At 41.3% G+C, this 113,380-nt stretch overlaps 6 protein-coding genes and 1 pseudogene across 10 annotated transcripts; 4 read left to right on the top strand and 3 right to left on the bottom strand.

Annotated features, from left to right (window-relative positions):
* Positions 1–12,919: 12,919 nt before the first annotated feature.
* On the top strand, positions 12,920–52,553 carry PPTC7 (protein phosphatase targeting COQ7). Its single transcript, XM_037052083.1, has 6 exons — positions 12,920–13,455; positions 35,039–35,218; positions 42,923–43,121; positions 45,857–45,980; positions 47,647–47,776; positions 48,755–52,553. The coding sequence occupies exons 1-6, from the start codon at positions 13,224–13,226 to the stop codon at positions 48,811–48,813; spliced, it is 924 nt and encodes a 307-aa protein (XP_036907978.1). The 5' UTR covers positions 12,920–13,223; the 3' UTR covers positions 48,814–52,553.
* Positions 52,554–54,417: 1,864 nt separating this feature from the next.
* On the bottom strand, positions 54,418–73,736 carry RAD9B (RAD9 checkpoint clamp component B). Its single transcript, XM_037052082.1, has 11 exons — positions 73,631–73,736; positions 71,497–71,567; positions 70,277–70,426; positions 69,957–70,071; positions 67,748–67,847; positions 62,989–63,095; positions 59,446–59,552; positions 59,296–59,360; positions 58,634–58,753; positions 57,402–57,639; positions 54,418–54,543 (listed from the first exon to the last, which is right to left on the bottom strand). Exons 1-11 carry the CDS (start codon positions 73,665–73,667, stop codon positions 54,418–54,420), a joined length of 1,236 nt encoding a protein of 411 aa, XP_036907977.1. The 5' UTR covers positions 73,668–73,736.
* A 135-nt stretch (positions 73,737–73,871) lies between these two features.
* VPS29 (VPS29 retromer complex component) lies at positions 73,872–82,073 on the top strand. 2 transcript variants are annotated; one of them, XM_037052080.1, is made up of 5 exons: positions 73,881–73,962; positions 76,040–76,051; positions 78,809–79,000; positions 81,112–81,347; positions 81,580–82,073. In XM_037052080.1, exons 1-5 carry the CDS (start codon positions 73,960–73,962, stop codon positions 81,695–81,697), a joined length of 561 nt encoding a protein of 186 aa, XP_036907975.1. In that variant the 5' UTR covers positions 73,881–73,959; the 3' UTR covers positions 81,698–82,073. The 2 variants fall into 2 exon arrangements, with proteins under 2 accessions (XP_036907976.1, XP_036907975.1); XM_037052081.1 differs by lacking the exon at positions 76,040–76,051 and having other exon boundaries at positions 73,872–73,962.
* Positions 77,021–77,185, bottom strand: LOC118991380 (uncharacterized; annotated as a pseudogene).
* Positions 82,074–82,887: 814 nt separating the features above from the next.
* Positions 82,888–91,164, bottom strand: FAM216A (family with sequence similarity 216 member A). 2 transcript variants are annotated; one of them, XM_037052078.1, is made up of 7 exons: positions 91,050–91,164; positions 89,668–89,708; positions 87,068–87,189; positions 85,250–85,379; positions 84,997–85,168; positions 84,393–84,475; positions 82,888–83,244 (listed from the first exon to the last, which is right to left on the bottom strand). In XM_037052078.1, the coding sequence occupies exons 1-7, from the start codon at positions 91,139–91,141 to the stop codon at positions 83,129–83,131; spliced, it is 756 nt and encodes a 251-aa protein (XP_036907973.1). In that variant the 5' UTR covers positions 91,142–91,164; the 3' UTR covers positions 82,888–83,128. The 2 variants fall into 2 exon arrangements, with proteins under 2 accessions (XP_036907973.1, XP_036907974.1); XM_037052079.1 differs by having other exon boundaries at positions 89,674–89,708.
* Positions 91,094–100,324, top strand: GPN3 (GPN-loop GTPase 3). Of its 3 annotated transcripts, XM_037052077.1 has the most exons (10): positions 91,510–91,598; positions 91,698–91,946; positions 93,864–93,972; positions 95,856–96,023; positions 97,186–97,310; positions 98,051–98,166; positions 98,314–98,410; positions 98,903–98,980; positions 99,283–99,333; positions 100,251–100,324. In XM_037052077.1, the coding sequence occupies exons 2-10, from the start codon at positions 91,728–91,730 to the stop codon at positions 100,311–100,313; spliced, it is 1,026 nt and encodes a 341-aa protein (XP_036907972.1). In that variant the 5' UTR covers positions 91,510–91,598; positions 91,698–91,727; the 3' UTR covers positions 100,314–100,324. The 3 variants fall into 3 exon arrangements, with proteins under 3 accessions (XP_036907970.1, XP_036907972.1, XP_036907969.1); XM_037052075.1 differs by lacking the exons at positions 91,510–91,598; positions 98,903–98,980 and adding an exon at positions 91,094–91,177 and having other exon boundaries at positions 99,205–99,333; XM_037052074.1 differs by lacking the exon at positions 98,903–98,980 and having other exon boundaries at positions 99,205–99,333.
* A 1,639-nt stretch (positions 100,325–101,963) lies between these two features.
* Positions 101,964–112,292, top strand: ARPC3 (actin related protein 2/3 complex subunit 3). The gene is made up of 7 exons (XM_037052073.1): positions 101,964–102,072; positions 104,753–104,852; positions 108,253–108,329; positions 110,240–110,308; positions 111,084–111,210; positions 111,538–111,632; positions 112,124–112,292. Exons 1-7 carry the CDS (start codon positions 102,067–102,069, stop codon positions 112,184–112,186), a joined length of 537 nt encoding a protein of 178 aa, XP_036907968.1. The 5' UTR covers positions 101,964–102,066; the 3' UTR covers positions 112,187–112,292.
* Positions 112,293–113,380: the final 1,088 nt, after the last annotated feature.

The raw sequence follows: 113,380 nt of genomic DNA, 5'->3' as shown, positions 1-113,380 counted from the left end.
CATTATTCTCAGTTTATTAGGGAGGGGTGGGGAGAGATGGCCTGATGAGATAAGATGGAGCTTATCCAGTGGACAAAGTTGATACCTCTTTTTTTTTAAAGATTTTATTTATTTTTAGAGAGAGAGGAAGGGAGGGAGAAAGAGAGGGAGAAAAACATCAGTGTGTGGTTGCCTCTCACATGGCCCCCACTGGGGACCTGGCCTGCAACCCAGGCATGTGCCCTGACTGGGAATGGAACCAGCGACCCTTTGGTTCTCAGCCTGCACTCAATCCACTGAGCCACACCAGCCAGGCCTGATACCTCTTTTTTTTATGGAGATCATTTGTGAATTCCTTAAAAGAAATACAGTCCTTCTAATCTGAATCCAGCTCTGCTTTCTCTCAGAGGGCAGCTGCTTACTATAGTGGGATAATAAAATATGTGTCATATTTTAACTTCCTTCCCCTCCCAACATGAATCAGCCAAAAATGTCCTCTTCAAATGTTCTCTTCTCTTCAAGACATAAGAGGCTGGTGATTGCTAATAGTTTGCGGGGCGAGAAAGGAAGGAGAGTGACTTCAATCTATTGTTCAGCTACTTTTCCATTAAAAACCAATCTTTAAATTAAATAGCCACAATAATAAAACAAATTTACAAAGTGCATGTTACCTCTCTTAACCGTCTCATTCCTATGGTCCATGAGGGGGGCACTGGGAAGCAGGGCAAAGTTCCTTCTCCCTCCTGCCAACCTCGCCCTACATTTACTGCTCACACTAAACTTGAAAGCAGATTTTAAGCCTTAAGAACACTTTTTGAGTCTAAAAAAAATAGACTCAGATGAACACTGTAGCCTTCTATGATTACTATAAGAAGTGTTTATTTTGAGGAATTACTGAAAACACATCTCACTGTTTTTAAAATTATTTAAAGGGATGGCATAAGGAGACCAGTGGGCTGCCTGGGTAAATTTCTGTTGGTCACTTGTCACAATGATTTGGAGGCTGGCCCTCAGTTTGGATATTTCAGAAACAAAATCTTTCCAGATCAACCCAAGGTTACTGGGCCATGGCAAGCAGATCCTTCAGAGATCAAGATTGATGCCCAGCCCTGGCTGGTGTAGCTCAGTGGATTGAGCGCGGGCCTGTGAACCAAAGGATTGCGGTTCTATTCCCAGTCAGGGCACGTGCCTGGGTTGCAGGCCAGTTCCCAGCAGGGGACGCACGAGAGGCAACTACATATTGGTATTTCTCTCTCTCTCTCTCCTTCCCTTCCCCTCTAAAAATAAATAAATAAAATCTTTTAAAAAAGATTGATGCCCAGTTATTGCTCCTACTTATCCTTCAAATTTTGTCTCCTCAAGGAAGCCCTCCTGCCCTGAACCACCTGCATAAATTTTGGAGCAAGACTAGTCTAGATTAATCCTATTTTATCCCTCATGAGCTGAGTGACCTTGAGGAAGTTACCTAACTTCTCTGATAAAATCCAGCATACTGATATTCCCAATGAAAATCAAAACTATAGAGGTTTTACTTAACCATCTTGGTTTTCCATGTATATTTCTTTTCTCCCACACCATGAAGCTTGCTTCTTTTTAAAATATTTTTTAAATTAGCCCTGGCTGGCGTAGCTCAGTGGATTGAGCACAGGCCTGCGAACCAGAGGATCTCGGTTCGATTCCCAGTCAGGGCACATGCCTGGGTTGCAGGCCAGTTCCCTGCAGGCCAGCTCCCAGCAGGGGACGCACAAAAGGCAACCATACATTGATGTTTCTCTCCCTCTCTCCTTCCCCTCCAAAGATAAATACATAAAATCTTAAAAAGAAAAAAGAAAACTGATGAGCAAAAAATTTTTTTAAATATTTTTTAAATTTATTTTTTAGAGAGAGGTGAAGGGAAGGAGAAATAGAGGGAGAGAAACATCAATGTGTGGCTGCCTCTCACATGCCCCCTACCAGGGACCTGACTGGGAATCAAACCGGCAACCCCTTGGTTCGCAGGCTGGTGCTCAATCCACTGAGCCACACAAGCCAGGGCAAAGCTTGCTTCTCAACCACTCCAACATAGTTTTTTTTTTGCTTTGTTCCAAAATGCCCACCTAGCATAGTGCTGAGTCTCAGAATAACAGTACGAATACTATCACCAAGCATGTGATTATTAAATAACAGGTTAGAAAATTTTTTACCTTCATACTATCATTGAATCCTTTCCTCACCTCCACCCTTTTCTCTGACCACTCTCTCCAAACCTGGAGCTGCTCTGTTTCAAGTTCACCTGATCTGCTGCAAGTACTGAGGCAAGGAGTCACCAGAGGGGTGTCTGGTGTGAACAGTTCCTAGTATACTCATACACATAACAATTAATGATCATAACAATCCCACTTCTCACCTCAGATACCTGGGACCTTCGATTCCTATGTCTGGGCTTCAGCAGCTCCATCTGGCCTGCTCCTTCTGCAAACCTAATTAAGGTCTGTCTACTCAGTTAGACCATCCAACCACTTTCTGTCATCCAAAAAGGATTTGACATCTCTGGTGAGCAGTCACTTCCTCTCCCACTCTCTGTGGACTCTCAGGTCCCTTTTCTGTCACTGCAGCGTTTCTGGGGAGAGCAGTGATAGCTGCCTGTTTCTGTTTCACATGAACATTTCCCATACAGACGTAGAGAGGTGTTACAGTGAAATGACGAAGCACACATTCTGGAGCCACGGTGTTTAGTGGGAAATCCCTAGTTCTGCTTCTCGATAGTTGTGTGACCTCAGGCGTTCTGTAAATAGACTCCTAATTTAGGATACAGGGATAACAGTGGTTGGTATCTGTCACAAAATTATGGGCACCTAAAATTAATAGGTACCAGGCACTTATTAAGCATGCCAAAGGCTTGGAAATGTTACTCAAGAAAGGGTGCAGGCTTCCTCCACTGGAAAGGACAAAATGATGTTGATTGATTCTGCCTAAAGCTAAAGGAGAACAATTGGTTCTCAGGTCATCTTGCCTTGAAGTTGACTGGATTTTCATCAAGTTCAAGTCCTGAATCTTGCAGTTCCACTTTTTCCCTGCAGGTGGCAGCCTTCATCGCCAAAAATTCACACAGCTGACCCGGAGGAGGAAAACCCTCTCTGGTCTTTCATTGGTTCTAATATTCATTCAGCAAATATATGTTGAGCAACTCCTACTGCCAGCAACCAGGGAAACAGCAATAGTCAAGCACACACTGGCATTGCCTTCTTAGAACTTAGCAGTTTGCAACACATCTGAAACAATTCAAAGAATCTGAGAGGACCTCCCCTGACGCCCTCAAAGAACACCTTTCATATGGAGGGGGCCAGTTACCTCCATAACTGGCCCCCTCCATAACTGGCGGGGGCCAGTTATGGAGGTAATCACTAATTTACACCCTTTCATATGAATGTTCTAATAGGAGGCACAGCCCTAACTCGAGTCTTTACTCAGAAACAGAATGCCCTCTTGAGCAAAAATTAGTCTGGAAAGACCATTACTTAATACTAATAACTTTTCAGGCTTACTTGCACTTTAAAGGAGATTTTTTTCACAAGCTCCACCTTCTGAGAGAAGGCTTGGTGGAAGCCAAGAGGCCCCAAAATAGTCACCAAGGCAGAAAGGGGGTGTTGGAGTGGATGGACAGGAGAATTTAGGAATTATAGACCAGAGATAACTCACAAAATGTCCCCCCAAGTTTTAAGCCAAACATCTTGTTCCAGGGGGAAAAAACCTGCTCAAAATTTGGAAATAAGATGAAGAAAGGACAGAATTTTTTAAAATGTTATCTAGGACATAAACAAGCCCACTCAAAAATTAATTTTCTATCCCTGGCTGGTGTAGCTCAGTGGATTGAGCGCAGGCCTGTGAACCGTAGGATTGTGCTTCAATTCCCAGTCAGGGCACATGCCTGGGTTGCAGGCCAGTTCCCAGCAGGGGATGCAAGAGAGACAACCATACATCGATATTTCTCTCCCTTTCTCCTTCCCTTCCCCTCTAAAGATAAATAAATAAAATCTTTTTTAAAAGAATTAATTTTCTAGTGGGAATCAGCAATTTTTTGTATAGGTCCAGATGGTAAATATTTTAGGCTTTAAGACTATATGCTCTCTGTCACTCTTCAACTCTATTGTCTTAGTACTCTGTCATTGTAGAGCAATGTAGACAATATGTAAACAAATGGGTGTGGCTGTGTTCCAATAAAACTTTATTATAAATGCCAACATCAGTGCCAGATACGGCCCACTGGCTGTATGCATAGGCTGAGAAATGTGCCTTTGTTTGCCTAGCTATTTACTATTGATGAAAGATTCAGGTTTTTGTCTGGTAGAGTTTCAAATTATTTCTCGCCAGTACAAAAAGAACCCAGAATCTTGATAGTTTTTATTACCCTGCAGAGATTAACCAGTTTTATATCTAAGTTTCCTGCTTCCTCAAAACACGCTCTGAATCAGCTTTACTGTTTCCTTTTCAACAAGCTGAACAAATTTTTGACGTGCTCATTCTCTATCTGAATGAGTCATGTTTTAACTTTTGACACTGTTAATACTTTTGTTTTTCCCTAGTAACTAGTAATAAAGCCCATTAACTAAGAGCCCTACACTGTCAAGGAAGATAGCAAAGAAAGAAGGGACTTTTCAATTGCATCCCATTCTGCTGTCGTACTCAGAGGACTGAAACCCCCTGTGGTGGGGACAGAGTATTTGTGTCATTTCCCCCATAATGGCCCTCCCCTCAGCCCAAACAGGTGTAGTTCTTTATATTTCAAAAAATGGAGTATGGGAGGAATCATTCTATTCTAACTTTTCCATGTCCTTAGTAACATTTGTTATTTTCTATTTGTTAAAAAATTATTTTATAGTGATCATACTAATGGGTTTGAGGCAGAATTATTTTAGATTTTGATTTGTAGTTCCCTAATTATTAGTGATGTTGACCTCTTTTCCTGTGTTATTGGCCATACGTGCATCTTCTTTGGAGAACTGTCTATTCAAGTCCTTTGCTCATTTTTAATTGTTTTTTTAATTGTAGGAGTCCTAATATATGCTACATATTAATCCCTTATGAGATGTATCATTTTGAATCAAATTTCCTGGAGTGACATTGGTTAATGAACAACTGAGATCAATGTTTCAAGTGCATGGCTCCCCAACACACCATCTGCATCTTGCACTCACCACCCAAAGTCAAGTCTCTTCCAGCCACCAGGGATCCTCCCTTGTCCTCTTCCACCTCCCCCAACCCCCTTTCCCTCTGGCAATCACCACACTGTTGTCCGGGGGTTTTTTTGTTTGTTTTTTTTTGCTCAACCCCTTCACCTTTTCACCCGGGAACTTTTTCCCAGAAGGAAAACCGCTATCCTCATACCATCCAAAAAGAATTTTTCTCAACTAATCTGTACTATTACCTCCATTTCTTCTTAAGTTTCCATATATGCATGACTCTCTTTCCCCTGTTAATATCTGTCTGCCTGAGCCTTCCAACATTCATCTCTCTTTCCATCTGTCTGGTCTGTCTACTAACATCACGGTTCTAGCTTCTAAAAATCCCTGTCCTCCCCCAGTTCAGTCAACCAGTCTTCCTTTATTCGTCTTTCACTCTTCCTCGGGTTCTCATCTGGTACAATGACAGAAGCATGTTTTAAGAAACACCCTCCTTCCTCCCTGATGTCCTGAGCAAACCTGCTTCCCAGAGACAATCTCTTCCAGATAGAGCTTCATCAATAGCAGTCTTAGACTGGAGAGTATCATTAGCTTTCTCCACCTCAACCCACACACCCAAAAATACATCTCCTATATAATAAGGACCCTGTTCTTTTTGTATTTTTTTAAAAGATTTATTTATTTATTTATTTACCTTTAGAGGGGAAGGAGAGAGGGAGAGAAACATCAATGTATGGTTGCCTTTTGTGCGTCCCCTGCTGGGAGCTGGCCTGCAGGGAACTGGCCAGCAACCCAGGCATGTGCCCCGACTGGGAATCAAACTGTGATCCCCTGGTTCGCAGGCCCGTGCTCAATCCACTGAGCTACGCCAGCCAGGGACTCTTTTTGTATTTTTATTAGTAAAATACACCCCATTCACCGGTCAAGTCAGAGGCTGATCTTCCCAAATCCAAAGTCATGATCAAGGCTTATGCAATTAACGTATCAGAGCCCTGCCCCTCCAATCCCCCCGGGGTTCTCAGCAGTGAAGTGAGCCTTACCAGCCCATGACAAAAGGAGTCAGGATCAGTCCCCTCCATGGGTCCTGTCTGAGGCCCCGAAGGAAGCTCAGAACAGCCCACAGAAGTACAGATGACGGGCTGCTCACTTCGCAGCATCCGCCCTGCACCCTGTGTTCACACTGTGAGAAGGCTGCAATCTCAGAGATGCGAGCTCAGTCAAATACGAATGATTTAGATGCCTTTGCTGTATAAAGTCCAGCCTAAAGCTTTACCAACAGGTGTACTACAAGCAAAAACCTTCTGCCTAAATGCCTGAGGGCTAAACTCTGCCCTCTTTAAGGTAAGCCTTCCCTGGGACAGAAAGGTCCGCCCCCCCCCGCCCCCGCCCCGGCAATAACCTAATCCCTGTTCTAGCTGCCTGCTGAGGTCAAAGCTGTGCTCACACAGGTAGGTCAAGGCCAGGCCCAGAGGCCTTTGTACTCAGGCCTCTGCAGGTTAAAAATCCTGCTGACTAAACTACCTGTCACAAACTGCCCAGGTGAAGAACCTACTTGACCAGTGCTTACCTTTAAGCCTAAACCTTGACTTTGTCAGAAACTTGATTATTTCATTTCCCAAATGTCTGTCCTCATACCTGCCCCTCAAAGTTTTCTAAAGGGCAAATTAACATGTTGGGGCGGGGGCCAGTTATGGAGGTAATCACTAATTTACACCCTTCTCAGCCTTTCCGCATTCTAAATCCACCGAGAAGTAGCATACAATATGAATCAGGCAGCTAGAGCTTAAACGTATCAGCTTTGTTGACAAGGCTGACTGGAGAACATGGCTTCATCATGCACTCAGTTCGCCTACAGATCTCACGATCACCCAGTCGCAGGCTAGGTGACTGCAAGGTTCCTCCACAGGGACACACTCCCCACAGTGGAAGAGGAAACAGGAGTGTATCCCAAGGTCAGGCTGCAGCAAGAAAGAACAAAGAGAAAAGGACTGGGCAACAGGCTTAGCATCTTTCCCCAAACCCACCAGACAGATGACTCCTCATCTCTTGAAAGCATGACAGGAAGAGGTCGGAAGTTTTCCCCCAGTAGTTTTTCCCCTAAAGCATGGAAGTTCCCTGTTCTTCATGCAAATAAGTGGAGGGTAAGTTCCCTTCTAACAGCTGCCTTTGGTTTGGGGACTTAGTCTTCTTTCAGTAATTGTAGCCATGGTACCTAGGTCACATGATGTGTTTGTCAGGATTCACTGCATTGCAAGCCAAACTGAGAGCAACTCAGGCAAAACAGGGAATTAATAGGCATTCAGGGGCCGATCTTCAGGTAGAGCTGGAAGCAGGGGTGTTTGATGGATGTCACCAGGCCTCTGTCTCTCACCACCTCTAGGCTCTGCTTCTCTGTATTGCCTTCCCTCTCAGGCTGGCTCTCTCCAAGTAGAGACAAAGATGGCCATAAGTGGGTCCAAGCTTACATTCTACCATTTTACTAACCCTAATGAGAATTTCTCCTCCCAATTTCAGCACAACCCCATAATGGAGTTTCATTGGCCCAGCTTGGGTTGTGGGCCTTCTCTCTGGTCCAATCACCGTGACTAAGAGAATGCCGTACTCTGATTGTTCAGACCCGGGTCATCTCGTCTATCCACCTCTGGTCCAGATCCACCCAATCTCCATGAACTAAGGAGGTGTGTTGGATTATTCATTTCTCCAAGGAACATTAAAATACTACTATCAGAGAACAGGGGAAATGGGTTCTAGGTGGGAGAAACATGGCCATCACACATGATGCAAAACGAGAAAGTTCGATGGATGGACAGACTCTGGCTGGTTCCTTCCGACGGGCCTTTCCAGGGCAGTCACCAAGAGCAGCTAAATACCCTTTCAGTTCAGCCCTCTCCACCTTTCCTGGACACGTTACTCAGCACCTCTCCTCCACTGGAGAAATAAGATGCTTGTTCTATGCGATCTCTAACGTTCTTTTATTCAACAGCATTCACTTAGTAGGTATTTGTTTAGCACTAACTATATACCAGGCACTGTTCTGGACACTTGAGATAAAGTGGTGAATAAAACAGACAAAATCCTCTGCTCTCGTGGAACTTACATTTTACTCGGGGAGACGCCAAACAATAAACAAAGTAAATAAGTCCAGTATCCCATGAAGAAAAACACAGTGAGACTATTGGGTGGTCGTGTGTTTAAACAGGTGGTCGGAGCAGATGGCCAGGTAAGGCATGTGCTAAGGCCTCCGTCCATGGTAGCTATCATTCTCTCATTCCTGTTCTCATTATCACTATTATTATTTTATTAATTATTTTATACTATTTTATAATACTGTTATTATTTTATCATTATTACTGACATATTAAAAGCTTTTGGTGACTGCCACTCAGTGACTTCAGCATTAAATATCCTCTGCTTAGCATATAAGGCTCCCTGCAATAGGTCCTAAACTGTTTTTTTGAGATATAATTCACATACCAGAGCATTCACCCTTTTGAAGTGTACAGTTCAATGTTTTTTAGTGTATTTTTAAGGTTGTGCACCCATCACCACTGCTGAACTCCAGAACATTGTCACTACCCCCAAAAGAAACCCCACAGCCGTTACTAGTCGTGTCCCATTCCTCTTTCCCCCAGCCCTGGGCTGACCACTAATCTGCTTTCTGTCTCTGTGGGTTTGCCTGTTCTGGACATTTCATATAAATCGCACTGTACAGTATATGGTCTCTTGGGACTATTTCCTTTAATGCAGCATAATGTTTTCAGGGTTCATCGACGCCCAGGCATGTATCAGTACTTCACTCCTTTTTATGGACCAGTAGTTTCTAAACTATTTTGCTAGCCCCATTTCTCATTACTCCTAATTCATACCCTCAGGTTGAGCTGTGCTAAACTACTTGCTCTCTTCCAAACATTCTGCATCCATCGAGTTTCCATTTCTTCTTCGTGGAATGGTTATACTCCCTCCTCCGACCTCTGTCCTCTCAGGTCGCTCACAAATGTCACCTCTTCAGGAGGGGCCTTGTGTTCTCAGGCCCCAGTGGGCCCCATTCTCCTCCCCACACTCTTTTACTTCAATCCATGGTGCTTACATTCTCTATATTTACTTAATTTTAACCCTCCGACTGCACTGTGATGTCCGTGAAGGTACCAACTGCTGTTGTGTCCTCAGCCAAGAGCCTCAGATGTAACAAGTGCCCTGCCAAATATCTGTTCATTTGTACGGCATTCGTATAACCCAGTGATTCTGACTGGGGGGTGGTTTTGTCCCCTAGGGGACTTCTGACAATGTCCGAGACATTTTTGGTTGTCCCAACAAGGAGGTGAGGCATATTACTGGCATGCAGTGGGTAGAGGTCTGGGATGCTGCTAAGCCCCTTACAATGCACAGGACAACTCCCCCTGGCCCCCTGCAACCAAGGATTATCTGGCCTAAAATGTCAGTAGTACCAAGGTTGAGAAATCTTGCCATAAACTAATTAGTTCTCCTTTTGAATAGGCTAGCTAATAGAAATCAGAAGACTTCAGTGTGCCAGTCTGGCAGAAAATCTCACTAGGGAATTCATACTTTTTTTTTCTTGCTTTTTTTAGGACCTGCGGGCAACTCCAGTGCAAAGCTCTTTTCTAATGTCATAGAGGTGCCCTGGGAGCACAGATGGTATTTTCAACACTTCTTTGCCGCTGAGAGTGACAACTGACCTCCCAGGAATCTTTGAAGTGTTAAGAATGTAACTTTGTTAAGGAAGAAAACTTGTAGGGCTTTTTAGGTCTAGCAAAATGTCAAGAGTGAATTTTGCTCCCGGGAGAGGACGGGGAAAGAGGATTTTTCCCAAGTCCCCTCTCCTGGCTTCCCCACGCTGGTGAGACTTTTCAAAGCTGGCTCTAGAATAAATGATTCAAGGGAACCTGAGGCCCCGTCTCCTCTCCTTTCCAAAAAGTGCAACAGAGCTTTTGAGAAAGGATTCTGTTCACATTGTGCTTCAGTGAGCAACTCATTTGCAGGAAACTCATTTGCAAGAAATTCAAGGCACCCGTATCACTTAACGGTTAAAACAGCAGCCCCAGCAGAGCAGAGATGACCAGCTTCAGAGTCACATCTTATGTTCCTGCTCATCTCATCCAACCGGTTCTCGTGAGTAATGCAGAAATTAATAATATATGTTCTGAAAATGAAAGGCAGGGACAGTGTGAAGGAGTCTGACGAGGTAAGGGATAGAGGTTGACACACTATTTTAAAGAGTTTGTCCTTGGGGTAGAATTACCTGACAGCCTGACTGGGATTTGATAGTGGTGTGTGTACTTGAAAGAATGAACTTTGGCACAGCTGGCATAGACATAAATGCCAAGTAGAGGATCTGCAAGGCTCCACCCCCTCTTCTGGGATGCTCTCCAATTCTTTGCAGGCCATAAGAAATAGCAAGGTGTGATTACATACTTTCTATCCAGCAAATGAACTTTTTTTTGGTCTACACGTTGGACAAAATGCCACTCACTACGTGAAATGATTTATTCGCCCAATTTTGATGAAAACCCTTAAGGACAGAAACATACAGACTACTAGGCACATTGTACATTGCAAAAGTGTTTAAATAATGATAATGATTAGGGTAACAGAATAATGTGCTTTGAGTGAATGGTTGGCAGGACTTTAGATGTATTAAGAAAGGTATAATAAAAGACTAATTTAAAGAATAAGTTGGGCCCTGGCTGGTGTGGCTCGGTGGATTGAGCACAGGCCTGCGAACCAGAGTATTGAGGTTCGATTCCCAGTCAGGGCTCATGCCTGGGTTGCGGGCCAGTTCCCGGCGGGGGACACATGAGAGGCAACCATACATTGATATTTCTCTCCCTCTCTCCTTCCCTTCCCCTCTAAAAATAAATAAATAAAATCTTTAAAAAAAAGAATAAGTTGGGCCCAGCTGGTGTAGCTCAGTGGATTGAGCACAGGCCTGCAAACCAAAGGGTCACAGGTTCAATTCCCAGTCAGGGCACATGCCTGGGTTGCGGGCCAGGTCAGGTCCCCAGTAGGGGGTGCGCCAGAGGAACCACACATTAATGTTTCTCTCCCTCTCTTCCTCTCTCCCTTCTCCTCTGTCTAAAATTGATAAATAAAATCTTTTAAAAAAGAATAAGTTGGGAATCACAGAAGTAACTTCAGCTCTGTCAAAAGAGATCTGGAAAAGAACCCATGCTTGAATGGGTTCTTAAATATGTTTCTATATTTATGTTTCTTATTGAAACATAAATATGAATGATACATATTTGTTTCAATAAATCTAAAAATTATTCCAAATTTGATCAGTTGCCTCAAATCTCAATTTTTTAAAATTTGTGAACACCATTCAATCATTCCTTTATTCAGCAAACATTATTTTTATATTATTGATGGCTTCTATTCAATTACTCCTTCTTTTATGCCACAGACATTTATGAATTCCCCTGCTGCATGCCAGGGACTGCATTAGATTCTAATCATACAATGGCAAGGATCCTCGCCCTTGGGGAGCTTAGGATCTTGTGAAATATTCATTCATTCTTTTATTCATTCAACTGTGTGTTTACTGTGTGCCCAAATGTCCAGATGATGGAATTACATTCTAGGGGTTCGAAGGAAGAGCAAGAACAAAAAGAACAAAGGCCCCAAGGAAGTTGTGAGCATGGCTAGAGCCATTAGTGAAGGGGTCAAGGCACCAAATGGGGTGGAGAGGTGTGCAAATGCTAGAGTATGAACAGCACCCCCAGTCATGGTATGTATATGAATGTACATTTGTAGACATATGCAAACATGTTACACACACTTGGTGAGCTAATCTTCCCACTACATTACAAACTCCCCCTTAAATTTAGTTATTATTCAACTTAACTTCAGAAAAATGTTGATTAAAATAATAGCCAAATCTGGAAAAGGCCACTGTGATGTCTTTGTTAGGGGTGGGCTGAGAGCTTAAAAGAGCGTAGGGGAGCTATCCTTCTTGCCAAGGGCTGTCTTTTGACAAGAAGAGCTGGTAGCTGTGGAAGCAGAGAGGAAAGGGTATCATCTTTGCAAGCCTTTGGTGCTACATGAGCTCTCTGGGCACCTAAGCCAGAGGTTGCGAGACCTGCAGGTGGATCCTCAGAAAATTAAGATTTGCAAAAGAATTGGGGGCCTGGAATTTTTTATTCTCAATTTGGTAGAATCATTTACAAAGTCTGAAATACTTTGTATGACATATCTGCCAGGGGCCGTGCCTGAATCCCCATGACTACCCACTCCATTCCCCTCCCCCTATTCTGATAGGAGCGTCTAACACTTTCTCCAATTTTCCTAAATACTATGCAAAACGGATCTTCTTTCCCGATTGCCGGCCCTAAACCCTTCCAATATATACATTCTGGAGGTGTCTTCAGATTTGTGTACTTCAGTTTCTTAATATACATACTACCGAAAAATACTACCTGACCTGATCTTAGCTTCTTTCAGGTTTTTCTTTAAAGAAATGGTGGCGTTATTTGAAATAAGAGCCTTTAAAAGATATGGTTGAAACGGTGGAAAATTTTCAAACAGCCACCTTAATTCTCACTAACTCCAGTCCCAAATCTGGAGAATCCTCTAAAGTCCTAGGTACCAGGCAGTGAAGTAAGAAAACGACTACAACTCCCAAGAGACATTGCGCCTACACCCTCCGTGCACACTCAACCTCCGTGACTGCTGGGCTTTGAGCTTGGGCCGAGCCCCACAGGGGCGGGGCTTAGGCCTAACCGTGAATAGTGGGCGGGGACAGGGGCGTGACCGAGGAGGGGCGGTGCTCCCCGCGCGCCCGGAACACGCTAGTGGAGTGGAAGATGGCGGCGGCAGCGGTGGCTGCAGCCTGGACCCCACTCGGGCTGAGGCGGAGGTGCCACCGGCTTTGACCTCGCTCTGGCTCCGGTGCGAGCGGTAGAGCGTGTGCGAGGCCCCGCGCGTCGGGTAGGGGCAGTGGCAGCGACTGCGCGCCGCGGGGAGGAGCGCCCCGGCGGCGGCGCTGCTGCGGCTGAGGAGAGAGCCGGCTCCGGGCCTCCGCGTCCTTCTGCTCCCCGCGCCCCCCGCCTCCTCGGGGGGGCGGCGGCGGCGATGTTCTCTGTCCTTTCGTACGGGCGGCTTGTGGCCCGCGCCGTGCTCGGCGGCCTCTCGCAGACCGACCCCAGGGCCGGAGGCGGCGGCGCCAGCGGCGGCGGCGACTACGGGCTGGTGACAGCCGGCTGCGGCTTTGGCAAGGACTTCCGTAAGGGCCTCCTGAAGAAGGGTGCTTGCTACGGGGACGACGCGTGCTTCGTGGCGCGACACCGTTCAGCGGACGTACTCGGTGAGTGCTCCGGCCGGGGTCTCTTACCCCAGCCCGGACCCGCCTCTCGGGGACTCCCCCGCTCCGGGCTTCCCCCTTCCCTTTGGGCAGCGAGAGGAGCCCGGGAGCCAATAGTAGCGCACACGCAGGGAGCTCTTACTATGTGCCAGGCGCCGTGCCAAGCGCTCCGAGGTTCATTTTCCGCCGGAGCAACCCCCATTTCAGAGGCGAGGAAACTGAGGCGCAGAGCGGCCGAGCCACGTGCTCAAGGTCACACAGCCTGAGAATGTGACCAGTTGGAGTTCAGAGCCGCACTCTTCTTAGTCACTTGGCTGTGTCAGCCCCGGACGACCTCGTTCCCTCTCCCGCCCCCCCTCCCCGCCCCACGGCACCTGCAGGCTCCTAACCTCGCTCTTATTCTCTTCCTCTTCCCTCCCTCTGCGAGTCCCGGAGATCCCCGCTTCTTCGCGTGTTCCTGACGCCACAGCCCGGCCGCGGGCTGCAGGATCCCCAGCAGACAGCCCAGCGGCGTTCTTGTGACCAGATCTCCATCCTTTTCCTTCCTGAGTCTCGCAGTAGGGGCCCTGGGCCGGGTGCAAAAACACTCGCAGTGCATTATCCGAATCTGCTCTTGGCCCACTTGAGGTCACCTGGGGTAGAAGAGAGTCTCCTTGACCCAAAATACAGCGGTCAAATCTTCTAGACTGCAGCCAAGGAAGCCTTGAGAATGGGTGAAAGATTTCCAGGCCACAGGTGCTTCCCAAGGCCTATGCCAGCTTCGCCTGTGGGAGTGGGAGAGTAGGATGGGAGCTTGCAGAAAGGGCGAAATATAACTCACAGACTTTACCGTAATGTACGTCTTTAGAGACGATGTATACAACATAGAATCGTGTGCCATTAAACCTCTTCTAATAAAGCACTTTGAAGTTGAAGGACGTGCTGTCATTGAACTTGGATTCAAATGTCATTTTGGTTTCACTTCTCAGGTGAGACTGAGACTGAGTTTTTGATTACTTTAAATTTCATATACTGAAACAAAGTTTGGCAGTGAAACAAATGGTACTGTAACTTTTTATGACAATAATTGCTTTTTAATTTGATGTCAGAGTAAATGCCTATTATCTTCGCTTCTACTACATGTAATGTGGACATGGAACTGGAAAGGTTGTTCCCAGTTTAATTTATGAGTGATCCCATTACCTGGGGTGAAAAATTCGTTTAATATTTAGGCAACACTTTAAAAAAAATTTATTGTTGTTCTAGGCAACTCTCTTGATGTTAACTTCAAAAGAGACGCACACTCCTTGGAAGGTTGAGGAGCTTGCAGATTGAAATCCTACAAATCTGAAGTCAGTTTGACCCTGACTCAGTATCTTTTTAAAAGGGCTGTCAGTGGTTGCCTTTTCCATTACATTTAGGAGGACTTCACTCAATGAGTTTGTAACCTGTGCTGTTTTCAAACTGTAGTCATAGTGCAATAGGATAGGGGATTGTGGGCCACTAAGTTCTCCCTTATAAATCTGCTATGTGCTGGCTTTTAAGAAAGATTTGTGAAATTTTGGTCAAAGTCATTCAGGAAAAAAAGCATAAACATTCCACCCTGACAGAGACCTGGCCTAGTTTGGTGGTCAGCTTTGCAACTTAGGAGCCCTGTGATCTGTGGTTTTGGGCAAGAGTCCCTCAGCTCATTCTCCTCATCTTGACTAGAGGATGAAGGGAGTGGATTCTCTGACTCTTAAGGACTTCTGACCATCAGATCATATTTTTTTTGTTTTCTTTGGATTTGAAATGACAGTACCCTTTGTTATTTTGCACCTCAAATAACAGGCATTACTTCCTGTCTTATTCATATGGGCACCTCCAGTAGATTTCTTCCGTTTTATATCTGGCTATAACCTAGTGGTTCATAGCTTTCCCTGGTTCATAGCCTCTGAGAATTTTCGAGTGCCCAAGGGCTCATTCAGGGACTTCACTGACCCCATGAAGTCCATCCATTTACTGTCGAGATGCCCTTGCATGGGGAGCAGGTTAAGAACCACAGCGCTGTACCCCTCCTTAAAGGCACGCTGCCAGACATCTTCGACCACATTTGGCAGAACCATTTTTAGTGTGTGTGTGTGTGTGTGTGTGTGTGTGTGTGTGTGTAAAACAGGGGGGATGGGTTCTGTAGGACTGTCCTGTTGTTTTGGAGGAGCTCTTCTGGAAGGCCATCTTGGAAGCCACCTGAAACAACTTCTGAGTTGGCCTCATTTGATCTTTGGCTTCCACAAGCCAGAACATATGATGGTGACTTCTGTCATCACAGGTCTGATTATCTCTTGCTATGAAAGAGGTTATGAGTCTCAGTGAGCTTTGTTTTGTTTTTTAAAGATTTTATTTGTTTTTAGACAGAGAGGAAGGAAGGAAAAAAAGGGAGAGAAACATCAATGTGTGGTTGCCTCCCGCATACCCCCTACTTGGGACCTGGCCCACAACCCAGGCACATGCCCTGACTGGGAATTGAACCTGCAGCCCTTTGGTTTGCAGGTCAGCACTCAGTCCCCTGAGCCACACCAGCCAGGACAAGTCTCAGCAAGTTTTTAATACTGCTTTTTTTACTCTAGAAGTTGGAGTTGTAACCTTTATTGAAAAAGTTATGTTGAATAATAATGTTATGTTGAAACAGTGTTTTGAACCTTCTAGTTCTATAGATAATTCATTTTCTTTGGATTGACATCGTTTATTGCTAAATATCTGTGGAATTCACTGGTTATCTAGGGCTACTTGACTGTGGAATGAAAGCTGTTTATTTCTTTATTAAAGAAAGCTGTCTTATTTCTTTAATTTAGAATTACCTATCCCATTAGTCATGTAGCGACTAAAAGTACTTGGTCCTTGAGAGCATTTTTGTAGAGTTCCCACTGGATTTCTTTTAGGAAAAACCAACGGTGATGGGTGTGGTGAGACATGGGAACCACTCCTATCCCCTGGAAAATTGGCCAAGGTGCTTTCTCTTTATTTGGTCGAAACAGGAGTGAACCAGAACCAGCAGGAACTATGTGCACTTCTCTTTTTCCTTCTTCCGTGTGGCTAGTAGTTCTCTTACTCTGTAGGTACAGATGCCCAAGTCCACAGAAATACCAGAGCTGCCTGGTGTGTCATCGCTAGGCCTCCTATAGCCCTAAGCTACTTAACAATAGAATCAAAGCCTGTTGAGAGTTGTAAGACTTAGTAACCTTGGAGTCCAGTTCTTTCATTTTACTGGTGAGAAAACAGAGGCCCACAGAGAGTAAGGTGACATTGCTAAGGTTACTGCACTAGCTAATGGCAGAACTAGGACTAGCACGGAGACTTCTATTCCAGTCCTTTCCGTTATAACACTGGGTAAGTTTTCTTGACAAGATAGGTGAATTCAGAACCTGTCTGTCTTCTGGTACTGTTTGTCCTTCTAATGCTTTTCCTGCTTAAGAGTGTGTGTGTTTTTACAACTTCTTTATTCACTCTGTGACTCATAATTAAAATGCAACACAGCTCCTGCATACTTGACTGCAGTTTGCTGAAACCACTTCTTTAAAGAATGGCAGCATGGTCTATACCCTGTTAATATTGAGTTGTAAAGTAATTCTTATAAAACTGTGGGGTATTTATTTAAGCTTGGTAACCTGAAACCTTGAAAAAAATGAAAACAGTTTCGTGTTCTAGCCTTTGAATCTGATTTTGATGGTTGCCAGGATTGTGGCCAAGTGTTTTTGTGAGTAACTTCAGTTTTAAAAGTAGTTGTTGTAAGGTATAAGGATTACATGAACAATGTCAAGGTCAGAATTTTATTTAGGAAGTGAATAGATGAGGTAGAATTTGGTGTTTTCCAACAGCCATGATGATTTCAATGTATTAGGTAGAACCTCTAAATCTGAAAGTGAATTGTCCTTTTAACAAAGTGGTCACCATGGGAGAGTGTTTATGGGCACTAACTTCAGCCTTTTAAGAAGTCCTCTTTGGAATTTCCCTCAGCTAGATTTCAGTCTTATTGTTATTAAATTAAGATATGTAATTCACCTACCATGCACTCACCTTTCAAAGTAAAAAAATTCAGTGGTATTTAGTATATTCACAAGGTTGCACAACTACAACCATTAACCAGTTTCAAAACATGGTCATCACCCCAAAAGAAACTCCCTACCCATTGGAAGTCGTTTTCCAACCTCCCCTTTCTCAATCCCTGGCAATGGAAAGTAGATTCTGATTCTGTAGATATTTGCCTGTTTGGACATTTCACATAAATGGAATCATATCATATCTGATGTATTGTGTCTGGCATTTTTCACTTAGTATATTTTAAAGGTTCCACCCACATTGTAGTATGCATCACTACTTCATATTTTTATATAACTGCATTGTATGGACATACCATCTTCTGTTCATTTATTAAGGAATGTTGTATGGTTTTCACTTTTTGGCTGTTATGAATAGTGCTACTATGACACATTAATGTACAGGCTTTTATGTGAACATATATTTTCAGTTCTCTTGGGTGTATACTTACAAATGGAATTCTCCAGTTATATTGTAACTAACTTTATGAGGAATACAGTTTTAGGTACATTTTTTATAGTTCTAATGTAATTGTTTTATACAAGGGAAATATTTTTAAACTGGCAACAGTTATGTAAATTCTAAGATTGGCAGTACTTAATTTTTTTTATTTTTTATTTTTCCTTTTTATTGAATGTATTGTGGTGACACACCAGTTAACAACATTCTACAGGTTTTAGGTGCACAATTCTACAACACCTCATCAGTACACTGGATAGTATGTTCATCACCCCCAGGCAACTCACCTCCATCACCATATATCCTCACCCCCCATACCCTTCTCCACCCTCTCCTACAGTCGCCTCCCACCCTCCTACAATCACCACACTATTATCTGTGTCCATGAGTTTTTTCTCTTTTTGGCTCAATCCCTTTACCCCCACCACCACCTCAGTTTCCATGTGAGCATTGTGGGTTTAAAAGAGCCTTCTCGGATTCATAGAGACAGCAGGGTTTAAGAACCTACTGGCTAAAAAAAAAAACGTTGCTAGTTGCTGTCTGACTTTTCTGATTGTTCTGTCATTCTGTAATAAGTAAGATTACAGAGTTGATTGATAGTGGAATTTTGCTGTTTATTTTTTAAACTTCTGCTCCCTGATATTTTTCTCATTTAACTATATAGATATATTGTACTTTTTGTAGGTTCTTATAAGGCACATTGTTTTTAAAGTCATTTCCTCATTTGTTATACTATCAGAGCCATTTTTCCTTTGCTCACAATTTTTTAAAAGAAATCATACTATGAATGAGAGTTATTCCCTTTGCAAGTTTTCTTTTTTTAATTTTTTTTCAGTTACAGTTTACATTCAATATTATTTTGTTTTGGTTCACAATCTTTAGAGATTCTCAGACTTAGTTTTAAATTTTCCTAAATTCCAGCTCTCATTGTGTTAATATATTCTTAAAAGATTCTAGGTAAATATTTTTGTAGAGCAAGTTGTTAAATTTTAAAAGCATGACTTTTTTTCTTTTCAGAAAATACGTTTTTGTAAAAAGGCTATAAATTATAGCAGAAGGTAGGAAGCAGATGTTACCTGGTTGTGGTGGGACCACATTTTTGGTGGAGGGGACATTTGGTGGAAGGGAGGAGGCTGTTCGCTGAACTTTAGCACTGCTTTTTGAAACTGGGCAATAACATAACCTGAATGGTTGCACCATGTCCAGCTGGAGTTTGTACTCCTGTGTGACTCAAGAGGCAGTATACCAGGTCAGAGTATGTGACCTACAACCATGTCCTTTGAATAAATGCTTATGTCAAATTCAAGCTAAATGTCAAATTCATTTTACATAGGTCAAATGCTTTTTAGAGAGGCCTCATGTGGAGCTTTAGGTTCAGCATTTTCAGGAAAATGCTTTGGAAAAGTAAGTTAAGAGTATTTTCTTTCCAAATGAATTTGACATTTCAAGCCAGAAGTTCTAGCCAGTTGAAAAATAGTGTGCCTTGTGATTTTCCCATTCAAAGTTAGTGAACTGTCTTGTTAACTTTTGGTGTCATTTTAAGAATTGGTGCCCTGGATTTTTATATATATCACAAATATGTATATTTAAATATATGTGTCATTAGTAATAAAATTTAGTGATCTGTCTTGTTTGGGAGTTGTTGAATATTTGAAAAAATCTGATAGTTTTCTATCTCCCTGAAATCTAAAATCATTCATTTCCTGTTATTAAGCAATTCACACAATTCAAAGAATTGCATCATAAATCAAAAGTTTTTGCAAAAGCTGACCCACTGCAGAGGGTATGGGGCTATTAAAAAAACACTCATTTAAGCTTGAGTTGGCAAGAGACACAGATCTTCCCATTTAATTTAAAAATTTAAGAAAGATCCCTGGCCAGGTGGTTCAGTTGGTTGGAATGTCATCCCATGTACTGCAAGGTTGCAGGTTCCATCCTGGTTAGGACACGTATAGGAGGCAAACGATTGATATTTCTCTCCCAATGATATTCATCTGTATCATGGATGTTTCCCTGTTTCTTTCCCTCCCTCCCCCTCCTTTCTAAAATCAATGAATATGTCCTGGGGTGAGGATTTAAAACTTTTTAAAAAATATTTTATTTATTTTTATTTTTTTGAAGATTTTATTTATCTTTAGAGGGTAAGTGAAAGAGAGAGGGAGAGAAACATCAATGTGTGGTTGCCTCTTGTGAGTCGCCTGCTGGGAACTGGCCTGCAACCCAGGCGTGTGCCCTGACTGGGAATCGAACCGCAGTTGTTTGGTTCGCAGGCCCGCGCTCAATCCACTGAGCTACACCAGCCAGGGCTAAAAACATTTTTGTTAATTAAAAAAAGAAAAGATGCCTAATGCTTTGGAATAAAATTCCAAACAGGATTTTGGGTAGATTGGGACACAAAAAGCACTTTTCTTTAATTTTTAAAAAATTATTTATTGATTTAGGCCTGGCTGGTGTAGCTCAGTGGATTGAACACGTGGGCCTGCGAACCAGAGGATTGCTGTTCAGTTCCCAGTCAGGGCACATGCCTGGGTTGCAGGCCAGTTCCCAGCAGGGGACCCACGAGAGGCAACCATACATCGATATTTCTCTCCCTCTCTCCTCTTCTCTTCTAAAGATAAATAAATAAAATCTTTAAAAAATTATTTATTGATTTATTTTGAGAGAAGCATCTATTTGTTGTTCCACTTATTCATGCATTCATTGGTTCAGAAGCTTTTCTTAAAGAGGGAAAGACTTCACTCTGTTTCTCCTAAGCACTTATTCAATATCTAACACAAAATATGTTTCATCAGTGCTTTAATATAGTGCTTTAGATTTTATGACACATTTTTATGTTTTACCTTATTTAATCTTTTATTTTTAAAAACTATTTTATTTATTTTTTGAGAGAGGAGAAGGGAGGAAGAGAGAGAGAAGCATCAAAGTACGAGAGAAACATTGATCAGTCACCTCTCACACCGCTCCAATCAGGGATGGAGCCTGCAACGCAGCCGTGTGCCCCAACCTGGAATCCAACTAGCCATCTTTCAAGGATTTACAGGGCGATGCCCAACCAACTGAGCCATACTGGGTCAGGGTCCTTATCTAATCTTTTAACTATGAAGTAACTGCTCTTATCTTCAGTTAATCGGTGTCTGTTTCTTCATCTACAAAATTGACTCATCAGTAAAGTCAGTACAACTAGTATCATAGCAGATACTTGAACCTAAGTTTCCTGCTTCCATGTCTACTGCCTTTAAATAAATGTTTTTGTTTTGTGTGTTAAAAAGTAACACATGTTCAGAAAAGCACAGTATAAAGCACCTGGCCCTGGCTGGTGTGGCTCAGTGAATTGAACACTGGCTTGTGAACCAAAGTATCGCTGGTTCAATTCCCAGGGCACATGCCAGGGTTGTGGGCCAGGTCCCCAGTTGGGGGCACACCAGAGGCAACCACACATTGATGTTTCTCTCCCTCTCTTTCTCCCTTCCTTCCCCTCTCTCTAAAGATAAATAAAATCTTTGGGGAAAAAAACAACCACCTCTAACTGGTAACAGCTGTAATTGGTGTGGTTTCCTCACCAATTATTGTATGTATATACAATTGTATGTATATACAATTGTATGATACACTTTGTTAAATGAAATTGAGCTAATACCTATTCTGCTTTGTGATGTCATTTTATGTAATGTAAATTGAGTATATTCCATACTGATAAGCATAACTGCATCATACTTCACTGCAAGTATAGTCTATAATTTATCTAACCAGTACTCTATTTTGATTGAGATTATTTCCAATTTTCTGTTACAAGTAACATTAGAGTAAATATATCTGCATCTGAATATTTCCTTAGGGTAAATTCCTTGAAGAGGAGTTCCTGAGAGTCAAAGGCTATGAACATTTGCAAGGCACCTGATATAAATAAATATTTGTATAGGTTCCTCCAGAAAGGTTATGCTAATTTATGCTTTTCCTTTTGCTGTGAAATTGCCCTCATCAATGAGCTTGTTGATTTTCCGTCTGTCACATTTGACAGTAAATTTATAGATTTACTTAGGTTTTTATACAGTTTTTTAAAAGATTTTATTTATCTTTTAGAGGAGAAGAGAGGGAGATAAACATCAATTTGAGAGAGAAGCATCAATTGGTTGCCTGTCATTCATGACCCCAACGGGAGACTTGGCCACACAACCCAGGCAGGTACCCTGCCTAGGAATCGAACTATTGACCTATTGGTTTGTGGGATGATGCCCAGCCCACTGAGCCACACCAGTCTGTTTAAAAACTTAAACAGTTTTTTAAAATCCTTACCCAGCGATATGTTTATTGATCTGAAAGAGAGAGAGAAACATTGATATTAGGGAGAAACATTGATCAGTTGCCTCCTGTACACACCCCAAGCAGGGATCGAACCATAAACAGTTATTTTTTTAAATTTTTATTTTTGAAAGATTTATTTATTTATCTTTAGAGGGGAAGGGAAGGAGAGAAGGAGAGAAACATCAATGTATGGTTGCCCCATGTGAGCCCCATGTGAGTCCCCCGCTGGGAACCGCCCGCAACCCAGGCATGCGCCCTGACTGGGAACCGAACCGCGATCCTCCAGTTCGCAGGCCTGCGCTCAATCCACTGAGCCACACCAGCCAGGGCCTTAAACAGTTATTTTTGAAGTGAATAAGTTTGAGGTGAACAGTTCTAGAATTGATTGAATTGTTGGTATGAATTCCTGGGACTACAGAATAACTGCAAAAACTTTGCCGGAGATTACAGAAGTGACTTACTACAAAGAGTGCTTTCTGTTGAAGGACCCAGGACTATTTTGACTCAGGCCAATTCCAACACATTTTTGCACTGATTCTTCTTTTGCTCATTAACAGACTATTTTGAAAACCAAGGGAATTTCTTTCTTTTTGTACTACTATGATTGTACATTTTAATCTTTCAAGGATGCCATTATCCAACAATTTTTATGTCTTACTAGGATTAGTTTGTGCTGTCATTTGATGTAGATGCAAAAGGTTAGCTGTGCTAAATAAAGCAAACAAAAAGTGCTTCTGTTTCCACATCAGTGTTTGAATAATAAAATAGATTTGAGCTATTTGCATAAGAGCAAGAAAATTGTTTGTGGTCTCTAGGTTGACCACTAATTGGTAATATGGTCATCAGTGTTTCTATGAAATGAGACCATCTAAACAGCGATGTCTTCTGTGTGCATTACTGGAAAAAATCGGTTTCTCTTGGTTCTTTTGCGGCAACTTTGATCTTGTCATTGCTTTTCTTGTTCATGTACTCTGAATTCGCTGAAGAATCAATCAGTGGCCTTTGGATAACAAGGTTATTGTGTTTTTGTGAATACATTCTACACATAAAAATTACTTTATTTACAGATCATTTGAATTCACTGAAGTCAGTTAATACTGATCTATAACTTTATCAGAACTTCAAATTGAAAAATGGTTGGCTTGACTTTCTGTTATAGGCTTAAATGAGAAAAACTTTTACAACTTCTTCATGGTTAAAACAGGCTTCCTTTTCTTGCAGTGGGACTTAGAGTCCCAGAATCTTAGATTTTAGGAAAAGGTACTGTTGAGAGAGTTTGTCCTTCTGCCCCTTATTTTTCAAAGCAGGAAGTTAAAGCTTAAAGAAGTGTTTTGGCCAGTGTTCTACAGCCAGTTAGTGGCAAAGGAAGTAGATAGTTGTGTCATCTCCAGACTGCTTTTCAAGGCTCTTGTCATCCAGCCTTTTGACTGAGAGGAGCATCTTGTAGCCAGCTTCCACCCAGGGAACAATACCTTGTGCTACTCTGAAATGAGATTACGAGTTCATTCTCTTTTTGCAGTTCTCAATGCTGGTTGGTTGGTGTATCAGTGCTGGTATTCTAGCTTTTCAATACAGTCAACTGAATTCATTGTTTACTGGTTGTTTCCTGTTAGTCCCTGACAGGTGCTGTGGAGACCAAGAACAAAACAGATTTCAGCCCTGAAGTTTCATAGTCCCATGGGGAAGGCACATATACATAGGAATAGTATTAAAGAATGCACACACATTAGGTGTTGTAGAAGCATGAGTTAGGTCTTGAGAAATAGGTAAATTGAGGCAAGTGAGGAGAATTGTAAGGCTCTCCAGATTGAGGGATCGGCAGTAGCACAGAAGAAGATCGATTCCCTGAACTATAGCTGTTTATGGGTAGAGAGTAGTTTGAGCTGGTGGGTTGGGGGTGGGAGGGCAGTTGAGAATTGATGTTAGAAAATAGATTGACCTGGCTGGTGTAGCTCAGTGGATTGAGTGTGGGCCTGCAAACCACATGATCGCGGTTCAATTCCCAGTCAGGGCACATGCCTGGGTTGCAGGCCAGTTCCCAGCAGAGAGGCAACCATACATTGATATTTCTCTCCTTCTCTCCTTCTCTTCCCCTCTAAAGATAAATAAATAAAATCTTGGGGGGGAAAAAAGAAAATAGATTGAGACCAAATTGTGAAAGGTCACAATTGTCATGTTAAGGAATTAGGTGTTGTTTTGTTTTTTGGTAGGAAGATACAGATGTTTTTGCCTTTGCTGTTTGTGGTTTGGTTTAGTTGTTTTGAAGAGGCAGCATGTTCAGATGGCACAGAATTCAAAAGGTATTCAAAAGTCTAAAGGGTACAGTGAAGTTTTTCTGTCACTCGGGTCTTCTAGATGCAAAGTTCTTTTCCCCAAAGAACCAATGTTACCGATTTCTTATGTATCCTTCTAGAGAATGTTTTTATATGTACAAATGTAGTCATATATATATATATATATGGAAGATATTTGACTAGAAGAGTAACATGGACACAGCAATCTTGTTTAAAAAAAAAAAAGGTGACAGAGGGTGTAATGGGGGGGATGGGAGGCAAAAGACCTGTTAGGGAACTACTGAAATAGTCTTTGCTAGAAAGGGCTTTAACTAGGGCAGCGGGAAGTCGTTGGCCTACAGGCAAAGAATCAACAGGCCAAGAAAAAAGGAATTGAAGTTGATTTTGAGATTTTGCATCTGAAAGCTTCCTTAAAGTTTCTAGCCTTGAGGTGTGAGTGGGTTGGACAGCCATTAATGAGATTAGGAAATGCAAAAGAAAGATAAAGTTTGGGAATGAAAAATGGGAATTGCTTGGTGCTAGAGGCTTTTAGAGACAGAATCACCTGGCTCCTAGGATGCCTGTCTCCAGCTGGCCTTCACTAAATCCTGAAATGTTCCAGCCGTGAATCTCGTTAGAATCACCTGTGCAGTTTGGTTTTTAGCATTCTTTGCTAAAAAGCCCTGGGCCCTCTCTGGGCATTCTGACTCAGGAGGTGGGGCTTGGGTTCCTCAAATAATCTCAATGTGCCGCAGAAATTGAGAACTGTTGTGCCAGGTACCAGGCCAGCACTTGGGGAAGAAACTCAGCCCCGAAGGGGGCCACCATGTAGAGAGGGAGAAAGACAGGAAAGTCATGCTGCCTTTATTGTAGTGACCTAAGGAAATGGTTAGGCCCATTTATGTATTACTAGTTGTTTTAAGATTTCCCATTTAAAATGAGAAATTTCTAAATCTAAACCATAGTAGGTAGCAGGCATTTAAAACATACTTGTTAAATAAGGTTACTGCAGAGTCAATTTTGGGAAAAGAAAACTAACTCATTTCTTCAGAGTGCAGGTGAATTGTTTTGTCCTTGTGTATTTTTTGAAGGCAAATATATGTCTCTTAGCACTTGAAAAATGGTTCTGTTGATGGAGTATTGAATGATGGTGGATGTATGACTGGGAAAGATGAGTGGACAACTCGTATCTTTTATACACTATCTGTGAGTGGAAATTGTCTTTTGGTTGTTCTACAGACCAGTGATTGCAGAGCTTGCAGCCTACAAACACTGGTCAAAGACTTTTTTTCTGATTGCTACAGGCTGTTAGTCTACATGCTGTTATTTGGTCTTTCTCAAGGACAGGGGTAACCTTCATTTATTACATACTGGTTGTGAGTCAAGCACTGTGGCAGGCACTGTCAACACAATTCCTCTTCCTCATACCACCCCTGTGATGTCCATGTTATTAGTCCCATTTATGAGTGAAAATACTGTGGCTTAGAGAGCTGCCCAAGGACACCTAGTCCTGGAGCTAGAATCTGAACCTAGATCTTACTCCAAAGTCTGTCTGCTGTGCCCTTGCCCAGTGTATATACACTACTTGTCAAGTCAGAAATGATCATTTTAAACTTTGTTTTACTGAGGTGATCTTTGCTGAGTCTGACTGCTACTTAGTTATTAGCTATTCTTAGGCTAATAATTCAGTAAAGCCCCTTAATTAAAGCAAATGAAGGCCTCATTAAGCCTTGTTGAACTAGCCAGTGGGCAACAATGACTTTGGTGGCCTCAGGACAGCCCTTTCCTTCTGGGGACCTCCTAAAAGCCTTAACTCATGCAGTGTATTGTTTGAGGTGATTGCTGGTGAGAAGTTCCTGACAATGGTGTAATAGGCATTTACCTGGCGGTCAGGTTTCTCTGCTCTTAAAGCTCTACTCTCATCTTTATTACTTGTGTTTGTACTGTATCCATATTAGTCAGAATCACAGTGGACTGTTGGAAATGCCTGTCTCTTCAATCTCTTCCTCCACAACTCTATCCTTCAGTGCTTTTCTGATTCTTTCAGCTAGATGTAATCTGATCTTCTTTGCTTTTTGTTTTTATTGATGAATATTTATTATAGCCATTTATCTTGAACCTCTCTAAACCCCTTTCACTTACCACAATCACTACCACTTGATTTTAAGTTTCTGTGGGCAGGATATCTTTTAAAAGGCAAAAGATTTATACTATCTAAAGAGAAACCAGAGTATAGGAAATCTTTTATTTTATGTAAATCCCTTAGCTGCCTTGTGCTACAATGTCTTGCACATAGGAAATGTTCAATAAAATGTGTTGAATAATTTTGAATGTAAATGTAAAATATATTTCTAACTGGATTTATAGTTTTTGTCATTCCTTCCTTGAAGGTAACATGTACTCATTACCATAAAATAGGAAAGTGGAATATCAAAAGAAGGACAAAAATTACTTTTCCTGCCACTCAAAGATCATTAGTCAATTAAACAATACGTGAGGAAAATATAATCAGTGTCCAGAAATTAAGTGTTCTACACTTGGATGACTTATTCACAGAAATTATGTTCTCTTTTGAAAAAGAAGAAGAAGAATAAGCTTTTGAGCCAGGGCAACATGTGACTCTTAACCTCTTCCAGAGGGTGGAATTTAGGAAAGGCCAACTCTTATTTTTACAAAGGGGGTGAAGAAAGCAGGGGGTAAATAGTATCCTCTTCAGGGTTAGGTCAAGGACACGCAGCTTAATTTTTACAAATATTAGACTAACCTTTAAGACCAGAATTCTAGATCTAATCTTATAAACAGGAAAAAAATTTTAAAGAGCCTTAATCTAAAGGTCCAATACAAATAGGCACCTATCAGATAGCTAGATTTTAATTACTATTACTTTCTTATTTAAATGTTGAGTTATTAGGTATTATATAACATTGCCTAATATCTAGAAATTAACAAGCCTCAGTGTTAATAGGAGCCCCTAATTCTGTAACACACTTGGTTCATAACTTTACATACATGTGACCCTTGGATGATTTTTCTGTTCTTTTCTCCTGTCCAGAAAAGCATTGTTAGACAGCATTTAGCATTTCAGGAAGATGCTATTGCATCTCAAGGGAATGAAGTGACCTTCTCTGTGACTTCACCTTCAACTCTGCAATTTGTGTGGCAGGGAGGCAGTGATTCATATCTGCGTCTGTAAGATAACCAAGGTCCCCAAGCCACAGTTGAGCCAGAACACGTTAAAGTAAGAGCTAAAGCCCTGGGTGGTGCAGCTTAGTGGATTGAGCGCCTGCCTGCAAACCACAGAGTCGCTGGTTCAATTCCCAGTCAGGGCACATGCCTGGGTTGCTGGCCAGGTCTCCAGTAGGGGGTGTGTGAGAGGCAACCACACATTGATATTTCTCTCCCTCTCTTTCTCCCTCCTTTCCCTCTGTCTAAAAATAACATAGATAAATTCTTTTTAAAAAATTAGAGGTAAGGTTAGAACACTTTTATTTTTAAAAGGTTGACTTTGAGTTTCTTTGCACACTATCATTTCTTAATCCTCTTTACAGTATTTTCACTGCTTTTTAAATTAAGGCAACTGCCCAGAATAATCTGGAAATTACTGTCTTTAGTTAATGAAGTATTCTGGACAGTAGGTATGAGTGTGTGTATGTATGCATGTGCATTTTAACTTGATTAATTATTAAGTAATTTCATGTTTACTGAGCTAGCAAGGGATAGCTATTTTGTTTCTAATTCTAAATCATAAAATGGACTGTTCATTCCTGCTTTTAACCCATATTTGAGTTTTGTTAACTGTCCTGGACAGTGTTTTGTTTTGCTTTGTTTTGTTTTAGCAGCATTTGAGTTTTGCTTATGGGTTTCATTTTCATACATTTTATCACAGAGTTGAGCCTTTCTTCCTTTCCACCCTTTCACATTCATTGTCTCAGTTTTGAGTTAGCTATACCGCTGAGGTCTTGAGTTCTTGACATAGACTTGGTCTCTGGAGAATGAGAAGATGTAGGCTTCATTATGATTAATGCAGAGTGGTTGTTTTGGAGAAACTTCTTGCAAAGGAAATATATCACTTGCTTGTTACAGCAGGAAGAACATAATTTATAAAATTTCACCTCGAGAGGACTGAAAGGACTGTTAGTCAAAGCAAATTGTACTTTTCTGAATAACTCAGCTGTTGAGTATATATTTTTTCAGTAATCCTCCTTTTTGTTCCCTTTGGGATAATTATTTGCAGCTACATTTCACAGTCCTGAATCACAGGGGAGTGAAATAGTTGAGGCTTCAGAAATGTTGATACAAATGTGATCCATTCCATTGGATAGAAATTGAATTTATACTCTAATCTCATTTTTCTCTAGTTATGAAGCTTCATGTTGTGATGCCTCTAGACAAATAAGGTTGACTTTGAGAACACTAGATTATAGATTTGAAGAAGATCCTTGGCATCTGAAAAGAAGCCAGTTGTGGTGTTGCAGTAAATATTGCTTGACCAGCTGCCTCATTAGATGAACACTTGCTGCAGAAAGTGTAAAACCATATTCTTATCCCTCTGTGTACAGAGAGTCTCATGTGGCTTTTATTATTCAACTCTTGTGATCCAACCGGATTCTTACTCAATTTCTCCTCTGGAGTTTCAATTCACCATCAAGTACCTATCCTAGTAGATAGATGTTTCACTGATGGAAAAACGATCCCTGTAGAACTATCTTTCTTCATTAGACGGTGAGTTTCCATGTAAAATGCTTGAGGACCATCAAAGGTGCAGGAATAAAGCTGTTACCTTAGAGTACTGCTTAATAGTGAAATTATGTCAGCCAAATTTTTCTTCACTGGTGCTTATATAAAATTGAAATTGAGTATTACTCTCTGGGCATCACCTTCTTCTGGAAAGTATTGGCTTTGTAACTAATGCATTTCAATCTGCAGTTTAAGAAGAATGGAGACGTCACAGTGATGGATGGTAATAGGGCGCAGTGCTGGAGAGACTCAGGGCAGTACTTTTGCTTTTGCTTTGAAAAGAAGTCCGTGGAAAACATAAAATATTACATAAAAATCATAAATATTTTCTAGCTGATTATTTAATAAAACTGACATTTGCACATAAATGGTACAATTAAAGGAAACTTCTGCCTTATAGTTTCCTTTAGGTCTTTTGGCTTAACTATTTCAGATATGTAACCATTATCTTAATCTAATAATGGTTTTGATTGGATTTTGGGTCAAAGGAAATACTTAAACTAGATTGTGTGCTGACAGATTGTTAATGGAGACATAAAATGATTACAGTAAATCAAAGGAAATAGCTTCTCTATTCTATGCACACTCTTTATCTTGGCTTTCAAAGCCTTTCCAGTTAACTCAGGCCACCTTTCAGTTGCATCTCTGTTCACCTCTAAAGAAATTGTTTTCTTTTTAATTATATTTTATTGATTGTGCTACTACAGTTGTTCTGATTTTTCCCTTTTGCTCCCCTCCACCCAGTTGCCCGCTACTCCCTCAAGCAGTCCCCCCACCACTGTTTATGTCCATGGATCTTGCGTATAAGTTCTTTGGCTACTTCATTTCCTATACTGTACTTTACATCCCCATGAAAGAAATTGTATCATTTTGACAAACTGGATCCTTAAACTTAATCAGTCATCATATCTGCTACTGTAATTTGATGTGCCAAGTAAGAATGAAGTTCACAAATGAGCTTTTGGGCTAGGAACTCTCATTCCTAAGATAAGGTGTCCTTGAATTCACTTCTAGAATTCACTGCTCTCTCTACTCTCCCTGAACATCTCATCCACCCCTCGTGTCAATTTCAGATCTTTGTCAGAGATCTGGCTCTGATTGCCTTCCCTGCTGTAGGCACCATAATTCCTGACTTTATACAGAACATTTCCTCAAAAACACCCTGCTAGCACCTGAAACTCAGAGCACTGGAGAAAGAATTCAAAGTCTTCTGAAGGCATTTCCACCCTCTTTCTAATTGGAGAATCATCTATTTAATACTGATTCTTGAAATTCAGGAACCTAGTGATACAAAGCTTATTCATAATTGAGCCCAGGTATCCTTTGTATTTCCAGTGATTGTCTATTCTACTTTTCTCAGTGCCTCTAACCTAAAATCATGCAGCTGACTCTACCTCTTATCTCTCCCACCCATTCTGTCCTCTGCTATCAGGATTATTTTTCTAAACTGTAGAATGGACGCTGAGCCAGGTAGCTCAGTGGAAGCATCATCCCATAGACAAAAAGTTTACAGGTTCAATTCCTGGTCAAGGCACATACCTGCGTGAGCTCAGTCCCCTCCTGTCAGGGCATATGTGGGAGGTGAGCAATCAGCATGAATGTTTCTCTCCCTAAAACCAATGAACATATCCTCAGATGAGGATAAAAAATATATATGTATATTGGATTCTATCACTTGTACCCAGAAACTGTTGATTTTTTATTATCTATAGTAGCTCTGTCCAGTAGAAATATAATGTAAACTACATATGTAATCTTCAATTTTCTAGTATCTACATTAAGAAAATACAGTTAATTTTAATTTATTTATTTAACCCAATATATCTAAGGTATTTCAGCCTGTTCAGTATAAAACTTTTACTGCCCTGGCTGGTGTGACTTAATGGATTGAGTGCCAGCCTGTGAACCAAAGGGTCACAGGTTTGATTCTCAGTCAGGACACATGCCTGGGTTGTGGGCCAGATCCCCAGTTGGCACCCTAGAGGCAGCCACACATTGATGTTTCTCTCCCTCTGTTTCCCCCTCCTTTCCCTTCTTTCTACAAATAAATAAATAAAATCTTTCAGGAAAAAAAATTATTACTAGGACATTTTCTTTTCTTTTTGGACAGGACGGGGCAGGGTGTGCTGTTTCTGGAATCCAGAGTGTATTTTATATTTAACAGCACATCTCAATCCAAACTAACCATGTTTCAAACTCAATAGCCACATGTGGCTAGTAGCTCCCATATTGGATAGCACAGGTCAGTAGCATAAAGCTGAAAGTTCTTGGTCTGCAATTTTAGGCCCCCCACAGTTTCAGCTACTGCTCTCCATATTCCAACTTCTTCCCACTCACCCAGGCCCCAGCTACACCTAAATGTCTGCTGTTCTTTTCCTTTCATTACTCTTCCCTGTCTTTGGAGATCTAACTTACCTTCCAGGGTCTAATCTAAAAGCCACTTCCTCAGTGAATCACTCCTTGCTCCAGTCCTGCAGTGCCCATAAGCATTAACCACTTGCTCTTGACCCTTCTGCAGCAGCACTGGTGGGAGCCATTTGTGAGTGAGTGGTCTGGCTGCCCACTAGAAGGTGAACTTCTCAGAGGTAGGATGTGCCTCCCTCAGCTCTCTGTTTCCTAGTGTTGTCTGTGGCCTCCATTTGCTCTTAGGGATATTTTTTTACCTTTGCTGTTTGATATCCTTGGTATCTTAAGCAATCTTTCACTTAACAGTGGTTTTCTTTACCTCTAGATGAAATTTCCCTTTATATCTGAATCGGTTCCACTGTTTAAAAGGTGTTCTCTTTGTGGATTGAAGCTTTTGCTTATGCAAAAGAGGAGAAATAAATTTCCTTGTAGAAATAATTGCCTAATACGCACTAAACTAGGTTTCAGATGTACACGTGGAAAGTTATATAGTTTTAGCCTGATTCTAATCCCAAATATGACTCTTCATGTTATATAACTTGCTCTTTTTACATAAATTATATATGTATGCTAAGGCTCCTGTCCCCCAGCTTTATTAAAAATTTTATATGCTTTTTTACTCTCCTTTTACCCTAAAGAGATTTAGCCAAAGGAGTTTTGCCTGAGTTCTTTTTCCCTTGTAAAAGCAAACAGGTGCCTGAAAGGTTGCACTCTATTCTGGGAGAAATCTGATTATGTTGAAGGGCTATGTCAGGTCAAACTCTATAACCTGCTGACAGATTATTTAGTGAGTGCCAGGATCAACTCTCAACATTATCTCAGATTTTAATGGTTTTCTTGTGAAGGGCATTTGTAGATAAACCAGTTTGCATTTAAAGTTAATTGTGGCTCTTAGATCAGAGACTGGTTAAGAATAAATTCTCGAGCAGGCAGTATGGAAAGAATAAATGATTCAACAGATGGAGTTGCAAGGATTGCAATTGCATTCTGTTCTTTAATACAAATTGTTGTGTTTAAAACCTTGGTGAAATCTTACCCCTAATGATACAAGAGTTCCTCAAAAGCAGTGTCTATTAAATAAACTACCTTGAATTCTCTTAAGAATTTCCACCCAGTTGCTTGAAAAATGAAAAAAAGTGATACTACTTCATGGTAGGGTAGACCCGTCATCCTTGATGCTTCTCTTTCCCTCATCACTGTGGCCCCTAACCCCCACCCCACCCAGTTCACCTGTCAGTCCTTTTGTTACACTGGATCCTAAATCCCTGGTCTGTTAACTGTACCGCTACCGTTTCACAACTGAGTAGCCGGGACTCCTGACTCATCCCTTCTTCCACTCTTGCTCTCCACAGTAGGCAGAAGGATCTTTCTTCTTCTTCTTATTATTATTACTATTTAAACTTTGTGTAATGACACTTTCAAATATATATCAAAGTAGAAAGATAAATTACTTTTTCAACTTCATTTACCCATTCTTGGCCATCTTGTTTCATCTATTCCTCCATTGTTCTCCCCCCAACCCCTCAGCACTATTATTTTGAAGTAACTCCCAGACATCCATCTAATCAACTGATGCAGAATTGTCCCAGATTGAAATTTTGCTTATTGGTTGGCCACATAAGGTGGGGGAAGTTGCTGCTCCTATAGTAATGTTCTTTGCTACCCACGTTATTGTCTTCCAATTCGGTTTTCTCTTATTTTTTCTTAGGATGTGTTTTATTTCTATTTGATAAATGCCATCAGAAAAATACCTTCATGTGTTCATTTCACATTAAGCCAGTTTTTTAGGAATGCTTATATAGGCACTCTCCTACTTTTGTACCAAATATGTTCTTTAAAATGTGTTGAATGTATAAAAGATTTAAATGTATATGCAGGGGGTATGTTTTATGCTCAGAAAGCCTTAAAAGATATAAAATTCTTAATTCATATTTTAATTATTAAAATATATGCTCATTATAAAAATAAAATGCAAATGATATAGAACAGTATGAAGTAAAAACTAAAACCTCCCAGTTATTCATCGATTGCTTTTAGCCCCTTATTTCTGAAACAACTACTATTAATATTTCTTTTTTTAATAAAATATTTTATTTATAAGAGAGAAGGGAAGGGAGGGAGAAAGAGAGGGAGAGGAACATCGATGTGCGAGACAAACATTGGTCGGTTGTTTCTCACATGCCCCCAACCCACCTGCAACCCAGGCATGTGCCCTGACTGTGAGTCAAACCAGCAACCTTTCAGGTTGCAGGCTGGTGCTTAATTCACCAAGCCACACCAGCCAAGGCTACTTATTTATTATAGATTCTTCCAGAAAGATTCATGTGGTCTTTCAAAATCTTAATTATATGTCTTAATTATTTGTTTTCTCGGTTTTTTAAAATTTAGTACACAGGTGACTTTAATGTTGAACAACTAGTTTGGTGTTTTGCAAAGGGGTTGAATAGGAAATGGTATGATGCTGACTTTGACATCTTACTGACTTTCTTGAACACTAGCTTCCTCTTGATAAAGGAGTCTGACACACACTGAACTCATCAACAGCCCTAGAGGCCCGTGAAAATCTCTATACCTGTGCTGTCCAATGGAAACATAATGTGAGCCATACATTGTCATTTTCAATTTCCTACTATACACATTAATTAAAAATAAACAGGTAAAATTAATAATGTATTCTCTTTAGCACATTATGTTCCAAATATCATTTCAACATGCAGTCAATATAGAAATTAATGATATAGTTTACCCTTTTATTCATACCAAGTTTTCAAAATGAATTGTGTATTTTATACTTAGAGCACATCTCATTTTGAATCAGCCCCATTGGAAAGCTCAGCCCTGTACAGGGTAGTGGTTGTCTCTGAGGGAAGAGGAAAGTGGATGGGATATATTCTTAACTTTGTTCTTTATTTTACAGTTACTGACTAATATTTGAAGTTGAAAGTTTGCCACTTTTGCTAGTCTTAATTATTGCAAACTCGGGGTCAGCTGCATTGTCACTAGCATCAGCACTTTAAAAAACATTTTTTTCATTCTTACAAAATACAAGAAAGATTAATAACACATGCTTCAATACAAAGATGAGTCCTGCCGAAATTGAACTCTTGGCTGGTAGGCAATGCCACCCTGTGGTAGCTCACATGTTTGTTCATCAATATATGAAAAACCAAATTCTAAGTAGAAAATATGGCTTAGGAGTATTAGTATATAATACATGAACCTTGAGCACTTTTTATTCTGAATTTTAGGGTATATATGTATATTGGTATGTAGTAAAATGAACTGTCAGGAGAAGATGAGTAGAAATTCCTGAGAAGTTGTTAAGAACATTCTTTAAATGTAATTTTTTTTTTTAGGGGTTGCAGATGGTGTAGGAGGATGGAGAGACTATGGAGTTGACCCATCTCAGTTCTCAGGGACTTTAATGCGGACATGTGAACGGTTAGTAAAAGAAGGACGGTTTGTCCCGAGTAATCCCATCGGAATCCTCACCACAAGCTACTGTGAGTTGCTGCAAAATAAAGTACCTTTGCTTGGTAAGTAGATCCCTATGTGTTTTCTTCCCTAAAGACACCCAGGTGATGGTTAACAACAAAACCAAGAAAATTACTTAACCAACCTAGCTTTAAGCATGGTTTGAGAGAGAGGCTATCAAATACTTACTACTTACTTACAAAATACTTACTACTCCTTTTAGAAAGAGTATAAATAGGTACAGCCACTTTGGAAAACAATTTGGAATTACAGAATAAAGTTAAACATGAACAATACGCCCAGCAGTTCACTTCTAGGTCTGTAGACTAGAGAAACTCTTACACATCTGTGTATCAAAGAGTAAGTACAAGAATGTTCATAGTAGCATTGCTTATAATAGCAGAAAACCAGAAACCACCCAGAAGTCCATTTATAGTAGAAAAACGCGTTTAGAAAGGGAATGATTTAAAGCTGCATGCACTGCTCGGGAACATGTTGAGGGAAGAGAGGACATTGCAGAATTCCACCTAAGGGTCTGATTCCATATTAGTTTATGTTTAGAAAAATAAAAAAGTAAAACTCCATTGTTTGGGATTCTAAAATATGATAAGAGAAGAAAGAAAAGCAAATGATTGTGCAATTCAGAATAGTGGTTCTTCCAAGGGAAGAAGAAAGAGATGAGGACTGCCATGTAAAATTCAGGTGATTACCTCTGGGAGTTCAGGTTGCGGATAGGTATCCCAGACTAATAAATAGCAATTAGCTGATTAGTCAGTGAAACAGCATCGCACAAAGTAGATCCCTGTTAAACTTGTATTAGAAAATGTACAAGTACCTAGTGTTTATCTGGTATGCTAACGGAGCATCCCTTGGCCCAGCTTCTACATTTATTTGTTAAATGGATTCCTGGAAACTTACCCAACATCTTACCCAGCCTTCTAAGCAGACTTTCAGAAAGGGTGTTACTAAGTGTCTGCCAATTGTCAACATCTTTCTGGTTACTAGAAGGCCCTCCCTCCCAGTCATCATCCACATTTAAAATCAGTCTTGTCCTGGCTGGTGTAGCTCAGTGGATTGAGCGCGGGCCTGTGAACCAAACAACTGCAGTTCAATTCCCAGTCAGGGCAAATGCTTGGGTTGCAGGCCAGTTCCCAAACAGGAGACACAGGAGAGGCAACAATACATTGATATTTCTCTCCCCCTCTCCTTCCCTTCCCCTCTAAAGATAAATAAATAAAATTTTTAGAAAAATAAAATAAAATCAGCCTCTGTTCAGTGTTAATGGAGAGCTCCACACTGTAGAATTTTGCCTTCAACTTAAATCCTTTTTAAAAAAATATATTTTATTGATTATGCCATTACAGTTGTCCTATTCCCCCCCTTCATTCCCCTCCACCCTGCACACCCCCTCCCCCACCATTCCCCCTTTAGTTTATGTACACGTGTCACAAGTTCTTTAGATTCTATATTTCCCATACTATTCTTGCCCTCTCCCCTGTCTATTTTCTACCTACCGTCTATGTTACTTATTCTCTGTACCTTTTCCCCCCTTCTCCTCCTCCCACTCCCCTGTTGCTAACTCTCCATGTGACCTTCATTTCTATGGTTCCACTCCTGATCTAGCTGTCCTCTTGGTTTGTTTTTGTTTTAGGTGTGGTTGTTAATAACTGTGAGTTTGCTGTCCTTTCACTGTTCATATTTTTTATCTTCTTTTTCTTAGATAAATCGCTTTAACATTTCATATAATAAGGGCTTGGTGATGATGAACTCCTTGAATTTGATCTTATGTGAGAAGCGCTTTATCTGTCCTTCCATTCTAAATGAGAGCTTTGCTGGATAAAGCAATCTTGGCTGTAGGTCTTTAGATTTCATGACTTGGAATACTTCTTTCCAGCTCCTTCTTTCCTGTAAGGTCTCTTTGGAGAAATCAGCTGACAGTCTGATGGGAACTCCTTTGTAGGTGACTGTCCCCTTATCTCTTGCTGCTTCTAGGATTCTCTCCTTCATTTTAATCTTGGCTAATGTAATTATGATGTGCCTTGGTGTGTTCCTTCTTGGGTCCAACTTCTTTGGGACTCTCTGAGCTTCCCGAATTTCCTGGAAGTCTGTTGCCTTTGCCAAATTGGGGATGTTCTCCTTTATTATTTGTTCAAATAGGTTTTCCACTTGTCACTCTTCCTCTTCCACTTCTGGTGCCCCTATAATTTGGATGTTGGAACGTTTAAAGATGTCCTGGAGGTTCCTAAGCCTCTCCTCATTTTTTTGAATTCTTGTTTCTTCATACTTTTCTGTTTGGTCATTTTTTTCTTCCTTCTGGTCCACTCGATTGATTTGAGTCCCAGTTTCCTTTCCATCACTATTGGTTTCCTGTGCATTTCCCTTCATTTCAATTAGTTTAGCCTTCATTTGTTCCTCTAATTTGTGACTAAAATCAACCAGTTCTGTGAGCATCCTGATCACCAGTGTTTTGAACTGTGCATCTGAGAGGTTGGCCACTTCTTGGTCGCTTAGAGTTGTTGTCTCTGGGCCTTTGAGTTCTTCTTGAGCCATAATGTTTTGGTCTGTTCGTGCCTGTTACCTATGAGGGGCAGAGCCCTAGGTGTTCACCAGGGTGGGGCCACTCAGTGGCTGGCTTGTGACGCTGTATGTGGGAGTGGGATCAAAGGCAGTGGCGGTCCCCTCTGCTGCTTCCCACCGCTGGGGCCTGCCCAGTCCGTCTCACTGCTCGCTCCTTCGCCTTGGTTTATCTGCCCGTGAATGTGTGACCTCGGTCAGCCAGCCACCCTGCGCCCTCACTGGGTCTGCCTGTTGCCACTCCACGCCTGGGATCTGCCAACTGCTGCCGGAGTGCCTGGGTTGGTCTGGCCGAGTTTTCCTGCCCAACCCACTCCACCAGTTGCTGGCTCCGCCCCTCTTACTGGTCTGGCTGAATGGTTCGTTGTTGTCAGACTTCCATATAGTTCAATTTTCTGTGTTTTGGTTGCATTTTTGTTACTAAAACTTTGTTGTCTTTAAACTTGGTTGTGCGAGGAGGCACAGTGTTTCCACCTACGCCTTCATCTTGGCCAGAAGTCTTTAAACCCTTTTTAAGAAGGGATTCTTTTCATCATGTTGCTGCCATCTTCTGTCTTCTTCATGCTGATTAACCAGCTTGTTTTCTTTCTAACTGAAGAAAAATCTTGGCCTTTAGGTTTCAGTATACCACTTCGTCTTAATCTGCTATTTTGGACATGCAATTTGGAGCTTGTCTGGCATAGTGAAACATCCCAGATTCTATTTCTAGTACCTCTGTGTCAACTTGCCATATGACTTAGGGCAAGCCACTTAACCTCTGACCCCCTTACTTCATATGTTAAATGTAAAGACCCTGATAGTTTTGTTTTGTGTTCCCTTCCCTTCCTTTCCCTTTCCTTACCCTTTCCTTTCCTTCCTTCTCCCCCTTTCCCTCTCTCCTCTTTCCCTCCCTCCCTCCCTCCCTCCCTCCCTCCCTCCCTCCCTTCCTTCCTTCCTTCCTTCTGTGTATATGAAAAGGAATGGAGTTAAATCTTCCTGAGCACTCAGAAATATGTTAAGGGAAAAGAGAACATTGCAGAATACCATCTAACAGACAGCCTTCTGCAAAGGTAAACTGCTGAGTTTTACTGAACCTCAGATATAATTGCAAATAATGATAATTTACAAGATTAGGTAATATTTTTTAACCCAGCAATTGCTAAAAAGCCTATAACGCCACCAATGTAAAGGGCAAACTGAGAGCAGTAACCACGTACATCTTGAGAATATCTAGCTGCTTTTAGAATTGGGTTGGCATCACAGGCTGATTGTTGACATATGAAGGTCATACCCCAAATACCCTGGAATTTCTTTATTAAAAAATTGTGTGTGTATTCTTACATGTTTAAACTTCAGTCACCTTCACAGTGCTCTCCATTTGATGTAGCACACCTACTGAAACTTTTTCCCACTGCTCAAAATAGGTTTTGAACCCATCAATTTTGATGCCTTTTAGTGTTTCTGTTATTTTTTGTTTCACCTCTTCTACATCAGCGAAATGTTTACCTTTAAGGACTTTTTTTTCATGGGAGAAACAAAAAATTGCTCAAGGAAGCAAAAAAAGTCACTTGGGGCGAAACAGGGTGGGGCATGGGGGGATTGTGCTGTTCTTTGGTCAAAAACTGCTCAACACTCAGCCTGGTATGGGCAGGTGCACTCATAAATCACCTGTATCGTGAAATGGGCAAAGCATCGAGAGTCTTCAAAAAAAATTCTCTGAAGCCAAACACGGCCTCTCACAATGACACCAGCTGGTGCACTGATACAGATGGGCTCCTAGAACACTCATCTAGTCAGGGAAGCCTGAACAACAGGGACCCACTCTCCAGAAGATAATTCCGGATTTTTTTGTGTCCTCCCTCATATATTTTCTCAGACACCTTTAAGTAGATGTAGGTCTTATGAAGCCAACATATCTTAAGAATTTGAGGAGTTATTCCATTCTCTTTTTGCTACACAGAAGGCTTAGTTGTAGTTTATAAGATAAAGGACCAGGTGATAAAAACATTTCCATGAGAATGTGAAGGATTTGCTTGGGTGCCTGTGTGGACTGGTGAGTCATCTGAACACTCACTGCTGTTATCCTCAGCATCTCTTTTCTTCTTTGCCTGCTTGTTCCTCTCCAAACACCTAAGAATGGTAAGCTCTTCTCCCAGTATCAGGCTGTTCGGGCCTGTGCCACATGCACGTATCAGTGATTTGAAGAGGCAGAGGAGGAGTGCATGCGCCAAGCCCAGATGATTCTGTAAGTGTGGGCTTGCCTTTGTTGGTATTTCTTTGCATATTAAAGCTCCCTCACTGGTGAAGACCTTTTTGGTTCTTACTCAGCAGGTTATGGACAGAAAGGTAGCAAAAAACGATGGCCTTGGTTCATCAGTGAGTAATAATCAACATGAGTCCTTACTGCAGCAAAAATTTCAAGGCTGTGCTGCTCCTCTGTCATTTTTTTTTGTTCTCAGATTAATTCCATCAGCTTTCAGAAGATCTTTTGTGTGATGATTCTATCAATGATAAATGATTGGAGTTTCTCTGCATTGAGTTAGGGAGGAAGGGTAATTGACAGTCTTAGCACCCATGTAAGCTATGGAGTAGGTTGTATGACAGCACTACCAGTTAATTATAGTACTTGTGTTTTTCTTTGACATTTAATGGATAAGGACTAGATAGCTTAGTGTTAAAGTGTCAGGTTAGTGCCTGTGCGTATACTGTAGAAACAAGGGAATGGAATTTCTGAACATTACGATGAAACAAATGTTTATATTTAACTGTTTTTAAATTATTAGGTTATACATTTTCATTTAGAAAAAATTAACAGCAAAAATTAAATTAGTGATCATTCTCCCTGATATTTTTTTTCTGTATGTTTGTGAATAGAATAACGGTAACAGGAATTGAATCTGTAGTGTGCTCACAACAGCACCCTGAGCCAGGTTTGTAGGTACTTTAATCCACCATCATGTTAGAAAGAAACTGAGGCCTAGGCAGAAGACCGTATTTTTTGGACTGTAAGACGCACCGTCCTCCCCAACCCCCACCCACAAGGAAGGAATAATGGTTGTTAATGCTGCTGTTGAGTTCTGTTTATATTTACATTGGTGAAATATTATGTTATTTATGTTATTAAATATTTTACCACTTTTTTTGCTTCCAATTTTATTTTCCTATTTTCCTCTAAAACCTAGGTGTGTCTTGTGGTCCGAAAAATATGGTAAGAGACTTGCCTACTGGCAGTCAGTCACACAGCTAGAAAATAGAAAATGATGGAGTCCTGATATTTAACATAGCTAGTTCCACACCTTGTTTATTTTGTTTCATTTTGCTTTTTAACTGTCATCTTAACAGTTTGGCCTTTGTCTGCTATAGCTTTTTTTTTTAAATTCACTATGAGGTATAGTTTTTTAAGTTTGACATTACTTTTTTTAAAATAAAACTTTATTAGCTTGTAACCTACTTGTTTGATTCATCATCTTTCCTTTTTGAATATTTCTCTAACAATATAGTGGTTGTCAAAAAGCTAACACTTATTATATGTTATTAAGTGTTTGACGTGATTTAACTAATTTTATCCTCACGAACACTGCTATTAGGTAATTACTGTTATCCCTATTTTTATAGATGTGGGAAACTCAGGCACCGAGAAGTTAAGTAATTTGCCCCAGGTCACACAGCTAGTAAGTGGCAGAGCCAGCATTCAGACACAGGCAGGCTGGCTCATTTAAGAGAATACTCTTCAGGCCCTGGCTGGCGTAGCTCAGTGGATTGAGCACAGGCCTGCGACCCAGACTGTCGAGGTTCGATTCCCACTCAGGGCACATGCCTGAATTGCAGGCCAGTTCCCAGCAGGGGGCTCATGAGAGGCAACCATACATTGATGTTTCTCTCCCTCTCTCCTTCCCTTCCCCTCTAAAGACAAATAAATAAAATCTTAAAAAAAAAAGGTTGTTTATAAGAGGACAGCTAGATCAGGTGCGGAACCATAGAAATGAAAGTCACATGGAGGGTTAGCAACAGGGGAGTGGGAGGAGGAGAGAAGGGGGAGAAGGTACAGAGGATAAGTAGCATAGACGGTAGGTAGAAAATAGGGGAGAGGGCAAGAATAGTATGGGAAATATAGAATCTAAAGAACTTGTGACACGTGGACATAAACTAAAGGGGGGAATGGTGGGGGAGGGGGTGTGCAGGGTGGAGGGGAATGGAGGGGGGAAGTAGGACAACTGTAATGGCAATCAATAAAATATATTTAAAAATAAATAAAATATATTTTTAAAAAGGTTGTTTAGTTTTACCCTTTCACTACTGGAATGAGCAGTGACCATGTTTGCTACACTCGATAAAACCATCATTATTTTCTTTTGATTCTTGTTAAACTAATAGACAAAATAGTTAGTAGTGTGATGATCGTTTTCCATATATTTCTTGGTAAACTGCTTACTTTTCTATTTTGCCTTTTCTCTGTAGGTGTAGTTTTAAATTTTAGTACTTGAAAGTGATCTTACTAGATTTACTACTACCTTTCATTCTGAGAAAGGTCATGTAAGCTGTATGCTACGAAGCTACATGGAAGTTTTTTCCGCTCCCTTTAGAATGTGGTCTCTTCTGTCTGAACATTAGTAGTCTCTGTAAAGCAAACAGGTTGATTCCATAACCTACCTGGGGAAATTAGTCTTGTTACTTCATAGCGAGTCAATCCCCAATAAAAGTTCTCATCAGATGGAGATCTGGTTAAAAATTGTCATTATGTGCCCTGTCCTAAGTGTTAGTGAATTTTATGCAGGTTTCCTGCTGGTTACTGATGAGAAATTTCAGGGAAATGTAACATTCTCATTCTGGCATTTAAATATTAAAGCTTAATATTTCAACAACATGCTTTTGAGCTTTTGGCATAGATTAACAGCACTATTGAAATGAAATAATGTGGTTCAATACCAACCATCTTTTTTGTTTTCTATCTCTGCAAATGGAAGAATTCAGATCATTAGTGGCCTACATACTATGTATAATACAAATCCCTTCTTCTTTCCCACCATTTGGACCCTGATCAGGTTATTGATCACATTTGCTGGCAACATGGATCATAATTAAGAAAGGTCATTTTTAATTAAGCAAAAGAGGTTCGAATTATGGCATGTTTCTCCTAGGGGTAATTTGATTAAAATGTGTATACAAAGGCAGCCTGGGAAGAGAAAATAAGTGGAGACCATTTTTGTGTCTAGGTAGCAGCACTGCCTGCATCGTGGTGCTGGACAGAACAAGCCACCGCTTACATACAGCGAACCTTGGCGATTCGGGCTTTCTGGTCGTCAGGGGTGGTGAAGTTGTACACCGGTCAGATGAGCAGCAGCATTACTTCAACACTCCATTCCAGCTCTCAATCGCACCACCGGAAGCCGAGGGAGTCGTCCTGAGTGACAGGTAGTCTCTCCTTTCACCATTAAGTGTGAATAGCACGTGGCCCACCCACAGGTTCCCTCCCATCGCCCTTGATCACAGTGGAGATAAACAGTTTTCATTCTCATGTGAGAAAAGAAGGCACATTGAGAATGTTCTTAATCAGAAGGACCTTTATTTTTTATTTTTTTGTTTTTTAGGATTTTATTTATCTATTTTTAGAGAGAGGAGAAGAGAGGGAGAGAGAAACATCAGTGCATGAGAGATAGAGATACATGGACAGGTTGCCTCTTGCATGCCCCCATGTGGAGAGTTGGCTCACAACCCAGGCCTGTGCCCTGACTGCGAATTCAGCGACCTTTCGGTTCGCAGGCTGGCACTCAGTCCAATGAGCCACACCAGCCAGGGCAGGAAGACCTTTTAGATTGACTTCAAAAGATATTTTGCTTAGCCCTGACCGGTATAGCTCAGTGGGTTGAACATGGTCCTACAAACCTAAAGGTCACAGGTTTAATTCCGTCAGGACACATGCCTGGGTTGCAGGCCAGGTCCCTGGTTAGGGGCCAGCGAGAGGCAACTGATTGATGTTTCTCTTGCACACATTTGGGAAAATATTGGATTGTGGGCCCTTCTTCAGTTGGCTGTAATACACATTAATATTAAGCATATTGGAGTGGGGAGAATTCAGGATCCCAAAGCCTTGGTAGGTATCATGTCACCTAACAGTTTTTAGAAAACAGTGTTTTCATTTTCCCTTATTTGATTCTTCTTATTTTGGCTTCTGAGAGCTAGAGCAGCCCTAGCGTATCTCACACACTATCTTTGGGAAAGTCTGGTTAGGGCAGCACTCGGCCTGGCCTGCCAGCAAGGTGGGGGTTGCTCCCCCTGGAGCCCAGAGACAGCTTGCTAGCATGTGACTTCAGCTCGCGTTTCAGTGCAGGCAAAGTTTCCAGCAGCACAGTATGTTCAGTCAAAATGGGCAGAACTGCAGCTGGCAGAACACCAAGCTCATGGGTGGGAGTGTTGGAGAAGAGGACAAACTGTCCAATGGTAGCAAGTCTCTCACAGGCAGAATAGCAAAGGACACTCCTGGGGAAAGAACAGCCTCAGCGTAAAATAGAGCTTCAGGGCCAGCCTGGTTATTAATCTAAACTTCTAAGTCTGATTAGCTTCCCAAGACTGAGCAAATGTGAAGGGTCTTGTATGGTTTCTCTTCATTTGCAGAATAAGTCAACCTGGTTTCCACCAGTTGTAGTCATTTTCCCCCCTGCTGTGTCTTTTCTCCTTAGCTCTTAGTCGATCTTCTCTATGAACTGTTATTTTAACTATAACTTACAGGTTTTCCTTTAGTGGCTGTTTTTACAAACTATTTGTTGTATACATGTATGTTAGTTGATTTCTTGACAAACCCCATCCCAGAAGTTTTAGACGTGCTGCTGCTTCCCCCAGTCAGAGCAGATGAACCAGAAGTTTCCTCAGTTCACTCAGTATAAATCCCCAGCAGAGTGGGTTGTTAGTTTTTATGTTTTCTCTTCACAAATTTTATTCCAGTCGCTTACACAGGTTTGGGGGGTTTCTGTCAAGCGTAGGGTGCTTTGGTTCTGGCCCCTCCCTTCTGGGTCAGTGTATGAGTTTTTCCTGGCTCTTGTCCCCTAATCACAGGTAAGGGCAGGTTATTAGATATCTTTTTCACCCCTCCTCACTTGGGAGGCCCTGGAAGCAGGAAATCCTGCTTTGGAAGAGGCTGAGAATCAGCCACCCCGGTGAGGGGGCCGTTACCTCTTTGAATATATGATCTTTTCTGTTCTCGCCACCTGGGTTTTTTTCCCATTCTTATGTCTGTGTTCATTGGGTTTTGTCAGAGGAAAAAAGTCTCCCTATCTTTCTTCCTAAAAGTTTTATACAAAAAGATGTGGTGTAATATCTACCTCTTGTCCCTGCCCCCAGCCACACATCCTCTCCTCAGAGGCAGCCACTGTTACCTGTTTCACTTCTGTACCTGCCTCTCTGCATTTCAGAATGTTTGTTTTCCCCAAGTTTGGAGGGCCAGTTACTTTGTTTCTGCATTCATTTAGTCACTACACGCAGAAGACCTACTATGGTCCAGGCACACTAATAAATAAAGACACTCCCATGAGGAGCACTTGGTGTAAGCCCTGGGAGCCACACAGTCCTTACTCTGCTAGAATAAGTATCACTTAGTAATACTAACATGGTATTACCAGTAATATACTAGCAATTACTAGTACTATAGTATTATAGGTATTTCCTATGAATGAATTCTTACGGGAATTGCATGCTTTCCTCCATGGTGCTCAGTCAGTTGTTCTGTTATAACACAACCTCCTAGAGCCAGATTCGATTATGCTGGGAAATGGATGAGTGGAAAATGAATAAGAGAGGATGGAATGTGGCTCTAAAGAATTAGGAAATAAAGAGTCATTTGCCCTGGGATTTGAGAGGCATGTTAGTATCTGGCTCAGAGAAGAAGGCCTCCTCCTTTTAAACCAAATGTGACTAATCACCACCCTCTGTTTTACTGGGTAATTTCAGTTAAGCTTTTGAAATATTTGTATCAGAGTATTCTATTAATTTTTTTAAGGTTAGGAGTTTCAGAATGACTAACTTACTATTTACTTCTATTACAAGTTCGTTTTTCTTAAGGCCTCATTTCATTGTAACATAGTGCCTATTGAATACTTTGCATGGTGTCTCTAAAGAGCTCTCTTAACTTGGCCCCTCCCCTGTCCTTGTCGCAGCCCGGATGCTGCTGATAGCACATCTTTTGATGTCCAGTTGGGAGACATTATCCTGACAGCGACAGATGGACTCTTTGACAACATGCCCGATTATATGATCCTGCAGGAGCTAAAAAAGTTAAAGGTAATTGACTCAAAGGTTGGTCCTGGGGAAAAAAGCCCTCTCTGGGCAGTTTTTTCTTGATTCAATTGCATTATCTCTTTTTATAGTTTTAAAAAGGACTATTTTGTGAATATAGGAAAATAATGGTTCTAATCTTTCAAGCAATTGTAAATGGAAATATTCACAGATGGATCACTTGAGGAAAAAAGGCTTCTTCCTACCTAGGCTTTTAGTGGGGTGGTAAAGGTAGGATAAGTCTAGCTAAGAAATTTATTATTTGTATTTTTATTATATTTTAATGGTATTTAATAGTGGTTGGCTCCTGGTCCTTTTCTCCTTTTGTTCTCATAGCAAACCCAGCAGGCTGTTGAGGCTGGGAAAAATAGGAAGTTGTCGTACGAAAGCCAGCCAAGACAGTGGCCAAGGACAGCAGGCAGCTAGAGGCCTTGATGTGATCTGAGCTGCCACCAACAGCAGGACAGTTCAGACTTGACCCATGCAGAGAGTGGAAGTGAAAATCAGTCTTTCCACATTCTCTTGGCTTTGTAAAAATACTAACTCTGGGAAAAGGGAGTCTTTTCTCGTGCTTTTATCACTAACCCGTATAGCTTTGAGTAAGTTTTTTAACGTTTTAAGCTATAAATGGGGGTACAGAAGGTCCTGTTTTAGAGGGTCATGGTGATTAACTGAGACCGTGCGCATGAAATCCTTAGTCCAGGCCTCATCTGTGAGGTCCACTAAAGACCAGGTGCTTCCAGGTAGTGGCATTGCGCTCTTCTGTGGTGGCTGGGTGGTAAGCAGAGGGACATGTTCCCTGCCCTCTGGAGCTTATCTTCTGCTGGAAGAAGATAGATAATACACACAGAACTCAGAGTTTATTCTGAATCTGATATTATTATTTGTTAATTATTGTATTATTTTCCATATGAACAACTGTAAGCCCCCTTTTGCCCCTCTCCGTAATGTCCTTGGTAAATAAGGAGAAAAAGCAGGGGGAAGGGACAGAGAATAGAGAGGGGCTGCTAGGTTAGAAAGATTGGTCAAGGAAGGCCTCTCAAAGAGGTAGCGTTGAAGCAGAGGCCTGTTACTTATACCGAAACCATTCTGAATGTTGGGATGTTGGAGCTAAAATGGATCTTGTTTCCCATCCTGTTTTATTGATGAGGACGTTGAAGCAGCAAGGGTAAGGGTGTGACTCAAGATTATACAGCTAGGCAAGCATCTTCCATCAGGATACAAAGTTCCAAAGGCATTTGCAGTAGGGTAACTGGCAGCTCTTGCTTAGAGAGCAAAGGGGGTTGGCAAGGGGTGCATTCCTAAGCAAGGAACTTGAACTCATCCCTTAAGTGCTATCAAAATTTGCCCTTTAAGTCTCATCCCATTTTAAAAAGCAAAAATACCTTAAGCATTCGAATACCTTAAGAATTCAAAATCCAAACTTCAGGGCCCAAGGCCACCTAGCAAAAACTTTCTGACTTCACATTGTGTGCAGGCAGCACCGGGTCTCATTCATTTAGTCGGGGTGGAGCGTTTTAAGGTCTTCTCTGACTGGAGTGAAACGTGAAGTGGTGGAAACTGTGATTAGATCAGTATTACTGTTTTAAAAAGTGGTATTTGTAAGTTTACTTGAATACAGAAATCATGTGAGATATTATGGTAAAAATAACTCCCTCATCCTTCATCTTAGAATTCAAATTATGAGAGTATACAACAAACAGCAAGAAGCATTGCTGAGCAAGCTCATGAGCTGGCCTATGACCCAAATTATATGTCACCTTTCGCACAGTTTGCATGTGACAACGGACTGAATGTGAGAGGTAAGCATTCTTTAGGAAGGTCATAGAGACTAATTGGGAACATGGTAAGAAGGGAACACTTGGGGCTGTGGGGGGAGGTAACCTAGAGCACTGGAGTGAGACTGTTGAGGGGTGCTTCCCCAGCGTGGCTTTATGCTAGGTCATCAGGCCTTTCCACTGGAAGACGAGAGCAGAGCGAAGTGCATGTTGTCTCGTCTTCTCCACAGAAGATGCCCTTCCAAACTGAACTTCACAGGCTGCACAGGCAGGTGGAACCTGAAGCCCTGTATTGCCACCACTGCACTGCTTGGACCTGAGCCCAGAAGGCCTCCGGGCTCTGCCTGGAGGGACTGGCCATTCCCAGCAGTTTAACATTGTGCCCTTCACGGGTCTGACATTTCACTTCTCCCTTCCTCTGGCTCTGTGGGACTCATGGACAGTATTTGCCTGCCAAACTGCCACAGCAGGTTTTGAAGAGGGAAGCAATGTTAAACTGTCCTTGCTTGAAGAGTCCTTCTGGCTACCGAGTGGTATATATGTGTGACATGTAAAGCATTTCTTAGCCCTCCAGGAAATATTAAAATAGAAAAAAGCACATGCCATAGCTGTTTGGCAGATGAGAATACAAGACTTCCTGGTTTTAAAACAGTGGGTATGTTTGTCCAAATTAGGCTTACGGGTAGAAACATGTTACTTCTCGCCAGGCAGAATTTATCTTACCCAGCTTTTGTCTTTATTGTGATTGCTGTAAACAGAAGATGTAGCGGCCCTTATCACAGCTCCTGTTTTGAAGAGCAAGGAGTGTTTTTTTTTCTTTTAAACTTCAGTTAAGTTACATATAATCTCTTGGTGTTTTTGTTTAATCTCTATCAAATATTTCTTTTCTCTACTAGAAGATACTGAATTGCAATCATTTGCATCCTCGTACTTTTTTAGGCTTACAGTTTTGATCGACACTTCCTTTTAAGATACATGAATACATTTTCATTTCCATTTTAGGCGGAAAGCCAGATGACATCACCGTCCTTCTTTCAATAGTGGCCGAGTATACGGACTGACTGGCCTAGGTGTCAGCTCCTGCCTTTCCTTCCGTTACCCCAGACTCTCCCCAGCAGCATGTGCGGATCCTGCTGGCGGGACCACGTTTCTTTGCCACTGGTCTCAGTGGCCCGGGGTGTACGGCTTTGCCTGTCTCTTTGGGACCCGTTGAGATCTTTGTTGAGAACCACTACTGTCGTTCACTAGCTCACATCTGCCAGCAGCTTGGAAGAGAAGCAAGATTTGAAGATTGACCTTCACTTCTCATTGTCCTTTCCATGAAGGGGTGGAGGTTTTCAAAGCCAAAATGGCTATTTTCAAAAATGCTTGAAGTATTGAAGAAAATGAGTAATGTTGGTAAAGTGAGTTCAGAATTATAGTGCGTAAAAGGGATTTTAAAAGTCTAACACAAATTATATGTTATGGTACATCTACTAAAAACACATTATTCGTCGAAAGAAATGTTACACGTATACTATACAGTCTTTGTTATGATTGGGTGTGGCTTTGTGTTTTCATTATAAACTCCTGTTTTTCAGGGGCTTATAATTCTGGTCTAAAATACTGCTCTGGATTATGAAATCTTGATCCCAGGAGTTTTGGGGACAGGGTTGGTTACAAATTGGAAGGAAAATCCAGTTTAATTCTATGGATGTAGATGTTTTCATGGTTTTTAAAAGATGCTTAATTGTAGTCCTGTGATCAGCATTTTGGGAGTTTACTGATTAGTCCAAATCACAGGCTGGTGGCCTAATCTGCAGGAGGGGTGGGGGAACTCTTTACCGAAATTTTTTAGTGGGACTATTTATTACTCAAGAGTGTAAACTCCTCAAAGCCAAGAAACTCAATGCTGTGGCCGAAACCCCTCCCAGCCATCTGAGGTCATGCCCCCACATGGAACCTCTAGGCCTGCAGGCCTCATGGATTGAAATGGACGGCTGTTTCTTTGAGTTTGGGACTTTTGATGGTCATGCTACTTCTGGTTTCACTCAGACCTTTCCTTAGTAGCCTGCTTTCCGCAGACGAGCACGCACCAGATTCAGGAGTCCGTGCAGAAGGGCGCTGTGGGCAGCGGCGGCAGCACAGACGTCCACGAGGAAAACTAGTGATGATCTGACACTTGCATTTGCCCTACACAGAAATTTAGGAGTTTCTGAATCAAGCTTAATGTTTACAGTTTCTGAATAGCCATCTTGCAGTGTGTAGTTTAAGTATCTCGCATTCAGTTTTCTCATTATCTGCAAGCTCAAACTTATTTTTAAGGTTTCTGTACAAGTCAACTGCTGTAAGGATATGTATTTTGGAGTCAGTTTTTTTCCTTCCTTAACTTGGTGGTAGAAAAATATATATACTTAGCAATCCTTAAATTAAAGCCATGTTTTATATATAAGTCAGGTAACATTGGTATATAGATGAGAATGCAATTAAACCTGATGAGAATCTACTTGAGGAGAATATAGAAAGTGTCTCTAAAGGAGATACTTACTCCCTGGTTTATTGCATCACAACTTACGTTTGAGGTTACCTCAACTTGTTTTAAAGATTTTGTTTTGTGAATTTGTACTGTATATTTGAGTAACTGTCAAGCTTTTGTTTTATTTAAAATTGTTTAACATGTACCATGTACATGTCATTACTATATTTCAATGCATCATGCTTGTAACAGGCATTTCATTTATATTAAGAATGAGTTATTCATTTGTAAGCTGTTGCATAATTTATCTACTATTCCTAAATTGGCATAATGTTAGATATCTATTGTGAATCATCTTTAATTACATGTCAGAATGCCTTAACTACCCTAACTTGACAAAACAGTTCTTTGGTAGAGGAGACTGGGCGGGGAGGGGGTTTGTGGAGGGAGACCGTTTAAATAACCAGAGCCCATCGAGCTATGATCAGACATGGAAGCCAGAGTGGGAAGTGGCGGGGTATTTATTTGGCACAAACCATTCGCAGTCTCTGTGTATTTAAAGAGTAAAGAAAGTTGCATCCAGCAGGGTTTTGGTTGAAGGAGTACATTTATCCTTGGGCTGAAGACATTTGTTCTTTTACTGTTTTTTAAATTATTTCTGGTCAGGGGTTTGTAGCCAATGATCTGGATATGTTCTGCATTAATTTTGCAATGCCTACCTTTGATTCCTGGCAGAGCTGGTTAAGTCAGTGGCTTTTCTCTGCTCTCATTGAACTCGTCAGACACAATCTTTATAAAGCTAGATTGGTGGTGTTTTAACACAACTCACTTAATCAACTTACCTTTTTGAGAAATGATCGTAGGAAACTGACAATATATTTGTTCCAGTGACGTTGAAATAAGTGGGACAAGAACTGAGTTTCACAGCGGAACTGACTGTGGACCTGGCCTGTAGATTTGTACATGAAACAGTCTCTCTTCTCCCTGTCCTTTCTGTGTTATGCACTTAATTTTATGACTGCCAGTGGCCAGTAAGAAGGCTGCTGACCAAGTAACTCTCCTTCCACCCTGTGTCAGAGGCTGTGTGGGACCCTTGCGGGAATTTTCCAGGTCACAGGACCCGAGTCTCTGTGGGGTGTGACTTGAGATACGCCACTGGTGTGTCTGATTCTGAACTTGGTGTGTGTGTCAATTGTATTTTAAATCAAGCAGTATAAAGCAACACACACACATACACCTCATGTAATGGACTTTTATAACAAAAGAGAATTTGGGTTTCTAATTTACAAATGGCAAATTATTTATCCCTCTCTTGGATGCACCAAAGACCAGTAAAGTTTATAGCTTTTCCATCTATATTTATAAAGCAATACTGTATTATAAAAAAATCAATATTTTTATCACATGCTTGAAATTTTTATTTTGTTCTGTTTTAAAATGTGCACTCTAAACATATCAGAACCTTATTTCTTCCTGTGAACTTAAGCTGCCTGCGCACAAAAGAAAATTTACCCAACAGATAAGCAGTAGAGTCCATAGGCTCTTAAAACCTGAAAGAAGAAATGAGGGGGAATCAAGTTGTTTGTCCTGAATTACTGTGCTGGCTTGACATGGTCGATGGGTACTGTATCACAAAAGAATCCATTCCAGGTGTGCAGGTCTGGGGGTCGGGCTGTGTCTAGATTAGTAACTAGCTTTCAGGCTTTGCATGATGGGAGTGTCTCTCCTATCAGCCACGTTTGTTCTGGATAGAACAGTAGCCTTCAGTACCACCTTCAAGTACCACCAACCTACCACATCAAGTAACAAAGCAGGAATTGTAGGAATTTACGGAGTCAGTTTTGAGCGTTTTAGAGATTGTAAACAAGATTGGCTAGAACGGTAATAAGTTCTTGGTTCCTTGTCACCTCATACCAGCTATCTTTGGTGGAAGCTACAGCATCCAATTTTCCTAAAAATGATACATTTTAGCATTTAACAAATTTTACAATACCAAAAAAAAACCTCCCCAAATCTGCTTATAACACTGAAATTATAAAGCAAAAAAATTTAGATTTTATTCATAAAAAATTAAATCCTTTGTAAATTGAACTTCTCAACTAAATATTGACAATGTCCATGTCGAAATTTTAATTGTTAGCAGGTAGTTTGTGGCAAAGATAGCTAAGTAATGAAGCAGGTTTGAATTTGTGTATACTAATGAGCTGCTTTTTTCTGTTTTGAGACTATCATTATTTGTCTTACCCAAGAGGCAATGATCTGAATTGGATGTCTGAAATATAACTTATGCAGGAATAGTTCTGTAAATACATTTAAATAAACTGTAAAGATATTTAATAAATATAGTATTTATACTAATCTGTGTACTCCTTTTAATTTGAATAGTAACTAAATAAGATACTAGCCCTTGACATTGAGTTTGTTGGTCTCTATCAAATCCACATTTCCAAGCCCCTTAGTCAGCTAGTCTAGCAGTGACTCCTTTATAGCTATTATTTTGTCTTTTACTAGTTCATCTGCCTTAGCTCTTTTCACCAGCTGGTTTATTACATCAGTTTGGCTTCCTCAAAAATTCATCAAAATGGACTGATAAATTGAGTGTAAAACCCACGTGGCTTCCTAGCTTTTGTGTCATCCACATGGTATGAAGTAAATCACAGGAAAATCTGGTGTCATTTAAATTAGCATTCTGAAATCCAAAATTCTAAATTCTAAAATCCAAATTAAGTACAGTTTAACAGGGCGGCTATCTTTTACAGACTAGGGCTGCCTCCAGGCGTCAGCCCCTGCCCCTTTCCCTGGGCGAACCAGAAAGCTTCCTCCTCAGCAAGGAGACTACAGTCACTCTGGTAGATCAGCCTGCTCCGGGTAGCCATCTGCAGTTGCTAGGGACATGTGAAATTCAGTGTTCATCATCACTGTAAGCATGGGATACATTTTATCTTTAGCCTACGTGTGAAAGGACCTCTTAAAGTTATGTGGGCATTGCCAGTTTCCACAAAAAGCTTCGTGAAAGCCCATTTTCATTCACTGAGGAACATTTTGGGATGAACTTGAGTTTTTATTAGGTTATTGTGGGTAGCTCTGACTCATGACTGAGCTACAAGAGCCAAATTCATTCTGGTTTTAGAAGTCTGTTCACAGTTCTAAAGTTTACCAGTCTATTCAGCCACCTTTGTTTATGAGTTCCACACAAAATCTAAAGTACAATTGCTTGCCAGTTAACATTTCCGTGGGATCTGATGTCTTCACAAAGACTTAACAATAAGATGTTACAGGAGTCTAGTTTGTCAGGTTATAATTGACTATAGACAGGTTTGGGGGAGGGAGAGGCACGCAGCATAAGACATTACATAACAGTGTTTCTGTGCCAGATTTTTTAGTGTGTGCAGGTAACAAGCTGATTCTTAAAGAGGCAAAGAACAGAGGCGTTCATCGTCCACCTCATTCCACTCCAGACCGGGGCCGTCTTGACAGTGGACGTGAGTGCTCCGTGCCAGATCATACACAAGTAATTTTGGCGTCACTCCCATTAAATTCTTTTTTGCACCTCACTGTAGAAAGTCACATCTGAAAATCAGGATAATTTAAGGCTATCAAATAAAATTATACAATATATAAAAAGACTCCAAAGTGAAGGGGGTAGCTATATATTTTTATTCTTGACTTTTTTTTCCCCAGGGGTTAATTTTACTTAAAATCTTGACAAAATATAAAAAGCCATGGACAAAAAGGTCATGGTATTACATGAGGAAAGTGCATAACTTTTACTATGTCTGAAAGCACCAAAACTCCAGTGTTTGCAATCAAATACAAAGATACCTGACGGGCAGTCACAGAATCTAAGGCAGTGCCGATGCCCTGCAAATGGCTGCTGAAGAAAGTTCAAAACCTTTATAACACGGGCAGAGAGAGTGCTAAGAGCTCCAACACGAACATGCATTGAACTGAAGAATTCTAACGAAACTTTTCCCTGCACAGAAAACTACTACCTCCTAAGCAGCAGAAGGGACTTAAAGCAAACATACACTTGACAAGCAGCTATTCCCAGATAACGATTGTTGCACGAGATGATGTTTGGAAAAACAGAAGCCCATCCTGCATCTGAAGGAAGTCCAAGACAATGTGTTTGTAGACTAAGTGTGAAAACAGGTGTGAGGTATGAGTCACTAAATTGGAGGGTGGTGGGCAACTCAGCTGGCATTAAGTGTTAGAATATGGAAAAACTGTCATTCATGTCCTCTTCACTGTCACTTGCTGTTGCCAGACTGTCGAAAGGGTTGTCGCAGTGTTCTCGCAGGTCGGAAGAAACTGCTCCAAAGAACATGGAAGAAAACTGGAGGGAAAAAGTAACTGCACTGTTGATTCGGAGTAAGAATTCTCAGTAAATGCCCCAGGGAACAGCCGCTTTTCAGAAACCTGTCCAGTGCGGTCTCCCTAACTGGGATGATGCAGGTTCACGGAACCCCCACAGCCTTGTGACTGGACCAACACGTTCTCTACACCAAAACCCCTCCCCAAAGACATGCAGTTGGGATCAGTAATCTGCCTCTGACTCCCCTGCCTGAGCATTTTAAACACACACCAGGGCTGTGGGAGAGGAAGGCAGATCCTGCAGGCCGTTCTGCTCGACTCCCAGCTTCCCTTTCCCTCCTCCTGCTACCGGAGCTACCCCCTCCTGGCTAAAGCCTGCCCTTTCCTCCCCGCCGGCCTCACAGCCCCTCCCAGGCCTCCCTCTGCCGGATAGGAACATCAGCGTTTTACAATAATGTCTCTCATCTTCAGAATACACGGGAAGCACCACCACCACCCTGTTCCTCCCTCCCTGTCTCTCGTCTGCTTTTCTCTGCACTTACTTCCATTTTCTCATACTCCTATTCGGTCCTATCTGAAAAAGCTCCTGACCCCACCACATCACAGAACTTCCTACTCTGGTCACCAAAAATCATCACATGTTGAAGCCAGTGACCATTTTCAGTGTTCATCCTGCTTGATACTCAGACACTTCTGGGACCTTCTTCCTGCCACATTCTCCTGGTTCTCTCAGACTTAGCTCAGCTCGCTTGCCCTCCTCTACACAGGCTTTCAACCAGGGTTTCTCAGCCTCAGCACTACGGACCTTTGGGGCCTGGTGATTCTTTGTTGTGGGGACTGTACTGTGTGTCGGAGGATTTGAGCGGCACCCCTGGCCTCTAACCACTAAATGTGAACAGCATCCTTGATACCTCATGCCCCCGGAACCCCCATAACCAATCCATCACCAAGTCACGTTACTTTTACCTCTTCAACTAGCCATCTACTTCAGCCACTTCTCTCCATCTCTAAGGAACCACCATCTCACCTCTCGGATGCTACAAGTGAGTTTCTATTCTTGCCTCACTGTATCCCATTTATGCAGTAGCCGCAGCTAAAATTACCTTTTAAAAAATCAACTCTGAGCCCTGGCTGGTGTAGCTCAGTGGATTGAGCACAGGCCTTTGAACCAGAGCATCGCGGTTCGATTCCCAGTCAGGGCACATGCCTGGGTTGCAGGCCAGTTCCCAGCAAGGGACGCACGAGAGACAACCATACTTTGACATCTCTCTCCCTCTCTTCTTCCCCTCTAAAGATACATAAATAAATAAAATCTTTAAAAAAAAAATCAGCTCTGTCAGCCCTCCCTCTTAAAACCCCTTGAGTACTTCAAATGCCAAGACACTTTCATATGGCTGTTTACATGGCCTGCAGGGCGCTTCCGGCATGACTCGGCACTCATCAACTCTAGCTTCACCCCGTGCCCTTGTTTTCCCCTGGCTCTCTGCTCTCTAACCGCCTGGCCAGCCTTCAGTTCCTTAGAACCACCGTGCTCCTTCATCCCAGGGCCTTTGCACACACCATACCCCCTGCCCCCAATATCCAGTTTTACTGTCCTAAAAAGTCTTTTGTATAGTGACTTAGTATAGTGACTTTTGGAAAAAATGTATCTCCTTCAGAATTTCTAATTCTAACTAAGGAACTCATATTTCCAAATCAATAATGACAGCAATAGCAAAACAGACTTGAATGAAACATAATGTACATGTAAACCTGGGACTATCATCATTTCCCAAGGATGCTTCTGTTTCCAGCAAACTGTGTTTATCTTCAATTCAATAGATTTCATTAGGGTTTAATGTTAGCATTCTGTGGAGCTTATCATCAGTCCAGTAAAATGTTGGCATATTGATATGTTATTTACTGTGACTCCTCTGTGAATGGGGATCTGTGCTGTTTGGAGGATAAAATTTATATCGTACCACTACAAATAAAGGGTTTTTCAAACAGATTTGAAATATAAAATGAGAACCTGGCTGGTGTGGCTCAGTGGACTGAGCGCAGGCTGTGAGCCAAAGGGTCGCCAATTCAGTTCCCAGTCAGGGCACAGGCCTGGGTTGCGGGCCAAGTACCCGGTTTGGGGCATGTGAGAGGCAACCACACATTGATATCTCTCTCCCCCTCTTTTTCCTTCCCTTCCCCTCTCTCTAAAAATAAATAAGTACAATCTTTAATAAAATAAAATTAGAAGAACATTTATGTCAGGAAACAAATTATATGACTAGCTTATTGTGTGTATTTAAATATAAATATGCACCCTGACTGGTGTAGCTCAGTGGATTGAGTGCCGGCCTGCGAACTGACAGGGGCCGGTTGGATTCCCAGTCAGACACGTGTGTGGGTTGTGGGGTAGGTCCCCAGCAGGGGGCGCATGTGGGGCAACTGAACAGTGTATTCCTCACACACTCGTATTTCCCTCCCTCTGTTTCTCCCTCCCTTCCCCTCTCTAAAAGTAAATAAATAAAATCAGAAAAATGGAAGGTGACAAAAAAATAAAAAATAAATATAAGTATGCTATAAGCAATTATTTATTCTTTAAAACAAGTGATCTCAATCTCTGCTTGAATATACTTTGTTAGAAATTAGGTAAAGGGATGAAGTAAAAAACAAAAACTCATAGAAAAAAAGAAATTACTCAATGAGCAATTTAACTACTTTATATTAACGTTTTATAAACCATTCTCTTCTCCATCTCAGGCTGGCTTCACCTCTTCACTGCCAAAAACCGGGACAATTAATTTTCAGGATATTGTGGCTGGGCAGGAGGGGGGGACAGCAAAGGGTGACAGATGATGGGAGCTCCTGACTGAGACGTGGTCGTGTCTCAACATTTTTCTTTACCTTCCTGAGATGTGGAGGCCCCGGCTCTTCCTCCATGTGGCTGACGCTGCTTTCCGGTCCCTCACTGATGTCCCCATTCGCTCTTTTCGTTAGAGGACTGCCACAGTGTCCCCAGGTAGAGCTGTTCCCGAGAGTCTCATCAGGGCGGAGCCTTTTGGGCGCTGCTTTTCCTGAAATGTGCTCCGTGGTCTTGCTATCTTTTTTACCAGCCTTTGGATTTGAACATTCCAGATCTGACCTGAGGTGTCAATAGGGATCAAACGAAGGAACTGCTTACTTTGAAGTATATATTTGTATATAACTAATAGAGCAATATAGTATGTCAACGATAACACTGGTTTAGGGCATATACTGAAATACTATGGAACTAATTGTTTTGAAGGTTAAGATTTACATACATGATTATTTAGAAATTCTCTCTACAGATGAGAATTTTTCAGGGAACAACTTTGTGTGCATGAGACAGTCTTGTGAGAATGGTAACAGGGCCAAGTTAGAAAAGCACTCAAATCCATTACTGTACATATGTCTGACAACACTGTATACAGTCATTAAAAACCACGTTTTCAAGTCATAATCAGTGATGCTGGAACACATTCATAATACAACATTTGAGGGGGGAGCAGGATAAAGAGCTACATACGCTATATGATATAAATCTTGTTTAAAAATACAAGCGTATGCTAAATAAAAAGTTTGAAAGGAAACGGAGTGAGCCCAAGGTTAACGGTGGCTAAGTCTGGACTGCAACTGTGGGCGAAGTTGACTTTCTTTTCTGCACTTCTCTGTATTTTCCAAACTTCCCAATAGTAACTTTATGCTACTTCAACAGTTGAAGCACCCCTACCTCCACCAAAAGAAAGTTATTAAGAGACAAAAGGAAAACAATGGCTGTCCCTAAGTCTGAGAAAGCATTCTAGGTATGAATAGACATTCCTTTGATCCTTAACACTAGATCACTCCAAATGGAAATGAGTTGGAGGTATTAACAAAGACCGGTCAGGAGTCCTGTTAAATGCTGATCAGAAGAGAGAAAGCAAATATGCAGAGCAAGACCGGTGGCTCTGCTATGTTGCCGTCAGGTTTTGCTATAGCTCTTCCTGATTCCATCCGAACTTCTGATCTAATGTTTTAGTCCTCAGCTGTTTCCTGACTGAATGCCACTGAATTATTTCTGAATAAAATGCAATGGCTTTTCCCCAACCAATAAAGGTGTCAACACATGGCCTTACCTTTTCTGTTTTTCTGAAAGACACGATTGTGGAGAAGATGGTCTACTTGGTTCCTCAGCCAATGTAGCCAAGATAAAGTTCGCTTCCAGTACCATGTCATCAATACTTAAAGCCACTGGTCTAAAAAGGCCAAGTCAGAGCACACAGAACAATCATTTTCTGATGGACATTGGGAAAACATTAGAAAATGACACCTAATTCAGGAGTAAAAGAAAAACGAAAGTCCCTTTTGTCTTTTCACAAATTAACATAGTCCAAGAGCTGAAAGGGCCCTTAGAAATCATCAGATCTAATTTCATAAAACACATCTATCCTAACCCAATCTCACTTGAAATTTCTGTCCTGAAATACTATATAAAGTGTCATAGTTTCACAGAGATTTAACCTGGTTAAGCCATGTATTATTTTCTGGTTAAGCAATTTATTCAGGTCAAATGTATAAATGTTTTCACTCTCCAGAAGCATATATCTTTCTCAATTAAGTTACCAGTTAAAAAAAATCATGTTATGACATCTTTTAAAATTTTAGTTTGATAAGTGTTTCTAGTAAGGTTAAGGAATTCCTGAGGTGTGAATTAATTTTGAAGTGATTCAGATGGTTTTACTATCGCTATGTAACAAAAGAAGAAGAAAAAAATTTAGAAAAGTTCCCAAGAACCTACTTCCCAGGAAAATCAAAATAAATGGATATAGGAGCACGTGTAGCTTCTGAAAATACCAGTATTCCCTGAAAGAAAAAGAAGGGAAAAAAAGTGAAATCTTTCTTTAAAACTACCAGTGAAAATTTTAATCTGGTGCAAATTTTTCTTTACCTTCAATTCTTTGAAGCAAAATGTTATTTCAGTGTCAATTCCAATTTGAAAGAAGTCAAACTCAGCTGGACCAACAAACATCTCACTGTGTACAGAATTGTTCAAATCTGTTTAATAGTGTAGGAAATAAGAAATAAAATTAGTTCCAGAGGTGTTTGTTAAATTTGAATATAAAAATATAACCTAAGCGGTGGGTTTAGAATAGCCATAAATTCTTTGCCATTCCTTCACTGAGAGGTGGGGCCTCTGTCTCCCTGCTCTCTCCCAGAGTCTAGGTGGGCGGGCTCTCTGGCTGCTTTGACCAGTGTGATTTGCTGACGTGACCCGGTGCCGGTTCCTGAGCCCAGGCCTTCGGAGACTAGCAGCTTCCACTTCTATCCTCCACTTTCTCTTTCCCGCAACACCTGCTCTTGAAACTTAGCCACCTGACTTCGTGCTATAGGAAGTCCAAGTTGCTGCAGAGGCCACATGTGCCCAGGTACTCTGGTTAGCAATCCAGCTGAGCTCTAGGCATCGATCACCAGCCATGTCAGTGTGCCATCTTGGATGTCTTCAGGTGATTCCAGCCCTAGCCACCAACTGCAAGTGCAGAGAGCCCCCGAGCGAGCACTGCCCGGCTGAGCCCCGTCAACCCACAGAACCATGAGAGGTAAGAATAAGTTTATTTTAAGCCACTATATTTTGGAGTGGCTTATTGTAAACAATTAAATAGCCAGAATACCACAAACACAAGTTTATTCTAAAGGGAACTACTATTTATGAATATAGTCTATATAGAACAAAGTTATTATATTTTGACTCACATCTTTTGTTTTCTTTTTCATTCATATCTTTAGTTACTTAGATATCATTCAGCCTTTTTAATAAAACCTTGCAACATAAGGACCTTGTATGATAAGTATATCTACAGGTAGAGCCTATTTGGGGAATCACACTTTATTTCCAACCCTTCAGCTAAGCACATTTTTACTTTAAAAGTCCCATTCTCATATGTGTCTGTTAGCTCTACCTATCAGTGAGTCATCAATATTTCCTTATAGCCACGGGCAGATTTACATTAAATTATTGTTTATGTCTAAGTATTTAATCTTCTATGCCATTATTATAACATTATGTTCTCCTACTGGATATTGTTTGTATATACAAAAGCTATTTTCTTCATCATTTATATCCTGCCACCTAAATTATTTTATTGTCTGGGTTAGTTTTTATCACTAATTCTCTAGAGTTTCCAGGTGTATTATCGTGTCATTTGCAGATAGAAATGGTCATAACTGTATTGCCTTTAATTGGCTCATCTCATTGCATTAACTCCAGTACAGTATTAAATAGAAGAGGATTCAGTAGGGATCCTTGTCTCTGATCTTAGTGGAAATCAGTCTTCCTGTTAAGTAAGACACTAGCTTTGGTATATGTAAATATATATACATTTAATTATTTTTAAGAAAGCGTCCATCAATTCCTATGTTTTAGTGTTTCATATTAATAATTAATGTTACACATTTATGAAGCTCTCTCAGCATTTATGGAGATAATCATATAATTTTTTTTCCTTAAACCTATTGATGTAGTGTTTTACATTACTGGAGTTTCTAATATTGAATCAATATTGCATTTCTAGAACAGATTTCATGTGGCCATGGTATACAGTTTTCTTAATGAAGTGTTGAATTTTGTTTTCTGTTATTTTCTTTAATTTTTAAATGCATTTAAAAAATATGATCATACTGTTTATACTAATTCATAATCTATTTAATAACATACCCTGTTTTTCCATGTCAGTAAGTAAATTTTCTAACTATTTGTGTGTGTTGGTGTTTTGTGTTTTCAAACTAGCTTCAATAAATATCTTTGATATGTGCCCTCAGAGAGAAAGGAGGGTATATATACACACAAAGTTACTTTTAACAGCTTCCTAGTATTTCGTTACTTTAGCTCAACCAATCCCCTGTTGTTAGATTTGAAGTATACAGCACCCATTCAAAGTGCTCGTCTCCTGATACTGGGATTTCAAGTGATTTTTTTTATTAGTGCTTTTTAAAAATTATTTTCTTCAGTGATCATAAATTATGTAAGTATGAGAACACAGGATAAATGGCATATATATTGTTAAAGGACCAAACGATACCTTACAGATACATTCATCTCAAACCAGGAGGCTCACATCACCCTCGGGGCGTTAGCAGAGAGGTAGGTCAGTGATACCATTACATGCTTGGATCCCCAGTCAAACGTGACCGTAACTGCTCATTAGAAAGCCGTTCGTGAGGGACAGTGTCTCCTGGTTGTTAAATGGCCACCTTTATTCAGAGATGAGCATATGGAATATAAAACAGACCCTGTCACTGGGCCAGCACACATGTTCCAGACCACGCGCTCCCGAGGGCCAGGACAGAATGGTGGGCGGAACCTGAGAGGAGCAGTAACAGCGCAGGCGCGGTGAGGCTGAGCCCTGCACTCACGCCGTCACCCACACTTACTACCTGCGTGCCACCAGGCGAGTCACTTAGTTTCTCTGCGCTTCATATTCTTCAGATGGAAAATGGGGATCATAATAATACCTACATCACAGAGCTGTTAGGCAAATCAAATGAATTCAGAGACGTAAACCATTTAAAACAGAATCTGGCACCAACTAAACGCTACAAAAGTCATCTGACCCAACTTAATCCCTGGTTTTATCAGTTTTCACTTGAAAATAACACAGCTCCTCCCTTCGTACACTTTCTTTACTGCTATCACCCAAAAAGTCCCACCAAAAAAATCAAGGTCAAAGAGTCTTCAACAACTTGTGCCAAAAAGACACAGGTAAATTTTCTTGATACCCAAACCCCTGATTCCATCAGGCCTTCGTCTCTCCACACCGTCTAGGTAACTCTTGGACGACTGGCTTGAGAAGCACTCGCATTTTCTGCCCTATGTGTTTGCCATCGGGAATATCTTACGTTTCCAATTCAAATTTACTTACTTTTTTTTTTTTAAGATTTTATTTATTTATCTTAGAGGGGAAGGGAAGGAGAGAGAAATATCAATGTATGGTTGCCTCTCATGTGTCCCCTGCTGGGAACCGGGAACTGGCCTGCAACCCAGGCATGTGCCCTGACTGGGAACCGAACCGTGATCGTGTGGTTCGCAGGCCCGCGCTCAATCCACTGAGCCACACCAGCCAGGGCTCAAATTTACTTTCGTTTATGTAGTCAAAGGTCATCTCAACTGACTGCTGGCCTCTTAATTTTTCTTTATGCTAAACACAAAGTCTGATAAAGGATGAGAAATAGAGCTTAAAATCTTAACTTCAAAAATATTTTTCTCTATAACCATTCTCCTAATTTTAAAACAACTGGAATTTCAAAGCCAAGTATTATTATAAGTATTGATTGTGTAAATTCCATACATTTCTTAAAAATTTTAATGAACTTTCTACATCTTACTGCTTTTTAGACACCAGTAAATACTATACCACCAATATTTACTGAATGGTTAGTAATCAAGAAGGCCAGGAAGTAATACTATGCCAAGCACCGTGACAAACAGAACCCTTACCCACTGATTCCTCACTAGAACTCTTAATGCAGACTTCCAGGGGGGTAACAGCAAGAGTAACTTCCTCTTGACTCGATGAAAAAAAGACAACCGCCTCAGCAAGCACTCTATGAGATGTAATAAAAATATTTCGTTATTCGGAAGACAAACAGTAAGAAACAGCTTTCTAATGAGGCTCAAATCTTTGATCTAGAAATAAATAGGTTAGTTGGCTTAGACTTAGGGTAGAAAGTTTTACCCTTAGGACTTTATATTCTTTCTTCTATATGAGCTGCTATATTTTAGTATATTTAATAATTATAACTTCATTTAAAGGCCAAGAGAATAGTAAAACACATTTTTCAAAGATTTTATTTATTTATCTTTAGAGAGGAAGGGAAGGAGAGAAGGAGAGAAATATCAGTGTATGGTTGCCTCTCATGTGCCCCCTGCTGGGAACTGGCCTGCAACCCAGGCATGTGCCCTGACTGGGAATCGAACCGTGATCCCCTGGTTCGCAGGCCCAAGCTCAGCTACACCAGCCAGGGCGTAAAACACATTCTTAGTAAAACAAGTGAAAGCTGCAGGAGAAACCAAACTCTAGAATAAAATGTCTTTATTTTTTTAAATGTATAAGTATGTGTATGTATGTGTATATATTATCTTTTTAATTGGCCTGGGATCCCACTCCTGAGGGAGGCAGTGGAAAACAGAGATGTGGGACCGCAGATGGGCGGCTGTGCCGGAGGCCCAGCCGAGAGGTGGAGAGGTTTACCAGCTGCCTGCCGCCTGTACTCTCTTTCCCTTCGTTACTTGTCCTGGATTATTAACTATTACTTTCAAGGTTGTCTGGACACCCCAAATGCCCTTTCATCCTGTGAACCTTTTTGAAAGCAACTTTATTAAAATATAATTCACATACCACACAATTTAGTTTTCAAGTTGTTTGATTTGCATTTCCCCAAAGACTAACAATTTTGAGCATCTTTTCATGTGCTTATCGGCCATTTCCATGTCTCCTCTGGAGAAATATCTGTTCAAATCCTTTGCCTGTTTTTTAGTTAGGTTATTTATCTCTTTATTATTGCATTATAAGTTCTGAGCTACTTTTGAAACTGAGGCGTTGGTAGATAAAAAAGAGATTCTTAGAATTTTTGTGATGCTGGTGTTATCCTGATGCCAGACACCAGCTCGGTAGTGTTTCCTGATGCCAAAATGTCAGGAACACCTACCAAATTCACTGGAAACTTTTCTAGTGACGAGGGGGATGTTGTCCAAGATACCAGACAACCTGATACAAAAACCGACAACATGAATGTGAAATTCTAAAAGGAAGAAAAATACCAATTGCTAATAAATATGAAAAGATGCTCAAGCTCCCTAGTAATAAAATGGACACAACAAAGAACTCTAATAATATCATTTTCTATCTATTATATTGGCAAAAATTTTAAAGATTGATCATATCCTTTACTCAGAAGGATTCTCCTGCACTTTTGGTGGGGATGTAAATTGGTACGAAACTTTCCGGATAGCAGTTTGATGGTATGTGTGCAAATTTAAAATTTGTGTTTTAGCAGGCAGTTCACTTCTAGGACTCTGTCTGTGTTAGGCAGCCTAGACACAGGCCCCCAAGGATCCCAGGCTCCTGGGATTCCTGCCCTTACATAACCCCCTTTCTCCTTGAGTGTGGGCTGGATCGAAGAGGTTCATGTCTAACAAAAAGAAAATGGAAGAAGTGTTAAGATGGCCACCATGACTTCCACCTTGGGAGTCTCCCTCTTCCTGCTTCTCCTCACCTCGTCCGGAAGATGGCCAGGCAGTCTACGGGGAGGCTCGCCCTGAGAGGAACCAAGGTCTACCAGTGAGCCTGGAGGCACATCTTCTGAGGCCTCCCAACAACAGTGTCGGTGAGCTTGGAAGTGACGACCCCCACAGCCCTCAGATGAGTCCACAGTCCTGCTGATGGCTTAACTTCAACCCCTCTGCAAACTCAGAGACCTTCAGCCAGAGGCACCCAGTTAAGCTGCACTTATTAGCATGAAGTAATAAATGTCCGTTTTTTTAAGACTCCAAGATTTGGGGGAATTTGCTCCACAGCAACAGATAATTAATACAGCACCCTAGTATTAGCAGCGTTGTTTGTGGTAGTAAAAAGTTGGAACAACCTACTTTTTTGTGTGTGTGACAGTAAAAAGTTGAAAACAACCCTTATCCAAGGTTTCATTTTCCTCGGTTTCAGTTACCGCCAGTAAACTGCGATCTGAAAATATTAACTGGAAAATTCCAGAAATAATCTGTAAGTTTTTAAACTGCCTGTCAGTGTGAGTGGTGTGATGAAATCTCATGCCATTCAGGGCCATCCCACCAAGGACGTGATTCATCCCTTTGTCCAGCGTCTCCAGGCTGCAGAGTAACCTGCCCGCCAGTCACTTAGAAGCTGTCTCGGTTGTCACGGGCGAGACTGACAACATCACAGTGCTTGAGTTCGAGGCACCCTTATTTTACTTAATAATATCCCCGAATCACAAGAGTAGTGATGCTGACAATTCACATACGCCAGAGAGAAGCCATACAGTGCTTCCTTTATGTGAAAAGGTGAAAGTTCTCCTGGACTTAAAGAAAGAAAAAAAGTCGTATGCCGAGGTTGCTCAGATCGGTGGTTAGAACAAATCTTCTATCTGTGAAGTTGCAAAGAAGGAAAAGAGATTCCTGCTAGTCTTGCAAAAGACTGAAACTGCACCTGAAACTGCAAAAGTTTTGGCTAACAGTGCATGATAAGTATTTTGTTAAGATGGAAAAGGCATTGAAGTTGTGGGTGGAAGGCAGGAGCAGAAAACATACTCTGACTGACGGCAACATGATACACCAGAGAACGGAGGCTATGCAAAGACCTAAGCAAGGAGACTCCTGAAATGTTTGCTACGGTATATTGTTACAATTGTTCTATTTTATTATTTGTCATTGTTAGTCTCTTACGGTGCCTAATTTATCAATTCAACTTGATCACAGGTCTGTATGTATAAGAAAAAACACAGTATCTATAGGGTTTGGTACTGTCCACGGTTTCAGGCATCAACTGGGGAGGGGACTGCTGAAGGGTTGTGGGTAAATTACTGCGAAGTCATACAATGAAAAATTACACAGTCATTAAAAAGAGTAAGACTGATTTAGGTGAACTGACATAGAAACTAAACAAAGCTAGTTGCCAAATGATAATAACAATGGGATGTTTTCTTTGACAAATATATGTATGATACATATTATGAAAAACAATATAAAATATTTATCTGGTATATGACATAAATTTGAGAGGTGGGAGAAAGATAACCAAATAATAAGGAGAGGGGGAGTTACAGAGATTGGCTCAACATTGAACCAAATGGGTATAAACAGAAGAAGAGCTAGAATGAAATACACCAAGTTATTAGTAGATGGAAGTTCCCTCTGCCGTGGGGTAGAGGGGGCAGGTGGAAGAGAAAGACTTCCGTTTGTTAATCTTTGCAATCTTCTATGAGTTGCAGATGCATTTTGAGAGCATGTATGTCTTTTGTAATTTAAGAAACAAAGATAAAATACCTTTGGCTCACAAACTAATTAATGTTTAATGTTACAGCTTAACATTGAAAAATTGAGTACACTGACTCATTCTGTAGAGAAAAAATGGAAACACGTACGGACAAAATCAGTTCACATCAAAAATGCTGAAATTTTCTTATGCTGTGTGTTCTAAGCCTCAAACAGAAGGCACCATGTAAATGCAAAGTATTATTAGATAATATATTTTTCTTGATATCATTTGATGAAAAAAGCTACTGATGGAAAATCTTCAGAACTTTCTCGGCCACTAAATTATTATCACTACCATTATGCAGTTATGATCTATGACAGCAATTTTCAAGCAGTGTGCTATGGTGGTATGTGGCAAGAATTTTTAAGACATGCAATACCTGACTATTTAGTTTTAAAAAAAAGCAAGAGTCAATACAACAATTGTCATCTGGTATTAATGAATTAAAATTATACCTTTGATCAGACTGTCAAAAAAATGTTTTTTGGCATGCTGCAGAATCTTAGTAATTAGTGTATGTGTGCCGTGAGATGAAAAAGATTGAAAACTACTGGTCTACTGTTATCTTTATCAAGGTTTTCTTTCTCTCTCTCAGTTCTGTAAGAGCTGTCTCCAAGTCCCGTGTTAGCTTTTAAAAAAGTAACTGATTTAAAAGCTCCAGGACAAAGCCCTGGCTAATGTGGCTCAGTGGATTGAGTGCCAGCCTGCAAACCAAAGGGTCGCCAGTTCGGTTCCCAGTTAGGGCACATGCCCGGGTTGCAGGCGGCCTGGAAGTGCGCTAGAGACAGCCATTTGCCTTGCCGNTGTTATCTTTATCAAGGTTTTCTTTCTCTCTCTCAGTTCTGTAAGAGCTGTCTCCAAGTCCCGTGTTAGCTTTTAAAAAAGTAACTGATTTAAAAGCTCCAGGACAAAGCCCTGGCTAATGTGGCTCAGTGGATTGAGTGCCAGCCTGCAAACCAAAGGGTCGCCAGTTCGGTTCCCAGTTAGGGCACATGCCCGGGTTGCAGGCGGCCTGGGAGTGCGCTAGAGACAGCCATTTGCCTTGCTGCACATCAATATTTCTCTCCCTTCCTTTCTCCCTCCGTTCCCCTCCCTTTAAAAATAAATAAATAAAATCTTTAAAAGCTCTAGGACATTAATTCTTTACTCTCTAACCATACTACATTCAGAATAAAATAAAGTAAAAAACCAGAACAGAGAACTCATTACCTTGGTTGAATCACTAGTACATTAGTACATGTACTCTTTTCGAAAATAACTTGCAAAGGCTGACTTTCTTGAAAACACACATTATGGGTCCTTTTAATACCTTAAAGAGAGTAGAGCAACCTGTTAATTTTAAGTGCAAAATTAGCAGGTTAAAAAGTCTTTAACTTTCACAGCCAAATTAAAATAATATAAGTGAAATTATATTATCTGCAGGTGCCTAGTGAGAAGCACTTGCCCTTAGTGAATGTGTTTATCGCCCCCTAGCGGAAAGCAGGCAACATGTCAGACCCTGGACCAAGCAGGCAGTCGAGTTTTCCCATTCTCTTGAAATACAGGTAATTTCTTAAATTGTGTATAAAACAATGATTGCCAACTACAGGTCAGGTATCTATGATTCCCCTTCAGTACCTGTCATCCAGGACCGAAGTTCCTGGACGGTACTTTTGGGAGATGAAGCTGAACATCAGGCCTGTGGATTCTTTTCCGCTGAGAGGAGGGGAAAAGTGTGTGGCAAGAATGGCTACGGCCCTCTGAGCCCGGAACTGCGGTACACATCGTATGTACCTCACCTGGGACTCACACAATATCCCTTCGGGGTATGTACTTAATCTCAGAAGAGGAAACAATAGCTCGGTGAGGCTGAATGACCTTGCAAGGCTATGCTTTTTTAACAAGTACGGCAGGTCTTCCAACAATATTTCATTCAGTCTTTGCATTACAATGTTGATGAGATGCCTTAGGAACCAAAATCTTGTTTACATTAATTAGCCTATGGTAAAGTTGGTTTCATTATTGGTCATTTCGCCTGTCAATGATGTTAAGTGGGAACTTACCTTATAGGTAGAATTTGAATCTAAATTTGAATACAGAGCCCATGTAATAAAATCCACGTAGGCTAGAACTTTCTACAGCGTAATAACGTAGCAGTGTGAATCTAAAGGTCTCACTAGTAATAACATTGCTCAAGTTATTATTTTTTTACTTAGGTGATAAGAGCAATATTTATTAATTTCAAAAATATTTACTGAGCACCTGCTACAAAAAGAAAGATTTGGACCAATATCACAAGTACAAGAGTTCTTTGAAGCATAAAATTCTACCTGTCAACTTCAAGTAAAATACCAGCAATCATAATAAATACAGCTAGAGCTAACACTTAGAGAATGTGCCAGGCATACTTTTAAACAGTTTAGAACTATAACTTCCTAGAATTCATAGATCCTCGTGAAACCCTAGCAGGTTGGTACTAACATTTCCCCCAATTTACACACTGGGGAACTGAGACATAGGGATGTAAATAATTTGCCCAAGGTCTCTGCAAGGAAGGGGCAGAGCAGGATTCGACCCCAGACACTATGGCCTCCAGAGCCCATGCTGTTAAATGCCAGGCTGTACATATGTAAGTATGTGAAAGTCCTATGAGTACAACATCTGAATAAGGACCGCACAAGGCTGGAAGGCAGAGAGAATGAATGAAGGTTTTGGCTCCTACTATTGAGAGGCAGGACTCTAACCCAGGCTCTGTAATTTACTACTTCTGTGACCTTGGGCAAGTTGCCACACTTCTTTCAGGCCCGGATCTAATACTATCTGCCTCCCACAGGGAATTATTCTCGTCTTTCTTACCAAGGAATACCATTACCAAGGCACTCTTACAGAATATCAAGCAGCCAATTAATTTGAGAACAACCAACTGGTTAAATGCAAATGGATTTTAAAAAACTGGTTTGTGCCCTGGCTGATGTGGCTCAGTGGATTGAGCACAGGCCTGCAAACCAAAAGGTTGCAGGTTCAATTCCTAGTCAGGGCACATGCCTGGATTGTAGGCCGGGTCCCAGGTGGGGGGCTCATGAGAGGCAACCATGCATTGATGTTTCTCTCCCTCTCTTTCTCCTTCCCTTCTCCTCTCTCTAAAAATAAATAAAATCTTTTAAAAATAAAAAATTAAAAATTGGTTTGTATGCAAGTAAAGTTTGTGTCACTGAAAAGTATAAAAAGGAAATGCTACTAACCGTCTCACAAAACTTCTTCAAAGACAAGTAAGATAATACTTTGCAGGTACTTACGACTTTCCTACCACGAAACTACACAAATTCTAAGCAATAATGCAATGAGGACTCTTGTTTGATTGTACATGGTTTGAACACTATAAACTTACAAAATATTAACAAAAATACAATACATTTAAACTAGTTTTCATTATACTTACCATATCTGCAGAAGAATTGAATAACTACTTTGCACTTATCAGATCTGGTGAATATTTTGCACATCTCTACATTTCTTTCGAGGGAATTCGGACATCTAAAGATGGGCAAAAGTGACTGTAATACAAACAGATTATAGAATAGCACACACTCAATATGGTTGTTTAATTAACAAACTAACACGAAAGAGTATGTATATTTATAAATGAATAAATTTGTCCCGTGTGACATTAAACCAAGTATTAAATATAGAATAGATTTTATGTCGAATACACTGAATATTTCCACAGTAGAAGAGAAAACCAGGGCCACTTATATTTACCTTCATTCCCAATTTGCAATTTAAATTTGATACTGTGTTTCTATCTTTCATTTCCACTGCAGCTGACCATTGGTAACTTTGGAAAAACACAGGAGAGAAGAGGACACACCCATATGCTGACCGACAAGAATTCACAGACCTTAAAGCAAGCTGGGAAAATATAATAATAACTATTTAGGGGGAAAAATCAAATTTCTTTAAATAATTAATTTTAAAAATTCTATTTTGTTTCACACAGCAATTAAATGAACTCAAATAATGCTATCAGATAATAACTGTTATATGTCTACATTATCCATATGAATTATCATATATGTTTTATGGACTGCATTCGTTCAGTGTGTATTGAGTCTGCATATGCATACATGTATGTCTACATATCTATATTGAATATAGATATTAAATCTTAAATCTTGCATGTCGAAATTGTAAAATTGCAAATGCCTACAGGGGCAGAAGGCAATATAAATGGGAGTAAAAGAAGAGCAAAATGGTGATCTCTGGCCTTGTCCAAGGAGAGAAACTGTTAGTGTCAACCAACTACTTCCACTTGGGTATAAAAGCCCCAAACTGTCAGACCTTTTCTGAGTTTTCAAGAGAAGCAAGAAATCAGATTTTTCTGTGGACTCTCCCAATTTTTAACTGTTAGAAATTATTTCAGTTCTTTAAAAAAAAACAGTGCAATCTACATAAAACACTTCTACAAGCTATATGTAAACCTCTTGGCCACCAATTTGTGACTTTTAATTTAAATCAATTGTGTTTATCTGCATGATTTTAAAGTTTACTATGCTGCTCTAAATCAGCAATTTCAACCAGTGTGCTGCAACAATTTTTAAAACATGCAATATTTGACTATTTATTCAGGGGCACCAACTTCTTTTCCCTTAGATTGTCAAATAAAAAAAATGACAGCAGCCAGCACAAGAATAGCTGTTCAGTGTGAATGAATCAAAATTATACTTATTTTTTGGTCAGATCGGCAAAAAATAAATTTTTTGTTGTGCCACAGAATTTTAGTAATTAGTTTACGTGTGCCACGAGATGAAGAAGGTTAAAAATTGCTGCTTTAAAGGTATTCAGATATGCGCCATCAAGACGAAAAGTGAAAGGGATAATTACAATTTTTGGATTTCCTAATCAACATACAATCTAGACTTGAAACTTAAACCCTCTTTTTTGTCTTAGTAGATGGTGTCTGAATTAACTTTCTTACTTACACCTTTCTCGGACGGGTCTAGCCACAGCTCGTCGCTGATTCGTGATAGAGCTTGGATTGCTTTCCCAAATACTATGGAGAAAAAGAAAGTTGCTGCTCACATTCGTATTCTCGAACAATAAAAGCAAGTCACAAGACTACTTCAGCATTCACAGGACTTAAATTCATAAAGAACAGTGTTTATAGACTAGGACTACAATTTACTGTAAGAAATACAGTGATAATAATATCCTTGGCAAAATGCCAGGTTCATAGTAAGAGCTCAATAAATTCAAAGAATGAGTATAATGAAATGATAACCAGCAACAGAATTCTTTTCTGTTTATTTGCAGTGTGGCGTGGAGCTACTGTGGCAAGCCAACTTCCGCACTAATGTATTTTTTATTTTACTTAAATTGATGTTCAAGTACAGTTTTTGTATTAACGTATTTTAAAACTTGTATCTTCCCCCCCCACCTGGGGGGGGGAATGTAAAAACAAGAAATGGAGAGGTTGGTTTGAAGGGTTCTAATAATTTGACTGGTAGCAAAAAAATCGTTGAAGAGAGAAATTGGAGGCACGCCCGATGCACCTCCGACGTGGGAGGGTCATGTGGAAGGTGTCGGATCTTCCCCGCAAACACCCTTAGGTGGATGTCCTTTCAGAAACAATGGCGAGGGCTGGGTGAAGTCCCCATCTGATCTGGTGTGGCACTTTTGTGTTCTTATGAGTTATAAAGAAGAAGAAAAAACAAAACAACGNCACCTGGGGGGGGGAATGTAAAAACAAGAAATGGAGAGGTTGGTTTGAAGGGTTCTAATAATTTGACTGGTAGCAAAAAAATCGTTGAAGAGAGAAATTGGAGGCACGCCCGATGCACCTCCGACGTGGGAGGGTCATGTGGAAGGTGTCGGATCTTCCCCGCAAACACCCTTAGGTGGATGTCCTTTCAGAAACAATAGCGAGGGCTGGGTGAAGTCCCCATCTGATCTGGTGTGGCACTTTTGTGTTCTTATGAGTTATAAAGAAGAAAAAAAAACAAAACAACGTAGCAAACAGATACGGCATAGTCTGCTGCAGTAAAAATGGATGGCTGTATCAATCTATGGAAAAGTAGAAAAAAGGAAAAATCAATCCAGAACATCAGATTATAATGCTCATGAATTTTCAGTGTAGGAGTTGGGGGGTGTGGGCCTCAAACTGAGACCAAAAGGAAAAACAAAAAAGGTAGAGGCAATGTCCTTTTTTTCACTCCTTTCAATTTCACTCCTTTTTCTGCGGAGCTGAAACTTAAACCCTCTTTCAGGCCTTTCATCCAGCCAACAAGTATTTATTGAGCATCTACTACGTTCCAAGCACTGCAATGGGAGTAGCGTGATGAACAAGGCAGGGGGGAGATGGCACCCTCGCAGCGCTTCGGATCCAACCAGATCGAACAATCATACAAATAACCGCTTATTAGGAACTGAAGGATATGCTGCGAAAAGGAACTCCCTCTTCCAAAGCCGTCCTCAGCACCGGGGAAGCCAGCCCCCGACACACAATGCCTTTTAATGATCGTTTTCTGGTTTCCATCTGTAAGAAGCCGCCGCGTTTCTAAACGTAGACTTTCTGGAGCCATGTACGTGGTTCAGGTACCAAGCATAGCCATTGTTCCTGTACGTTCCCATTTATGGAGCTCTTGGCACGCATTTCCATGTCATCCCTACCGCGGCGTGCCGCTCTATTTCTCATCTGACTGAGGAAGAAACCTAAGCCGCAACGTGACTCAGTGCCTCGTCCCAGGTCGTAGATTTTAAAATGGTGGGACTAAAATAAAAACCTGGTTTGTGTTTTTCCCGTGACACTAAAATACTTTAACTGTCCGAGCATTCTTCTTCCCCCAAGTGCGCCCCACACAGTATCTTCCCGATTTTGACGCGCGGTGGAGCAACTTCATTTCCTAGACACCCGTGAAAATATAAATATTGTGCCTAAATAGAAGCGCATGGGCCTTCATCCTCCCCTCAGAAGCTATGGGGGTGCGCGCTGGCTCTAAGGAGACTTTGGTGTCCTCGGCCCTTACGCATAAAGGCAACTGGGAAGAAGTACGCATCTCCCCCATGCACTTGAGGCTTTCCCTTTTTGTCCCTAGCTAGGAAAAAACACTGCTCCACCTTTAACCTGACTGCCATTCATCCCGCACTTCAGCATGGCTGCAGCCCTAACAAGCCGGGTCGCAAAGCGCGCCTCGACTCGACGCCCAGGGTTCCCGGATGTGGCCCGAGCCTGTAGAAGCTACGAGATCTCACCCCTCCCCTCCACTTCCACTCTTTTCCCAAAAGCCGCTTCGCTTTACAGCGGGGGAAGGCCTCTACGGGCCACCGTAGAGCGGTCTCCGCGGTCCTCATTCCCTATTGGTTGTGGGCGAGGTGGGTGGGTCGTCGAGGAGTCAGAGGAAGAGGGCGGTGGCGGTTGTGGTAGCTGAGCGGAGTCCAGTGACAGGATGGTGAGGATGGCAGCCGCGGCGACCGAGGCCTGGCTCTCCTCCGGGGGGCTGCGTCGTAGGGAGTCACTAGGAGTGTCTGGGCGACGGTTTGGGCGATCCTGGAGGCCTGGGCGGGCGCGGCCCGGGCCCGGCCCCGGGGGGAAGGCCCTGGGGGAGGGATGGGAGATATGGGAGCGGCCACTTCTGGGTGCAACCGGCTCTGGCCTTGCACCCCCGCCCCAGAGGCCAGAGGACGTGTTGGGGGGGAGGCGGGAGAGGCCCCTCACTGCTGCTGCTAGCCCTGTCACGAGACCCACATGCCGGAGCCGGGAAAGGCCTTTGGCTCTGTGCTTCGACTGTCCCCGAGAAAGGGGCACGGTTCCCCTGCGTTTCCAGACGTTTCCCTACTTCCCCGCAAAAGGCACCTCCCGCTGGTTCGGGTGTATGGGTTACCATCCCCCAGGTGGCGAAAGCTGGCTACTCGGATTCAAAACGGGAAGTAGCGAGCAGGATCCCTCACCCAATGTAGTTTGGCACCTAAGGAAAGGATAAGAACGATCCCTTTCGCCCCTGAAACAACGTGCAGCTGCCATTGCACTGTGGTAGTGTGTTCTCAAAAAGACTGCATTTTTGGCTCTTCGAATTGCTGGAACTACTGGGTTTACCAAGGATGCGGCGACCCTTTAGAGTGGGGACCCTTAATAGTCTGTGAACTCCTTGAAATTGTTTGGACATTTTTGAGAATATGTACGGTTTCCTGGATAAAGAGCCAGTGTTGGCACTAACGGAGTAGTTTGGGGAGCTTTCCTTCGTTCATTCATCAGATTGGCCCCGCCTGCCACGAGCCCGGCCGTCACCCTCTCCTCGCAATAGGTTGCCATGCCTGACACCGTCCTGCAGAAAAACTCCCGGAGCTGCTACTGGAGAGGGGCTCATAGCTGGAATCAGTGTTCAGAGGTGCCCTTGACCCTTTAAAAAGTTGAGAACAGTTTCCATAGGAGCTCTGATTATCTTGGTATTTGTGTTGATGAGGCTTAACTGTGAAGGAACTTTAACTTTTGACGGGTGTCCATTAAATTTTTAAAATTGTCACAAGTCTATGACAAACATAGCCTTTGCGGTGGCTGATAGACGTCACAAAGATTTATGGTATATGCTTCTGCATATAATGTAAAAAGCTTTCATCTCACTTTTGATGTTTGGTTATAAACAGACTCCAGTTTAGAGCAATTCATTTTACAGTAATTTTGAAACAGTAAGCCCTGGGAGAAGAAGGAATTTCCCAACATGTCTTTGGAGAGTTTTGTTTTTGTTTTTTTTGAAAGGTGAACATTTTTTTCGGGTAGCTGTACTGGCATGTCACATAGAACTGGGCAAAATTTAGCATTAGCTGATTCTTTTATAATTAAGAGCATTTTATTTGGCAAAGGAGACTAGAAACATTTAATGCTTAGTAGTATCCAGGAGTCTGTAGGAAGCAAAATTCCATGTGGGGGAGGTCCATTTTCATCTTGAGGAATGTGTGTGTTTTTTTCATCTTTGGTTGGTGACTTCATCTCTTGATATTTGTAGTGTTGTGTTAGATCATGTAGTCAAAATAATCACCTAACTGCAGCATAATTTTACAACTAGAATTTTTAACATAAGATAATTAAAATCAATATACTTGAGGAATAAATAAGCCATAAGAATCTAGAAAATGTTAGCTTTCATTTAAGCCATGACTGCTGAATTCTCTGCATTGTCTTGTACAATTCTAAACAAAACAGGAAAATGAAAGGGATTAGAGTATGTGGAGATTAAGTTAAGGGAAAAAAATCAACAAGGCAAAATTTATTAAGTGTGTGCATGCGCGTATGTGTCACGTTTAAAATACAGCAAGTGGTTTTTTTGGTATTTTGAGCAAAGATGATTTTTAACATTTTCTTTCATAACACTCTGAAATCATTAACACTTGTTTGCATATTCATTTGATATAAGTTTTTTTGTTCTTTTTTTATTTGTTTCTTTTTTGTTGCTTTCATTTAACATTGGTCATGTTTTACCCTTTTTTTTTTCCATTCCCCCTGTCTGCAATCAACTTCTTCATTCCACTAAGGCTGGGCACAGAGTAAGTTTCTTCTCTTAGCTCCTCCTAATAATGGTGGTTGGGTGTCTGATTACTGGGGTTTTCACCCTTTTATACTTAGTCAAATAGGAAATAACCAAATTCCTATGCTTTGATTGGGTTGGTTCTTTGAATTTAACAAGACTGCCATTTCCAGAATCTTTCACTCTCTTAAAAGCTATGTCTAACCTGAATTGTCAAAGTGTGGAATTTGGGCAAGAGCACTCCTTAAAGTATGACACTTGTTTTGTGACACTATTTCCCCTATCACTTTGTCACGTGTAGGAAACCAGAGTCCTAGTTAGGATCCTTACTAATCTGAAGTAATTGCTGTGTGGTCATTCATACAGTTACATATTTTTAGAATGTTGATAGTCTAGGCACATGGGCATAATCTATAGTACGTTGGAGAATTTAGGTTGTCAATCATTATAAAGTAGCAATGTCTTAACTAATGCTTTCTAGTTCATTAAGACTGAACAGTTCATTTGTTTTTAGTCCCAAACATTTTTAACCTGATGCAGATATGTACCTGTTTATGAGTTTGAGGTTATTTTTTTTAATAAGGAAATCTACTTTTTACCTTTTTCTCAAATACCAGCTTTCCACATTAACTATGTACTTCAATCCATATTTGAAGGGATCCCCCTCTAAAGATGAAGATTGTTCTGTCTCCAGGTACTTTTGTATTGATTACCAATGAAGGTGGAACCTTCATGGTGACCTTTAGTTTTACAGATGTTTTATCCATCTGGATTGAAACCGTATTAAGTCATTAAGCAAATACCAGCTGAAACTACTGTTTATAAAGAGGAAAACGTGTTTAACAATTTACCTTAAAGTGCGTTAATTTTACTGCAGTTACTCTACTTCCTGATAACAGTTCCTTTCCTCTGTAATCACTTTGATATTTATTGCCAGATCATTCAAGCTTGGTTTAATAATAATTGTAGTTTCACACATTTCTCCCCCTGATGTCCCCCATTCACAATACAGACCAGGCAGAGGCCTGGGCTGAGGTGTGTACGGGCGAGTTTGCTCTGCCTTTTCATTCTGTGCAGGCCGTGTGAGGACACAGCCTCCCTGCTTACCTCCTGTGGTGTGAGAACACAGCCCGTGGTTAGCGTGGGGAAGACCCATTTTGTTTTTTATTAATTTCAATTTACAAAGTCGGTGGTGACACCATTTTCTGCTCTATTTTATTTTCGACAATTAATGTTTTCTTTGACATTAGGGAATAGTCGTGCCTTTTTTAAAAGCAGTTAAAGGGAACATACATTTATGAATGGGACGTCTGTGTGGGGAAACATGCTGTTATAGAATGAAGGTGCTTATACTAACCAACATGAAGAAATTGATTATTGTTCTTTGGAGGGCAGGTTTTTTTTTAAGATTTTATTTATTTTTAGAGAGAGGGAGAAGGAGAGGGTGAGAAACATCACGTGAGAGAAACCTTGATTGGTTTCCTCTCATATGAACAGGGACCTAACCTGCAACCCAGGTGTGTGCTCTGACCAGGAATCAAACCAGCTGCCTCTTGCTTTGTGGGCTGATGCCCAACCAACTGAGCCACACTGGTCAGGGCAGATTTTTTAGAAATCTTTTATTTATTTATTTTTAGAGAGATGGGAAGGGAGAGAGAGGGTGAGAAGGGTCAAGTGTGAGAGAGACATTGATCAAGTGCCCATTGCATGCCCCCACTGGGGGTCCCAACCACAACCCGGGTGTGTGCCCTGACTGGGAAGTGAACCTGTGACCCTTCGGTTCACAAGCTGGCACTCAGTTCACTGAGCCACACCAGCCAGGGCAAGAGAGAAGATGTTATTTTTAAATGACCTTTTTGACAATATTCTGTTAAATAACTGAAAAAGTGTTTACATGTAAAATCTCAAAAATTAAAATTTTACAGGATTAAGAATTTTTATCATCCGAGACTACATTCCTCCTGCTAAATTCATCACTTGTTTAACTGACCTCTTTTTTAATGCTCTAATGCACGTGACCAGTTGTGAAAATGTTATTTTAAGTTTGGAAACTAAACAGAGTACATAAGCAATTCCATCTAGACAATGAATATATGAGAGTGAGGATTTCTAATAATGAAAGATGAAGATTATAATTCAAAAGCACACAGTTGCCTTACTGAAACTTTTTGAAGCATAGGCTGTTTTTATTCTTCTGTAATGTGTAACTAATAGTTTTAAGTAGCAAATATTGTAAATTTTGGCTATTGTTCCTTAAAATAGTGTTCAGTCTAGTAAACATAAAGTATAAAATTAACTTTTTTTCTCTATCATTACATTTCTAACAGTTCTCTTTATTAATGTCCCTGGAATCAATACATGTTATTTTAAGTGCAGAAATATGAATTACCATATCAGTCTTCAAAAATCCCAAATTCCATAGGGCCCAGCAATATATTTTCATTTTGTAATTTTGTTATTTAGTATAATTTATAGGTCTGTAAATAAATCTCTTTAGAAAGCTTGATTTTATTCTTGGTAAATAGAATGATACATATTGTGTGGCATATTTGTGAGCAAATTAAAAAAGATTGATTTAGAACAGAATACATTATTATAGATGTGATATGTGTGTTCATCTAAATGGTCATGATAAGGAATTGTATGAGTAACTTCTGCTCTTTCGTATTCTGGAATCTCTGATTAGTTCGGTTTAAAATGGGAGTTACTAGAACAAAGTATCTTGTTTTGACATCATGCTTAACATTACACTTTGTCTCACTTTGACACTTTATAGTTGGTGTTGGTATTAGGAGACCTGCACATCCCACACCGGTGCAACAGTTTGCCAGCGAAGTTCAAAAAACTGCTGGTACCAGGAAAGATTCAGCACATACTCTGCACTGGAAATCTTTGCACCAAAGAGAGCTATGACTATCTCAAGACTCTGGCCGGTGATGTTCATATTGTGAGAGGAGACTTTGATGAGGTGATGTATTTCCCTTTCCTTCCCAGTATTTCCTTTTCTTTCTTCCATTCTTTTTTTTTTTTAAGATTTTATTTATTTTTAGAGAGAGGGGGAGGAAGGGAGAAAGAGGGAAAGAGAAGCATTGGTTGTCTTTTGCAGGTCCTCAACTGGACACCTGGCCCACAGCCCAGCCATGTGTCCTAACCAGGAATCGAACTGGGGGCCTTTCAGTTTACAGGCCCAGTGCTCAATCCACTGAGCCCCAAAAGCCAGGCCCATTATTTTCTTTTCTTGATTTTAGCAAGAAAGTTTTATCCTTTAGACCAGTTTCTCAACTGTTAAAGATCCTTTTTTATTTTCCAAATGTAAAATGACTACACATACCCCTTCCTGTTTGAAAATCACTGATTTTAGACTGCTTGATAAACATTAAATACTTGTTCTAACTAAATCAACAGAGTAAAGTGGTTTTGTCACTATTTTTATACTACTATCATTTAGTTTATAAATTTTTTGTTATGAACTTCGTGCCACCACCTATACTGCTGTTGCAAGCACTATGTCACTGTCCTGTATTCCAACTTCCTGACCTGCCCTTCCTCCCTCCAGTTTGTTCTCCAAGGAGCAATTAGAGTGACCTTTTTAATGTGAAGATCAGCTCACTAATGTGTAGGAAACCCTGCCGTGGCTCTCTGTCATGCACGTTAACTAAAGGGCTATGGGGAAGTGCTGACGTGACTGTGCATTTGTCAAAACCCCTTGAATTGTACACTAAAAAGGACAGTTTGTATGTGAGTTGCATCTCAATAAACCTGATTTAAAAAAATAAGTTAGAAGTTCTGGGGTTCCAACTTTACCCATTAATTAGAAGGAAAATTTAGGCAGATTATGTCCTTTCTGACCCTAGTTTCCTTCTATGTAAATATGATTGGGATACATGACTCCTAAGACCCCTGCCAGTACTAACATTGTGTGATTTAGAATGATAAATATGATTCTAGTATAAACATTTATGTAGGGTTCCTGGAAATACAAGCATTTTCATAAGTTATTTAACTTCATTGGTACTTTTTAATAGGGGTCCTTTATACCAAACTGAATGACCATAGGGTTGGTTTTGTCTTCTTTCCCAGTGGATTTTAAGAAGTTTGAGTAAATGAGATGTGGCACGGAGGTGAAAGACGGGGATGAGAAGGGAAGGGGCAGACTTCTTGTCAGTAATGAGAATATAGGTCTGGTTTGTTAAAAACAATAGGGGTTCTGTTTGTGTTATGCCTAGACAGTTTCAGTACCAGGAATTCAAATTTTTGCTATAACTTTGCTAAAGTTACAGACCCTGGAATCATGTACCAGAGTTTGGATCTTGGCTCAACAACTTAGTAACGGTTTGTTAACCTCAGTTTTAACCATGCCTGTTCTTTCCATCCATGAAATGGGGGTCAGAATAGAACCTACCCCTTAGGATTGTTTGTAAGTATTTGGTAGGTTGACATTTATAAAGCCCTTAGAATAATTTGTGATCCATACTAAGTACTATGTGTTTTAACTATCTTCGTTTTCAGCCATCTGTATAACTGTTAAAGCCTGCAGTGTCATTTAAACTCACCGTAGCTTACAAGTCATGCCCAGGATTCTTAGGTAGAGGCAGTCACGAATTTAGGGGACTAATCATTTTCTACAGCATGCTCAAAGTAATCGGTGTGCTATACACATAGACACAAGAAGGGACTGCATGGAAATTCTGGTTATGTTTTGAGCAGCCTTAGTTACAGCCTTAGAGACAGAGAAGAAATCAGATATTTAATCAATATGTTGGTCGTGGAACAAAAAATCCATGAGATAAAATATTTAAAAGCAGGTTTGTTTGGGTTTTTTTGCCCTGGTCTGGTGGCTCAGTTAATTGGAACATCGTCCCATATGCCAGAGGTTGTGGGTTCGATCCCAGTCGGGGCATGTATGGGAGGCATCTGATCCACATTCCTTTCTCACGATGTTTCTCTCTCTCCCTTCCTCTGTCTCTAAAATCAGTAAACATATCCTCAGGTGGGGCTTTTAAAAAATAAATAAAGGCAGGATTTTTGAACATTGGTATCTCTAAAACTTGTTTTCCTTCTGTCAATTTTGTATTTTAGAATCTGAATTATCCGGAACAGAAAGTTGTGACTGTTGGGCAGTTCAAAATTGGCTTGATCCATGGACATCAAGTTATTCCATGGGGAGACATGGCCAGCTTAGCCCTGCTGCAGAGGCAGTTCGACGTGGACATTCTTATCTCAGGGCACACACACAGATTTGAAGCGTTTGAGCACGAAAATAAATTCTACATTAACCCAGGTTCTGCCACTGGAGCGTATAATGCCTTGGAAACGTAAGTAGTGTGTAATGTGGGAATTTGGGGGTTTTATAAATTTAATAATTGCATGTGTGATAGTTCATTAAACATGCAACCATTTAAATAATTATAGCCTTTTTGGTGATGATTATTTTTAATATGGAACAACCAGATTTCTCCTGGAATCCAAATTGTCATCTTAAATTGAAATTTACAGTGCTTCTGCTTTTTAGTGTAAAACACTGACATTATTTATATTTTCTTCCAGAAACATTATTCCTTCATTTGTGTTGATGGATATCCAGGCTTCTACAGTGGTCACTTACGTGTATCAGCTAATTGGAGATGATGTGAAAGTAGAACGAATCGAATACAAAAAATCTTAAAGCCAGGCCTGTCTTGATTTTTGTTTTTTTTTCTTGTTTTTAATTCCCCTGTTCAAATCAAGTAATTAAACATTTAAGAGCCACAAAATTGTATCACTTTTATATTTTGCAGTAAAATACATCATCTTCTGTTAATACAGTGTTCCTAGCTTCTTGTAAACTATTAAGAATTTATTTAGTTTAAGTATATGATTTCTATGAAAAAATGTCCACCACACAGTAAATGGTCACATGTTAAGAAAAATTTATCCTTGTAAATACCTTCAAAGTTGATATTTAGGACTTTATTACAAAAGTAGTACATGAGGAAAAAGAATCTGGACTTTCTTGTATACATTTTTCTCTTCTCCAGGAATAAAGTTAGCTTTCATTTACACTTTCCTGATAAACTGTTTTGAGTCTTAAAAACCATGAAAATGAGAGATAAATGAAACTGTGGACAAGGATTGAAGTGATGAGATGGACCAGATGCCCTTTCAGAGCGGTCTCATTTCTTACAACATTCTGAATCACAGTGCTGAACTCGGATTTCACTTTCTAAATAAGATGCCATATGGACAGAGTAAATCGGCAGAGATTCTTCCAACTGCTGCTTTGAATTGCCCTATTCCTGCCCTGGCTGGTGTGGCTCAGCGAATTGAGGGCCGGCCTGTGAACGGAAAGGTTGCTGGTTTGATTCCCCGTCAGGGCACGTGCCAGGATGCCCCCAGTTGGGGTGTGCAAGAGGCATCTCTCTCCATTGTTTCTCTCCCTCACTTTGTCCTTCCCTTCCCCTCTCTCTAAAAACAAGTAAATAACATTAAAAAAACTGCCCTATTCCTACTTTTCAAGTTTAAACAAAACTCTTTTGAACACTAATGTTTAGAAGGGAAGAATAATGCAAAGAATCCTCTCATTATTACAAATGTTCTCTAGTGTGAGAGGCCAAGTGTTTGTGTGGCAATTTTCATAAAATAGGGCAAATTAAAATTTCCATTTTTAAGTTGTATTCAAGCAGCAAATGTTTATTCAGCATCTTTGCAAGCCAGGCTGTTATCTCTATTAAATGCTATGCTGTATTAGGATATTTCAAGAGTTTTCCTCAACCCAATATCTTGTCAGATATTCCATTGTTGCTATTTTAGGACTTATTGTAAACAGAAAAAGAATTATTCAATGTATTCGTCAGATTTAAAGAAAAAATAATTCCGTTTATGTGACAAAAATTTTAATTGTATCAAGCTAGAAATAAAAGCATTATTACACATAGACTCTATTACACAAATATCATTGGAACACAGAACTATATCAAACCAATTACACTGCTGTAAAAGTTTCTGAACAAACTAAAATTATTTAATGACTTAGTGGTGTATAACAATCAAATGCAGAGAGAGGACACAATTCACAACCCCCACCCCTACCTTTGGCATTTCAATACACAGGACAAGGTCAAGTTAGCATCAGATGTTCTCCCTGTTCTTCAATTGACATTGACTGCATACACTTACTTAGTAAATCTTCCTTTTTTTCTTCATTCATGTATGATTCAAAATCATTTGTAGAAACTGAAGACAACAAAGAAGAGTTGGAAACAAAATTATTTCATCTTGAACACTGAAATTTGTATATAAGAACAACCTTCAAAATGACCTACCTTGATAAACATTTGGCAGAAAAAGATTGCCTATAATTTTCAAAAGTTAGTAACACCCCCTTCCCCCAAATCTCTTACTTTTTAAAATAAGATACCCAGTATTGTATTCCAGCCAAGTTATTATAATTATATAGCAAGTTCTCTAAGTCCTATTTTCCCTTTGCTTTTTGCACTCCTGGTTAGAGGGAAGTTAGTTTCAGCATTCTCCATGTTCTTTAGTTTCCTTCTCACCTCTCTTGGGGACCACAGGGACCTTTCCCCTACCTGGGGCTTCCTCCAGCTGTTCTTTTGGGAACCAGACCCACCTTCAGCCCTGCCATTTCCCTCGCTTCTGTGATAGGATGGCATTTGGGGCAAAGCTGAGTGGTGCTGTCGCGTAGCAACCAGGTACCAGTTCAGAAGGCCTGACCCCCCCATCTCCTGTCCCCTCCCCTACGCACTGGTAGTAACTAGAAAGTTACTTCCACTTCCTTCTTTCCACTTTATCAGTTCTGAGGAACACTTCTGAGCATTTGGTCCTTCCTCCTTCCTGTCTTTGTCATTTTGTGATATTCTGTGATGGTGGCAGGCGGATCGTCTGTGCGGATCCTTCCTGACCCTGGGTCGGTCTGAGTTGCTCTGGCACCTGCTTGGCTTGCACCTCCACTGGTTTGTTGGATATTAAATTGGTATCAGTGGTAACAGCCCTTCGTACTGTATTTGATGCTACACAAAGTACGTTGTCCATTCTAAAATGACACTACATAAAATAAGTGCTATGGCTTGAAAAAGTCGTGTTTTTGTGAATCTGGGTTTCAATACATTTTCTGTTAAGTCTCTGACCTTGCTATTATATCTTTATTTAGAATTAGAAATACCTTGAATCTTACTCCTCTAAACAGTGTATTCTTTTAAATGAGAGAAGAAATATATTTCATGTTTAATTTTGTTTGGAGCAATAAAAGCAAATCGCATTCTAAATTTTCAACGTCTTCAGTAATAAAAATGAATCTAAATTGGGTTTAATATTTTTTAAGCATAAGATGTTTTAAAAATGCATTTTTTAAATTCCACATTTACCTGATTGCATGAACAGTCTTCCTGTTTTTCTAAAAATCTTCAATGACTTGTATCTTGTTTTAGACATATATCCAGTTTTTAGTCTATAAGAAAGAGAAGCATCTTAATTGGAACCTGCAAAATGAACGGCTGTCTAATACATGTGGAAGACCACACCCATTCCCTTTATTAAGCTGCCAGCATCACCAGAGACCCGTTCAGCCCCCCGATTCTCCTAAAATGCAAGGCTAACTATAGTGCAGGTTGAATAATTAGACTTATCTTTTTGTTTATAGTATTCCCCTGTGTAGAAGCAACCATGTGCTTCTGCTTTTAGAAGCGTTTGTATTACTTTGAATTTCGGTGGGAATCACTGCAAAGGGCAATCTTCCATATCTCCAGCTGGTCAAGAAATGTTGATAATTCCACAGAATAAGTTCTAAAAGATGTGGCATATCCCAGTCAGCTCAGTAAAGTGACTATAAGATAGCCTTTGGGCTTCTGTCCAACCTATTCTGAACTTAGCAAAGTGAACATAATAGGGATCACAAGCTTTAATACAATCGAGCTACCCTCCAAATAAAATTAGGTACATTTTCCTCCTTTTAAACAAGAAGAAACAGACCCTCCTTTGTTTCTCACTGGTCGCCAAAGGGAATGCTGTTTTGCAGGTGTAGGTGCAGTGTTGGAAGGCCCCGAGTCCTCTCTGTCCAGCTGGTGTCGCCACGTAGTACAGGGGTGATGCTGCCTCTGCGAGTGATGGGAACTGAGGCGGCTCCTGTGATGAGTGAGGACACCTGTCATACAAATCACCTCCATTAGAAGACCCTCTCATCTCTTGTGACGATTAGTCAGAAACTAAGGGCAGGTGCACCTGCCTGGCTTTTGAGAGTTGCGCTCGGTCATATGCACGTACTGTCTCTTCATTAACACCCTCAGGTCGTTCACGTTACAGATCTTAGCGATGCTGCGCAGGTAATACTTCTGGCATAAGGCGAGGTCTGGATGCTGAAAGAAAGAGCAAGACTTATGAAGGTTTTTATCTGAAAGGACAAATGTCCAACAGAGTTGGACATCTGTACATTTTACTTAAGCAAATTCAACTATGTTAATTTGGCCAAAAAGAGAAAGAAAGAAACGGCCATTTAAACAGTACAAGTAACTCTGCTCGCCATTTCCATTCAAGTGATTTCACATGCCCCGCAAGGTTTGAGAACTACTGCCCTAGAAGAATAAGGAAAATATGAATTTGCTCTTTTGTCAGTGAGCCTTTTGTGTGTGTGATGCATCTTTTTTAAAAACAATTTATTGTGATGACATTGGTTAATAAAATTATATAGGCTTCAGGTGTACAATTCTATCATACATCTGTATATTGTACTGTGAGCTCCAGTCCGTGAGTCTTAATCCCACGTGGCTCTCTGTGAGTGTGGGCGTCTCGCCTTCTACGTAATGCAGGATATAAAAGCAACCCAATTACTCTTAGTTTTTCTGAAGGAACAGTCTCTTCTAGCACCAGAAGAAAAACTGTACTGGACAGACTGCAGGGTAGTCTGATGGTTTCTGATATAAGTAATTTCAACTAAGATTTTCACTGTACTTGCCGATTTTAGAGGTTAACACTTGCCTAAAATGTGAGTTTCCACTACATACGCATATATGCAAACAATATATACACACACAGGACTTACTGAACTGGATGGGTAATAATCCAGGGAAAATTCAAAATGTTGGCCCGAAAATCTTTACCAGTTGGTACAAATCTTTAGTAAGGCCCCTTCGGTTTGTGTTGCTCTGGAGAGGATCCTCAGGCAGCTATGTACGGTTTTTAACGGGTAGCAGAGGACAACAGTTGTGTTAAAGGCTTACTGCCATTTTCTTTACTTGCTTCTAATTTTGTAGTCCTTGAACAAAATCTTTATGAGTCTGGTTTCCATCTCTAGAGTGAAACTTTCCTCAAGCATCTTTATGTTTGGGGTACTGAGTTTCCTGCATAAAGGTACATTGGATCTGAAGTATCATAAAGCCCTTATTGTTATGATAAGGAATCTATAATGATTCATTCATTCATGGGTTTACCCAACAGATACGTATGGATTCCTATACAGTATGCTGGGTGCAACTAGTCTTCTGCAGTGCTTTACCCTCTAAGTCAGCAGTTTTCAGTGTGCCACTAGAGTATTTAAAACATGCAATACCCAACTATGTAGTCAGGGGCACTGGCCTCTTTTCCCTTAGATTGCCAAATAAAAAACTGACAACAGCCAGAAAAGCAATAGTCATCTGGTGTGAATGACTATTTTTGTCAGATCAGCAAGAAGTATTTTTTTGATGTGCTGCAGAATTTTAGTAATTAGTTTGTGCCGTGAGATGAAAAGGGTTCAAAACCATTTCTCTACATAGCTTATATTCAACAAAAAGTTCAGCCCTGCCCTGACAGGTGTGGCTCAGTTGGTGGGGCACTGGGCGCAAAGCGGAAGACTGGCAGTTGGAGTATGGGTCAGGGCACACGCCTGGGTTGCAGGATCAGTCCCCAGGGACACACATGAGTGCCAACTCACTCATGTTTCTCTCCCTTTCTTTCTCCCTCCCTTCCCCTCACTCTAAAAATAAATATAATCTTTTAAAAGAAAGTTCAGCTCTCAATACACATACAATTGGTATTTAAATAAAGTACTGGTAGGTAGTTAGCATACCTTTAGAAAGGACCCATCTGTAGTTGACTTAGGAGTGTGAACTGTTTGAGTTTGAGGAGTTTTCCATAACTCTTGTAGCCTGACTGTGTGGGAGTTCATTTTGTGCCCATCTTTGATTCCATCTGTAGGCAAGGACATCATTGTGTGACTTTCATGAGAAAGATCAGTTCAACAAATTAGTTATTAAGATCTGTGTATTTACATGTGTCAGTTATTCTGGAGCAGTGGCATGAATCACTGTTAAATATGAAGAGATTATATGCTATGCCATTTGGTTGTAAAGCTCAAAACTCTAAGATATTTATAGATATACTTACTGCATATGTATCATTATATATGGACTACATTTACTTTGAATTTAGCTGAGATGCAAACTTACTTTTTTTTAGTTTATTGTCTGTCAGATCATAGTAAACAGGAATATACATACAGGATTTGCACTTTAAAGAGTTACAACAGCCCTGGCTGGTGTAGCTCAATGGATTGAGCGCCAGCCTGCGAACCACACAATTGCAGTTTGATTCCCAGTCAGGGCACATGCCTGAGTTGCAGGCCAGTTCCCGGCAGGGGACACACCAAAGGCAACCATACATTGATATTTCTCTCCTTCTCTCCTTCCCTTCCCCTCTAAAAAATAAATAAAAAAATAAAAATAAAGAGTTACAACAAAATTTTATCATTCACTTGACTTTAGTATTTAGTTTAAAAATTCTATTCTGTATTCTGTCAAGAGAGAATGACACCAATTTAATCCCTTTAATGAGACAGTGTTATAAAATAAGGAGCTCTGCAGAAATTTATCAAAACTATGTTTACATAATTTCAGTTATCACATTGTTTTAAATGCTGATGTGGGCCAATTGAAAGGATAATCTTTCAATAAAAATGAAAGTTGAGCCCTGGCTGCTGTAGCTCAGTGGATTGAGCACGGGCCTGTGAAGCAAAGGGTTGCTGGTTCGATTCCCAGTCAGAGCACATGCCTGGGTTGCAGGCCAGGTCCCCAGCAGGGAACACATGAGAGGCAACCACGCATTGATGTTTCTCTCCCACTCTTTCTCGTTCCCTTCCCCTCTCTCTAAAAATAAATAAATAAAATATTTTTAAAAAATGAAAGTTGAGACATCTTCCCAGAAAAATGGGAACTAGTTTTCAGTTTCAGACATACTGAGACCAGTAACTTAATTTAGGATCTAAACTTCAGCAGCAGTTAAGGGGGAAGGCCATATCTGGCAATGTTTAATCAGGAAATAACTCTTCGTAACACTTCCCTTCTCCCCACCCCTCCCACAACTGATGTGCCATCACTATAAACTAGTTTGCATTTTCTTGAGTTTGATACAAATGGAAATGTACAGTATATATTGATGTTTTATTTTGCTTGGCTTTTTAGCTCAACAAAATTAGTTTGAAATCCACCTGTGCAAGTATAACAATAGTTCATTTTTATTGTTGGGTTATATTCCATTGCATGTATGTATAAACCACAATTTGATTCTACATGTACCTGTAGATGTTTCTACGGGGCTGTTTCCAGGTTTGGGCCATTACAAATAAAGCTGGCAAAACAGACTTTAAATTAAAAGCTTTTACTTAGTAAAATAAATTAATTAAGCACAGTTTTGTTTCAGTATTATTGACAACAAAGGCCACTATGATCTTATATTAAACTTTAAATTTAGTCATTTCTTTAAGATTTGGGCAAGTGAGATATTGCTAACTAGTTTGCTAACAAATAGAAAATCAGGTGGAAATTGGTATTATGGCTCTTAAATCATAATTCAGAAACTATAATAATAAAGTGAATATCAAGTGAACATTTCAAAAGTTTACTTTTTAAAATTCTTTTTCAAGTCTTAAATGTGGGCTAATTATCTAGAAATATATATCTTTTTGTCCCTGATAATAAATATTTCTGAGATGCATATCATAGCCTGGTCTCACCCTCTTAACTCCAGCAGCTTTATCCTTTACTCCAAGAGAGAGGAAAACAGCAGCACTGAGAAATATTTACATTCTCTGAAGTTGTTCAATTAAAATTTTTCCCTGTCAGTCTGTATATAAACCCCAGGTTGTGCTCTGTTCTTCTCAACCAACATCGGTTATAAACAGTTCTCAGATCCATTGGTATTTTGAAATATTGTTTTTAAAATGCTTGATGTAAGATATCTTGCCCTGGCTGGTGTAGCTCAGTGGATTGAGCACAGGCCTGTGAACCAGAGGATCGCGGTTCGATTCCCAGTCAGGGCACATGCCTGGGTTGCAGGCCAGTTCCCTGCAGGTCAACTTCCAGCAGGGTACGCACGAAAGGCAACCATACATTGGTTGCCTTTCTCTCCCTCTCTCCTTCCCCTCTAAAGATAAATAAATAAATAAATAAAATCTAAAATAAAAAAATGAAATAAAATGCTTGATGTAAGATATCTTAAAGGGAGACAAAGAATCTGCTGATTGTTCTCTGAACAATCTTGAAGACTAAGTTCACCAAGGAATACTAATAACACCTATTTTTAAAACTCCATTGTGTGAGTAGTTACAGCAAAATTGGCTTCTCTGAACCATGTTATTTGTAAGTATTATCTGCTTTATGATGCTCTACTCACCAGTACCTTTGGAATTCTGGTAATAAGAATGCCCAGCCGATCTGTTAAAAAAAAAGGACATAAATAATAGGTATTAACTCACAACTTTATAAGCATTAAAAAAGAATTTTAAATGAAAAAAGAACAACATTGCATATGCTTTATACTTTTCATCAGGAAGAATGTTTGGCAAATTTTCTCCTATAATTCTAGTTATGTCCTAATGGCTCCAGACTTACTCAAAGTGAGTGATCTGAGGGTTTTTTTTTTTTTTTACCATATTAGACAGGATTTACTTTAAGCCAGGTTTGCTCTTACTTTTATATCCTCCTAACCCACTGTAGTTTCTAAACTGATTTCAATAAAGTAGTTTGGGCTTCTGTGCCATCCAGAATATGTTCTTGCTGTCTTTGCTTTTAAATAAGTAATCTGGCTATGGAAGAGACTATTTTGTTATTTACTGTATGTAATTAAGGTGTACTATAACTCACTTACTTTAGAATGTTTCTAATTTTGTACAAGTTCTTTTTTCCTTTCTCAGATTAACACACCCTTCCTTCCTGCCTCCTTCAATCTATCCAGTAAGCAAGAGTTCATTTATTTCCTAATATACCAGGATCCAGCACTTCACTAGGCACTGTCATGAACAGAAAAGAAACACAAGACCATATATTTAAAAAAGAAAAAAAAAGGCCATGAGTGCAGCCAGAGCCATGGCCATGAACTGAACGGGAGAGGAACAGCTCGGGAACAACTGATGGGAAGGAAGAGGAGGTACTGCCTTCTGCAGTGACTTCAGCAACTAATCGTCTTCTGCATCCGGGAAATAATAGTAAAAACCTGCTCAAAATAAAGTAGGCCTATGAAGAAAGAAACGTCTGTGTGAAGAAAATGTCAAGATCAAGTGTCTCTAATCTTCACAGTCATCTGTTTCATTGACGGTTATGAATCCTCACTTGACATAAAGGTGGGTAATGTCACACTCAGGGAACTGATTTATCCACTTGTTAGCCCTCGGCTGAGCAGGGGACTCTGCAGCAGTCTCCCTGTCTCCCTAACCCGGGTTTACTTTACGTAGAGGTCCGGTGGCCAGACCGCAATTTTCCCAGCCGATTTCGCAGCACCTCCCTTGGGGCAGAAAGATGCATGCAGGTGGCTGTTGCAGTCACCGCCTTGTCACTGCCACAAACGCTCCTCCTCTGAAGCTCTTCCCTTAAACAATGAGTTTGCTTCCAAATTTTCCATTCGGGCCACAACAGAGGTTCTCCCCGCCTTTCGCGTCAGTGCACTGGGAACCAGTCGCTCGGAGCAGCCACCTCCCAACCATTCCTCTACCAGGTGCATCGCGCCCCGGGACCGGTCGTCGTCATCCTCCCTAACCCATTAGGGCCCCGCAGCCTCACCCACTGTCACCACTCTCCGTCCCGGCCACTGCAGGTGGCTCTGCGGAAGAGCAGCAGTCCGTCCCGCGGGACTCCGGACCCTGGCCGGGCATCTCGTCCCGGGGGCGGGGATCACGAGCTGTGTGCGAGTAAAGCTTTCCCTTCTTTCCCTCCAGGATTAGCACGCGTGCGTCAGGTCGAGTGATCTTCAGGGTGAAAAGGCGGGCTCCAGATTCTAGCCCTCTCCGGTGCGCCCCGGCCACCACCCGAATAGCTTCGGGAGCGCTGGGAGGGCAGATCCACGATCCCGGAGTTAAATTGGGAGAGGGGCGGAGGCTGTTTATTTGCGCGTTGGCACGTTTGCGACTTTTTGCGGAACAGATGCGTCAAGGAAAGGAAATACACAAGCCCCCTTAAACAGGAGGTGCCTTCCACCTCAGTATTCCAGACCCTCAGCAAATCTGCAAACCTTGAGTGTCACCATGTAGGTCAAACATCAGTACGCAAACCAAAGACCAAAGCACCCGGCGCAGGAATGCTGAGTAGTATCCGTTAACAGTTATCACCAAAGTAAGGAGGCTTCGCCGGTCTCGTAACGGCCGGTTTCCGCCAGCCGTTAATACTTTCGTGCGCGCGCTCAACTTCCCTTCTCTCCCGGGGTTTTCTCAGGACGCGTTTACACGGGATTTGACCTGCGGGATGCTCCGTAGTCGGAGGGGTGGGCAGAACAGAACGCAGAAGCGGATTTGGATTGTGATTGGTCCGCACTTCGTGTTTCCGGAACTCAGGGCGTCGCGCGAAAGCTGGAGGGAGCGTGTCCGTCTTGCTCGTGGTAGTGGCCGAGCGGTGGGCGGCCCCGGGAACGTGGACATGCCTCGGTATGCGCAGCTGGTCATGGGCCCGGCAGGCAGCGGGAAGGTGAGGATTTGGCAGAAGAAGGCGGGAAACATCGGAGTTCGTAGGAGGCCGGGGGTTCGGCACCTGCCGAGGAGCCGTGAGACTCTAGGCAGCTCGCTTTTGCAGCCTGAGCTTCAGGCTCCTGTTTTGAAAGGGAGTAATGATAGTTGCTAAAGTCTATTGTCTACATCCCCAACATCCCGCGCTGAACGCCTCATTTATTTCCACAACAACCGTCTGAAAATAAGCCCTGTTATTTCCATTTTATAGAAAAAGGAGACATAGGTTCTTTGCCTAGGATCACACCTAGTTAAATGGCGTTTGGAATCCAGTTTTGTCTAATTACCGAATCTGGCCCTGTCTAGTTGCCAGGGATCTCGTTAATCACTGTCTCTCAGACCTTGAAACATAGACTCCTGTTATTTGAAGCGATTTTAGGAGGTGCATGGGCCTGACATTAATGTACGTTGAATCACATGTTGGAAAAGTTGCTCCCTTCTCGATTGTCTTTCAGTTTACAGTGAGGTGAAATTGTCGGCTTGATGTTTGTGTTTCTTCGACACTTAACTTAAATCCCCAAGTCTTTCAGATCTTAGCCTCAGAGCTTTTGACAAGTATTTACAGTATACTTATCTAGAACAAAAAGAATTGTGAAGTTTCATCCAGTTTCATGTTCATGTTTGGACAAATACAGCTGGTTTTCTGTTTACAAGAGGGACACAATTTTTTCTTGTAAACAAATATTAAGGGAATAATATTAGAGGTGTTCAAATGTGGCAGAAATGGTGAAGATATGGTCAAATAACTAGAGTATGGAAAACACTCAAGTCTGTGGGAGTGCTGTGTGGCTTCTTTAAATTAACACATTGTTCTGAGGTTTGCCCTAAACTGGGTGCTGGCGGGAGCTATACATACATGTGGCTGTGATACAGCGCTTGCCTACCCAACATGTATGTGTAAAGCACTGATAAGAAAGCAAGATGGAGGTTATTTCTGTATTCTGGATTGCTTTTCAGACTGATAGTGCTAGAAAGTATCTTTCTATAAAATTTTGATGCTGATCTGTCAGAAAATCTCACTGAGCCTGATCCTTGTGCCAAGCACTGTTCCGGACCCTGAGTGAGGACTGTGTTGTTGAACAGAGCACACAAACATCTGTACTCTTGTGGAGTTTGGAATCAAACACTAAGTCAGTCAGTGAGAAATAATGACCATGCATTTATTATGTACCAGGTACTATGCTAGTCCCTAGACTTACGAAACTGAATACAACACATCCCTGTCTTTGCATAGAGGGTGGGAGAGAAGACAAGTAGCCTAGAGGGTTTAACACAGTGTGATCACAGCTACACGAGTGATCAAGGATTCTCTCAACCAAAAGTTGGGAACCCATAGCCCACCTCCGTGCTGTTTATCGACCTCGGTGTTCTCTGACCTTGGAATGTTCTTCCTCTGGCTTGGCAAGCACATTCCCGTTCCTCTGCTCCAACATCCCCTCCTCAGAGACGTCATCTCTGATCACCCTGCCTACAGCTTTGTTTGGACAATGCAAGTCCTAGTGGAGACTCCATGTGTTAGGTGCTGCAGTACGTAACCGGAAATACTCTCTTTAATTCGGCTTGTTGCATGGGAGAGCGGTAAGGAGCCTCATTGGTCATGGAGGTCAACCCAGATAGAGATGAGGAAATTGAGGGGCAGGGTGGAGAAGCCGTGTCCCAAAGTTACCCCTGAGTCACAGCTAGTCTGGATTCGTAGCCTGTCAGGTGTCTTAACTCCCAGCTCAGTGCCTTTTCTGCTTTCATTCAGTCTCTTGGTTGAGGAGGGCCTAGTTTCGTCCTTACTGGACACTGCCCGAGGGGTGCAGAGAGTCATTCTGGGGTTGCAAGAGGTAACAAACAGTGCCGTTGCCCTGACCCTTTGTGCCTTATGACACTGCAGAGCACCTACTGCGCCACCATGGTCCAGCACTGTGAAGCCCTCAACCGGTCGGTTCAAGTCGTGAACCTTGATCCTGCAGCAGAACACTTCAGCTACTCCGTGATGGCCGGTGAGTCCTGAGCAGAGCCTTCCCACCCTGCAGGGAAAATAGGGGGTGAGGAGGCGCAGGGTGCTGGCCGCTCAGCACAGAAGCTAAAAAATGATTGCATCTGGTCCCCTGGTTTCACGGTGAACAGTGTGAGTTCACATGTCATTTGATGACATCCACTTTTGCTGATGTGTGTGACAGTATCGTTTCTAGGTCTCTTACATATGAAGCAAAAGTGAGTAGGTGCCTTTCTCCCCCACCCTTCCCTTCTGCCTCTTTCATGCTTGGTGCCGTGGCCATGAGTCTGGTTTACTTCTGCTCATACTCCGAGTGAGCTGCCTAAGTGTTTTTTTTTATTCTTTTAATACATTCATTCAGATGTCTGTGGAACAAGACATAACTATACCTGCCTTCGTGTGCCTTTTAGTACTTTTTAGGGGGAGATAAGCAACAATCAACCATTTACAGATTGTGGTGAGGACTGCCTGTCGGCTGAAGAGAGGGAGTAACTGGGGGAGATCGCTCTCGGTGGTGTAGGCAGGGATGGCGTTGGGCCCAGACCTGTAGGTGGTAATGTGCTCACCAGGCTGAGGAGAGGCCTTCCGAGATGAGGGGACATGAAGGTCACTAAGTAGCCTAGAGATGGGAAAGGGTATTCCAGAAAAAAGCATAGTGAGTGAAAGAAAGAAATGAGTGGGAGTTGGTTTAGGTTTGGGGCAGTGTTCTTTGTACTTACTAAGTTTGAGATGTCTGATAGATATGAAGAGGCAATATCAGGGAACTAATTAGATATAGTTTGGGATTCAGGGATGAGGTCAGACATGAAGATATAAATTTGAGGGTTAGCAACATAGAGATGGAACAGGACTAGATGAGATCACGTCGGGACGTGGTATGCTTAGCCTGATACCAAGCCTTGAAGTCGTGTAATCTTCGGAGGTTGGGTAAAGGAGGCAGTCAGTAAAGTAGCAAAAAAGTCAGGAAAGCCCTGGCTCGTGTGGCTGAGTGGATTGAGCGCTGACCTGTGCACTGAAAGGTCGCTGGTTCAATTCCCCGTCAAGGTACCTGCCTGGGCTGTGGGCCATGTCCCCAGTTGGGAGCGTATGAGAGGCAACCGGTGGATGCTTCTCTCTCACATTGATGTTTCTCTCCTTTCTTCCCCTCTCTCTAAAAATAAAATAAATAAAACCTTAAAAAATTAAAAGTCAGGAGGACACTGCATCACAAAAGCCAGGAGGAGAGAGTGTTTCAAGAAAGCGTTGGTGCTTGGTTATGTCAGATACAGCGCGGAAGTTGGGGACATGGAGCTGTTGGCATAGGGAGGTTAAGTGGCTTCCTGGGTTCTTCGTGTTAAGAAGTAATAATTGATTCTCTTGGTTTGGTTTGGTTTTACTTGTTATACAATAGGCATTGTATGTTTACATGGCTCAAAATGCAGAAGATACAGAAGAGGCAGTCTCCTTCGCAGCTCTGTGGCCCAGCAGTCGGCTCCTCTCCCAGGAGGCAGCCAGTTGCCTGTCTCTGGGGTGCCTTTCCGTACAGAATCTATGCATATAAAATCAAAACGTGCATTACTGTGTATATATCGTGAGTCTTTGTCTTGTTTTTAAACACAAGCGATGACGTTCTTACAGAGTTCTTACACTTTACACTGAACGGTGTACCTGGGAGATTGTATCGTGATCAAGTCCTTACGAGCTTTTCCTTTTCGTGGCTGTGTGAGATTCTGTGGTCTGGCTGTGTGGCAACTTAATCGGTTCCCACGGGCACTACTGTAGTGAATAGCCATGTACAGAAATAATGTCATACGTTTGAGTTTTTCTATAATTGTTAATTATCACCAGTGAGGATAACAATTTTCAAATGGACACTCCTCTGTCGTGGGTCCTGCCTCTCTTTTTCAGACATCCGGGAACTGATCGAAGTGGATGACGTCATGGAGGACGATTCTCTGCGGTTCGGTCCCAATGGAGGACTGGTATTTTGCATGGAGTACTTTGCCAATAATTTTGACTGGCTGGAGAGCTGTCTTGGCCATGTAGAGGATGACTACATCCTTTTTGACTGTCCAGGTAGGTCAGAAATTTGAAGGTGTCATGACGTAATTCCTTGACGTCATGCTGGTTCTGTCCCCAGTGAAGGAAAGTGGAGTGAGCCTTTGTAGCTCTAAACTGTACACCCTGCAGTTAGGTACAAAGCTCTTGCTCATTGGCTTTTACTCATCCACTGAGTTTACTGCGTGCTTAACTTTGTACCCTGGGAAGGCCATAGAGAGCCAGGCAACCAGCGTCTATGCCCTCAAAGAGCTCACAGTCAAGTGTCAGCGCTGGACAGTATAAACAAAAGTCACCAAAATGATGATTTAATATTCATTGGTGGCAGGTGCCCCACAGGAGTAGACAGCCGATCATGCAGCAGGGCATCTGGGGGAGGCTTCTGGTCTGGTGGCCTGTAAGCTGTGCCATAGGGTGAAGGGGAGGGAGACTGTGGTCCAGGCAGCAGTCACAGCATGTTGCAGGCCCAGGGGCAGGAAGGACGAGGTAGGTTTGAGGCACCAAACAGACCAGTGTGGCTGAAGCACACAGCGCACAGAAGGGACACTTGGGAAGTGAGGCTGGTGGGGGACAGATAATCACGTGTGACTTCATAAGCCAAGTTATGAGTTTTAGACTTGAGTTTAACTTAGCTTCCATCATTTGTGGCTCTTACTTTTCCTCTTTGCTTTTATTTAGATTTTATTTACTGATTTTTAGAGAGAGGGGAAAGGAGGGAGAAAGAGACATCAGTGTGTGAGAGAAACATTGACTGGTTGCCTCTCGCGTGCCCCCAAATTAGGGCCTGGCCCCACGCATTCCTAGGCACATACCCCGCCCGGGAATCCAGCTGACGACTTTTTGCTTTTTGTAGGACCATACCCAACTCACTGAGCCACACCAGTCAGAGCCCCTTTGCTTTTAATTGAACATACACCCACCCACAGAAAAGTGCAGATATCGAGTGTACAGCTCGACCAGTATTCCCACACCACACACACCTTTGAAAGCACTTGCTTTAATGGGCAAAAGCTAAAACATGATGAACCTCAACGATCTTGTGATTGAGTCAGGAGGCTGTAAGACTCCTTAAAATAGAATATATGTTTTTAAAACCATTTTGGGGGGAAATCTTTTTCCTGGAATTTGATGATTTAATGTATTTCCTAATTGTAACAGTCTTGTGATGATCTTTACGTAGGTCAGATTGAGTTGTATACGCACCTGCCCGTGATGAAACAGCTGGTCCAGCAGCTGGAGCAGTGGGAGTTCCGAGTCTGTGGGGTTTTCCTGGTTGATTCCCAGTTTATGGTGGAGTCGTTCAAGGTTTGTGGATTAATCTGTTGTCGATATTTCAGTCGTGGGTACAAGCAGATGACAGTCTCCTTTCATCATTGTGCGGTTCTGGACATTTCACAAACTGAATTCTAGAGTTATGTAGCATCCCTTACTGTTAAGTTACTCTAATGTATTTTTAACTGAAATGGTAAATTTTGATATATAGATTTTGGAGAATTACTTACCAAGGTGTACATTATATATGCTTTTAATTTTCTGAGGATCATTTGTCTAGTTTATGAACGATCTAACTTTTTTAACTTACTGATTTTTAGAAAGGAGAGAGAAAAAAAACATCAATTTGTTGTTTCACTTATTAATGCATTCATTGGTTGATTCTGGTGTGATCCGCAATCAAACCTGCAACCTTGGCACGTGGAGGCAACGCTATAACCAGCCAAGCTACCCGGGCAGGGCTATGAACTATCTAAAACTTTTTTTCTCCTTAATAGCTCTTAAGGAATTTTCAACGGGAAAGGAGGTTAAAATTACCATCTAAATTGAGATTTGTGATCCCCAGAGATTAAATTGACATCTTTCTTTCTCCTCACGTTTGGAAACCAAGGGTCAGCCAGCCGATTGTTGGACTGTCTGTTCTTTAGGATGAGCGTTTCTTACTTGGGCCAGTGGTACTCTGAGAGGCGCAGAAGCCTCTGTCGCGTGCAGAGACCAGGGGGTTTCGTTGGCACTAGTCGGTTTCATCTTCCCTTTCCTGTCTCCTCCTTTAGTTTATTTCTGGCATCTTGGCAGCTCTGAGTGCTATGATCTCTCTAGAAATTCCACAAGTTAACATCATGACAAAAATGGACCTGCTGAGTAAGAAAGCCAAGAAGGAAATTGAGAAGTAAGTTCACGCCTCCCATTATCATCAGATCTGAATTGCAGAGGTGCACCTTCTAAGCCTTATTTACGTGTGAGGTTCTGTGCGCCTGTAAATCTAGTTTCCTGATTTATTTTCCATTTTATTCATCAGTCTTTCTCACTTTTAAAGGTTTCTAGATCCAGACATGTATTCTTTATTAAAGGATTCTACAAGTGACCTAAGAAGCAAAAAATTCAAAAAATTGACTAAAGCTATATGTGGACTGGTAAGCTTGTTGTTTTGTGAAAAAAAAAAGTTTTTAATGATCTGGTCAGGTGTTCACCATTGTCCAGTCAGCGACCACCAGTGTGGAAAACACAGTCCAACCCTGTTCCCTTGCAAAGGGGAGGGGGCGGCGAGAGGCTGTGGGCTGGCCAGTCGACAGGTTAATTTAGAAGCAGTTGTTGGCAACCGCCAGTAAAGTAACCGACATGTCCATTATTCCAAAACTGCCCACGCCCTGTTGAAATTTCCAGTGGTGGTTGAATTCAGAGAAATCCCTATGAAACAGTATCTAGTTAAGTAGTAAGTTGAGTGTTCTAGTAAGTCAGACCAGAAAAAATGAATATTGATTTTCTGTTCTGTGTATGTCTATTGCTATCCCCCCACCACAAATGGTTTAATCATTATAAGTGATTATAAAACTCAGACGTTCAGTTAAAAATGAAGTGTTTTGCGTAATTTCATCACGACCCTCTCTGAAACCCCCAACTCACAGATTGACGACTACAGCATGGTTCGGTTTCTGCCGTACGATCAGTCAGATGAAGAAAGCATGAACATTGTGCTACAGCACATCGATTTTGCCATTCAGTATGGAGAAGACTNTAAGTTGAGTGTTCTAGTAAGTCAGACCAGAAAAAATGAATATTGATTTTCTGTTCTGTGTATGTCTATTGCTATCCCCCCACCACAAATGGTTTAATCATTATAAGTGATTATAAAACTCAGACGTTCAGTTAAAAATGAAGTGTTTTGTGTAATTTCATCACGACCCTCTCTGAAACCCCCAACTCACAGATTGACGACTACAGCATGGTTCGGTTTCTGCCGTACGATCAGTCGGATGAAGAAAGCATGAACATTGTGCTACAGCACATCGATTTTGCCATTCAGTATGGAGAAGACTTGGAATTTAAAGAACCAAAGGTGATTAGGCTTAGGGTGTTAATTGGCTTTTGGTAAACATGTATGCCAGCATTTCTCAGTCTCCTGCATGATCCCAGGAACGCAAATTGAGTTCCATCCTAGTGCCGGCCATCACCTGGGCTTTTCTGGGTGATCTCTCACACTGACACCTGAGCTCGAAGAGCACTGTCAGTTGGATTCCAGCTTTTACTGAGGCCTTGTTGCTGAGTTGTGCCTCTCTGTGCTCAGAGCTTGGGGTAGGTAGGTGCAAAGAGGAGGTGAAGTCCGGTTGAACTTGGGCTGCCCTCACATGTGTCGGTGAAAAGACGAACGATGGTTGTCTGGGCAAGCACCGGCACAGCAGAGCAGTGGAGAATCAGAGCGAGCATAAGCTCATGTAAGAAATGCTTCTACTGAGCCCTGGCTGGCGTAGCTAGTGGATTGAGCACGGGCCTGCGAACTAGACGATCACGGTTCGATTCCCGGTCAGGGCACATGCCTGGCTTGCAGGCCAGTTCCCAGCAGGGGACTCACCAGAGGCAACCTTACATTGATATTTCCCTCCCTCTCTCCTTTCCTTCCCCTCTAAAGAAAAATAAATAAAATCTTTAAAAAAAAAGAAAGAAATGCCTCTAATGAGATATAAGCCCTCTCACCAATCACATACTGGAGATCACCTATCAGTGATAAAATCTTAAAAAAAAAAAAAAAAGAAATGCCTCTAATGAGATATAAGCCCTCTCACATACTGGAGATCACCTATCAGTGATGCCTTCCAATATTGTTAACTGTTAACCTATGAGCACCACCCGGAGCTGGTGCTGGGGCATTAGCTCCTTACAGAGCATTACCTGAAAAATACGTAAAATACGTAAACACGTACTAGGTCTAACTGAGGGGAAATCAATGTATTTTCTGTTTTGTTTCTTTTGTGTTAGGAACATGAAGATGAGTCGTCTTCTATGTTTGATGAGTATTTTCAAGAGCATCAGAAAGAATAAAGAGTTTATTTAAAAAGTGACTATACATGTGAAGAGTTTGTGGCTGAACCAGCAAAACATTTTTCTCAAAGGATGTAATACTAGAAAGCTTATTTTGATGAAAAAAGTAATTGGCTTTTTATCGGCAACACACCTGAATCATGTTCTTATTTATTCTGAAACTGCTGCTGTTTAAAGTGGAATCCTTTAATGTTATATTTTTACAGCATCAATTCAGATTTTAAAGGTTGAAATTGAAATGAATGCACATAGATTTGTATATAATATAAATTAGTGCCTGTGGTAGTTAAGACCAGGCTACCTTTATTTTTTTTCTGTTTGGCTTTTGTTATATTTCAAGGGTTTTTTCCCATGGGCAGAAATTACTGTAACAAAATAGACCTGTGTGTGTCCATAGGTGAAACTCTGTAAAGATATAAATAAGACCATTATTTATTTGTCTTTCAATTTTCCTATGTTGAAATGTATTGCTTGTATAATTAAAAAGTGAAACATTACTGTGTTTTAAGATACATGTATATAAGTAAAATAAACAGCACTAACTTCTTATTATGCTCTTGTTCTCCATTCAGAATTTGAAACACTCAGCCAGGGCAAATTTTTGAATTAGTAAATTTTCCCATGTAGGGAGAGCCTGGCGTGATTCAGTTTACCGGTAGGTGTCAGGCACTGGGGATAAAATGGGAGCATGCAGGACAGACAAAACCTTATTCTCATGGAGCAGACCCTCTGGGCCTTGGAGACTAACCATAAACAAGGAGGCCTCTGATACAGGAATGGGAAGAAGGAACCTGAATGAAAGGGAGGGTGATAGGCTACTTTGGCTACTTCGTTGTCAAAGAAGACTCCTGTAAGGTGGAGGGCAGGGGACTGGTTCTTGTAGGATTGGGGAAGGTCTGGGTGTGTTGGCCACAGGGGCCGGGAGAGCAGAAGAAAAGGCCCGAGGCAGCAAATCTAGTATTACATTAACAATTCCTGAGCCTAGGATGTTCTAGGCAGGTAAATTCTAAGCCTGTTACATGCAATTCATTCATCCTCACAAACTGAATTAAGTACTATCATCTCCATTTCCAGGTGAGGCAACTGGTGCAGAGAGGTTCATTAACTACCCCAAGATTACACAGCCAGTGAGTGTTGGAGCCGAATTCAAACCCACAGTCCATTTTGTTCATTGCACAAAGAACTGCAAGTACAGAGGAATGCACAAATCCCTTCTCAGTGTGCTAGCCTTTCCCCACTTTAAAAACCAATGGGTTGGGAGCATTCACTTAGCAAATGCTTACTGAAACTTATTATGTACCATCATTGTTTTAGACCCCGGGACACAGTAGTGAATGAAACAGACAAAAATTTCTGTCTTTTTGACATTCACATGAATGGGAAGATAAATATCAAAAGTTAACTAAGTAAAAGAATCCTAAGAGGGAAGGGCACATAAGCTATCAGGATGGAGTAGAATTGGATTTAAAATAGTGTGACCCCAGGAAAAACTCCTAGGGGTTTTGTAACCCCAAGATCCATCGCCAGCTGCACGCCTCGCGCACGCGCGATGCAACCCCTAGCTAGTGCTGGCGCGCCCCCTGGCGCCCCTTCGGTACGCAGCAGCCAGTGGTGGAACAGGCCGGAAGCACTCTTCTTCCCCTCACCCTCCTCCTCCGCTCACTTCCTCCTACCCCACCCAAGCTGCCAGACCGGAAGCGCTTCTCTCTAACCCGATCCTACTCATCTGGGTTGAAACTCCGGGGCCGCAAAGATGCCGGTAAGGGGTCTGAGTCAGGGGTGTGTTCTGACAGCGAGAATTGGGGAGAGCGGCGAGAAATCATGCGTGCGCTGGGAGAAGCGGGACAAGGTGGTCAAGAGGAAGCGAGGTCCAGAGGAGGGAAGAGGGGAGAGGGCCGGTTCTTGTCGTATTGGGAGGCCTGGGTGTGTCGCCCACAGGGGCCAGGGGAGAGGCAGGACAGTCTAGAGTGGGCGTACAGAAGAGGCTGCCTCAGCCCTTCCCGCCCCTTCGCTCCAGTTCCGACCCCATCTTTGCCTTTTCTGCNCTGGGAGAAGCGGGACAAGGTGGTCAAGAGGAAGCGAGGTCCAGAGGAGGGAAGAGGGGAGAGGGCCGGTTCTTGTCGTATTGGGAGGCCTGGGTGTGTCGCCCACAGGGGCCAGGGGAGCGGCAGGACAGTCTAGAGTGGGCGTACAGAAGAGGCTGCCTCAGCCCTTCCCGCCCCTTCGCTCCAGTTCCGACCCCATCTTTGCCTTTTCTGCACCCTCTGACTCCGACTGAGTCCCCAAAGCCTTGGTAGAGCCGCGAAGCCAAGGGCTGCGCTTTTTATTTTTCGTTTTTCAAGTGGAGGGTCCGGCTTCTCCATTTTTCTCAAGTCCCACTTCCTCCACCGCCCCAGGGGGCGGGCCCCTTCTGCTTCTGGTCATCTGGGAGATCCCACTTCCTCCCCTGTCACCCCCGCAGTGACGGCCACCCCATAGCCCCTGGGTTTAGGGCCCCCAAGGCAGGCTCAAGGTTTGCGCCTGGTTTCCAAATGTTTCTATTTTATTGTGCATCAGAGCAGGAGTAAAATTGGTGGTGGTCTGCTTTCTCTTAATTTCTGACAGCCAGCCTGCGGGGTACATTTACCGTCATCATGGTTGGCCTCCATTTTGCAGAATAAGAAAAAAAATGTTCAACAACATGCGATTATTCAAACAACAGACATGACTGAGCACCTCCTGCATGCTAAGCACTGTTAGAGCAGTGAATACAGCCAGCAAATCGCTGCTCCTAAAGAGTTTACATTCTAATGGGGAGGCAGACAATAAACATATAAATGTAAATAAAATAAAGGAGATGATTTCTGATAGTGACATGCTATGAAGAAACAGATGGAGAAACAAGACAGTAGCTGGCCAGGGGGAGGGTGGAGACTGCTTAAGAGGAAGCATACCTGTAATAAAAGGCGCAAGCTATGGTTATAGGTAGGTACATACATTATGAGTCCCATAGCTACCATGTGACACCCGATGTATGCCAGGCAGGCCCTGAGCTACATGCTTTATTTAAATTATTCCATTTAATCTCCCTCACATTGACCCAATGGCTCTGCAACCCTGTGCTCATTCCAACTGGGCATAGAGCACCCTGGACTTTCATTACTTACAGATACCTGTCTCCATTAGCCCGAAAGTTCTTCAGGGATGAAGACCATACTGGTCTTGCCTACCTTTAGATCGCCATGCCTTGCCCTTAGGTGCTAAGTAATCATTTGGTGAATGAATGAATATATGAATGGGGCCCACGTTGTCTTACAAAAAGCCAGGCATTTTGCAAAGGCAGAGCTAGGAATCGTACACAAATTGCTTTCATAAATTTCCCCCCTCATCCTCTATCTCCCACCAACCCACTGAAAGCAGGATATATATCCTCATTTTTCAAATTTGGAAACAAGGTAAGAAAAGTGATGTCTAGGATGTAAAGCCAGGAAGTGGCGGAATGGAAAATCCAGTGCTTGGGCTCTGGCTTAACGGGCTGATGGGTGGGTCCCAGTTTATATGGTGTTTGCCTGCTTCCGTAGCACCAGTACTTCACCAGTCACCAGGGTGACATCACCGAGCCCACCGGAGATGCACGGTAGCACCTCATTATATGGTATTTCTGCCATAAAAATACAAAAGATATACATAACTTGAAGATCATAGACAATAGTAAAATAATTTTTTAAAAAGCAAGTAATGGCCCTGACTGGTGTAGCTCAATGGATTGAGCGCGGGCCTGTGAACCACAGGATCGTGTTTCGATTCCCAGTCAGGGCATATGCCTGGGTTGCAGGCCAGTTCCCAGCAGGGGACTCATGAGAGGCAACCATACATTGATATTCTCCTTCCCTTCCCCTCTAAAGATAAATAAATAAAATCTTTTAGAAAAAGCAAGTAACAAATTTTGAGTCTTTACTTCTTGTTTAATATAATTGATTGCAAATATCTATAATTTATTTTATTTTATTTTATTTTAAGATTTTATTTATTTATCTTTAGAGGGGAAGGGAAGGGGAGAAATATCAATGTATGGTTGCCTCTCGTGCATCCCCTGCTGGGAACTGGTCTACAACCCAGGCATGTGCCCTGACTGGGAATCAAACTGCCATTCTTTGGTTCACAGGCCTGCACTCAATCCACTGAGCTACCAGCCAGGGCTAAATATCTATAATTTAATTTTTAATACTGGTTGTGAACAACCAGCTTGGCTCAAAATTTTTTTAATTCCTAAAAATTTGATCGTTGGTTGCCACGAGCCAGTAAGAGCCAGCCTGCACATGGCTGCCACCATCCCTTTTGTCATGTCCCCTAGTTGATTTGGGGTGGGTACCTTTATTTCTTTGGAGAAATGTACTTGTCTGCGCCGCTGACATTTGTTCTTTTCTGCTTTTGTGCTCTTGCCTGGCTTGCTCCTCCAGGCTTACCACTCTTCTCTCATGGACCCCGACACCAAACTCATTGGAAACATGGCCCTGCTGCCTATCCGAAGTCAGTTCAAAGGACCCGCCCCTAGAGAGAGTAAGTCGAAACCCCTTTCCATTATTTTCAGGTTTGGGTGTGAAACATCTAGCGACCCTCTGACATTATCAAGTCAGGGAAATTCGTAGCTCAGTCTTCTGCCTCTGGTTGCTCTTGTATTTTCTATTTCTCTTTGCTTGGTAGATAAGTGCTTTTTAGACCTTTCAAGGGCATGGGTATATGTGGCATCTAATAGGAAACTTATTGCTGTTAATTTCTCCAGGATATTTTGTTGAGGGGTGAGAGAAAACGTGCTTGACACTGGCCCCGACTGGTGTGGCACGGTGGTTTGAGCCTTGTCCCACAAACTGAAAGGTCGGGGGACATCATTCCCATCAGAACTGTGGGTCAGGTCCCCATTTAGGGGCGTGCAAAAGGCAACCAGTAGGTGTTTCTCTTGCACATTGATGTGTTTCCCTTTATTCCTCCATTCCCCTCTGTCTGAAAATAAAATCTTTTTAAAATTTTTTGACACTGTTTCTGTCATCACTGTCAGTTCTTATAAACTAATGCTACTCCTTCTGTAGAGTGCCCTGTTCCACCCCTTCTCTGTTACCAAGCTGGAAAAAAACAAAACCTCTGTTAACCTCTTGCCCATCTAAATTTACTCCCTTTATCCATTCTTCAGGAGCTTCATTAAAAAAAAATGTTTAATCCTTACCCAAGGATTTTTTCATTATTAAAGAGAGAGGAAAGGAGAGGGAGAAAAACATCAGTGGAGAGAGAAACATCTGTTGGTTGCCTTCTGCACGCTCCCTGACTGGGGATCGAACCCACAACCTTTTGGTGTACAGGATGATGCTCCAAGCAACAGAGTCACCCGGCCAGGGCAGGAGCTTCACTTTTAGCAACACTACCTTAATCTTAAATCTTAAGCATCCTGTGTAACATTATTAATACTGAATTTTACATCTTTGCTTTCTTTCTTGGTACTCATTTTCTCTCCTTATTTCAGAGCCTTTTTTTTTTTTTTTTTTTACTGTTCAGAAAGCTCCATTCTTTTCAGACTCTATCTGAGACTCTTCTGACACATTCTGAGGTCCTCTGCCAACAATGTACTTTGTATCATGTTGGACATGGTTTCTGTGCCTCCAGAAAGGGGCCGCACTGAGTTCCACTCATGGTCTCCAAGGTCATGGTTTTAATTACCAATTTTGTACCCAGGCCATCTCCATCCCTCTGCTTGACCTTTTTAAATTTAATTTTGTTTTCAACACCAGCTGAAAGCTCAGTAAACTTAATAAATCTGGTGAGTCACCACAGTCTTTACTTGATTCTGAGATGAAGAGAAAAGAACAGAAGGGAGCGGAGGGGACAGACCAAAAGGAAGACAAATGATGCGAAAGAATCACAGTGCAAAGAAAAAATGAATTGACGTTGGCTCAGATTCGTTGAGAAGAACCCTTTGCAGATCTTTGCAGATTACCATATGGTGTGTCAGGAGATGCAGTTGGCCACGGAGTAACCCTGATCACCCCCTTTACAATTAATTATTTGAGAGTTTCTACAGACAAAGAATGACCTGTCACCCTTCCCCAGGAGACTGGATTAGAAAGGAACTGGAATTATAGAAAAGCATAACCCGAGGCTGGGGGCTATGTATGTAACTGTTCGCAGTAATCCAATTATTGGCCTCCAGCAAATGCCTTTTGAACCCCTTTTATGTGCCAAACACGTAAAAGGTCCTGAATCCTGCAGCCTCCTCACCACGCACACACCTATAGCGACATTTGAAAGAACAAACTGGTTTTTGTAACCACTGTTGAGTCCTTTGAAGAAGTTTCCTTTTTTGCAGATGAGAAAATAGATCGCAGGGAGCACGAGTCTAGAGTTCAGATTCCGCTGAAATTCTGTAGCAGAGGCATGAGCAGGGGTAGCAGTGAAATTGCTTTGCATTTCCACGGTGTGAGAGGGATGGCAGTGACGGACGAGAAACATTAATACCTGCCTCTGCGTTGCTGAAACCAGCTGCCGGATACCAAGACCCTGGGATTGTGACCTTTTTTTAATAAAAAAAGAAGAAAATTGCCAAAGAAATTGTGTAATGAGATCTGTCTTTGTCATAACAGTATTTCTGGCTTTTTTCAGCCTCTAGCCACCTAGGACAGCTTGTATAAATAGATTTGAAGTCATCGTTTTTATAAACAAAAAGTTATGGATGAGAACCCCAGTGGTTCCAAAATGATAGTTAAGAGTTTTCTCTGAAACTATAATATGTAAATTCAAGTAAAATTATATTGAATACTTTTAAAATCACTTTGTCAAAGTTTATTCTATGTCTCATGCAAACCCATTAGGAAACATCTGGAATGATATTCATCAAACATTAATGGTAGTTATTTTTGGAGAGTGAGATTAGGGTGACAATTGAAAATATTTTGGTATTGATTAAATAATTTTTCTAGTGAGCATGTGTAATTTTTGTAAAAATAATAAAGCTGTTGGGTTGGTCAAAAAATCTGTATGGTTTTTTCCATAAAATAAAAGGCAGATTTTTATTTTCACCAATGACTTTATCAATTTGGATATTTTGAGTATGTCAGCCATCTCCCACTGTTGGCTTCTAGTGGGTAGAGGCCAGGGGTGCTGCTAAACACCTTCCAGTGCGTAAGACAGCCCCACAACAAAGAATTATTTGGTTAAAGTGTCGATAGTACCAAGAAGCTTCACAAACCACATTCAGTAGTCACAGGACCTTCTCCATACACTGCACAAATCTTTTTGTGTGTGTTTCAGCTGCGTTGTTACCTTTCTTGAAATAAAGCGTAATAACACTGAAAATGTTGCATATCTTGTTCCATCTTCAATACTAAATGGCTGCACAAAAATTCACTAATTTTGTTAAGTGGTTTTTTAAAAGATTTTATTTATTTATTTTTTAAAAGAGGGGGAGAAAAGGAGAAGGAGAGGAAGAGAAACCTTAATGTGCACAGGTTGCTTCTCATATGCCCCCAACCGGGGATCTGGCCTGCAAACCCCTACACGTGCCCTGACTGGGAATCGAACCAACAACCTTTCAGTTCTCAGGCCTGCAGTCAGTCCACTGAGCCACACCAGCCAGGGCTTGATAGGTTTTTTTTTTAAGTGCACACTGATATGACAGCTGTCACAATACAATCTAAGAAAATTGTTTCAAATGAAGTTAAAAACAATGGCACTACTAGAGCCATTGTATGGAAAAAACCAAATGAACTTTTTGGTCAGTCCAATACAAGAATAAATCATGTACTTACTGTTTTAGAAATTGTTTCTAAAGACATATTTCAGTAGTCTCATTTCCTTCAACTCCAAAACTCTTGACCATGGACCTTAGATACTTTTTTTTTATTTATAGCTTTTATAGCTGTTGTGTTTTGCATTAAGCTAATGTTCTCTGTCCCCTCCCCTGTGTCCTGCTTAGCAAAAGATACAGATATTGTGGATGAAGCCATCTATTACTTCAAGGCCAATGTCTTCTTCAAAAACTATGAAATTAAGGTAAAGTACAGAGCTTTTAGTATTTAATTAGTTTTCTGACGGGGGAGACATCCAGCTTGGCAGTCAGAGTTGCTCTAGAGAGTAACTGAAATGAGATCATATGCTTTTAAAAATCCAGAACAGTACTTAATGTGAGACTCGACATCAATATTTTGTTTCTCACTTTTTTCCTCCAAAGTCTGCACCAGGTTGGCAGACAATAGTCAGAGGGCCAAATCTGACCCATCGCCTCTTTGTCTTTTTTTTTTAAGATTTTATTTATTTATCTTTCGAGGGGAAGGGAAGGAGAGAGGGAAAGAAATATCAATGTATGGTTGCCTCTCATGCATCCCCTGCTGGGAACTGGCCTGCCACCCAGGCATGTGCCCTGACTGGGAATCGAACCGCAATCCTTTGGTTCGAAGGCCTGTGCTCAGTCCACAGGGCCAGCCAGGGCCCCATCACCTCTTCTTGTAACTAAAGTTTGGTTGGAATGCAGCCACACAATTTGTGTACAGATTGCCTGTGGAGGCTTTCACACCCCAACAACCAAGCTGAGTAGTTGTGATTAAAACCATACAGGCTGCGAAGCCTGAAATATTTATTATCTGGTCCTTTTCTCTTCAGTCAACATTAATTAAGCACCTGCTATGTGCCAGTCCAAAACTGGAAATCCTATGTGCTGTGCTGCTTTTTTATATACTTCTGTGTCCTGGGCCAGAGATGGTGAAATAAAGAAACTTCAGTGACTGTGATCCTTCCTTCCAGCACCCTTTCTCCCCTGCTCTTAGTCCTTGGTAGGAATGCGGCCATGGGGAAGGTGGTGGAAGGAGGAGGAGGAGATGGGGAAATGGGAAAAGGTCTCAGAGCTTCTGCTGTGAGCAAGTTACAAGAAATGTCAACACATTTTATGGTTAACATTCTAGAATATGGAACTTCTTGCCAAACGTGGACCTTTTGGAATCAAACAGGGTTTGAAATCATTATTTGTTAACTCTTGGTCTGCAAATTATAGTCTAAACTTTCTCTGATATTAGCAGACTGTTTTCTGGATCTAATGCATGGTCCAAGTGTTGTGTTTGTAATAGGTGTAAATAAGTATTATAATTCTGCCATTTTCATTCTCTCTTGAATATCAAATGATCTGAAACATAGGGTAATGCATGGCTTGTTTTTTCAAACTATAAATCTGTAAAATTTGGCATGAAGTACGTGCTGCATTCGATCAACAGCCATTCTCCTTTTCCACATTTTCCTTTTGGTTAAGTTAAGTGTTGGGCTTATGGAGCGCTTCAGAAACAAGTCACCTGAGAAATAATTGCTTCCTCTTTTAGAGTCATGAATGTTTCTGTTCTCGGCAGAGATCCTGAAGTGAAAGGGTTTTTTAAAATTAGCCAACCATATGGTGCACCTCAGGTTTCCCTGGCAGCTTCGGGAAGGTGCCTCCCACACAGTGAGGGGCTGCTGGCACAGCTCCCGGGGAACCCAGCAGCCGGAAGAGCTGAGGACAGCAGGAGCGGCCACACAGCCCAGGGCAGGCAGAACGGGGCTGGGGAAGAGTGCATTTGGAGAACGGGAGTTTTTGATGCTATAGTAACAGCACTTTTTGTACTTTGCAGTTGATAAGCAAAAGACATAAGTTGGCCCTGGCTAGTGTAGCTCAGTGGATTGAGTGCGGGCCTGCGAACCAGAGGATCGCGGTTCGATTCCCAGTCAGGGCACATGCCTGGGTTGCAGGTCGGTTCCTTGCAGGCCAACTACCAGCAGGGGACGCACGAAAGGCAACCATACATTGATGTTTCTCTCCCTCTCCTTCCCCTCTAAAGATAAATAAATAAATAAAATCTTTTAAAAAAAAAAGACAAAAGTTGAATTCATTTATTTCACATGGTTGTTGTGTTTTATTTAAGCTTTGTTTTTCCACCCTGTAGAATGAAGCTGATAGAACCTTGATATATATAACGCTCTACATTTCTGAGTGTCTGAAGAAGCTCCAAAAGGTAATTAAACTTGGGTGATCATCTATCAGGGAGAGATCTTAAGGGCAAGTAGAAAATATCTCCTCTGACTTAGAGCATGGACTTTAAAGAAAATCTGAATGTAAATCTCTAAACGTACAGTGCTGGTAGCTGATCAGAGGGCCAGGCTTTGTGTGTACTTCCCCAAGACAGAAGTCTTGAGCAGAATATTTCTTTTGAGCCTTTGGTCAGAGATTCTGAACTTGGAATCCAAGAGTAGAATTCAAGGGTCCATGAACTTGAGAGGGAAAAGATTCCATCTTTCTTTTCACAAACCTCTAACTGAAATTTAGTACTTTTCATTATTAACGTGGACAAGAACCCACGGTTGTATTAGCAGTACCTGTGACTTTCCTCCAATAGAAATCACAGCATTTCACGTTGCATTCAGAGTGGAAGATTTTTTGCAACTTTATTATACTTATTACTACTTCAGAATTATAGCTATTTCAACCACTGCAAGATCTTGTATTTAGTGTATGAATAAAGAAGCATGTGTATGACCATATCATAAATTTGTTTTTTTAATGTTATAATTATTCTATTTTACTATAATTGGGTTTTTTTTAATTCTGTGTATTTTACTTTATTCACTGAAAAACATTATTCTGAGAAGAGACCCACAGGCTTCACCAGATTACAAAAGGTCATTAAAAACACCCCAGCCATAGCTGGCTTGGGCTAAAAAATTGCAAATCGGATATTATTATCCTTTTCCCTATAAAATACATGTGTTTATATTATTTTTTTTTTCTAGTGCAATTCCAAAAGCCAAGGTGAGAAAGAAATGTATACACTGGGAATCACTAACTTTCCCATTCCTGGAGAGCCTGGTTTTCCACTTAATGCAATTTATGCCAAACCTGCCAACAAACAGGAAGACGGTAAGAACAGGGTCTCTACGTCTCTTTATGTGGCACAAGGTTTTCTCCATTTGATGTATTACCCCCCTGCTCTTCTTGCCTTGACCTGTATGTAATTGAGAACGGAATCGTTAGCACATGTACTATCTTCCTGGCCACTCTCAGACAAGATTCTTGGTAACAGTATGACATGTAGCGATCCCTCTGGGCTGTCGTTTCTGTTTCTCACCCTGTTTGAATGTATAGAGATACATTGCAAAGGTCAGGGTCCGGATCAACAACAAGCACATTGGAGATGCATTCTCAAAGATACTCTCTTTGTATTGTTCTACCTGCTCCTTCTTTTAGAAGTGATGAGGGCCTATTTACAGCAGCTAAGGCAAGAGACTGGACTGCGGCTTTGTGAGAAAGTTTTTGACCCTCAGAATGATAAACCCAGCAAGGTAAGACCCTCTTTGCCTATTCAGTTGGTAAATCATCTCGCAGCCTATAGTTTCCATTAAATGAAATGCACTAAGGTCTTTCATTGCAAGAATACTGTTAGTTTCTGGATTGCAGTGTTGCTAAACTTTTGGGTGTGTGCCTTGGACATAGTAGGAATTCACTGAATCGCAGTGAATAATGATTGCATATAATAAAGATTCGGGTTGGTTGTTCTAATGTCAAGGCACTGAAAACCCCATAGAACATGTTTTTTGCTTGAGATATCTTGGATGTATTACATGTATCTTGTCCTTGTAATTTTGAGTAACCTTTAAGTCAACAAAAAGAAGAAAGAAAATTTTACATGTGCTTTCAAGGAGTGTGTATAACATCAGGGCTGCCAGGCTAATATTAAATTTTGTTTTAAACAAGTTCATATTCCGTCCTTAACCTTGAACTTGCATTATGATTTGACTGCCACTGTTCCTTCTCTTTTGTCCCCTCTTGTTAGTGGTGGACTTGCTTTGTGAAGAGACAGTTCATGAACAAGAGTCTTTCAGGACCTGGACAGTGAAGGGAGCCCGGGCAGACACTGTATCCACACCCGAGGGCTGCATTTTACAGCAAGATGTACACAGTTCTTTGCCTTTATTTCATAAAGTTTTATACAGAAGAGAAAAGAGAACATGTCTTTACTTGAAAAGCTCATTATCAAGCATTTGGTGGGGAGGGAAGAATGAGATGTCAAAGGGTGATTTGAAATTTTCTGTAGTATTAAGCTGGTGCTTAATAATAATAAAGAAATTTCTAACATTTTATGTCAGAAAAACATTATTGCTTATCTTTGGCATGCATTTAAAATTTTTTGAGAGGTAGCATTCACCCTTTTAAAAGTGTACAGTTTAGCGGTTTTTAGCATATGCACAAAGTTTAGGAGCCACTGCCACTGATCAAAACTGGAGTTTACCCTGATGCTCGGTCAAGGCAGCTGTTGCCATTTTGGCCTTATGGGTTCATGTGTGATTTTAATGTATGAGTTAAATGCTCTTACCTGTCCATTGGTGATCTGAGTTATGACCTAAGTATCACATTTCACATACTCAAGAGTATGAGTATGTCAAAATGTACTCTGTATCCCTGGCCAGTGTGGGTCAGTGGTTTGGAGCGGCGTCCCATAAACCAAAAGGTTGCGGACTCACTTCCCAGTTGGGGCACATGCCTAGCTTAAAGGTTCAGTGGCCCGTGGAGACGTGTACGAGAGGCAGCCAGGCGATTCTCCCTTCCTTTCCCTCTCTCTAAAATCAGTAAGCATGTCCTTGGCTGAGGATTAAAAAAAACAAACATACCGTAGATGCAAGAAAGACAGTCTTGAAACCAAGAGTATTTGGTGGGGGGTGGGGGTTTATAACTCCTCACGTCAAATCAGGTTCCGGGTGTTTGGGTTGAGCTTCTGTCATAGGCTCTGAGAGACATGTCAGAAAGGAAGTAAAAAAGCCACAGTGAGTCATAAAGATTAAAGGTTTGATTTTTAACAAATACGCTTTTTAAAAAAACAATTGTGGAGCCTTTGTGATAGAAACCAACTCTCTGTGGTGCCTGCTCCGTTAGTGCCAGCAGGGGGAGCACAGATAGAGCCAAAGCTTGGCTTCTAAAACATTTCCTGTGAAACATAGGTGTTTTGTTCTCTTTTTTTAATGCACCCAAGAGAACAGTTTCCAAAGGATTTAAAACAAATTAACACAAGAAGTATAACATAATGGATTTAAAA

This window comes from Sturnira hondurensis, unplaced genomic scaffold (genome assembly GCF_014824575.4).
Source record: "Sturnira hondurensis isolate 20B ecotype Veracruz unplaced genomic scaffold, ASM1482457v3 Scaffold0007406, whole genome shotgun sequence".
In the NCBI taxonomy this organism is placed as follows: domain Eukaryota; kingdom Metazoa; phylum Chordata; class Mammalia; order Chiroptera; family Phyllostomidae; genus Sturnira; species Sturnira hondurensis.
This window is presented reverse-complemented; position numbering and strand designations above follow the sequence as displayed.

Coding starts and splice junctions, on each gene's coding strand:
- FAM216A (XM_037052078.1), bottom strand. CDS start 91,141: ATGCCCGGCCAGGGTCCGGAGTCCCGCGGGACGGACTGCTGCTCTTCC. Junction 85,169..85,249: donor GCGCAACTCTCAAAAGCCAG/GCAGGTGCACCT, acceptor TTTGTATGACAG/GTGTCCTCACTCATCACAGG. Junction 83,245..84,392: donor AAGACTGTTCATGCAATCAG/GTAAATGTGGAA, acceptor TGTTGTCTTCAG/TTTCTACAAATGATTTTGAA.
- RAD9B (XM_037052082.1), bottom strand. CDS start 73,667: ATGCTGAAGTGCGGGATGAATGGCAGTCAGGTTAAAG. Junction 63,096..67,747: donor GTACTAGTGATTCAACCAAG/GTAATGAGTTCT, acceptor TACATCTCATAG/AGTGCTTGCTGAGGCGGTTG. Junction 54,544..57,401: donor GGCCTCCACATCTCAGGAAG/GTAAAGAAAAAT, acceptor TTTTCCCTCCAG/TTTTCTTCCATGTTCTTTGG.
- VPS29 (XM_037052080.1), top strand. Junction 79,001..81,111: donor TGAGAGGAGACTTTGATGAG/GTGATGTATTTC, acceptor TTTGTATTTTAG/AATCTGAATTATCCGGAACA. Junction 81,348..81,579: donor GCGTATAATGCCTTGGAAAC/GTAAGTAGTGTG, acceptor ATTTTCTTCCAG/AAACATTATTCCTTCATTTG.
- ARPC3 (XM_037052073.1), top strand. Junction 110,309..111,083: donor GTCTGAAGAAGCTCCAAAAG/GTAATTAAACTT, acceptor TTTTTTTTCTAG/TGCAATTCCAAAAGCCAAGG. Junction 111,633..112,123: donor AGAATGATAAACCCAGCAAG/GTAAGACCCTCT, acceptor CCCTCTTGTTAG/TGGTGGACTTGCTTTGTGAA.
- PPTC7 (XM_037052083.1), top strand. CDS start 13,224: ATGTTCTCTGTCCTTTCGTACGGGCGGCTTGTGGCCCGCGCCGTGCTC. Junction 43,122..45,856: donor GGAGTCGTCCTGAGTGACAG/GTAGTCTCTCCT, acceptor TCCTTGTCGCAG/CCCGGATGCTGCTGATAGCA. Junction 47,777..48,754: donor CAACGGACTGAATGTGAGAG/GTAAGCATTCTT, acceptor TTTCCATTTTAG/GCGGAAAGCCAGATGACATC.
- GPN3 (XM_037052075.1), top strand. CDS start 91,728: ATGCTCCGTAGTCGGAGGGGTGGGCAGAACAGAACGCAGAAGCGGATT. Junction 91,947..93,863: donor GCCCGGCAGGCAGCGGGAAG/GTGAGGATTTGG, acceptor ATGACACTGCAG/AGCACCTACTGCGCCACCAT. Junction 98,411..99,204: donor CTAAAGCTATATGTGGACTG/GTAAGCTTGTTG, acceptor CCCAACTCACAG/ATTGACGACTACAGCATGGT.